We start from the raw sequence: 140,000 nt of genomic DNA, 5'->3' as shown, positions 1-140,000 counted from the left end.
ATGGATCGCAATCAAACGAGCCGCCGCAGAAACACACCGAGTGTCCACTGGGTTTACGAGGCAGCCGGCCGCTAACAATGAAAGAGGAAACACCTTTTTTTCCCTCTCCCAGACATTCCACGCTGGTCTTTGTCTTGAGAAATGTGTCCTACCCACGGCGTCCTCTCTTGAAACTTCATCAATTTAGTGACAGAAAACGATAAACCTAGAGCATTTTAAATTCTCGGGAAATAATGAGTTGAGAGAAGGGGGTGTGATGAGCGCTGCTACACGGCTCATACTCTAACATATGACATTATTAAGCCCAGTCCAGTATGGTTTGGCCTTGAGCTTTTCCTTTACGTTGGTCAGCTGGAGCAATTGGAAGATTCTTGTTGGAAAAAAAAGAGAAAAGAGGACAGAAATAGGACAGATGAAGAATGGTAGAGGACGTTTTTTTGGGACTTGAGGTACAAGAGCTCCGTCTTGGAGGCATCCCATCACTAAATAAATACTAAATCCGTGACCTCTGATGCTATATCCTGAAGATAATAATTACATCTAGAGGAAATGGTTCGGTAATAGCAAAGAGTGACTCTTAAAGTCTTATAAACGCTGCCAAAGGATTTACTTCTTTGTGCACCGTGGTCACATTTTAATGTCAAATCCAAATTTGCAGTAATAATAAAAGAAGTAATAATGCCCGAGATGCCAAGAAACTGCTCAATATGAGCGTCTATGGAGATTTCGTCTTCAAGCATAAAGTCCAAATCCACGTCGAGAAGGCCGCCGCCCGGCCCGGTGTGGTCACCGCCACTAGGCAAGAATACAACTGCGTTGATCCATAAACACTTTCATAATGACAAGGATCCTTTTTTCTTTTCTTTTTCAGACAGATTAATCTTCCCGTGTTTTTTTAGGTCTTTAAATCTGCACAGGGAAACAAAGCAATGAACCACAGAACAGCTGCACGGCTCGACGCTGTGCACGACCTCATCTCTTTGCCCCCAGAATGCACCTCTAACCCCCCCCCCCCCCAAAACCCCCTGTACCTCTTCATCCACAAACAGCAGTGCAGCGAGCCAGATGTGTGTGGGACACCGAGGTGCAGAAAGATCCTACCCAGCACCCCCCAGAGAGTTCCGGATCCATTTGGTCCTCGTGTTTCGGGGCCCCCAGCGGCGGGCCCCGCATGACGGCGGCCTGGCAGAGCGGCTGCTGTCACTGGTCACGCTCAGTGGCAGCTCGCTTAAATCATTTAAAAGGGTGATTTATGTGCATGTGTGGATGTATGGACATTCTCTCAACATCTATTTGTTGTTATCTATTTCTACCAGCAGTATTATTTTGACATTTGTATTGAGTTTTATTGTAAAGTAATATTGATTATTCATTGTTTTTTTCGGTTATATTTTGATATGTTAGAAGAGCTTTTTTCTCATGATAGTTACCTTCGCATTGAAAATGCGGAAGGTTATGTTTTGAACGCTGTGTATTTATTTGTATGCGTGTTACTCGCATAACTCAAAAAGTATTAAACCGAATCGCATGAAATTTGGTGGGATGATTGATTATTATCCGGGGACCATTTGATTAGATTTTGGGATCGATCGGGTTAAAGGTCAACGTCAAGGTCATGAAAAGGTCAAAATCTTCTTTTTACCATAGCGCGGCCAATTTGTATCCAATTGGCATGCAACTAATGCCAAACTGTTCATAATTCAATGCCCAATCTTGTGATATGCGAAGGTATGCGCTCTACCGAGTGCTGGTTCTAGTTTTAGTTTGGTTCATTGTGATAGTTTTTTTGAATATATCTAGTTTTAGGATTAGTTCACTGATTGGGCAACACTGGGCACCTGTGGTAGGTGTGGCTCGCTTCAGGACCAGCATGCACCAGGGTGGCCTCTGGGTTTTCACCAGCACATAAGAGGCAGTGTCAGCATTTTATTTGTTCCTTTTATTTTGTTGAGTAAATAAATTATAAGAATGACATACGGAAATGAACATTACTTTCTTTTGGCTGCGTCAACTCAAAACCTCACTGTGCGTCAGTGGCAATTTTATTTATAGTTTGATTTGATTTATTTGGACATATGGCCACGACAGTATTCCTTACCTTCTCTTGTTGTCATTCTCTTGCACATGCACACATACTTTTCTTTGGACTATATCTCGCTCTAGAGACACATTAGTCTTGTAGGAATGTAATTATACTGTATGCACAAAGTCCCGAGATGCTAATGTAAAGTAGCTGGATGAAACCATGTAATGACACCAGGCAACATCGCTCAACAGCGCTATGAAAGAAATCGACTGTTTATCTAGTATTTCTTGAGCGAAAATAACTGAACTTTGTCTTGGTAAGTTATAAAAACACAAAATCCCATCTCTCCTGAACCTCTGATGAGTGCATTAAAATGTAAACTGGTTTCATGGGGATTTTAGCAACATGGACTTCATCCCCCAAAATGGTGTCGTAATGTACTGGAAATTCCATTGTGTTATTTACTTTAATAATGCTATTTTTCCATGTGTGCTGCTGGTTCATATCTGTTGGAAGTTGTGCAATCAGTCACAGGGCAGAATGTGTCCCCCACTCCCTCCCCCACCTGAAAAAAAGATAGATGCTTCCAGTCCTTTTAAGCCATTAAGAGCGTGTGCAAACATCCCCTCGAAACCCTTTAAAATGACTCGACCATCTCCCCCCACTGCAAAAAAAAAAAAGGAAATAATTTCTCCCCTCATATCCCGTCCTGTGCTCCTCCTCCTCCTCCCGTTACATTAAGCTGCAATATAGAGGATGGTAACACATAAAGTACCTCCGCCTTACAGCTGCTGCTGAAGGGATTGTAAAAGAGGAGCTGGCATCTATCTGTAGACACAGGACGCTGTGTTAATGGTTTTGAAGACATGCAGTCCGTAGAAACAACAAACCGAAAAGAAGAACAAATCCATCACTATCACTTAACGGGCCAACAACTACAAATATATCCAGGACTAGAAACTGCACTGATTGGTTACCTGTGATGGGAGGCAGACGTATGGAAGACACACAAGATCACATGGAAGTGAGTTCCCCAAGACGATTAATTCATAGAGAGATCAGGAGGATTTAAATGAGCACTTTTCCAAGCATTTCTCCTGTGGATAAAACTGCTCAACATTATCTTCCCATTACTTGTTAAAAAAAGAGACAAAGAGGGCAGTCCCACACCTCCACACTCCTAGCCAGAGTTAGTTAACTTTACTAGAGATTCGCGTGGAAACCCGTTGCCTCAAACCACTTAAGTCTTTACACACGGAAGAACTAAACAAGTCAAGTTGGGTTAACTTAAAACCTTAAGTCCGGCAGTAGACATATCCAAGTCCACATTAGTAATCATTACTCAAAATCATTAGTTCACTTTAATTATTTCTTTAGTCCAAGTTTAATGAAATAACTATGTTAAGTTAAACATACATAAGAATATATATATTAAAAAACCACTAATATAACATTAGTAATTGCTACTTAAGATCATTAATTTATTTAAGTAATGTCTTTACTTCTAGTAAAATACACTATTTGATTTTTAGATTGAATGCATCGTTTCAAGAAAATTGTAAAGAAGAAAAAAAACAATTAATTGTGTCTACCAATTGGATTTATTTGGCCAAAACATTGCACTGTAACAAAGTCAATATAAACAAAAATGCCATGTCTGCCTCATGGCTGCTGGCCTCTCCCCAAATCCATTTCAGGCGTGAGCACATGTCGTGACCTTGTCCAGCGGCAGCATGAAAGCAATAGTGAGTCCGATTTGGCGTAAGCTTTACAGGTCAGACGCGAGCGCTCATCCCTGCACCTGCTTTCTCTTTCACTTGCAGATTTGACACTTTCCTGATATTCCCCACGCTCTTTCATATTCTTGCAACTGCAAAAACCTCGATTCCACGTTGTATTCCCCGGGCTCCTTTTAACCCTTGTGTTGCCTTAGGGTCATTTTGACCCGAATCAATATTACACCCTCCCCCCGCCTTTGCGTCATTTTGCCCGGATTCAATGTTTCACCCCCTTACTAACATATTTTACCCTTTGGGTTCAATTTGACGCCAGCAATTAAAACCTCCAGAAAATTATTAGAATTAATATTGTTTTCCAAGTTTAAGTGTGAGGCACTTTATGTTTGTTTGTTGACTACCGAAAGAACACCGACATTAAACATTGAATGGGGTCAAATTAATCCTAAGGCGGGGGGAGGGTGTAATATTGATTCGGGTCAAAATGACCCTAAGGCAACACAAGGGTTAAGAAACGCCGTGCACACGAGGATCCAGAGAGGTTTCTGGTGGATGAGAAAGTGTTGTATTTTTTGTGGAGCATTACAGCACGCCTCTGACATGTTGTAAAATGGAGAAGGTTTATTACTCTGAGAGTTTTCATTGATTCCTTTTTGGGAATTCGGGCAGAGAACGGGAATGTTACTCAACGTTTTATTTGGGATAGCGTCACAATGCTTCAAATAGCACGTCAGGAAAAATAGAATATAATCAAATTGATATTTAATTGTACATGGTGAAAAACACGACCAAGTCATATCTTATATATAACGTATATATGCTTGTTTGTAAGTAAGTAAAGTTTATTTACGTTGCACTTATCACAGATAAAGTGTCAAAAAGTGCAATACAGTAGTCAATTAGAACAATTTTGCAATAACAGGGGCCAAAAACATTTCAACAGTTAAATACACTGTAAAAGATGGTGCAATAAAAAGAAATAGGAAAAAGAAATAAATAAAAGAGATAAGAAGCAGGCCATAGAATAATAAATGTAACTAAATGCCACTGTTAACAGGTATGTTTTGTACATAATCCCTCTTGCTCTCTTACTCTTCATCACACATGTTCTCTATCTGTTCACACACAACAAACACATCGTGAAATACACTCTCACAAGCACTTGTGCAGAACACTCACTGACATATTCCTGAGTCCCAAACCATAACGTCGACTATGACGAGAACAATGGCGACGCCGAAACCCGACACCTCGCCTCACCTAACCCGGGAAATAATCCTTTTTCTAACCTTAACCCTCGGGCCTTGAACCTTGAACCGTAACCACACACATGTCTTTTGAAGGAGTGAAAATGTCCTCACTTTTCTAAAAAAGGTTGAGTACACACACACACACACACGCCCCCCCCCACACACACACAGCTGCATTTCAGATTGCAGATCAGGAGAAGTTTTGCCCTTATATGGTCTTAGTGTTATTTTGCTCTTAGTTTTCTTATTGGACTAAATCTCAGGGTGTTTAGATAGTCTACGAAAACCTGTAACTTGAGTTAGATGAAACAAAAAGACACCAGTTGTCTCCAGTTGCACAACTGCCCTACTACAAAAATGTAAAAAAATAAAAAGTATAGTTGTCTAATGGAATATTTCTCATAACACCGAGACACAATCCCCCTATATCACCACATTTCCGTGTGATATAGGGATCTAAAGATCTCCATCTCATTCCATGTAATATCACCATGGACATTTTCACACGTTCCTTTTTTGAATTATTATACGATCAAAGCCACCTTGCAATCATTGTTTTTATTTTACTTATTTTTGAAGTGGTGCCTTCCAGAGTCATGGTCATGCACAGCTGGTCAAACCTTGTTCTTGAACTCACGAGGAACTTTTTGAAACGAACCTCTGACACTTTTTGAAACGACACTGCGACTGACGCTGTCAGCGTCTATATCCATCCACGACCTGCCATTAAGCTTTCACTATACCCTGAATTATGGTTGTACACATTGCGGAACACTTTTTCTCCCGTTGAGGTCTTCTAATAAGTGAGTGTATTTCTATGACCTTCTTTGCATTTTTTGTTTTTTCATCCATCCTCTGAGACCCCACAAAGATGGCATGACCGGATCAACTGTACGAAGCCAATCAAAACTCGCCATGAACCCAGAGTGATCCCCACATTCTCTCACAAATCCTTATCCTCCTACAGAAGAAAAAAAGTTCAAGAAAACCACTTCAACTTTATTCTGGGCGAGTGCAGCTTATAGCGCCGCTCATCGTGGCGCCTCGCCGCCTTTCATCGTGGATTACCGTGGAAGGCGCTCATTTTACCCCCGCACTTGCTGCTGATGCTACTGAGACATCTGTCCTTTACAGTCAAGACATATTTATTGTGCACTCCATTCGCGTCCACGTCATCGAAGATGATGCACAGTGTATCCGGGGGAAAAGCGGAGAAGGGCCCGATGGTTGTGTGTAGGCATCTGTGGAAGCTTAAGAACCGGTTTAATACCTCTCTCTCTCTCTCTCTGGAAACTTTCGTGTTTTGGACCTCGATGGGAGACACATGAGCACTCGCAGAAGGTGACGCGTTTGTTAGTGACAGGGACAACATTTGTGGTGTATAAATAATAACAGCCAGGGCAAGTTTTCCTTTCTCAGCTGGCCAAATGTCATAAATATGAAAAACAGGCTGTGTTGTTTGAGTCACACTTTGGCAAAACATTTCCCCTCAAAATAGTTGCACGTGTTGCTTTACGAGTCCTCTTTTTGCTATAGATGCATGTTAGGATGGGCAGATTTGTGACCAGCCCACACACACACACACACACACACACACACATCGATAGCACACACCAGAAGCAAACTCCACTTTTACTATAATCCTGATTTACTACCTTCTGTCTTCCATTATTAAATATTCTATTCTTGTCTTTTCCTGCCAAGCCACTATTTCCTTGCGTGCTCTCGTTGTTTTCCCTCCGCGATTATGTTTTGCTGATTGTTGTACGAATAATGTGTTGCTCGTCATTAAATGCCAAATTTGATCCGTTGAATGAATGCAAATATTTTGCGGGCATTATTTTAGAAAAAGATGCGGACGTGTTGTGTCAGTTGATAGTACGTCACATTTACTAAGACTTAAGATGTGGTTATACTGAAGAGGCCGTACGTGTTTGTTTTTGCTTCGTTGGATGAAAAATAAAAAAGATAATCCTGCTGCATGTGTGTGGGGTCATTTCGGGTAATGTGACAAACATACAGAGGAACTCACTGCGGCCGCGTTCCTTCACTTTAGTCACGCTGCATTCTGAACATGAAGGTGTTTAACGCTCTTTATAATCTACGGCACATTTGAAACCTAAATTAGTTCCAAGGGGCATCGAGTTACCTTTTTAGTTTTTTTCCATTTTTTTTTTCAACAGTCAATCATCCTCGTGACCTTTCTAGCCTCTCTTAAGCACTTTGTATTGTGACCTTTGACCTTTGACCCACGCTATGCCGATCTTGTTCCCTGGGAAAAAGATGAAATAACACACAAAAATTCAATTCGATATAACAAATGGATCAAGAAATGAATGAATAAAACTCTCAACTTCTTTCTTGGAGACATTTTTTTTGGTTTATCCATTCTAGGCTCCTGTAGAAATATGGCTGCCTATCGAGCCTCTGCCTAAACATGGCTACTATGGTAACGAAAATGCAGTGATTATTATATTCAGGAGATTATACACTACAGAGGATGTATTTAATATCACATTCCAATTCTGACAGTAGATCCCTCTAAATGCTAGACACTGTTCCTTCATATAAAAGTTAAATAAAAGAAATTAAACAAGTCTCTGTGACTCAGAGGGAGTTAACTTATTTAATGTGATTCATACAACCCTCACTGTGACCAACCGAGACACAGGCATAGTCCACAGAGAACTCCTCCTCCCTCAGAATAAAGCAAATCAATAGATTAATAGATTAATACATTGCCTCTTGACCACAAGAGGACCCAAGGGACAAATTGAGGAGAGGGAAGGAGAAGGGCAAGTGTGCATATTTTATAAGAAAACTGGTCCTGAACCATTGATGCACAGGCTGGTTTTGCTATAATGAAGTAAGGCTCTTCTTCTGAATTGAAAAAAGCGAGAAGCAGATAAATAAAAGGGAATAGCGGTCAGAGAGAGATGCAGTCCCCCCAGAGAAAAAGATGTCTCGACTCCATGACTTATTCATGCACCCTGTGTGGCCGGTTAGAGTCCCATGGGAGGAATTAGATGGGAGGCCTGTCGATGTCTGCAGCACCATGAGGTCACATGGGACCCAGCCAGTAGGCAGAAGCTCTCTGAGCTCAGTCTGCCCTCCACTGACCTAAAATACTGAGCTGGAGACAGCCAGACATCAGCAAATAGAATTACCATCCCATACATTTCCAGCAACTGTCTATTTGGGATATGCGATCAGCGACAAATTCATCATCATCTCTTTGTTCAGCAGATACCTCTTTAGATATACGTATGGACTGAAGGAGCATTTCATTCGTTTTGATGTATTATTCGTATGGATGGAGAAGTCTTTGTTCCATGCCCAACAGCTCCAAGCCCTCCTTTGGTGTCTCTTATTTGAAACTCAAACAAACCTAGCATTAAAAAAATGGACAGTGTTTATTTTGACGATTAAAAACATGGCCTCCGTTGGCGTACACGGGGCCGCAGTGCATGCCAGGGAGTTCGCCCAGTGATTGCATTGGCTGCAGAGTGTGACAATCCAAACCGTATAGCATGCAGGGAAGGGCGCGGCGAGGCAGTGTGCTGGAACGACAAGAGCAGATGGATGTAATTCACTGTGTAGGAGCTCCCTGGGTCGAAGCTGAAAACACTTTAAACGTGGATCCGAACCTCTCTCGCTCTACCTCCAGCAGCACCAGAGCTATAACTACGTTTCTTTTCTTTTTTTTACCCCAGTGAGAATTTCACTTTTGTGATGTGGACTCGGTCGGACTGGTTTGGTTTAGTGTGGCAGCTATTCGTTATCATAGGGCCCTGTGAGGGCGGATTGCACTCAACAATTGTGTTTGTGGAATTGATTGGAATATTTGATGTTGCTGTTTTCCTCTGCGGTTGTTTGCGCTGCGGGGAAGTACACACAGTTAAAAACAGATGTCTTTGATGGATGTCTTCTTGGCTTCAGAGACACATGTACGTGATGCACCCTCAGAAAATTGCTAATGATGCCTTTGTCCCTAAATAATATGTTTTGTTTTTCCCCGACAGAAACATCATAAACAAAAAATATTCTGATGTTTTTTGGATATCTGTCTTTTAGCAAATCCCTTAATCCTCCCTCTGTTTTTCAAACACACAGTATTGAAGGAGAGAGCAAGCAGCCATGAAAACTGATTCAGAACACAAATGCACATATGTTGACTGCATAAAAACATGAAAATAATATATGCAATGAATACAATTTCCTGCCACTAAATATTTAATAAGGAGGAAGCCCCTTCTTTTAGACAAGTACAAAGAAGGTAAGTTATTTCAGTACAACTATTCCATTATCAAAACCGCTTATCCTTTTTACATTACATCACATGTCATTAAACTAACGCTTTTATCCAAAGCGACCTATAATAATGTCACATTCATACACCGTAGACACAGCTACAGGGAGCAACTCAGGGTTAAGTGTCTTGCTCAAGGAATAATCGACTCGGGCAGGGATTGCACCGCCAACTCCCTGAGGGGCGATAGCAGCTGATATTGGGCGAAGCCAGCGTTCGCCATCTCAGGGAGCATACAGTGGGTACGGAAAGGATTCAGACCCCTTTACATTTGTCACTCTTTGTTTCATTGCAGCCATTTGCTAAAATCAAAAAAGTTCATTTTATTTCTCATTAATGTTCACTCAGCACCCCATCTCGACAGAAAAAAACAGAAATGTAGAAAAGTTTGCAAATTTATGAAAAAAGAAAAACTGAAATATCACATGGTCATAAGTCTTCAGACCCTTTGCTGTGACGCTCATATTTAACTCACATGCTGTCCATTTCTTCTGATCCTCCTTGAGATGGGTCTACTCCTTCATTGGAGTCCAGCTGTGTTTAATTAAACTGATTGGACTTGATTAGGAACGGCACACACCTGTCTATATAAGACCTTACAGCTGTATATATATATATATATATATATATATATATATATATATATCAGTGGCGGTGTGTCCATAGAGGGCGCTAGGGCGCCGCCCCTCTTAAAATTTTGAGATGAAAAAAAAAAAATATATATATATAATATATCCTGTCAAAAAACATGATATACCAAATCATTTCAAAAGAAAATATACCGTGTTGACGCGCTAAATGTGTGTAGGAGACCGTAAGCCTGTCAACAACCACTTAAGTTAAATGTGACATAAATAATATATCGCCACTCATCTTCACTGAGAGAAGCCCCTCCCCATTTTCGGGGCTCCGGCCCAACGTGTGTGTGCGGCAGCGAGCAAACATTTCACGGTCGTTTCGGCAAGGACGGCTTCTCATTGGCGGATGAAACGTGAATCTTGCGGCGCAAAAATTTGCGCCCTGGCCAATGACATTGTTTCTTATTTCACGTGACTGGACTATTCGGCAAATCAGAGACCGGTAAGTTCCCTCAGCCAGAGAGCTCCTCGTAGCTACGGGAGCAGGCTGCTAACCGGAGCTGTTAACTGGAGGCTCAGTGAGTAATGCGCTGTTTAGTTTCCCCTGTCTGTTGTTCCAAAGTCCTGGGACTGAAACTCTCTGGACTACAACGGGGTGAGGGATCTAAAGAGCTTCAGACAAGTGTAAAGCACGAATCTTGCCGCAGTTATCTAGCTAACAGCATGAAGCTAGCTAACAGCATGAAGCTAACCCTGTTTGCAGAGCAGCAGTAGGAGACCGAACTGGCATCGAAAACACAACGAAGAAGTTCTGAAAAACAGACACATTTCCTCAAGAATAATGGAAACAGGCTCGTCACAGACATGATTGACTTTAACCAGAGAGTTATTGAGAAGTTTGCCAACTTTAAAGAGAGGAGGCTACTTTTCTTTACACGTAGTGGGGTCTACTCTGTCAAACACCCAATGTAACATGTGATCTCTTTCTGACTCTATTCTGCTCTGAACCTCTTTTATTTTGCGAACCTCTGAAACCCAACCCAATGTTTCTTAAAGCATTCTGCTCTGAACCTCTCATGCCCAAAGTTACAGTGTGTTGATAGTTGTTATTGGACAGTGTTGAGCACGGTGTTTTCTTGAAATAAAGCTTTGTTTTTTACAATATTCTACTCAAAACCTCTTTTCTTCTCATTGTTGAGTGCTATTTAAACCACTGCGCCCACCCCCCAAAAAAAATTCACCAGCCGCCACTGATATATATATATAAATTTGTAATTTGTGAAATTGGGCTATACAAATATACTGAATTGAATTGAATATATAGAGAGAGAGACCATTCACACCAATGGGCAATTTAGAGTCAAATGAACCTGCATGTCTTTGGACTGTTAGAGGAAGCTGGAGGACCTGGAGATCCTGCAAACTCCACTCAGAAGGACTTCCCAGACCGGGATCCAAACCTGTGTCCCTCTTGCTGTGAGGCGATAGTGCCATAGCCACTACACCACCATGCAGCCCCCTATTTCAGGACACACCAATAAATAAAACTGAACTCAAGAGTTGCATATGAGACGGATCAGATCCGGCCTTTACTGGGGACTTTTAAACTCATTTTAACACCACGGGACACTATAATTTGCAACCAGAGGGAGAGAGGGAGGGGTATAAATACAGTAGAGCCTGCTCACATTCAACTCTCTAAAGCTCCCTCAAAGTAACAAAGACAATCTGTGCGAGAAATAGTAGATACTGAGCGAAGTCTACGAGAGAGAAGGATGGATCGAAAGAATGAGAAGGGCAATAAAAGTGTTCAGGAGGAATCCTTATTTAGTTTAGGACTCGGGCTCTAAAGTGAAAGCAGATGGGACTTTAAGTCTGGAATAGTTTCCACTTGAAGTCTTGGACTCGTGTTCGCTGCGCTCACGGGTTTCGGAGCCCATTCTTGTTTTCTTCAACTTGTGTTTCTGGGCCTTCAACGAGAGTTTTTGAACCACAGATTGAAACATAGCACTTTAAATCCTTCTTGCTCTTACAAGAATGTAGACACGTGCACTTGTATACAGATATTTAAGCATATCCCATTGCCAGGAGAACAAAGTTGCTTCATCACAAAGTTGGCTGCGTGAGGTCAGCTGGGTGGTATCGGAGAGAGACCCTCCACAGTGACAGGGCGCGCGTGAGAGAAAAAACCCCAAAAGCAACAACAATAAGATGTCTGGCGCGACGCTGGAGCCAAACAATGCCGTGTGAGGTTCACGAGAGGTCAGCTGGCAGTGTCGTCAGACTGGCACACAATAACTTACAGGAACAGCTTTGAGGCAGGTTTTTTTTCTTCCCCCCCTTCAGATGATTAGAAGGGTGTTTGCAACATGCACACATCTGTAATGTGACCCGGAGAAGCAAAGTCAGGCAAATAGCCAACCGTTGTAGTTATCTTCGAGTAAATGCACGATGCACTTTGGCGTCAAAGTGTGGCGTGGCGTAATCTCCACTCACGGAGAACAGAAAACGAGTCTCTATGATATGTCTTCCATCATCCTTCAATTCATTGAACAGGCCTAAGAGTGAAAAAGAGTGAGTGAGTTGTGATTTCTAGCTGGCTGTAAAGAAAGTACATCGGAGGTGTGATGGGTTGTCCTAACACACGCAGGTTGAGCCATGAAGTGAGTCACACATTTACTGTGTGTGTATCGTATAGTGATAGCCACACACACACACACACACACACACACACACACACACACACACACACACACACACACACACACACACACACACACACACACACACACACACACACACACACACACACACACACACACACACACACACACACACACACACACACACACACACACAGGTAAATGATTAAACTATCTTCAACATCTCTAGCTGCCCTCTAGGGACTCACTGTTTTGGTCACCTTCTCCATCACTTATAGTTGTGCTCGTGTGAGTCTTATTTTTAGCCGGTGATTAATGGCACAAGCTGTTCTTTTGAGACCACATGTCTCCCGTCTCTGCCCATTTTTCAGTGGGAAACAAGAGCACATGAATAAAGTTATTCTGCTGCTGTGAATTCAACTCTTTTCACACACACGAGTTTCGGTTGGTCGACCTGGATCCTTCGTGAAATGCGCTTTTCACAAATCCGAGTCTGCTGCCCCCGAGGATGACGTTGTCCTCCTGCACCAGCAATCTTTTTTCCTCCCAATAAAGGGCCAGAATTAGTGTGATGGCGACCTTGGTTTTGTCTGTTCTCTGCACCTCAACCATTTTAAAAGGAGCAGTAGTTCAGTGGTTAAGTCGAATAGAAGGCTTATGAGCATAGGTATCGTTAATAAAAAAGTATGGTTGTTATGCTTTAATATTTGATTTAAATACGACTTTATTAGTTGTCGCTATACTAAAAGCTATATGATCTGTTCTTTAAAAAAAAAAAAAATAATCCTCAACTTCTATTAAATTTGTACTATATTGACATTTGAAAATACAATTCGGGTTAACAGAAAGGGTTTTATTTAACTTGGGTAGCACAACATAACTTCAGTAGAATAAACAGTGGCGTGGAGTCAGTATAGTTTCAGTGCTGCGTGCATGTGTGGGAAGTGTGTGTAATATGTTGTATAGTGTGGGGTCAAACTATACAGAGGGCCTTTTAAATAAAGCACTGGCACACAAGGCCCAGGTGTTGCCCGTTCTGCTGATTACCTCAGGTGTTTCCACTCTTCTGATGACCCTTGGCCACGCCCACCTGCGGGGACACTAGCCGGTGGCACAGGAGGTACTTTGACGTTAGCCTTCTTGGGATGTTTACCACGTCATCGTGTACAAAGAAGAGCAACAACAATGTTTTACTTTGTTTTTTGTACAGAGTAATCAAAAGAGATAAAACATGTTAATTAGTACTGGGTGGCGGAGTTGTTTCCTTTGAACAGAGACAGTTCCCAGTGTCTATGCTAAGCTAAGCTAATACAGCTAATGAAGAGCGTGGTATCGATCCTCTCGTCTAACTCTCAGCAAGAAAGCATGATACAAAATGTCTCACAATTTGCTTTAAACGACCGTCATTCCTTTCAGGAATACAGTACATCTCAGTTGCAGTGGAATAAAACGCTGGAATTGACCTGATGTTGAAACGCAGTTGATAATTGCGATTTTCACTATATCTGCAGATGTGGAAAATAATTCATAACAAGCAGGAAATTCTTTACGCCAAAACGGGAGAAAAAAAGAAACTAAACTTTTTCATTCTGCCTGGCTTCCATAATATAACTGAATTCTCACCTCATCCATCTTATTCCAACACACAATCTCATGGGCTCCCCCCCCCCAACACATTCTCTCTCCCTCCTTTATATTCATGGCTCGCTGGCCTTGACATCTTACTGTTCCTCCGAGTGATGTGCCACGCTGCCAGGAATTCAGTTCATCTGAACGATGTAAAACCACAAGCCGTATCCTTTACAATCCGGGCGACTCGCACAGCAGGGGCCAAGAGGAGCGAGAGAAAGAGGCGGCCTGAGCTCCGGCGTTAAGAGGGGGAGGCGAAACGCAATACTCGCCTTCTGTCCAAAAATCCCCCTGTAGTTCTTCTGAAATGTGAGGGGAGGCAGTGTTTTTTTATTTACCGGTATGTCTGATAATACCATGCACAGGCAGCGTACACCACACAGGAGACCAATGGTGGCCCTGAACTCGTCGTGGGATCTTGGTGTCTTTCTTTTTCTGTGAGAGTCACGTACCATTTAAATATCTGACCTTAGATCAGCAGCAATTTTAACAATCAAATTCTGACGAGCGAATTCTTGCTAGCTATTGGTGAAATTTGAAAACCTTTCAAATTTTGTTTGGGATTTAATGTTTTAAGACTACGGCGGTAACCGTCAATCAATATCCTAAATAAACTTTTTAATACATATGATTGGGATTAAGCCCGCGACCCTAATGAGGATGAAGCGGTATTGATAATGGATGATAGGGATTAAAAAGGAGCTTCACAAGAACGATGAAGAAATTGATATGTCAATTGTTCATCATTTCAGCACGGCCTACCCAATGGTTTAATCAAGTATAAATATATGTAAATATTTACAGAGATATTTAAATAAATAAAAATATATCGTGGACCACTGTGTGTTTCTACTCCGCTGGTTCTCTTTACGCTTTACTATTAACAATTTAGCCAATGAAGCCCACGTCCAAATGATAATAATAAATAATGCATTAAATTTATATTGCGCTTTCCAAGGTACTCAAACACTTTACATAACATAATTAAATATCTTATAATCTATACAATAAAAAATTACGATAAAAAACAATAAATAAAAACAATAAGAACATCGAGCACGCAATCACACATTAAAAGCAGTTCTGAATATGTTTCAGAGAGGAAGCAGAGGATGAATAGAAGAGGACCAAGCACCCGTCTTTCCAGTACATAAGACATCTCACATCAAATCGGTGGCAGCGGCACAGTTACATTCCCATTTATTTTTAAAAAATACCTTAATTCTTTCTTGCAATATGTTTTCTCTCCTCCCTGCCGCAAGATACAGCAAGCGCTTGTTTTTATTCCAACGTAGAAATAATTCAAAACAACAGTGCATTGTAAGTACAATAGAAAAGGGGCTTTGGAGAGGTGTAATACATCCGGATGCATCCATCTAAATCTGAGAGTTTTGGGGAGATGGGAGCTGAAGGGAGTGAATGCTGAGGTTATGGAGGGAGTCTTCCTTCTGGACATGACGGGAAACATGGACACCATAGGGGACACTCCGAAGACATCCACAGCGCCCCCATACATCTTTATTATCCACGGCTCATATTGCCTGATGTGTCTATTACATGGTCCGAGGCTGTCGTCGGTTAAGAAGCCAAACCAATAGTCCAGAGTTCAACCATTCATCATAAGAATAAACCCCCAAAATGTATCCGTAGATAAGCCACACCCACTTTTGCTGGAACGATCCATCTTTCTATCTTGTTACCTTTTCTAGCACGGACACAGTTGCGAAGAAACTATCACGCAAAAAAAAGCTTAACGCTTTTCTAATAATCTAGGTTATCATCAGCCAGAAAACCATTTTCTTTGTAATTAGGAAGAAAGAAGAAAAAAAAGCCTTGCCAATTTCCTTCTTTATGATTTCACGTCCCTGCAGCGTTGCACTCTCTTGCTCCTTTCCGTGCAAGAGAAAATAAATGTGGTTTGATTAAACACGCTGGCCAAAACATTGTCCCCTTTTTTCCTCATTTTCTTCACAAGAACCGCCTGTGAGAGACACCCTGGGAGACATGTGGAGCTCTGAGTCTCTGGGTTGTAAATCAAACACAGGAGCCACAGGATTCTGGTTCGGCTACTACGACTACTGACGGCTGCAGATGACTCCGACTCCTTTCAAAGGAGCACTTAGCTGACTTTTACTGTAATGATTTATCATATAATGAGCACCTTGGACCACTCAGTTGAATTCGGTGTCACATTTTGGTGTATCATCAGTCTTACCTGCATCGAAAACAATAATAAATAAACGCATGCTTTTATAATAACTCACCATATCGAGTCTGCTTTGTGTGTCCGTAAATCACGACCACACTTACCGACTGGACGTGGACCAGCAGACACGTTGTCAACAATTCCACTGTCTGTTGCCAACGCAGAATATGTACGATAAGCAGGCTTCAAAATGTCCATGTTGCAATTTTACTTTTGCCATATTATTCATTTACTAAACTAGAACGGGCACTCGGTAGAGCGCATACCTTCGCATATCACAAGATTGGGCATTGAATTATGAACATTTTGGCATTAGTTGCATGCCAATTGGATACAAATTGACCGTGCTATGGTAAAAAGAAGATGTTGACCTATCCATGACCTTGGATCAAATGGTCCCCGGATAATAACCAATCATCCCTCCAAATTTCATGCGATTCGGTTTAAAACTTTTTTTGTTATGCGAATAACACGCATACAAATAAATAAATAAATACACGGCGATCAAAACATTACCTTCCACATTTTCAATGCGAAGGTAATAAGTAATTGGCCGGTCTAAACATGTGCGTTAATGTCAAAGCTTGTGCTAAATGCTAAGCTACGTCGTTTTGAATGGAATAAACCACACAAAGAGTGATATGTTAGTTGAACCACTGAAAAAAAGAGTCACATTACACTCAGAAGATCAACATTCTGATGCACTACTTCCATATGAAAGCTGTATTAAATCCCTCTTGGTCTCCTCAAGTCACGTTATTTATGTGCAAATAATATAGATATAAGCCGTTGCTGCTCAACAGTACTATTCCCCAGATGTATCACGGGCCGACTCTTTAAGCCCAAACGACGAGCAGTTGGCTCGTCTCAACGATGAGCCCGATTCACGTCTCATCTCCGCCAAAAAAGCTCCAAACGACTGATCTCCTTCTTACATAATACTGCCCGAGTCCCTGTTTTACGTCCCCACACTGAAGCTGAGACGTGAAGGCGTGTCCTTCTTGAAGACGGAGAGATGAAGCAGCTCTTCTGCACTCGGCCTCGGGAGGGTTGGCTGAGATGCTTTCAGTCTGGAGACGAGCTGAGGAAGAGAACGTTCTGTGTAGTGGGTCAAAGCCACACTTATTCATTCTGTTCCATGGGGACGTGTTTAGTGTCTACATTCAACATACATGTTTCTGCTATCATGCTATAAAGGACATTAGTGAGTATAATAACCGGCTTCAACGACAAACTGGATCAGTTTTTGGCATATTGGGAGAAATGGGTTACATATGTAACCTCATAGACCTGATTTTATTTTCATAAATCAATGGATGTACAATAGAGAATAGATCACTCCCTAGTTATACATTGTTTTCTTTCTGTTTTTTGTTTAATTGTTTCTCTTTTTTGTTGTTTATCCTATGTTTTACACTTCTTGCTCTAAATATGTATAATTAAAATGAGCGTCATTCAAAAATCTGCACATGCAATGTCAATTGTCTGAAAGACATCTGTAAATGACTCCTTAAAAATAAAAAAATAAAAACATACATGTATGTTTATGTTCCAAATTACATACATTAAAATATGTTTATATTTCGAACAGTGAGTTATTTTGATGGGTGAAAATGGTCATTTCAACAACACTGCAAACACTCTTGCCCGGGCATTTTCACCTGTAGGCCTACCGTGTTACTGTAAACCTCTGAATCTTAAAATTTCCGTGAACGTCACAGCATATTCTTGATTCCTGATAAAAATGCTCATCGGACTGTATCTGAGACACGGTTTGGAGAAAGACAGCAGAATAAAGTGCAATAATTGAAGCAAGGGAAGAACGCTTTTGCTGAAACTTTGAACGCAACTCATCATAACAACTGTGAGCTTCATGTGGTTTGATGTTCAGAAAGACAAAAAGCTGTTTACAAAGAGCGGTGAATAAATCAAATAATTACAGAAGAATCACAACGGATTGGCGCTGATTCACGGCAGAAAACCAATTAGGTAAAGATTCGAGTTTCTCTCACTAAATCTCGTCAGATGACAGTCATGGAAATCAATTAAAAAGGAACTCGCAGAGCGATTGTTTTTCACTGCATACGACCAAGCGAATACTCTGACATCAGACGTCTGCGCTGATTTGTTCTGCTCTTATTGAATCCATCAGGAAGTGAGTAGCAGACGAATAATCTGGATGGAATGCCGGCTGTAAGCCCAAAAGTAAAGCTTGTTGCTATTGTTTTCATTTGGAATGTGCAGAGGATAATGCCCACGATGGTTCCTCGAAACTGGGGGGGTTCAGCGACCTACACCTCCTTACAGAGCTTTGGCCAACGCAGTGGAACAACATCAGGTGTGCACGTGGTGTGCAGAGCCACGGGGAAATAAAAGGGCAACTGTGCTGTTTCATAGTGCTGAAAACGCGTTTCCATTTAAGAAAAACGCTCCACTCAGAGGGGCTATTCATCAATCAATCATAAATCAACACGATGGCATGTAATGTGAAACATGCGCCGAGCTTTTTTACCTTTTAAAGGCTTTCTCTTTTCAAAGAGCCCTTTTTCGGGTTTGCACTATTGAGAAGAAGTGGTGTTGTTGTCCGGTTGCTTCTCCTCAGAGCCCAAGCTGTTGCTTTAACCTCCCCGATCGAGGGCCAACAGTGTTTTCTTAAGTTCCGTATCTCCCTCAGACCTTTGGCTCACATTTCGGACACAAATCTAGAGGACAAGAAAAAAAACATTGCGGCTGGAAGACATCAAGACAGGGGGGTGGGGTGTAGTATTGGTGCGGTGGGATAAATAGACGTAGATGGAGAAACGGGGAGGTTTTATACATGACACGTGGACGCAGGCGGATGAAGAAAAAAATAACAGGCATATCAGGACCCTGAACCTCATTGTGAACTCAGACTAAGCTGCTGCTGACGTCTTGACAATCCTCGCTGACGAAGAGGCTGACAGGCAGCAGGACCACGACCAGCGAGACCAGAGAGACAGACCAGAGAGCCATATGGACTCCATTAGGACCGGTGCAGAGCAGGGAGGACTCGAGACTCCTGGCAAAAAGAAAAGCTTACTCTGCTTCTCTCCCCATCGTCTGCACTTCGGCAACACGGGTGGCACCCACACGACCTTTGAATTCCGCCTTCGTTACTACATGGCACGTCATTCATGCAAATAAAAGAATTACAAATGATGAAGATGCCCCTCCCTATAATGTGTTGGCTGGCCACAGTACACAGCCTGCACATTGTTGAACGGCCCATGTAGGAGCACAACATGAGATCATGATGAATGTGGAACTGCTCTTTGTTATTCACAATAAGTAAAAGATGTGGAGGGCTACAACACAGGATTGTGTTCATCTCGGCTATTTGGGGTTCTTCTGTCTCCAATCAAGTAAAAAGTTATGAAACTTGGATTGTCAGCATAACATTAAAGCATTGAACATTGAAGTATTGTAATTGTTTTATCATCTTAATCAATTTAGTTAAACTCATGTATGTTCACATACTCACTCTTCCAAATGGATGAAATGACCACAGGAAGTGGTTTTGCTGTACAGACTCCCGTCTAATCATAAATCCATGCAGGCTAGGTAAATGGATATTGTTGTGGAATTGACATCTGATTTCAAGACTCCTCTATTCTTGTGCTATGAATATCTGCCACTTATTGAGATCTAGTATTTGTGAATATATATTATTCATTGAGAAATATGTGAACGTATTTCTGAATCGAATGAAAGTGTTAATGTTTTTCTAAATGTCTATTAACAGCATGAAGATACTGTGGCGACCACCTTGAAGATAAACTGGTCAAAGTTTTTGTCGTTTTTATTGTTAGGTAAATAAAATATTATTGATATGTTCACTCGCTGGAAAAATATTGTAAACGCTACGTAATCTTAACATTTGTACATGTGTAAAGAGTTCATGGTTCAACAGTTTATATGTATAGTTCATATTTCACGTCTTGCCTGAGGTACTTCCAGCCTTCTAAAAGCCAACAGATTTACCATAAACTGAAAATGTGGGCTCCCAGCAGAGGATTTGACACCTCCATATTCTCACACGGAAACACACGCGAGCTGTGGGGAAATAAAACATTTTTTTAGAAGCACGTAATATTTTTCCCATACGTTCATACTTTGCTTCGCTGACTGATCTGCTCGGCGCTGCAATCATGAGAACAATTACGTTTTTCAACATTGAAAAACTTGATCAATGGTGGTATTTTTAAACTAAATGCACAAACAATGTGCATGAAGCAGGGTCCAAAAATGGCAATTAGAAAGGCTAAAACTGCACCGAACTCTCAGCGGAATTATTCTCTTCATTTATTGTAATTTCTCATTAATTAACAATGTAGCAGAGTTCACACAGGCTTCTTATTTTGGCACAGAATGTGAGAATATGCATTTCTAAACCCTAAACAAGTGCTGGGGTAAACGTTTCCCATCTCCCCCTGCTCCCCCCCTGCGGTGTGAAGCGTGAGTGACACTAGTGAGGGAGTCTTGTAAAGCAAGGTCAGCACAAATGAGAACCAGACTCACACTGACTCAGCTGGCTCCTTTCGCCTGTCACTTTCTTTCTCAGCTTGAAACCACAAAAAAAGAAGTGAAATCTCACTAAAAATAGCACTTCAGTAGGCCGTGAGCCAAAAGTGCTCCAGGGACTGTTTTCCCTCCTCGAATCCTTTTAGTTCTTAAGTGGAAGAGCGATAGAGTAGATACACCTGAGATAATTTTCCAGCTCTTTAGGTGATCAGAAACATCTTGGATTACGTGTGATTGGGGCGACTGTGGGTCAGTGGTTAGCAAGTCCGTCTTTTAATCGTGGGGGGGTTGGCGGTTCCATCCCCGACCCAGTCTGTGTCCTTGAGCAAGACGCTTGACCCTGAAAATGTGTATGAATGTAACATTTAAAGCAGAGGTTGTAACAGTTTAGCTCCACACCTTCATTTTTGTATTAGTTGTTTTCATCCTGTCACTAACTATCATGTCATTCCAGATCCTGCTTCCCATCTCGTCAGTCCAACTCCCTTCACCTGCCTCTGATCACTCCCTCGTTAGTCCCTCATTACCTTCACCTGGTCCTCACGCTCTTCTCACCTGCAGCCCATTCCCTAATTAGTCCCTGTCTACTTAGGTTCCCTCACTTGCACGTGTCCTCTGGCAGATTGTCTTGTGCTTTTCTGACCTAGACCTTGAGCGTTCCACAGTGTGTTTGATTGTTCTGTCTGTTCCGTTCCTGACGACGCTCTCAGTAAAGGATCTTTATTTGCGTTATTGTCTCCTGACTCGTGCATTTGGGTCCACCCTAATCCCACCTTGACAGAGGTAGCCAAGATGTCGCTCGCTGGGACCACCTGAGTCGCCCGCAAGACACTTTCTAAAAAGAGTAAACATTGAGCTCCGTCAAAAAAAAAAACCCCAAAAAGTATAATCCCAGGGCACTAGGACCTTGGGGAGGCTGCTGCGCTGGCTTTCTCACTCTGCATGTAACGTCTCTCTGAAAGAGAGTCAGGATTACAGCCAATGAGTTTAGCTCACAGTAAATGATGCACGACCTGTAGTGACCTATAAGTCCAGGTGGTTAGAGAATGTCAGTCGTTGTTAATGAGTGTAATATGTTTTTCCATTGGTATATTAGACACTGAACTAGTTCATCTTTATCTCAGCGATGGAGTCCAAATGAGCCTAACATATCACTATGACCCTGAAATTCTGTCTCAAACAATGGATATCCAGGGCTTTAAAAAAAATGCCAAACTGATCCACTCTGCTTATTAATATTAGGGCCAGAGGATTCTTCTTAATCTTTTTAGTATTACTGTACGTGTCTTCGGCACAATCTATCTTCTTAATCAGAATGTTGGTCAGAACAAACAAAAGACCGTATAGTTATAAAAGCTTCAGGTTTCAACGAACCACGTGGATGTCGTGTGGCGGCTCACTATTAAAAGGTGATTTATGCAAATTTGTTTTTCGGGAAGTTTATATCAAACAAGTAGCTCTCGTTGTCAAAAAAGTGATTTAAATTGTCTTTGAGTACCTTAAAAAGCACTACATAAATTAAATGGATTATTCTTATCATTTATGTGTGGAAGTTTGTGCCACTCGACAATATCAAAAGTGCAAACACGCCAGGAACAAGAAGGCGTGTGCGACCTGCGCACAAGACTCACGTGCACACTCGTCCCTCTCACAACACGGCAATGGGAGAACTGTGAGAAGAAGCTTTTCCTTCTCCAGCAGAGACAACAACTGACAAACAGCGTGAAACTGGATCTTGGCACCAAAGGCGCCGCTGAGAGCCTTTGAATGTCAGAGTGTGGGGATGTATGTGTTCACGGTCATTTCCCGGGCTGGGGGGGATACCACAGATTCACGGGGGGCCGCCTGACCTTGGAGCAGACGTTACCGTAGCCAACTTCCACACAGGTCCTATTTGTAGCTTTGGGAATCTGTTCAAAGCCAATTCAGGGTGAAGGACACAATGAAAAGATTATTATTGTATTAAGGTACTCTTATCTTACCGTACAGTGAAATGTAACGTCGTTGACTCGAATAAATTGATATGCAACATGATGGACTATCTCCTGCTTGTGTAACATTCAAATTGATACTTTTGATTTCATAAAAATGCAGAAATAAAAAAGAGAATTTTTAGCGGTACGCTGGTGATTTGGTAATAATGGGTGAAATCTGTGCACCAGAGGACAAAGATATCCAGCTTTTAGTCCAATTATGGGTCGAGCAATAAAGACACTAATCCTGTACATCCAATATCAACATAACTTTCAAGTCAAATGCCTTAAATGTTGAATTTTAACTCTGTGTTCACAGACAGGATACAACTGTTTTCTTCGGTATGTTAAACAAAGAAAATCGGTTGCATGGCCATTAAAATATTCCATCACCGAATAAGAAAGAACATACGAGTGAGGGCTGCCATGTCCTAAAACATGCAACAGTATCATTATTTTCTTTCAATTTACTATTTTTGAGTACGAGAATGTGTTCATATGAGGTTGTTGACCAGCTATCCTTTTCGGATGGCTTTAATATATAAAGCAACTGCCAGATGTGTCTTTTTCTTCAGTATTTTCATCAGACGGATTTAAGTGTTATCATTGGATAGAGTGTTTTTCAAAATAGCATCAAATTGGACACTACAGCAGAATGAAAAATGTTGAAAGTTATGATTAGGACTTCTCCTTTAAGAGCCGTTCCTCTCTCTGTCTGTACGCTGACCTACGTTCATGAATACGGTCTTATCTGCATCAATGTTTTTCTTTAATAAAAAGCGCACAATGCTTCACCAACAGCTGCATGCATAGTTAGTGTTTTAGTAGCTGTACGATAATGTGCACACACTGATTCATCATTTAATAAAGTTGTACTGAAGGACGTGAGAACGAAAGAGCACCTGGATGCTAACTAGTGCGGGCCAAGTCTAACGTGATATTTACAGGCTTAATTCCCAGCAGTGCAGCTGCAGATTACCCACACCCACTGGAAAGAAAACAGGGTCTTTAGCAGAGTGCACTTTGTTGGAATGTTTTTCCGAGAGTGGAGGATACAATTTTAAAAAAGTATATTATTGTGTTTCCCAACAGCTTTTACTTTTGCCTCAAACTCTTAGGATGTTATTATAACACGTACAATTGAATTAAAAAAAACAGTCAGTTAAAGTGATGCTTACATTGAAATGATGTGTGCGCTCCATTGTGAACACGTGGAACATTTAAATGGATCCAATCTCCTGTATTTAGATAGAAGTTTGTGGCGGCGGGGTGTGATTAAGCTCAGCTGCAGAGTGGGGGGAGCGAGTGTGTGTGGTTCAGGCAACGGTGTCGGGACGAGGTCTAATTGGTTGTTAATCAACCACCAGCTGAGGCCAATCTGGGTGTGCGCGCATTTGTCTCCTTGACAGCCACTAACCTGCTACAAGGTTTAATTAGGTAAAACTTTTAAAACACCATCGTCTGGTGGTAGTCTCAGAGTTCTCAGCTGACTCAGAAGAAAGTGGTCGAGCAGTTTTAAGCCCCTTCAAACATTAGTATTTGATTAATTAGGATATTTAAAGTCATACAGTATATCTAAAACCATGATGACGTCATAGGTAAAAGTACAAAGGTTTAAGTTCAGAATAAAATAAATGTGTTTTTTAAGGAACCCATTGCTCAAAAAAAGAAGTTACAACTTATATAGCCTACTTATATATATATATATATATATATATATTCATATTTCAGAAACCTCAAGAAACCTTGACATTGACATTGAGATATCATTTTAGGCATATTTTCTTATATCTCAATGTAATCTAATGTGATTTCAATTACAATGTCAAGGTTTCTCGAGGTTTGTGAAAGATGAAAATATATATAATTTTTAAAGTAGGCTATATAAGTTGTAACATCTTTTTTGAGCAATGGGTTCCTTAAAAAAACATTTATTTTATTCTGAACTCAAACCTTTGTACTTCCCTATTACATCATCATGGTTTTAGATATACTGTGGATTAGTAGGTTAAATGATCTGATGATCAAATAACGAGTAAAGGTAAAGGAGACAACGGGTGTTCAAGTGAGTATACTGGTTCCTGATGAATTCATCTGTACTGTTCATAACATGATAATTTCAAGTATGAAATAGGTTACCTGTCTCACGATGCTCGTGACTTGAACACCTGATGAAGGAGATGTAAGAATGCACTGCATTGCGTCTTTCTAGTTCATCACCACGGTATCACAGGTTAACATTAGGCCTGCAATACTTCCGTGTGAAAACTTTTGGTTGAGAATTGGTTAAGAACATCTCCAGGGAAAGGACTTCTGCCCCAGAAGGATTTGTCCCAGATTTTGACTAAATAACCTGCCAAGTATGTGCCTGTAGGAGCTGGATCTGGGCCAATATCAGCTGGGGATATTGTTGCGGGCCGTGTGTGTGTCTGTGTAGTCTAATGTGTGTGTGTGTGCGATTAATCGGAGTCGTGTGAGGTTAAAGAAAGGAAGTCTTCGGACGGCGGCTATAAACACAGCTGTGTTGAGGTGAATGTGAAAGTGAGGGCAATTTTTAAAAAAAATTTGCAGCAATATTTTAGTTCCATGTTCTTTATTCTTGGAAGTTTACAATTGATCCTCAGCTGACATAAATAGCACAATCAACATTCACGTATAGTTAGTTTTATTGCAGTTCGTCATCAGCTCGTTTCACAAGAAGTCTCGTGCATCACGAGAGCTTCTGTCTCCGGCATTTTTTTGTTGTTGCACGTTGTCAAAAACCATATCCAGCTCCTTCTGTACATAACAATAACCACAGAGACCCTGCACGGCTGTGTGCCATCACCAAACGAGGCAGAAAAGCCCCAGCAGCTATGCAAACACGCCTGTGCTCCATATGAATAATCATTTTTTCATAATTATCATCTACATCAACGTCATACGCCTTTTATATGAGCTGGAAGAACTGAATCCACTGTTGACTGGATCTCTCAGGCCTTCACGGTATCTTGTGATAGAAACATATTTGTGGGTGCTTGTGGAGAATATGAATTCAGATTTTATCCTGACATTTAAATAAGTAAAATCAAATGTCTTATGAATTATATTGTTTGTCGTCAGGTCAGGGGTTTTTATAAAATAATAATATATACAGATGATCATTGTCAACTGTATATGGTCATAAACAATGGTCAGTAGGTGTCATTACGTAGCCTAATGTCTTTTTGCCCATTTTATTATTTTTGTATACAATTTTTTATTGTTATTCCCTGATTTCAACCAAACGAAATCCAATTTAAAAAACAAATAAATCCCTCTAATATCAGAATGATAATACATTATACTATAATGGCTTTCCTACGTGTCGGGCTACTGTTCAGTTTTACCTTCAGCTGGATACGTACTGTTCTTTAAAGCCAGATGGCGACCATACCGGGTGTACGTCTACGTCTCCTGGCCCACTGCCCTCAGCAGGTCGGCTGTGATTCTGCCCAAATCCACGTCTTCCCCTCTTTTTAGCAACAGCGCTCTCACACATCTCTGACGTTAACGCCAGCTGTTTAAAGTTACCAGCCACAGATGAGATAACTTGAAGATTCTTATAATTTCATTGATTTTCAGGTCTCCCCTCAAAGCCTTGTGCTTGAATCCTGGAAAAAGAAGAGTCTGACTCCAGTTTGTCAAAAGAGATCAGTAGGAATTTATTATTTGCTTTTAGATACCACTCTTTCCTTCTGCCACTGCTCCACTGATCAGTCACCGGCAGTCATCTCAAACTTATCTTCAAATGGAGGATTCTCCAACACAGAAATATTCCTGAAACAACCTTGATTAGGAGTTGAGAACATGTAGTTTTGGAGCTGTAGGCTGGTGGCGTGTGTAGCTTGGAGCTGAACCGGTGCCAGCACATCACATGAGGCGATTTGTAGAGTCATGTTGAATACAAAACATTGGTTTGAATCCATTCATTAAAAACAAACACTCCAATTCTCCCAAAAAAAGACTTAAAACCAGGCCAGAAGGTCAGATACATATTGCAGAATGACAAATACACTCTTGAAAGCCTTTGCTGCTGAAACTCGTTCTGAACAATGAGGGAAAAGAAAGAAGGTGTAGGCGATGAGTTAAACACATGGAACCAGAAAACACCTCATCATGTCGGTGACAATCTAGACGGGCGATCACACCAATAAAAATGCACAGAACAGAAGTTAAGATGGAAAATAATTCCTGCACTGGTTGCTAAATTTACCAGAGCTCATGCATTCAGACGTCTGCTTCTTCCTCCCGCCCGCCCCCTTTCTTATGAGAATCCCGGCCTATACATTGCTTTTTCTTTTTTGTTATGATGAACAACTTCACGGTAAATTGCATTTTAGTTAGTTACGTTATTTGAGTTTCGGAAACACTTTCAGGGTTGATCAGCAAATTGAGTTCTCCCTGAAAAACAAAGGGAATGTGCTGTGGAGCGATGGCAAACAGATTGATGCTGAGTTTTCTTCCAGCGGCTGTTTTAGATTTGTGATGATCTACAATTTGACAAAAAGAAGAAGAAGAAAAATGTTCAGGTAACAACGCAGCGCAGTGCTTGGTTTCCTATACTGTTGAAATGTGGCAGCAAGTCCTTTTTTTCATATAAATAATGCTAAACACACAAAAGTCTCCCTCTCACTCACATCAGAACTGTCACGAGAGTTTCTAAAAAACCTAGTAGGCACATACAGTACATAGCGTAGCCTGCATACATACAAATATACATATATGCAAATACACACAATCAAAAACTCCTCCATGTTGGAATAATGGCATTTTCTGGATCTGAAATCATAGTTTTATATAAAAATATATAAAAATAAAAAGTTTAAAAAAAGCTGAATTGGTGAAAAAAACAAATAATCTCCGATGCTGCTCCACTGCGTGACGTATTGCCAATTCAAAGAATCAGTGTCTTTGTGAACGTACACTGTTTGTCTGTCCATGGGATTCACATACATGTCCAGAGGCCATTTTAAAGAGGCCGCGAGATAAGTTTAATACTGGAGTGTAAAAATGTCCACAGACTCAAAAGAGAGGAACGAGGTCCTTCGCTCTCTGGCCAGCCAGCGAGGTAACATGACCACTACACATCTATCTATCTACACACTAAGGGATCTCTGACTGCAGGGGCATGGTCAGTGCACGTTCCCATGAAGAGGTCAATTCACCTCAAACCCCTGATCAGTTCATTGAGATCTGCGTCACTGTTGGTATGGAATGGTGGGCTGGTCCTGTCAACCCAGGCACATGTTCCACCTTTTGTGTATTCATATGATCGGACACTTGAAACAAACGTCACGACAGTCCTGTCTGGACATTTGGGGAAAACCTTCATTCTCATAGTGAAAACAATAGTTCCACTCCTTGCTTCCTTTTGTTCCATGACAAAGAACAGTCAAAAGGATGCGCCATCATGCTATGTTTCGGTTGTTTATCCTAAAGATGTATCCTTCAATAGTTTTCTCTCTCATATTCTCATCTCGCGATCAGGACTCTTGTCCAGTGAGGGCTCCCTGGTGCTGATCATGGACGCTGAGGGCCCTTGGTTGACGCCAAAGGGAGAAACAGCTGGAGATCGAGCCGCCAACGGAGACAGCGACGGGGAGAAGCTGGGCGACATTGCTGCCGAAGAAATAGATCCCTCGTGACTGATGGGGGACCTGCGGAGCGACGCCAAGTGGGGGAATGTCCTTCCAATCATCGGGACCTTGGGTGGGACCGACATGGCCCCCGGGTGAGCCACTGATGTGATGAGTGGTGGAGGGTCAACTCTAGGTTTTGGATCCATTTTATGCTTGGGCTGGAAGGGTTGGCGAGGATTCTGGCTCTGATGGGCAGTTTCATCTTTCAGCCTGGCGATCTCCGTGAAGACATTGGCCAGAGGCTGGAACTGAGGGCACCAGTTGAGTAGGTAATCCCAGTTGTAGCTTCCGCGTAGCTCCTCGTCGCTGGCAACGATAGCTGTGAGGGAACCGTCCACGGGAGGTTTCCCATCCTCGGGGAAGGCGTAATCCTTGGGGAGGGAAATGTTGAGGCCGCGGCCTGTCCCAAGGTACCCTCCTCCCTCATCCCTATAGACTGGGAGTTGGTTAGAGAGCAAGGTCCCACTGAGACTGCCTGCCAGTTTCTTTCCTTTGAACCAGGTGCTGCCTTCCAAAGCAGCCGGCTCACAGGAGATGTCAGAGAGCTGGTCAGCATCCTGCTGGATGCCAGAATCTGGTCCTCTGGCAGTGATGTGCTCCTGCATCGACGAGGTGATGGAGGCAACGCGGGGGTACTCGTTTATCATCCGGATCTCATCGTCGTCTGCTGCCTCAGCTGATCCTCTTCCACTGGAGTGCGAGGGATCCAGAGAGCCCCCTCTAGTGTAGGGTCCACCACCGGCCCCACCCTGATCTCCAGCATAACCTGGCAAGGCCTGGTGGTAGATTCTCTCGCCTCCTCCTGTTCCCGAGTTGCACTCGTCCAATTTCTGCAGAGCGGTTCCCGGGGCCACGTTTGTGTTTCCCGCATCCTGGGCTTTGTTCCTCCGGCGTGACTTGACAAGGAACACCACCACAGCCATGACCACGAGCAACACGATAAAACCAAGAGACACAGCGATGATGCTCATCAGCAGGATGTTGGCGTCGGAGGCGAGGCCATAGTTGGTGTTCGTGACGTCGATGGAGACCTGGGCCGAAGTGGAGCGAGATGCATCGAGAGGACTGTGAGCTCTGACATCCAGGTTCATCAGCCTGGTTTCCCGTTTGGTCCTGCCGGAGCCGCTGCTGCTGCCTGAGCCGTCCAACTTGAGGACAATGACCCCAGTGGTTTTGTTGATGTCAAAGTACTGAGAGCTGGTGGGAAGAGAATATAGAACAATGCCATCCACCCCTTCGTCCTCATCACTTGCCTGGACCCGGCCAATGCTCTGGCCTTTCTTCGCTCCCTCTGGGACTTCAAAGGAGAAATCAGAGGACACGAAGAGTGGGTCATACTCATCCTCACCTGTGACAAACACCTGTACAGTCACAGTGGCTGATTGGTTTCCCAAATCTACGGCCACTGCGACAAAGTTAAAGGAGTTGACCTTCTCAAAGTCGAATGGCATTTTGCTTTTGATTTGTCCAGAGTTCTGGTCCACGGTGAAGCTGTCTTTTCCCGCCACAGGCCGCTCCACAATGTAGTACCTCAGTTGGCCATAAACTCCTGTGTCGTGATCTATGGCGTGCAGAACGGTCACGGCAGAGTTTGGCGGTTGGTTTTCTTTGATACTGACGGTCAGGACGTCCACGGGGAAGAACGGGAAATTGTCGTTGACATCTTTGACCTCGACAATGACTGGAGCTAGAGCGAAGTGACCCTGTCCATCTGTGGCCTGGATGATGACGATATGTGAGGCCCGGTGCTCACGGTCGAGCGCTCGCTGAAGCCGTAAGGCTCCGGTCCACTGGTCCATGGTAAACAAGTTCACCTCATCACCAGAGCTGATGGTGTATTGGACCTCAGCATGGGGAGTTGAGTCTGCGTCTGACAAAAAGACAGACAGAGTACAATAAATTAAATGGGAGACAAAGTAAGAGAGGAATATTGGAAAAGGGAATAGTAAATGCGAGATAACTGGACACAATCGGAAGACTTTTGCCCACCTGTAGCAGTCAGTCGTATGATCTCAGTGCCGGCGGCGGCTCCCTCGCTCAGCGACACGGCGTATTCTGCTCTGCTGAACACTGGTGGGTTATCATTCACATCGCCAATGGTGATCACCGCGGCGACACTCGAGCTCCTCTGGGGTACACCGCGGTCGGACACGACCACCGTGAGGTTGTAAAGTGGCTTGGTTTCAAAGTCAAGCCCCTCGGCCAACAGCAGAGTCCCGACTGTCTGAAAGCCCCGCCCCTCCAGGAAGCGTACGCTGCTTTCAATCTGGAATGCATTTCCCTCGTTTCCGTTGGCAATAGCAAAGTCGAAGCCGCAGTTTTCTCGTGAGAGGTCGCTGTCAAAGGCCTCAAAGGTCAGAACTGTCGATCCTGGGATGGTGTCCTCGGAAACTGTAGCCCTGAAGACGGAAAGAAATCCAATTTGTAAGGCCAGCTGGTTTAGGTTCCATCACAACACATCCAGAATATAATGACGTTGCATTTAGCTGATGCTTTTATCCAAAGCAACTTACATTCATGTAACCGTAGACACAGCTACAGGGAGCAATTCAGGGTTAAGTGTCTTGCTCTAGGAGACATCGAATGAATGTGGACTGACCTGTAATCTGATTGGTGAAACACAGGAGCGTTGTCATTGACGTCAGAGATTTGGACCTGGACAGTGGTGAGGGAAGAGAGCGAAGGCGACCCTCCATCACGAGCTTCAATAACAACGCTGACTGACGGACGCTCAGGGTCGAACTCCGCTCCGTGATTGATGTACAGGGTTCCTGGAGGGCAAAGAGAGGGATTTAGACATTGTGTCGGGGAAGTTGCTTTAAAAAAATAAATAATTATATATGATAATAATAATAATACATACAATTTCTATAGCGCTTTTCATAGTACTCAAAGACGCTTAGATATCAATGTATGACAAACTAAAATGACAGACTAAAACGGAAAATATATACAATCCCCACTATTTCACTCATCATCTTCTCATGATTTTCTATTAAAACTGAAAAACTTCAGGAAGGATGCAAATGATGTCTACCGTTGTTGGGGTCAATGTAGAAACCCTCCTGGGTTGATGAAGTCACTCTGTAGGTGATCTTTCCATTCTCTCCGGAGTCCCTGTCAGTCGCTGTTACCGTGACGACTACACTTCCTGGCGGTGTGTGCTCAGGTAGAGTTACCTGAGGTACAGAGATATTCATGTTGAGCATCAGGCCCCCCAAAAAAAGGGTGACAACAATGTGCATAACTACTGTAATACATTTCCCAAAAGTGAACAGGGACTAATTTCAGAAAGGGGAACATTGTATTCAATATTTATATTCCTGTTTTTCTTTTCCTTGCGCTAATGTTGAAGTCATTTCCTGAGACAAAGAAGTCAATATTATACAGGCTGATCTATGCAACCTTTCCCCAGTCAATATTAAGCAGTTAACTTTTATCAGCCCGTCAGTGTCCACCTTAAGACTGTATATGTGTTTTTTACAGCGTGTGTACATGTCTATAAATGCGATGTTCTCGGCCTGCTGTAATCTGTTGCAGAGAAAGTTTTTGATTTGAGTTTCAACAAACTTAAATGAAACAAAATGAAATACACGTATTCTGTAAACTTCCTCAGGCAGCAATAGACACATCGGACTTCTTACAGCACATGTTTAATTTGATATATAATCAATGTACATGCATAAAACAGAGCGTAAGTTGGATTTCTAGTCCACTCTACCTGATAGAGATCATGGGTAAATGATGGTGCATTGTCGTTAATATCCTCCACCAGTATTGTAATGTTAGCCTCAGTCTGGTGCCGGCTGTCTGTGGCTCTGACAGTCAGGGTGTACCACGTCTTCTCCTCAAAGTCCAGAGGGGCGGTGAGGGATACGCCTCCGCTGTAGCGGTGGATCCCAAACTTGCCTAAGGCAGTCGGGTCCAGCTGCAAGGAGTAGGAGAGGGCGGGACTGGAGTCGACATCGTTACCCGTCACAAGAGTGATCTCTGTGCCGATCAACATATCTGAGAGACAGAGAAAGAGATTGAACAAAACTGCACTTAACTTCCTGTGCATTTTTAAAAAAAAATTAATAATGTTTCACAACACTAAATATCCTTAGACCTTCTTTTTAAGGAAGGTTTACAATTTGCTTTCTGAATTTAATGCATTTGCTGTAAACTAAATTAAGAAATATAACCTAAAGATCAAAATTCCTTCCAATTGAAGTCCTTACTCTCTGGGATGCGTATTTCCTGATGCAAGGGAATAGTGGGACTGTTGTCATTCTGGTCAACAATGATCACCGTCAATGTGGCCGAACCAGCCAGTCGAGGACTTCCTCTATCAGTTGCTGTAACTACAAGCCTGTGGACAAAAAGAAAGGGGGGTTCCAAAAAGGCTCTTTTTACATGTGTTGAATTCTATATTGGCGATGATAGAGGAAGTGTAAAAAGAAACATATAATGATGGACATTGCACCTCGGTTACATATTCTCATGGAAGAGCACCAGCTATCGAAACACAAACTAGTTGAGTGAATAGGATTCATGATATGGTGCATCTTCTTTCCTTCTATACATGTTTACAGGTGTGTAAATACAATTGACTTTGCCTGTACACTGCCAATAATCGGTTAGCATATACACTACCGTTCAAAAGTTTGGGGTCACTTAGAAATGTCTTTATTTTTCAAAGAAAAGCCCTGTTTTTTCAATAAAGATAACATTAATCAAAAATACACTCTATACATTGTTAATGTGGTAAATGACTATTCTAGGTGGAAACGTCTGGTTTCTAATGAAATATCTCCAGAGGTGTATAGAGGCCCATTTCCATCAACTATCACTCCAGTGTTCTAATGGTACATTGTGTTTGCTAATCGCCTTAGAAGACTAATATCTGATTAGAAAACCCTTGTGCAATTATGTTAGCACAGCTGAAAACAGTTATGCTGGTGATATAAGCTATACAACTGGCCTTCCTTTGAGCTTGAAGTTTGAAGAACAAAATTAATACTTCAAATATTAATCATTATTTCTAACCTTGTCAATGTCTTGACTATATGTTCTATTCAATTTTCAATTCATTTGATAAATAAAAGTGAGTTTTCATGGAAGACACGAAATTGTCTGTATGACCTCAAACTTTTGAACGGTAGTGTATATCCATCCTCAAATTGTGCACATAGACCGGTATGTTTGCGATGTTTATTCAGCCACAGATCTGTTCTCACTTGGTCTGGGTAAAGATCTCACGGTCCATAATGGCCGCCGTTGTGATGCTCCCTGTTATCGGGTCGATCTTGAACAGGCCGCTCCTGCCTGATGACTGGATGGAGTATGTCACCTGACCATTTTGGCCCTGATCGACATCATCAGCCATCACCTGGAAGACAGGGGACAGGGAAAAAAAGGGTAAATTAATGTTGACTCTTGAGAGAATTTCAGTAAGCCTAATACCTGTATTTTTTCCAGCAGGACAAAAGAGAAAATACTGATGAATGAAGAACCCAGTACATTTTAGGGCGGGTCCAAATCACAGAAACGATCAATACATTATTATTCCTTAGCAGAAGTCTGCTCTCTGATAGTGGTCTTCAAGTTTATTGTTCAGTGTTTATATTAGGAAGTATACCTGTATGATTGGCATCTCATATCCCTGTGTTTCTCTCATGAACGCCACATAGTTCTGGAGCTGAAAGCGAGGGAGGTTGTCGTTGACATCCTGCAGGATCAAGTTGATAGCCATGAAAGATGTGGAAGACACTGTTTCAGCCTTCACAACTAGGCGGAGTCTGGGGGTGTCTTCAAAGTCTAGACCCTTGGAGCTCTGCACCATGATTTCACCTGAAGATTTGAAGTGGAAAATGACAAAAATCATCAAGTAACAACATCCTCAAATGGCTAATTTAACTGTTTACGTATATATTTTCTTTAATCAACATATCCTTTTCGTCTCATTTTAGGTTTCACCTGTTGAGGAGCTGATCTGGAAGGCCAGCCTTCTATTCCCACTGAACAGGCTGTAGCTGATGCCTCTCCGTGTGCCATCCGGGTGTTGAGCCTGAGCCTGAGCCACGGCAGTGCCTGCATTTTTGAAGAAGAGCAAAGAAAATGTTCCTTAACTGTGACCGCAGAGAGAGTAAAGTGTAAAGGGAGAAACATTTGTTTTATAATTTCTATTAATACAGTTTTAATGTCGGACCTTGAATGGCGTTCTCCTGCAGGCTGACGTCTCTGGCATTCCTCGAGAAGCGAATACCGCTGTACTCCACCTCCTTCACGTAAATCACCACCACTCCCTGGGCAGACTGAGCTGGACTGCCCTGGTCCATGGCCTCCACGATCAGGGTCCTCTGAGCCTGGGTCAGATCCCCGAGTGGCTTGGTGGCCTGGATCTCACCAGTCAGGGAGTTGATGCTGAAGCCCTGGACTGGCATGGCGAAACGGTAAAAAACTGAACCGTTGGCTCCAAAATCTTTATCCTCGGCCTTCATGGTGGCCAGAACCCGCTGGGAACGCCTGCTGGACACTTCGATGACCAGCGGATCCTGGAGGAAGAAGGGGGTGTTGTCGTTGACATCTAGGACGGTGACTGTGACCTAGGAGAAAGAGGTCACATGAAAAGGGCAAAATTAATTGCTAATTCCGTACTCATAAAATATAGAAAAATCTCCTAAATCATACATGTGAATCATAAATTCAAAACAATAAGTTAACTAAACACCTTCCACATCTAAAACCCATTATTTACCTGAGCAGAGGTGTTCCTGGGTTCAGCAGGTGAAAGGTCAACAGCAAAAACCTGGAAGCTGTATGACGCCCATTTTTCCCGATCCAGAGGTGCTGATGTGGTGATGGCACCCGTGACCTCATGCACACTGAACGCTCCGTGTGCCTCTCTGCTTAGAAAGTACAGGACCTTCCCATTCAGGTCATCATCAACATCTGTGGCTGACACCTGGAAATACATAAAAATACAAGAAACATATATATATATTGTTTAAAAAAATTATATTTATTTTTATATATTTTTGTATATATATCTACAACATATATAAAAATAAATAATACGACAAAATGTTTACCATATTTTCATATATATATATAATTTATCTTTATAGATTTTATATATATGAAATAATTATATATATATACAAAAATATATAAAAATGAATACAATACTTTTTTTAAACACATATATACAGGACTGTCTCAGAAAATTAGAATATTGTGATAAAGTTCTTTATTTTCTGTAATGCAATTAAAAAAACAAAAATGTCATGCATTCTGGATTCATTACAAATCAACTGAAATATTGCAAGCCTTTTATTCTTTTAATATTGCTGATTATGGCTTACAGCTTAAGAAAACTCTAAAATCCTATCTCATAAAATTTTAATATTTCCTCAGACCAAGTAAAAAAAAAGATTTATAACAGCTGAGTGTTTGTCAAGGCTCAGGAAACCCTTGCAGGTGTTTCGAGTTAATTAGACAATTCAAGTGATTTGTTTAATACCCTACTAGTATACTTTTTCATGATATTCTAATATTTAGAGATAGGATATTTGAGTTTTCTTAAGCTGTAAGCCATAATCAGCAATAAATCAGAATAAAAGGCTTGCAATATTTCAGTTGATTTGTAATGAATCCAGAATGCATGACATTTTTGTTTTTTTATTGCATTACAGAAAATAAAGAACTTCATCACAATATTCTAATTTTCTGAGACAGTCCTGTATATACATATATACATATATATGTGTGTATATATATATATATTTTTTAACAAAGCATGATCTACATTCCCATTTCTGCTTACCCCCAGGACTTTGGTCCCCTCTGCAGCATCCTCTGACACTTCCACAGCATAACTACTTCTGTTAAAGACAGGGCTGTTGTCATTGACATCCAGCACTCGGACTTCCACCATGGCCGTAGTGCTGAGAGCGGGGCTGCCTCGGTCCGTGGCCACCACCTCCAGAGTATATTTAGCTCCGGTCTCCCTGTCTAGGCCGCGTGACGTGGACAGGGCTCCCGTGCTGGCGTGCAGGTGGAAATCTCCATCAGGGTCTCCAGCTGGATTGAGAATTCATATGGGAGAAGAATTTTTTTAATCAAAATCCAACAGTGTTAAAAGCATCTCTGCCAACTCTGCACTTAAGTCAGAGTTTGAATGTGCTTTCCAGGCAGATATATGGAATATACTATATTTCAAATAAGACAGAAAAATGTCAGGAGCGGCTCTAGCGTAGGTGTTTGGAGATATAATCTTTCATATAGTAGGACTAGAGCACTGTCAACAGCAATACATTAGTCCCAATGCTGTATGTGTCCTCTATATATGATGTATCAAGTATATTCTTAAACATTGTCAGTACAACTTCACATATCATTAAAAATGGTCCATGCAAAACTGCTAAAAAGACAAATACCAAGAATTAAAAAAATTCACAGCCTTTTCCCGGATATTGTTTTTTCCACATTTGACACCCAGCAACAATACACAGCAATAATACAGCAATTATAGCAATTGTGGTGAACTAGCTCTTTAAAAACCCATTATGATAACATATTTGGACTGGACACACAATGCCAGTTTCTCACCAGTGATCTTGTACTCCAGCTCTCCACCAGGACCCGAGTCAGGGTCAGTGGCCTTGAGAAAACAAAGCTCTACAGCGGCCTGGTTCTCCGGCACCTCCAGTCCAAACCACGGCCTTGCAAACACCGGGGTGTTGTCGTTCACATCCTGAACCTCCACACGCACCACAGCCTTGGCAAAGTTAGGAGGCAGCCCTCCATCCCTGGCATACACTGGTGAAAGATACACATTTTTAAGCTGGGGAAATGTTGGAACCCATTCAACATTTTAAACTAATGTAGGCTATTTGAGGTGTTCTGTGGGAATCAGTGAGCTTGAGTTTGACGATGGATCTCGTAGTACCAGTGAGAGTGTAGTGATCCTGAAGCTCTGCATCCAGCTCCTTCGTGGTGGTGATGACTCCTGTCATCGGGTTGATGATGAAGCCTTCCTCTGTCACACCTCCATATGTCACTTGGCCGTTGGAACCTGCATTAAAACAGACACAAATAAAAAATACGGATGAATGGCTGTGCTCAACTGGCAATGAAGAAAGTATGCTACATTCAATACAATAATGTACAATAGTGTTTAGAGATACATATATAGACTTTCAAAAAACAAATATATATACATATCTATTGTTTAATAAATATGTATTTATTTTTATAGATTTTGTATATATATATACAGTATATCATTATTTTATTTATTTATATATATATTATTATTATTATTTATTTTTATATATTATAAAAATTATATATATATATAAATAAAATACGTAAATATATATATATATATATTTTAAAATTATTTTTTAAGTCTATGTATATCTAAACATTATTATTGTCCTTTGACTATACAGTAATAATATGCCACATTTAAACCAACCTTGATCCCGGTCAGTGGCAGTAACGGTCAACACAGTTGTTCCTGGTCCTTGGTTCTCCATCACCTGAGCATCAAACTCTGCTCGCTGGAACAACGGAGCTTCATCGTTCACGTCAATGACCTGCACACACAACACCTGGGAGGTGGACAGCTGAGGTATCCCATGATCCTCTGCCACAATGGTCAGATTGAAGATGTCCTGCTCTTCCCGGTCCAGTGCTTTAAGGACGGAGAGAGAGCCTACGAGAGAGAGAGAGAGACAAAATAGAAAAGGTTGTAAAACCACCTTTCCTGGATTACATCACGTACAATGTATATTCTCATTTAAATACTTTCTCACAAGTGTGTGTTTGGATTATTCATGTGAACATGTCATTCTGTGTACCGGAGAGAGGCGGTATTTGTATGCCGAGCAGGACTAGTAAAAACAGGACTAGTAAAAACTAGTGCTGTGAAAAATAACGCGTTAACTCAGTTAATCCAATTACAGGTTTAACTAGTTTTTTTTTTTTTTACGCATTTAACGCATGCGCAGAATGAGCTTCCAATCCATCTGTTGTTGGTCGTTGGGATGAAAAAAAAGTCACTTGCAAAATGAGCTTCCAATCCACCACTTCAATCTGAACTCTGTCCGCTCTCATGCAGACGGTCTGTTCATCGGTAATGATCCTTCCGCAGGTTCACCTCCGGAAACCTTGTTACGACTTTTACTTCCTGTAGATCAGGGTCTCAACACGTCGATCGCGACCTGCCAGTCGATCGCGGCGTAGTGTCGGTAGATCGCATGACAGTAAAAAGATTGGCCCGCCCCCTGACATGTTCTCTATAGCACGTCTTTGTTCTTTTATTAAACTAAACGTCTGTTGTTGATCGTATCTCCACAGCAGCATGTCATTTCTGTCTCTTCGCGTTGCGTTAACACTTATCGATCTCCGTCTGGCGCGCCACAGAGCTCCGTGCGCGCGCATCGGGACCGAGCAAAAAAAAACACTTGTCAATCTGTCCACCTTTAGATTGTATCATGGTGGAGTTAATGGTTGACAAACAAGAGGAAAATGCTCTGTTTAACCCTAACCCTGTTACCTTTATATTTACTAACATATTTTACCCTCGGGGTCAATTTGACCCCAGCAATTAAAACCTCCAGAAAATTATTAGAATTAATATTGTTTCCCAAGTTTAAGTGTGAGGTACTTTATGTTTGTTTGTTGACTACCTAAATAGCCCTTTAAATAAATAAAAAAGTTGATATTTCTGATATGTTTGACACAGTGAAAAACAGCCTGGGGTCAAATTGACCACAAAGAACACCGACATTAAACATTGAATGGGGTCAAATTGACCCGAAAGGTAACAGGAGGGTTAAACATTCTGTTTAGGATGAAGATGTATTAATGTTCCATATGGAAGAAAACTGCTAAATAACTGCTGAGTTGCAGCACCATTGTATAGAAGAATGTATAAATGTATATATCCGTCTTTTGTCATAAATCTCTATGTTCTCACAAAATATACCGAGAATATCGGTAATATGTGATTAATCATGATTAATCCACAAAAACCTGTGATTAACCCGATTAAAAATTTTAATCGTTTCACAACCCTAGTAAAAACAAAACCTTCGTTTACAGTTTTGCTTTATGAGAGTTTTCCATAGTCAGTGAGGTACCACAGCCAAAGCTTTTAAATAATGACACTTTGAACATGTAATAAAATGTGAATACATGCTTCATTGCATCCTCTGAGTCCAGAGTACAACCTGGAACCACATAGTCGCCAACTCAAATCAATCTCCTCTAAAATTAGTTAGTTGTTTTTTTTAGTACAGCATTTTAGTATCTGCTAGACTTTAAATCTGCGAGGCATTAGTTGATGTGTTTATGTGTGTTTTATATTGAACTGAGTTTGTTCACATCGTGTCTGTGAATAAAACCGGCACTTCTCAGGCTCTGGCTCCAGTTACAGTCATTTCTTTATGTCAACGCTCCACACGTCTGTCATCACCCACACATACTGTACAAGGAGGGGTCAGTAGAAGTAAGAGGCTATATGAAATGTATGTGTGTGTGTGTGTGTGTTTACTGTTTCACAGCAGTGTACAAGTTTAGCTGGCATGTGGTGCCTTCAACATATGTAATTTACAAACGCATTGGCGTGCCAAATACATACATTGTGTGTAAGGCTCTGATGTTGCCGTGTGGTTTTGCTCTATAGCTCCCACGATGCAGCCAAATGCAAACAGATGCAAAACATGTCCTCAGTTACTTAGTTTCATTCTCCTCTGGAGCAAACATAGTGTACTGATACAGCACCAACCGTACTGTAGGTCAAAGGTGCTTATTTTATTGAAACCTTTAGTTAACCAGGTGAACATATGAAACACATAGTTACAAACAAAAAACACAGTCCAAGACGAGTTAAAAGAAACTAAAAGTTGAGAGAAAAGTGACATAACTGACTTATTTTAAGAAACATTTACATTTTTGGGAACCTGCCTCACATGAAACTTCTACCAAATTTTAGTTCTACCAAATATCTCAACATTTCCAATTCCATACTGAATTTTAGCTAAATAAATGCATTGCTGAAACCATATGAAATGGTGTGTAATATGATTATTTAACTTATGTATCAGATATAGAATATAATTTATATATGCCAAACAGCATGAGAAAAGGGTTTTATCAAGTTTTAAAGCGACATCACGGGTCATATAAGAAACAAGTGGTTATAAAACTAGCAGAAGGGAAACCAACCAGAAGGGAAACCAACCAGAAGGAAGCCAACCAGAAGGAAACCAACCAGAAGGAAAACCAACCAGAAGGGAAACCAACCAGAAGGAAAACCAACCAGAAGGGAAACCAACCAGAAGGAAACCAACCAGAAGGGAAACCAACCAGAAGGAAAACCAACCAGAAGGGAAACCAACCAGAAGGAAACCAACCAGAAGGAAGCCAACCAGAAGGGAAACCAATCAGAAGGAAACCAACCAGAAGGGAAACCAACCAGAAGGGAAACCAACCAGAAGGTAAACCAACCAGAAGGAAACCAACCAGAAGGTAAACCAACCAGAAGGAAACCAACCAGAAAGAAACCAACCAGAAGGGAAACCAACCAGAAGGAAACCAACCAGAAGGGAAACCAACCAGAAGGGAAACCAATCAGAAGGAAACCAACCAGAAACAAACCAACCAGAAGGGAAACCAACCAGAAGGAAAACCAACCAGAATGAAACCAACCAGAAGGGAAACCAACCAGAAGGAAACCAACCAGAAGGAAAACCAACCAGAAGGAAAACCAACCAGAAAGAAACCAACCAAAAGGAAACCAACCAGAAAGAAACCAACCAGAAGGAAACCAACCAGAAGGAAACCAACCCTTCTAATGCACCAGACACTTGACGGTAATGAAGCAAATACTTTCTTACATCTGGAATCTGCATTAGGAGTGTTTTATGGTTCTTAATCCCATCTCAGTCAGTGGTGAGCACACCCACACCACCGAGATGATGATGAGATTACACACACACACACACACACACACACATATATGAGATATCAAAGGGTGTCCACGTTCCAAGACCAAATTAAGATCGCTTCCCATGAAGGAATCCGTCAAGAAAATAGAACGGCAATGCATTATTCGAGTGAAAAATTACTCGAGGGCATTGAAATATCATCTCGTAAAGAGTGTTATGAGGGTTATGAGTGTTTTAGCAGTTGGGACCCTGTAGACGCAGCACTTCAGTGGGTGATTACGATCTTGTGGAAAGTTGTGTTCATCCAGAGGTCTTCTACGGGTGGGACGTTGATTCTCTATCAATCAGTAATAACCCTCACAGAAAAGGACCAACACTGCGCTGCGCTGTGTTAAATCATTCAAAGCTGGATTGTAAATGCACGAAATGATGCGGGGAATTGTACCCATATCATTTCTTTATGGAGTGTAAATTGTCTATTTATGGGAAATCTCCACAGACACTGTTTATAGTATTGGAACATTAGGATATTTTAAGATGTTGTGACTCATGCTAAACATAAAACTCACCAGTGTTGGGGTTCAGACTGAAGCGGCCAGCGCTGTTGCCTGCCTGAATTCTGTATGACACTCTGCCATTTTCTCCTTCATCTTCATCTCGAGCCATCACGTACAAGATCACAAACCTGTCAGTAAAGACACAAATAAAATGTTGGATTAGAACCAGCTCAGCCATGAAAGTAAAAATGCATTTCATTATTTTTAACGGCCTTCTCGGAAGTTCTTCTCGCCAGGAAACTGCGGTACCAAAAAAAAAAAACAAGCTCCTCACCCGACAGGCTGATCCTCCATCACGCTGACTGCAGACGGAGAGCTGAAGACCGGAGCGTTGTCGTTGTCGTCCGTCACAAACACCCGGGCGGTGACCGAACCCCAGCGCCTCTGGGAAGGATCCACTGCCTGGTCTGTGGCCCGCACCACGAGGTAGAGCAAAGGCGTCGACTCACGATCCAACTTCTGCCCGAGGGTCAGAACTCCGCTGGAGGGGTCAAGGGTCAGGAGGTCTGGCGTGTCAGGCCAGTGGTGCTCTATGGAGTAGTGCAGCTCACTGTTGGCTCCACTGCCATCCTATACAAACAAATGAAATTGATGAATTAGACCATGAGTGGACATTTTTATTTTGCAAGTAAAAAGCCAAATCACAAGACAGAAAGATCATTATGAACTACGATTGGAGGCATATGCATTGTTTTTAAGCTGTATTTATATTCATTCTTCCAAGAGTGAATTTTGGAACCTTTCTTTTTTTTCGGTGCTCCAGAATGAATCTTAACTTGATTTCATCCGGAAGTATTACTGACCAAAAGTGATATTTCATCACATTTAGTTTCCGTTCCTTCAAAAGAAGATAACCTGTAAGCGGACATTGGCTGATCGATCACGAGGTTAACATGACACACATTCTATGCAGATGATATATTCTGTTTCCCACCTGATCCACAGCCTGGAAGGTGTATATCGAAGCCCCCGGCTCGATGTTCTCTGGGATCACAATGGTTACGGGGTCTTCCGTGAACTGGGGAGCATGGTCGTTGCTGTCCTGCACGTCGATATCCAGCAGCACGAGGTGGCTGCTGGGGAACGCCCGGGAAAAGTCCGACACCTCGATGTGCAGCCTGTACCTCGAGCCCTTCTCGTAGTCCAGCTCGCGCACCAGATACACATCGCCCTTTAAGCGGTCCACCATGAAAGTCCCATCCCGGTCCGTGCCCCCGACAACCAGGTAGGTCACTTGTCCTTCCAACACGGTAGATTGATGCTGGTCATGTGGACGGACGGAGCCAATGATGGAGCCCGGAGACACTCCTTCGACTGTGTTCAGGGTCATGGAGAGCATGTTGGGCTTGGGGTTGGCCCGAGATGAGCTGAGAACCTGAAGGAGAGGAAAGTAAGGTCAAACAGGCTCACCAAGCACGTCTTTTACTTAATCATGATGAGTCAGATCATGTCATGAAAGTAATCGACTTTTCCTTTTCCTTGTGTATCTATCCCAAAACAGAGGCGTATGAAGTTAATATTGCTGGATCTGATTTCCTTTGGTATTCTGCAGACTAGAAGCTATATGGCCTTCACTCACAGCCCTTCCCTAAACACAGCCTCGGCCTGTAATCTGTTTCTGTCTTGTTGTTATTACTATAATAGCCCTCACAGGCGTCCTCATTGTGCATGAAGACATTATGTACATTCCTTCCAGTAACTATCTCGATTCTGCTGCATTCTGACTCCAACATGAGAAGCGTGGTTTGAGATCCTTGACAAATAATAAAAGGGCGTAATGCGAAGGGAAAAAATGTAATTATTGCAGTTAAAGAATGCAGAGCGATAAGTGCTGCCTCCATATGTCACAGTGTGTTCAGAAGGGAAACAAGTGTGTGATAGGGGGGGCTCTCGGCGGCACTCTGATCAACAGCCTCAGGGTTCGATCAAAGCGCCTCCAAGACAGCAGACATAAGCAGATTTGAACAAGCTCTGGTTTCATCATCAAACACACACACACACACAGACAGACCAATTTTATTACCAAGATCTGTGAACGTAAATAATTGCACCTTTCTACTGTCTTCAAGTCGTGATATGGATGATCTGCATAGCTCAGCTTTATGTGCCGACTAAAAAAAGCTGACGATGTGCAGACGTTTTCGGCTAAAAGGCCGAAAACACTCGCTGACTAAACAGAACCACGTCCTATTATTTTGTTCTGTGATACATTGCAGCGGTGCAGAAACCCAATCAGACCCCACCACCAAACAAAGAGGGGAGGTGATTTGAAATCCGACGCGGCAATATCCCTGCGTCGGATTTTACCCACAGCTACGTGAAACCTTATTTCCAAATCATTATCTGGAAATCGTACCTCATACGTATCGCTGCCTGCTACCGTACGCCGCGTATTCCCTTTCTCTCTGAGTGATTTGATGCAGCTGGCTCTCATCAAATCTCATCTGGTAACATTTGATTCCAAGGTGGCTGTTTCCCCTCTGTCTAATCTCAGTGTCGCACAAGCAGGGCACAGGAAGAAAAAAAAAATCTTCAGCCGAGCACTCCCGCTTTAATTAGCATCCTTTTTCCTCTCTGACATCACGTCACGCACAAAACAACGAGCTCAAATCTCCACCGGCGAAGCAAAACCGCCGCCCATTTCTGGCTAGATGTGGCCTCTGTGGCAGAACTTGTTTTCCCCCTGCTGCTGCATTCCTGATCGTTGATGTTGATATGCCGTGTTATCCCCCCGACGGAAAAGTTCAGAACAATAACTCGGTCCAGACCGGCTAGCTCTTGTAGCTCTGCGTTTCTCACCTTGGTTTTCGGTTACACCGCTCACATTTGGAGCGGGAAACACACACTCGGTTGGATAGATGCTTTGTTTGTACAGGCACACATTCAGCTTCTCTCCTCATCAAATTTATCTGCTTTTCTAATTCCTTTGACAGGTATACTTTTCACATTGTGCACAGTTTGAGGAGATTCGTCGCAGCAAGGAATTTCAAAAGCACTGAGGTAATGTCCCTAACCCCATGTGACAGTTTTGGGTTTGGCCTCAACTTCCAACAATTATGTAAAGGCACTAGATGAGGATATTAAAATGTAGAGATAGATAGATAGATAGATGGATACTTTATTAATCCCGAGGGAAATTTAGGTCATCCAGTCGCTTATACACTTAACTTAACTCACATACATCTCACATACATACACAAATCACAGTAGAATCACAGTAACAAAAAAAAATAACAAAAAAAACCTGAGATATGTAGTTTACCTGTATCCGTAGCTGGCAGGTGGAGCTGAGGCCAGGCGTGCCATGGTCAGCAGCGGTCACGCTGAAGACGTACTCGGCTCGCTCGGCCGATCTCAGAGGGGAGGCGGTTCTGAGCTCGCCACTGGTCGGGTGGAGAGAGAAGCGCTCTGCTCTGGGGCCTTCAGACGAGATAACTTATATGAATATCAGCTCGGACACTTATGGTTATTTTGAAACAGACTCTGATAAGTGGTTGAATTGAACTGATGACTCACCTGATAATGAGTAGTACACGGTCCCATTCTCTCCCTCGTCTGGGTCTTTAGCCGTCACTGCCCCTAAGACTGTCCCGGATGGAAGACCCTCCATCACCTACAATGAAGGATTGTCATTCATATTATTGTCTCTCTCCGACATACTGTGCATTATCTATGTACAGTATCTTCCTCTTATTTCTATTCCATACCGTGTCTTTTTTTCCTCTTTAATACTCGGATTGTTGCTCATAAAAACATAAAATAACTACAATGGGCACTCGGTAGAGCGCATACCTTCGCATATCACAAGATTGGGCATTGAATTATGAACATTTTGGCATTAGTTGCATGCCAATTGGATATAAATGAAAAAAATGGTAAAAAGAAGATGTTGACCTTTTCATGACCTTGACCATGACCTTTGACCCGATCGATCCCAAAATCTAATCAAATGGTCCCAGGATAATAACCAATCATCCCACCAAATTTCATGCGATTCGGTTTAATACTTTTTTACTTATGCGAATAACACGCATACAAATAAATAAATAAATACACGGCGATCAAAACATTACCTTCCGCATTTTCAATGCGAAGGTAACAATTTCCCGTCTTCAAAAGTGAAAAGAAACTTTAAGAAAACTTTTAGTTATAGGATAACTCAAACAGTAGAAGTGAAATCAGTTGGGGAACGACGGTCACAAAACATATCGCGGCCGTCTTATGACTGGGATAGCATTTCTCAATGGGTTAGTTTAGTTTAGTTTAGTTTATTTTGATCAGCAAAATATACAAAAATCAAAATTCAACAAAAGAAGAAAGTGGCTGACCGAAAGGGTCAAGGCTGAAGCTATCAAGCTTATAAGTGCCCTAACCTGTAATTTCACGAAAAAACTTGTTTCAGAGAAACCATATACATATACCTAAATATATACATAACATACATGGGTTGAGTTATGGATCTCTTTCTGCCGTCACCTGATTCATCTAATTCCTTCATCCTCACCTGATGGAGCAGCTCCCTATCCGGCCTGACGTGAGTGAAATTGGGGGCGTGGTCGTTTTCGTCCAGCACACTGATGTGAGCGGTGCCGGTGGCGCTGCGAGGCGGCGTACCCCCGTCCTGTACCACCACAGCAAGCTGGTAGCTGGACTGCTGCTCTCTGTCCAAGGCGAGGCGGGTGCTAATCTCCCCTAGAGAAACAGAGAAGGGAGCGCGAGAAGGCCTTTTAGCGCGCCTCACTTGCAATACTTATGGAATAATTGCCACGGAGATGTAATTCTCTGCCAGCGAATCATTGAGTCCTCAAGGGAAATCATGTCGGCATTAGTCCTGCTTAAGGAGTCACTACATCTCAGCAAGTGGAACACAATTACAGCAAACTGCCTCATAATTACCATGACTGTTCTCAAAATGAAAACACACAAAAAAAAGCCCCGTGTTATGGCGTTCACCTGTTTGCGAGTTGATCTGAAAGTGCCTGTCGGCGTGCAGCAGCCTGTAGGTGAGTCGAGCGTTTCGTCCCGCATCCCTGTCCGTTGCGGACACCCTTCCGAAGCCCGTCCCCGCCAGCAGGTTCTCCCTGACGGCCAGGAACACCCTCTCCTGACTCAGCCTCGGGGAGTTGTCGTTCTCGTCGGTCACCGTCACCCTGACCGCGGCGCTGCCGGTTCTCCCCGTCCCTCCCGGACCCGAGGTCGCCAGGACCGTCAACAGGTACATGTCCTTGACCTCTCGGTCCAGAGAGCTGCGAACGAACAGCCACCCGCTATCTGGCATGATGCCAAAACCAGCGGCGTCACCGTCGGGCCTGAGCCGGTAGGAAATAGAGGAGGAGGAGGAGGAGGAGGAGGAGCTTCCTCCAGTCCCGGAAGCCTCTCTGTTGAGCGCTCGCACCTGCAGGAAACGTGTGTTGAGAGGCGTGTTTTCCCGGAGCTCCACGCGGTACGTCAGGGTGTCGAAGTTTGGCCCTTGTGCATCTTGCGCCTGGATGTGCACCACGAGGGTGAAGGTGGAGCTGAGCTGAGGCGCTCCGCCGTCCTTGGCGACCACCTGGAGGTCGTAGCGCGGAACACTTTCATAAGAAAGAGTACCGATCAGACGCACCTCCCCGCTGCCGCGGTCAACGCCAAACGTCCTCTGGCCGCCGCTGCCTGCAGCTCCGGCAGAGACCAGGTCGAAGCTGAGCTGACCGTTGTGACCGGAGTCCCTGTCGGTGGCCCGAATGCTGTAGATGACGGTCCCCATTTTGGTGACCTCGGGCAAAAGCAGGGACTCCGATGAGGAGGGGAGGAAGGCGGGGGCGTTGTCGTTGACGTCCGAGATGGTTATTCGTACTCGGCTGGTTCCGTACGCCGGAGGAGAACCGGAGCGCGCCTGGATCTCCAGGTCCCGACTAGCGCAGGTTTCGTGGTCCAGAGGGAGGGCAGTGCGGACGGTACCGGAGGCGCTGTCCACTGTGAAGTAGCCATCGGGGTCTCCGGAGGAGACGGAGTAAAAGATGTCCTTAGGAACGCCTGCATGGAGGAGACATAAAGAGGGAGAGAAGGACATTTTAAAAAAGGACTCGGAAGGCAAAACAATCATGAACTAGAATGGGCACTCGGTAGAGCGCATACCTTCGCATATCACAAGATTGGGCATTGAATTATGAACATTTTAGCATTAGTTGCATGCCAATTGGATAAAAATGTACCGGGCTATGGTAAAAAGAAGATGTTGACCTTTTCATGACCTTGACCTTTGACCAGATCGATCCCAAAATCTAATCAAATGGTCCCCGGATAATAATCAATCATCCCACCAAATTTCATGCGATTTGGTTTAATACTTTTTGAGTTATGCGAGTAACACGCATACAAATAAATAAATAAATACACAACGATCAAAACATAACTTTCCGCATTTTCAATGCGAAGGTAAAAATAGTGTTCACAATAATATAAAACAGAGAAAAGCAGCAAATAATCGAATTTGAAAAAACTGTAAACAGCTGATATTTGGCATTGATGCTTCCTACTTTCTACGTATGATTAATCAACTGAACATTTCCCCACAAGACGTTTAGTTTTAATCGACTGTATGCAGCTGTTAATTATCCAATTGTCTTTAGCTTAATGTCAACATATCCAACACATTGAAACATTCAGACGACAGATCCATATCTGCTTGCAGTTGGCAGTGAAATGTGATGTGTTTATTATTATTATTGTAGGCCTAAGTGTTAACGAAGGGCTGGATTCACTCAAAGGGCACGAGGGTACGGTTACACACAGATAACTGTTCATCTTTCCACTACTGAGAACACTTCATTATCACTCCCACTCAGAATTACAGGCCCATCTAAATTCATTTATCCATCATTAATACAGAAAGAAAATCCGTCCACAGTGAAAATGATCCCCTGTAAAGTGAGTTTTGAGGTGGATGTGATTTCCTCATGGAGTGTGTGCTCTTATTGGTTGAGTATTTGTACAACAGCTGGAGTGAGAAGGAAATACATCATCTCCAGCCCAGAAGTGCGTTTTTTCTCCTGGTACTTGTCGGAAAGATGAAACACGGGTTCCCCCTTACAAAATAATACTCAGTATGGCCCAAAGAAAAAAACAAAAATGAAGAAATTATACTTTTAAAGTGGTTTCCCGTCATTTTTCTTGATACTGAAACATCTGTGAACATCTGGTGTCAAACCACAGTCAAATATTGGTTACCAAAGAAAAAAATAATTAGAAACCAGCTTTTAATTTCTATTGATCTGATGCCTAAAAAAAAGACCGAAACGAATTGGGGGCGGCAAAATCTAACAGTGGATATAAAAGACATTTAGTCTTTCCAATCACCCGGCAAACTACAACAGCACGACATTCATGAACAGAGGGATTATTTATACATGAGGGTTTCTTTGAGATCCAGAAGCAGGCAGATAGAAGCAAGTCTACAAAGGCCGAGAAGACATCTCTGAAGAGAGAGAGGACATCGTCACCTGTCTTGGCGGCGGCTCGGACCGTCCCCACCGCCGTGCCCCTGAGGACGTCCTCCGACACGGTGAAGAAGTACTGGGCCTGGTCGAACACGGGGGACGCCACCGAGCCGCCCACCACGCTCACGTTCACCCTGGCGTTGACGGGCGCCGTCAGACCGCCGCCGTCCTCGGCCGATATCGCCATGGAGATCACCGTGTTGGCTTTGCCGTGCAGCGAGCGCGAGAGAGAAATCACGCCTGTTGGAGGAAGTCGGGAAGATAAATTAATCTGTGTCGTTTTAGGCGGACACATTTCACAATAGCTCACACACACACACACACACACACCTGTGTCCTTGTTGAGAGTGAAGAAACCGGTTCCTCCTGCAGGCACTGTGCGGTAGGTCACCCTGCCGTTTTCCCCGGCGTCGGGGTCATTTGCCGTGACCTTGACAACGGAGGTTCCCGGTGCACTGTGGGTACTGAGACTCACTGTGTAGAGGACCGGGTAGAAGGTGGGCCGGTTGTCATTGATGTCCACCACAGAGACTCGCACACGCGCTACTGAGCTCAGGCCACCCTGGGGAAGGACACAAATAAATATCGTTGTGTGAGATTTGATTGAAGATAATTGCTAATTCAAATATTATGTTTTGAGTACACAAGATCACATCAGCGCCAATGCTGAAACGATATTACGGATCGTAACTGACGAGTCTATTGAGACAAAGGGAGAACGAATCGTAACAATAGCTTTAGGTTTTAACCGCACTCGGCCTCCCTTCCTGCGTTGTACGTCTCCAAAGGCAGCATTCAAATAGTTTTCCGTCTCTTCGTGACTTTCATGTTGTGAAACTTCGACGATAGATTTATGTCACAGTGTAAAGACGAAGCAGCTGGAATACATAAAGATGAGTCCTCTGGTTAAGATCCCCTGAAATATGGAGCCAATCAACCGTTGTATGTATTTTTTCAGCGGGGAGAAGGGTTCACGCTCATCACGCGGTATCTCCCGGCTCAGTTTGACAAGACCATTAATTTTAAAAAAAGGGACGGTTGAGACGGAGGGAACAGATGAGTTGAGCTGGGAATGTGCCGGGGTCCGGAGCGAAGATGCCCCGTGTGTAAATTATAGAACTGAATTCGATCTTCACGTGTATGGAGAATATAATAAAATATGACAACTATGACGAATGAAAACACATTTAAAACGATGGTATTCCATTTCTTCAAGTACACTACCAGTCCAAAGTTTGAGATTACCTCAATTTCTGCAGTTTTTATTGAAATTTAATTTCTTAATGTAATCTGAAATTAAAGCATAGAACAATTGGAGATAAAAAATAAATCATGGAATCTTTTTGTCTAACAAAATGTAATAAAAAATGTTGACTCGTCAAAAGTCGCCACCTTTTGCAGAGATAACAGAACTCACTCGTTCTCATTCTTTCTACAATGGAAATCAAATATTCTTCAGAAAGTTCTTCCAGCTTACGAGTTGTTCAACCTTTACTTGTTCCCTGAAAAATACTTTTTTGTATAACTCTGAAATATACATTATTTTTCAGTTTTTGGGAACCTAAACTTTTTTGTTTAACCTCTGGCAGTTTGCCGCTGACCTTTGTACCAGTTCCGGTAATTCACTAGACTTGAACTGCTTAAATTTCAATAAAAACTGGAAAAATGGGGGTGTTGTAAAACCTTTGACCGGTAGTGTATATATGTATACATGTATAAGTACACGCGAGAGAATGAATGCTTTATTGCACCTAACGCTTATTTAAGTGCATCCCACGTGATTCATTGATACTTTAAATGTACACGTGTCTACTGGGAAGACGCGAGAGCAAAGAGTGTGTAAATGTGGTCAAGTAAAGCACCACATTTAACTTAAATGATATCCTACAGTGGAAAAGGTTATGTAAATTGACTATTTTCCATGGATCGGTTTTCCTACTTGTCATCTTGGATCTGATTTATTTCGGCGCGCACGTCCTTAACCCTTGTGTTGCCTTAGGGTCATTTTGACCCGAATCAATATTACACCCTCCCCCCGCCTTTGGGTCATTTTGACCCGATTCAATGTTTCACCCTCCTGTTACCTTTATATTTACTAACATATTTTACCCTTTGGGTTCAATTTGACGCCAGCAATTAAAACCTCCAGAAAATTATTAGAATTAATATTGTTTTCCAAGTTTAAGTGTGAGGCACTTTATGTTTGTTTGTTGACTACCGAAAGAACACCGACATTAAACATTGAATGGGGTCAAATTAATCCTAAAGCGGGGGGAGGGTGTAATATTGATTCGGGTCAAAATGACCCTAAGGCAACACAAGGGTTAATTTGGCGTCTGCTTGAAGCTTTGATCGGAAGGAGGCGTCAATGTTTGGTCATAATAAAACATTTTTAAAAACGAGTGCTTTAACTTCACGTCTTTCTCAGCTAGGATTAATGAGGATTTAACTGGAAAGAAATGCAAAGGTTAAAGAAAATAAATACACACAAAAATGGAAGATTGGAAACGGGGGGGGGGGGGGAACACAGTTTGCCTGGCGGTGTGTACGAAATTAACATAATCCATCTGCCAGAGGTGGTTTGATACTTTACCTAAGAATTGATTTGTCACAAGAAAGTCCTACTCTGAATACATGGATGGATCTTACGTTTACAATAGAGAAGATAACGGCATCTGTCAACTGCTGGAACAATTTTTGGCGTATTGGGAAAAATGGATTACATATGTAACACCTCATAGACCTGATTGTATTTCATAGATCAATGAATGTACAATAGAGAATTGATCATTGTTTTCTTATTGTTTTTTTTTCATTCTGCCTCATTTTTTCTGTCTAAATATGTATAACTAAAATGAGCATTATCTAAAAATCTGCACATGCAATGTCAATTGTCTGAAAGACATCTGGAAATGTCTAATTGATGCCTACTTTCAATAAAAAATGTAATTTAAATTTAAATATATAAAAGGAGAAATGACAGATCATGAAAAAAAAATGAAAAAGATAATAGAACACTTCATTATCACTCCCACTCAGAATTACAGGCCCATCTAAATTCATTTATCCATCATTAATACAGAAAGAAAATCCGTCCACAGTGAAAATGATCCCCTGTAAAGTGAGTTTTGAGGTGGATGTGATTTCCTCATGGAGTGTGTGCTCTTATTGGTTGAGTATTTGTACAACAGCTGGAGTGAGAAGGAAATACATCATCTCCAGCCCAGAAGTGCGTTTTTTCTCCTGGTACTTGTCGGAAAGATGAAACACGGGTTCCCCCTTACAAAATAATACTCAGTATGGCCCAAAGAAAAAAACAAAAATGAAGAAATTATACTTTTAAAGTGGTTTCCCGTCATTTTTCTTGATACTGAAACATCTGTGAACATCTGGTGTCAAACCACAGTCAAATATTGGTTACCAAAGAAAAAAATAATTAGAAACCAGCTTTTAATTTCTATTGATCTGATGCCTAAAAAAAAGACCGAAACGAATTGGGGGCGGCAAAATCTAACAGTGGATATAAAAGACATTTAGTCTTTCCAATCACCCGGCAAACTACAACAGCACGACATTCATGAACAGAGGGATTATTTATACATGAGGGTTTCTTTGAGATCCAGAAGCAGGCAGATAGAAGCAAGTCTACAAAGGCCGAGAAGACATCTCTGAAGAGAGAGAGGACATCGTCACCTGTCTTGGCGGCGGCTCGGACGCCCCACCGCGTGCCCCTGAGGACGTCCTCCGACACGGTGAAGAAGTACTGGGCCTGGTCGAACACGGGGGACGCCACCGAGCCGCCCACCACGCTCACGTTCACCCTGGCGTTGACGGGCGCCGTCAGACCGCCGCCGTCCTCGGCCGATATCGCCATGGAGATCACCGTGTTGGCTTTGCCGCAGCGCGCGAGAGAAATCACGCCTGTTGGAGGAAGTCGGGAAGATAAATTAATCTGTGTCGTTTTAGGCGGACACATTTCACAATAGCTCACACACACACACACACACACACCTGTGTCCTTGTTGAGAGTGAAGAAACCGGTTCCTCCTGCAGGCACTGTGCGGTAGGTCACCCTGCCGTTTTCCCCGGCGTCGGGGTCATTTGCCGTGACCTTGACAACGGAGGTTCCCGGTGCACTGTGGGTACTGAGACTCACTGTGTAGAGGACGGGTAGAAGGTGGGCGGTTGTCATTGATGTCCACCACAGAGACTCGCACAGCCGCTACTGAGCTCAGGCCACCCTGGGGAAGGACACAAATAAATATCGTTGTGTGAGATTTGATTGAAGATAATTGCTAATTCAAATATTATGTTTTGAGTACACAAAGATCACATCAGCGCCAATGCTGAAAGCGATATTACGGATCGTAACTGACGAGTCTATTGAGACAAAGGAGAACGAATCGTAACAATAGCTTTAGGTTTTAACCGCACTTCGGCCTCCCTTCCTGCGTTGTACGTCTCCAAAGGCAGCATTCAAATAGTTTTCCGTCTCTTCGTGACTTTCATGTTGTGAAACTTCGACGATAGATTTATGTCACAGTGTAAAGGGAGCAGCTGGAATACATAAAGATGAGTCCTCTGGTTAAGATCCCCTGGAATATGGAGCCAATCAACCGTTGTATGTATTTTTTCAGCGGGGAGAAGGGTTCACGCTCATCACGCGGTATCTCTCGGCTCAGTTTGACAAGACCATTAAAAAAAAAAAGGGACGGTTGAGACGGAGGGAACAGATGAGTTGAGCTGGGAATGTGCCGGGGTCCGGAGCGAAGATGCCCCGTGTGTAAATTATAGAACTGAATTCGATCTTCACGTGTATGGAGAATATAATAAAATATGACAACTATGACGAATGAAAACACATTTAAAACGATGGTATTCCATTTCTTCAAGTACACTACCAGTCCAAAGTTTGAGATTACCTCAATTTCTGCAGTTTTTATTGAAATTTAATTTCTTAATGTAATCTGAAATTAAAGCATAGAACAATTGGAGATAAAAAATAAATCATGGAATCTTTTTGTCTAACAAAATGTAATAAAAAATGTTGACTCGTCAAAAGTCGCCACCTTTGCAGAGATAACAGAACTCACTCGTTCTCATTCTTTCTACAATGGAAATCAAATATTCTTCAGAAAGTTCTTCCAGCTTACGAGTTGTTCAACCTTTACTTGTTCCCTGAAAAATACTTTTTTGTATAACTCTGAAATATACATTATTTTTCAGTTTTTGGGAACCTAAACTTTTTTGTTTAACCTCTGGCAGTTTGCCGCTGACCTTTGTACCAGTTCCGGTAATTCACTAGACTTGAACTGCTTAAATTTCAATAAAAACTGGAAAAATGGGGGTGTTGTAAAACCTTTGACCGGTAGTGTATATATGTATACATGTATAAGTACACGAGAGAATGAATGCTTTATTGCACCTAACGCTTATTTAAGTGCATCCCACGTGATTCATTGATACTTTAAATGTACACGTGTCTACTGGGAAGACGCGAGAGCAAAGAGTGTGTAAATGTGGTCAAGTAAAGCACCACATTTAACTTAAATGATATCCTACAGTGGAAAAGGTTATGTAAATTGACTATTTTCCATGGATCGGTTTTCCTACTTGTCATCTTGGATCTGATTTATTTCGGCGCGCACGTCCTTAACCCTTGTGTTGCCTTAGGGTCATTTTGACCCGAATCAATATTACACCCTCCCCCCGCCTTTGGGTCATTTTGACCCGATTCAATGTTACACCCTCCTGTTACCTTTATATTTACTAACATATTTTACCCTTTGGGTTCAATTTGACGCCAGCAATTAAAACCTCCAGAAAATTATTAGAATTAATATTGTTTTCCAAGTTTAAGTGTGAGGCACTTTATGTTTGTTTGTTGACTACCGAAAGAACACCGACATTAAACATTGAATGGGGTCAAATTAATCCTAAAGCGGGGGGAGGGTGTAATATTGATTCGGGTCAAAATGACCCTAAGGCAACACAAGGGTTAATTTGGCGTCTGCTTGAAGCTTTGATCAGAAGGAGGCGTCAATGTTTGGTCATAATAAAACATTTTTAAAAACGAGTGCTTTAACTTCACGTCTTTCTCAGCTAGGATTAATGAGGATTTAACTGGAAAGAAATGCAAAGGTTAAAGAAAATAAATACACACAAAAATGGAAGATTGGAAACGGGGGGGGGGGGGGAACACAGTTTGCCTGGCGGTGTGGAAGGAATTAACATAATCCATCTGCCAGAGGTGGTTTGATACTTTACCTAAGAATTGATTTGTCACAAGAAAGTCCTACTCTGAATACATGGATGGATCTTACGTTTACAATAGAGAAGATAACGGCATCTGTCAACTGCTGGAACAATTTTTGGCGTATTGGGAAAAATGGATTACATATGTAACACCTCATAGACCTGATTGTATTTCATAGATCAATGAATGTACAATAGAGAATTGATCATTGTTTTCTTATTGTTTTTTTTTCATTCTGCCTCATTTTTTCTGTCTAAATATGTATAACTAAAATGAGCATTATCTAAAAATCTGCAGATGCAATGTCAATTGTCTGAAAGACATCTGGAAATGTCTAATTGATGCCTACTTTCAATAAAAAATGTAATTTAAATTTAAATATATAAAAGGAGAAATGACAGATCATGAAAAAAAATGAAAAAGATAATAGATGTGTCTGCCAAGATGAAGGGTTACAGAGATCACAACTCCTAATTCCTCCTAGTTTTAAGAGTATTCTTACTCCATCCGTTGCAGTGACGGTCAAGTCGAACTTTTCCGATCCTTCATCGCGGTCCAGAGCCGTGCTGGTGCAGATCTGACCCGTCTCCTTGTCGATGGTAAAGTGTGTCGGCGCTGGGCTTCCAGAACCAGAACCCAGGATGTAGGAAATGGCGCCGAAGGAACCGCGATCCTCATCTGTGGCCGACACCTGAGGGGAAAGAGACACGAGGTAAAAACACGGACGCTCCATCGGCGTCTAACAGTCCGTGAGACACGAGGATTTCAAGAAGCATCGGACCGACGCGCCCGGCAGGTGCCAGAAATCAGCATGAAAGAAAACGTACACGTGTCATAATTATAATATACGAGCTCAGGGCCTTTCTGTTATCACAGTGACGTCCCGTATTACAGTCAGACCGCTGCCCCGACATCTGTACTTGTCAAAATATCACACACCATAGAACGACTTATTATGATTTCCAGAGGACTATAAAACTCGGCATCTGTGAGAGCAATTGCCTGTTATAGATCACTGATACACTATATGCAAACAAAAAAAAAAAAAAAAGGATAAATCTCCCCCGCGGTGTTTTCGAAAATGTGGGAACAGGACAGGTAGTGCGGTTACCATGGATACAGAGGGAGGAAGTGACAGGTAACCGATAGTAAAGGAGAGTAAAGAGTTTTGACAGAGTGTGTTTGGTTCGAGCGTCAACAGAGGCACTAAGATAATAAATGTTGGAAGGTCAAAACGGTTTTCTACCGGCAATTTAAAGAGATGCCGACGGACGTCTACGACATTCATCTTTATTCACTTTTTCTCCCACAAAGGAATTTAAACTGTAAGAACAAAGACACAACAGACAGATGTCCAGACCCAGCATGACTTTTTCATTCCTATCCAAAGTAATTTATTTCTTCTGCACACACACATACATACAAGCGCACACACGCACACACACACACACACACACACACACATATATGGCTTCTCTTATTGCCAAATTGTTTAAATTGACTACTGTACTGCACTTTCTGACACATTGTCTGTGATAAGTGAAATATAAATAAACGTTACTTACCCACTTACTTACACACACACATACCTACACACACACACAAACACACACACACCTCATCCCTACTCGCACACACCTGCACACACCCCTACACACATCCACGCACACACACAAGCACACACCTACACACACAAGCACCCCTACACACACACACACACACGCACACACAACTACACGCACCCCTACACACACCTATACACAAACACCCTTCACAGACAACCACACACACATGCAAGCACCCTTACACACACACACAACTACACACACACTACATTAATAAAACAATTTTCATACATACACACACAAGCACCCCTACATACACACACAACTACACGCACCCCTACACACACACACACTTATACACAGACACACACATCCACGCACACACACACAACTACATGCACCCCTACACACACACACACACACAACTACACACACACACACCTATACACAAACACCCTTCACACACACACACACACACATACACACACACAAGCACCCCTACATACACACACACTTATACACAGACACACACATCCACACACACACACACAACTACATGCACACACACACACACACACACACCTATACACGCACGCACCCTTCACACACACTGTATGCTCCAACCAAATCTTTTAAAACACTCATAAATCCCATATTACAACAATAATTCCCTCGCAAAACACAAATGGGAAATGTCCCGGTGCTCCGGGGTCCTCCGCTCACTGAAGGTTTACACCGGTCCATAACATTGTTGTGTGGCGTTTATGGTGCTTGTTAAAAGCAGCATTCCCCCTCAGATCTCAAAGCCTTGATGGCGAGCCAAGACCCCCCCCCCCCCCGCCTCGTCATACAGGCTTTCTAATAAGGCAACAGAAAGATATTGGATTTCCTTGTTGCTTTTTTACTTTCAATTACATGTTTGTGTAAATACTGATTGCAATATTTCGGGCAAAGGGAGGATATTCTTAGGTTTGTCCTCGACCCAAAATAATACTGAGTGGACTGAAACTCCTATGATTTTAAAATCAATCAATCGATTTAATGTAAAACTGAGTTTCTCCGCAAAGAATAATACAAAACCACCACTAGAAATACATTTAAATTAAAGTAATATTACGTTGACTGAGACCAAAGTGGCCTGTTAGTTGACTAATTGAAGTCCTTGTATGAGCAACCAGAGATATTATGCTGCGTGAAACTAAAATAATATTCGAAATATACCCAATGCAAATAGAAAACAGAGATGACAGAGATGTTATAAACAAAGTCATATCATCAGAGTGAAAGCTTATCTCATATTTCTGTTACGTCTGTATTAGTTACCTTCGCATTGAAAATGCGGAAGGTAATGTTTTGAGCGCCGTGTATTTATTTATTTATTTGTATGCGTGTTACTCGCATAACAAAAAAAGTTTTCAACCGAATCGCATGAAATTTGGTGGGATGATTGGTTATTATCCGGAGACCATTTGATTAGATTTTGGGATCAATCGGGTCAAAGGTCAAGGTCATAGATAGGTTAAAATCTTCTTTTTACCATAGCACTGTTGTGTTGGGCGAGGTTTGGACCCAAACGCAGCAGGCAGAGTTTCAAAATAAAAAGGTTTCTTTAATTGTTCACTGAGCAGAACCACAGTCTGGCAACAGGAGAGAAACAACAGGAACAGGGACAAGAACCAGACAGGAACAAAAACGACCAGACACCGAACAAGCAGAAGGACACAGGCTAAATACACTGGGGAAACGAGACACAGGTGGAGACACAGGTGGAAACAATCAGGGCGTGGCTGGGAACAATCAGGAACGAAATAGACAAGCACAGGGAACGAAGCACAGGGAAACAGGAAACAAGACAGGGACTTCAAAACAAAACAGGAAACACTCTAAATCATAACAAGCACGGTCCATTTTTATCCAATTGGCATGCAACTAATGCCAAAATGTTCATAATTCAATGCCCAATCTTGTGATATGCGAAGGTATGCGCTCTACCGAGTGCCCGTTCTAGTTGTTTGTTAGTTTCATCATAAGGTCTGAATCCTACATGTGAACTCGGCCTGGCCCTGAACCCCAGAGGACCACTAGACCAGACGTCCGGCTACGACCTTCCTCCCATCCTTTCATCCTTCCATCCTCCCATCCTTCCATCACATGTCTTCACCATTGCACTTTACCTACTGGCTAGACACAGATGGACAGAAACACCACCAGCTAGACTCACACCGGGGTTATAAGAACCGCTTCTTCAGGGATGTTAGTCGCGGTGCGACTGCGGCGAGACGATTTTGTGGTTTCTCGAGGGGTCGTGCTGGACCTCCTCCTTTGGTCAACGTTTACAGCTGGGGATCTACATCATTGCTGTTGAGACTAACACAATCTGTTGGGATCTATGCACATGTCTGGGTGTGAGTCATATAATTATGACTGTCTGTGATGGATTAGCCACCTGTGGTGATGAAAACGGGACGAACGTGTACGTGCTCACACACACACACACACACACACACACACGCTCATATATGATGACGGCATACTTTTCACATAATCTAACTAAAGAGGCTTTAACACCCATGACCGCCCACCTGGTCATAGAGGTGACTTCATCGGCACCTCTATATTTACCCTGTATAAACGATGTTGCAGGTCACGTTCAAAGACAAAAGGAAAGGGTGCTCTGCTCTGGATAAGGAAGGAGGCATGACAGTGTGTTTGGGTTTTGCTTGTGATCAAATATTCGTCCCAGTATTCAGAAATACACTTGGAAGTAGTTTTGGGACTGGAAAAAGGTTTGAATTAGAGAATGAGACCAAGCAGGAGAGCACACTCTACACACTCTAAAATGCGACGGTACGGATTCTTCATGCCGGGAAAAAAAATATCGATGGCAAACTTCAGGTTGCACAAAGAAAGCACAGATACAAGAACACGTTTATCGACACCTTGGGAGCTATGATATTAAAGATGTAATGATTTGGGATTTTGAAGGATGAATCAGAGGCAGAGGGACAAAACAAAGACACAATGGACTCTGTAAAGCAACTTTGGGTGTCTTGAGAAGCGCTATATAAAATAAATGATTATTATTATTACCTTCGCATTGAAAATGCGGAAGGTTATGTTTTGATCGCCGCGTATTTATTTGTATGCGTGTTATTCGCCTAACTCAAAAAGTATTAAACCGAATCGCATGAAATTTGGTGGGATGATTGGTTATTATCCGGGGACCAGTTGATTAGATTTTGGGATCGATCGAGTCAAAGGTCAAAGGTCAAGGTCAAGGTCATGAAAAGGTCAAAATCTTCTTGAATCGCATGAAATTTGGTGGGATGTTTGGTTATTATCCGGGGACCATTTGATTAGATTTTGGGATCAATCGGATTAAAGGTCAAGGTCATGGAAAGGTCAAAATCTTCTTTTTACCATAGCACGGTCAATTTTTATCCAATTGGCATGCAACTAATGCCAAAATGTTCATAATGCAATGCCCAATCTTGTGATATGCGAAGGTATGCGCTCTACCGAGTGCCCATTCTAGTTTATTTATGTATTTATTTATTTGTATGCGTGTTACTCGCAGAACTCAAAAAGTATTAAACCGAATCGCATGAAATTTGGTGGGATGATTGGTTATTATCCGGGGACCATTTGATTAGATTGTGGGATCGATCGGGTCAAAGGTCAAGGTCATGAAAAGGTCAACATCTTCTTTTTACCCAATTATCCAATTGGCATGCAACTAATAACAACATACCTGTCTCTTGGACCCCATCCCGACGAGGCTGCTTAAAGACGTTTTGCCTTTAATTGGCGGCTCTCTATTAGATATTATCAATGTGTCTCTGCCTAACCAGGCCACCACCACTTGGTCAAGGTCCTTCAAAATGGCTCCTCTCCTGAAGAACTCTGGAGCCAGAGGATCCAACTATATTTAACAAGACCGATCTCTCTCCTCCCCCTCTCTCCAATCCTTGAAGAAGAAAGTGCAAATCAGTTGTGCGACTTTCTACATCATAATAGTTTCCATTTTCAATCAGATTTAGAAAACACAAACACACACAAAAGTACAAAATGACCTCTTAAATGCGGCAGATATGGGAGCAGTCTCAATACAGTACTCTCCTCCTTAGTGCAAGTACGACTAGTTGACCTGACCATGACAGTGTGTAGACTGGACTGTCAGATTGGCATGAGGTCGACAGCTGGCATTAACGGCACTAATATTTACTCAATAATCACTCGATTCAGATTGTATTTTGTGGCGATCAAACGATGATTGAGCAACCATCCACCCGGAGTTCCACAAGGTTCTAAAGAGTGATAATTTTATTTTTATTTATAGATGCCATGCGCTTCTTTGGGCAATATTATCAGGAACATTCCATAAACTTCATTGTTATGCAGATGACACTACGCATTTATATATAAATAGAAGAGAGAGCAACCAACTCTGTAATTCAAGCATTTCTTAAAGATAAAAAAACATGGATGACCAACAACTTGATGTTAAACTCAGACAAAAAACCAAGTAATTTTAATCGCCCTGAGCACCTCAGAGATCAATTATCTGTTGATGTGGGTTCTGTAGGCGGCATTGCCCTGGCCTCCAACACCACTGTAAACAATCTTGTTATCTTATCTTGACTTGTCCTTTTTAACTCCCCAAAAACAAATCTCAAGGACTGCATTCTTTCATTTACGTAATATTAAAAATCAGGCACATCTTGTCTCAAAAGATGCAGAAAAATTTCACAGCGTTCGTTACTTGGTTCACGGCTCGTTTATCGAGACTGGATTACTGCAACTCCTTATTAGGCTGCTCTAATAAATCTCTCTCTTAGGTCCCTCCAGTGATCCAGAATGCTGCAGCTGGTTGTTCTCAAAAAAAAAAAGAGAGATCACATCACCCTGCACCAGCTGCTCTGCACTGCTCCCAGTAAAATCAAGAATCACTTTTAAAATTCTTTTATCAAGCTCCTCTTTTATGGAACCAGCTTGATATGCTGCTATAGGCTTATAGCTGCCGGGGACGTTTTTTTTCTCTCCTAAGGATGAATTTTCATCTCTCAATCACACTACATTAACTCTGCTTTCTCCCGAAGTCCCGGACCCTATGAGACGGCATAGATCCTATCTGCCTGATGGACTGCCTGGGTCGTGGAATTCCTGCTCATGACTACGCCACTGTCCTGTTGAGACTCCGCCCTCCTCCTCCCGCCATCTGCCTGATGGATCGTGGAGGTCTCCATCGTGGAATATGCCTACTATGAACTATTCATACACTCTGTCATATTCATTGAATGTATTTTAACTCTAAATCTGTCCTTCTGTACACATTACATCTATTGCATCTGTCCATCCTAGGAGGGGATCTCCTCTGTTGCTCTCCTCCAGGTTTCTTCCTTTTTTCCCCTGAAGGGTTATTTGGGAGTTTTTCCGATGTGAGGTTTTGGGGCAGGGATGTCTATGTGTACAGATTGTAAAGCACTCCGAGACAAATTTGTAATTTGTGAAATTGGGCTATACAAATAAACTGAATTGAATTGAATTGAACATGTTCATAATTCAATGCCCAATCGTGTGATATGCGAAGGTATGCGCTCTACCGAGTGCCCGTTCTAGTTATTATTATTATTATATTGTAAAAGCATCACCGTTTGAAATGTGTAGCACATCAAAATCACATCAACCCTTCAGAAGAAGCTTTTAAAGATCAACTCTCATCGGTACATTTACCCTCCTGTCAATGCATCTGACTCCACAACGCAGGCCAGAGGGTTGGATCCCACCAACGTGCCAACTGAAACTCCTCTCCCAATGTGTGGCAGTATCCTGCATTTACAGCACTTATCTCCACAAAAACAACAAAAAAGCCAATAAAGTAATCGAGTAAACACACACACGTCTTCTTAAATCCAGAGATCTGGCCGACTATACGAGGGTGTTTGCCAGGGAGGAATTCCTCCCACGCCGGAGCCTCTGATGCATGACCTGCCAGCCGTCTGCACACCTATCCCTCATCTCCGGGGGATTGCTGCTGTATTTAACATACAATCACGTGGCAACACATACACACCGACAGGCGCCCACACATTTCAACATCTAAATGTCTCTCTTAGTGTTCATAGTATTTTCTCCGTGGGATCTTCCACTTTTACACAGATTCTTGGATGTAGGTGACAGGATGGTCATGTTGTTATAAAAACGTCTACGGGTTTGGTGCCCATGTTTTTTAACAGTTTTTTTTTCATTAAATGTGACCTCTAAAGTGTGTTACAACTTAGTAAGTGTTTTTTGGATGAGGCCCCATTATATTTATGCAGTTGAGGAAGAAAAAAAACACATTCACATCCTTTGGTGGACGTTATTATATTAAAGGGCCATAATGGTGGTTTTTGCAAGTTGACTTCCACACATTACTGGCACGACCTAAAACTAACGGCTGCCTGGAAGGTGGTAACATCGTGGAGTGCTGCTCACTTTGGAAAATGGTCGGCAGTAAAGCTAAGTATACATAATTTGTACTTTATGGGCTTAAACGTGCAAAAAAAAAACTCCAATGTGGTTATTTTTCTTTGGGAGCAGCTGATATCCCGCCTGACGTCACCAAAATGTCAAAGTATCCTATAAAAAGGAAAATAGCTCAAACGTGTACGTTTGTGGTAACTGTCTACGAGACGAAACATTTAAAGTGTACGATCACTTTTTCGTATGCGCTATCTCTCCTACCAGCTGTGGAGTTTCCTTTTTTTTTGTCCTTGACAACACGTCTGTGGCCTTTCACAGCGTGTATCGCTGGAAAAATCATCGAAACAAAAATAGACTGAAAAGTGCTTCGATTAAGCATCTGCCAACCATCTGAACGTGTAATACATGAAACATGAATCCACCTATTGTGGAGTTCATCGAGCGGCTACTGTATATCTATTAAAAGACGTCGAGTCTCACACAGCACACGTCGGCCCGGTAAGGACTCAGTCAGGGAGAGCGTGCCGAGTATCGAATTCATCCAGGACTCCTGAAGCCTTTTGTCTCCACAGAGCTATTCATCCAGCAGAGGAGCGATCGCTCACTGGAGCATGAGCAAAGACCCAGTCTTCACCATTCATTTGCCACACTCTTCTTCACACATACTTTCTGTTTCTTTGTCCCTCTACCTTTCTACTTATGGTACTGTTAGGTTGTAATAGTTTATTTTGATGACATCTGCAGAGGTCTTATGTTTTAAATTAATACATATAGAAAGATATTATAATAGAAAATATTAGGGAGAATATTGATATTGTTATTAATGTATTATGAAGCATAGGGGTAATGTTTACTCTATGCAAATGTAAATGGCAAGAATTAATGTATATTGCATGAGAGTGACCGTATGTTAGAATTATAGATTGACGAGGCCGGTTGAATTCCGTCAAGTGACTTACAATAACAAGGGACTTTTATTGTGAAGGTGACTTTAATGCGGACAATAACAAGACGGGACTCTTATTGTGAAAATACTTGTTTAGCGACTTGACCGGAAGTGACGTTTTGACCGGGGCCAGGGACATTGAGTATAAAACTCCGTGGATTAGAGAAATCAGGCCTCTTCCACAGGTATTCTCGACCCTAACAGTACTGTCAATCTCATTCTCCTCCAGCTGCTCGGCTGGTCGTCTCTTTAAAGGGGGCGACTTCGATGTCTGAAACACGACTACTGTTTTCCTTAACGCTCACAGACATTGCTCAGAGTAAGTGTCCGTGGGTAGTATTTCATGCCCCGAAGAAGAAGAAGGCGTGGTCTCCTGTCTGGGAGGAGGTGCAAATGAACGGCTCGTGTCTAATGAAACCAGAAGGCCGACATCTAGCCCGAAAAAAGCTCCTCCGCTGTACTGCCTCCTTTCAACTCCTCTAATCTCAGTTTCTCCAGATGTGGCCGACGGTCCAGGTGGATCCTGCTGCTCTCTGGACTTTATCCCTGTAAAACATCGGTTAGTATCAGAGGCAGTCTGCGCGGGGCTATAGGACGCAGCTGCAGCTCTGGACTTTTATAGCTACTCATGAAAGAGACGGAGGGAGGCAGAGAGAGAGATTCTATAAGCTTTCATAGGAAAAGTTGTTGTCCCAAACTGATCTATTCTTCCACTGAGTGGTGCCAGGCCGATATGGAAATCATGACCTGAGAGAACGCCAAGAAAAATGATAAAATGAATGTAAATGATGTCCCGCCATATACAGAATATGCAGTTTATTGCAACTCGGGCCTTACTTTAGTAGTATTGGCCATCAGGTTGATATCAGTTATGATGAAACTGTACACTGCCATTGATTCATCATCTTGTTGACTTATTTTTTCATTAGCTCTTCCATAAGTAAAATCATATTTTTCAGTCTTTGCCATTTGGCTTCATTTTTCTCAAGTTTGGCAACACATTTTAGGGCTTTAACTGCATTCCTTGATCTTAAAAGTTAACTTGAGAAGCACCATAAAATTAATAGTGACATAAAAAATGCCAGAAACTCTGAGCTGTAAAAAAAAAAAAGTGTCCTCCAAAGCAGCAGCTATATGACCATAAAAGAGCACGATAAACCTGGAAGTGGGAAACTGAACGCATCCTCGTTGAAGTTATTTCCGACAAACTGAAACTGGGTCGGAGTGTCGGAAAAGAGCGAAAGAACTTATTTAACTGTGTTGCTCTTTTTTTGCCACTGAAACATTCCTTTGCTCTCCAGCGACCTGCATTCCTCACATTAAGCATTTCTCAAGTCTCCAAATCAATTTCTGCCTTGCTGTTTCCAAGGCACTATGGGTACCATTAAGATATACTATATATACGGCACGAAAGAGGAGAAGAGAGGGGGTGAAATAGTTTGGCAAAGGAACAAAAGACAGGGCTAATGATAACACGAGACCTTGAAATGAGAGCGAGGAGGACCGAGGCTCCATCCCTCTTCTCCTTCAATCTCCATTCCTCCCTTGGCATCCCCTTTCTCTTTTTAGCTCCAGCCCTCTTTTCCTGTCCTCTCCCTCGCTCCTTCTTTCAGCACCCTGTTACGAGCAAGTGCTCGTTGTCTTTCATGTGGAGTTCGCGGCTGGGAATGATTAGCGCCATCAAACCACGGATGGGGAAGAGGAGGGCCGGGGAGGTGAGAGAGACAGAGCGATGGAGACTTGGCTTCTCCACTTGGAGGACAGCATGCTAGTATTATTAATGAACAGAATTACGGATGATGGCCACTAAAAAGTCTCTCGGCCTCTTACTCCTACGGATATGCATACTTGTACGCGAGTACAGCGACACGCAGCCGGACATATTTGAAGATGTTCCACAGTCAAAGCTAAACAATAAACTCCACGGTGGATTTAAGAGCTTCAGCTTCGAGACATGTGGTGTGTGTTAGGACGTGTATCTTCGGGCTGCATCTCATGTGAAAGCACACAGGAGCCGTTGCCCACGCATATTCACAAGTCCAGTCACCTCATTTATGTCCGACGCTTGGAGTTCCCCCATCCCATGAACCTACGGATTTAAAAGGTGTAATTGGAATAAATATCATCCCTTTTAAATTAGAAATCTCCTGTACTAGAACCAAGCAAATATACCATATCTGCCAAGGTGGAGGGAGAAAAGAAGAGGGAGTCGACTGGGAATGAAGGTTAAAAGTGAGGCAGATAAAAAGCTTGTTACAGGGATGGATAGAGGAGCACAATGAGGGATGACATCACCTGACTGGACTCAATAGAGCGATAAGAGACGCAGGGGGATTTAGATAGTAGCGATCCTATCTCGCGCCAAAAGCCCTGCAATGTGGCAACTCTTAACCCCGGGTGTGCAACAGTGTGTGTGTGTGTGTGTGTGTGTGCCTGTCTACTGTCTGTGTGCGTCGACGCTTGGCCCCCTCTGTTAAGAATCTGAATCCTGTGGGAGCTGACTGACAGCTGGTTTAATCAGAGCAGAAATCAGCCCTATTTTTTAGTTATAGCGTTAAATATTTATAGCCGTTTAAAGCCGGTCTGTGTCTGAGTCTCAGGCTGCCGGCAACAAAAGGTGCATATCTGTGAAATACCACAGATTTTTTTTTTTTTTTTGCCGTCTGCTCGCGGGGGAAGCTAATGAGGAGCCGGGGGGGGGTCAGGTGTCAAAGTTGAAGGGGCGAATGTGCACGTTCACCACCCAGAGAGAAATGAAAGCTGCGGCTATATATTCTCGGCCGCGGTCATTAAATGGTCTTAAGTCTGCACACGATGGAGGCAATGTGGCAATTATCAGGACTCAAAGCGCGGTCAGGGGAATCCACGTTGCACCCTTGTAACTGATCCTCGATCAGCCGTCAATCTGTGAGCTGAATGAGGCTCGACGCCGTTGGCGAGCCGATCAATTAGTTCTTCTGATTTACTGTCTGTGTCTGAAAATATCAAAGATGCTGCGAAAGTAAAGCAAAAGCTGCTAAAACAGTGAGAACAAAACACATGGCGGGAAAAAATGTCTCTAAGCCAAAAATGTTGATCTATAGTGTGAGATATGTAACGTGTGAACTCTAATTTATTGTCTTGCAGTAATTCCAAAGGTGACGAGAAAACAGACGGACTGGAGTAGATGGACTTCAAACAGGGGACTCTGTGTGTGTGTGTGTGTGTGTGTGTGTGTGTGTGTGTGTGCGTGTGTGTGTGTACAGTTGGGGCATTTCGGTTGTTTATCCAATAAACCAATGGAACATGACAAAGAGACAGAGAAAGTGTGCAATCTGTCTTTTTCCTCCTCGTGGGACACCACAGGATTTTATTTTCTCTCTGCCGAGTATGTGTGGGACTCCCAGACCACCGTTAGTCTATCATTGGGAGAGGCCACTTGGAATTTGAGCGTGGTCATCTTGTTGATGTTTATTGTTTCTAATGTGTGCTTTATGTTCAAAACAAGGGAGCAGGATAAGAAACAATCTACTATCTATCTACTCTGTTGGCCCTTTATTAGTTTGCATGCTTTACAAATCAACGTGCATGTGTGTGGGTCTGTGTGTGTGTGTGGGTGTGTGTGTGTGGGCAGACACAATGAGCCGCTCTGATTATGGGTATTGATTAGTCCATCTGTGAGTGTGAAAAGCAGAGAAAATGGGTGCAATGGGTGTGATTTGGACACCTGTCATGTCGTCAACTTCCTCCAGAGATCTTTAAATGTTCCAAAACAGATTACGTCCTCAGCGATATCTCACAATATCATCAAAGTGGAGACAAAATGTGAAAAAATAATGCACGCTTAAATCAAACGTATTGTTCAAATCTTAAAGTTAAAGATTTGAACTGAAGTAAATGTCTTTATTTGTTTTTATTTTGGTATAGAGCAGAACTCCTGCCCTCTGAAAAACATGAAGCACAAATAGAGACGCTCAGACAGACACGATACAAAGATTCAGGCTCATCCCCTGTTGATTGCACGGCTTCGCTCCACTAAACTGGAATAGTGTCTCGAAGCCCGTGTAGTCCTCCGCCCACGTTGTCGGGCTTCGTGGATGTGATCGCGAAGACAGCGGGACAGTTTCATCACGGCCTCGTCGGTTACCATGTCAACAGAGAGCTGAAACGCTAAGGACGATGGACTCTTCATCCACACCAGACTCTATAGCCAAATAAAGCACAGGGGTTTTTTAACAGTCACAAAAGTGCATTGTTGTCTAATGATCCTAAATGGGGCTGGGCAAAAAAATATCTATATTATAATAAACTTTTAGTGATTGAAGTCCAAATTAATGATTCCATGCAAATTGTAAGAAAAAAAACTAACAACATTTTGTATTGCAGGTTTGGGTTTACACATTGGAACAGTGTTGCGTCATGTGTACTAAACAAAATGTTTTTTATTAAAAAAATGTTGTTGAGTTGCTATTTAAATGTTAAATTAAGAATACAAATGTTTAAAAAAAAGGTGAATATTTGGATGTATCAGTTGACTGAGGCCACTCAGACTTGTTTGGGTGGAGAACCTAAACGCGACTCACTGAGAAGCCACAAACGCCCCGCTCCCTCCCTCACCACCAACAGCTCAAAACACGGCAGATAAAAATGTCCGACCTCACATAAACTCCCCCCCAAAAAAATCATTTGTCACTGCCGCAGTATGTGACGCCCACGGCAGCCTCGGTTTCGGGCATTGTCGTACGCTCCCAGATGGAAGCCTTTAACTCAAAGACTTCTTACATTATTTATCTATTACTTTCTCTGCCTCGAGGCTACAAAATACACTAAATCCAGCCAAACTCGAGTTAAAGGATCCGACGCAAACATGTTTCAAATTCAAAACTAAATCACAGCTTTATGTCGTTTGTCCGGAAAGCCGAGTCCCCTTTGTGTGGAGCGGAGTTTTTTTATTCAGCTCCAGCCGAGTTGAAGCCTGATTTTCCCCATATAAACATTTACGCTTCGGTGCCATTTCATTTCTCGATGTGTAAACCAACACGCGGCCGTGTGGGAGGTTCACACTAATAAGGCCGAGTGTGTTTATCATTATGAGTGCGCTCGGCTTTATTGGGGACAGACTGATCCACATGTGTGTCCTCCAGAAAGCTTCGCACAAAGAGCCAAGAGTCATCTGACAATATTAATTGTCAGGCATGAGAGTCGATGCAAACGGTGCGTCTGGGCGTGTTTCTGTGTCGTATATGTTCAAATCAATGTCACCCTTAAAGGTCAAAGGGGAACCAAACTTCCAGCTGTGCCTCTGTTTGTGTGTGTGTGTGTGTGTGTGTGTAACAGGTCACCCCTAATACTGCATGAATGTGTCACTGACAAACTAAGAGAAAACAACACCTGTTTTCTTTGTACAAAACAAGGTAAAAGTGTGGCAGCTTTGAGGAAATCAAAACCATGTGTGAAGTGACATCGCAAGGCCCAGTGAGTCTTGTTTCTCTCTCTCCCTCTCTCTCTCTCTCTCACACAGAACAGATGTAACCAGCTGTGTGTACGTGGTGTTTTCATCTTTGTCTCTCTCTGTTTGTTCCACCGTAATCCCCCCGGTGTACATCTGTAGTTTCTCCACGTCATTCCGTCTTTACCTTGTTCTGCCTGAGGGCAGGCAGTGAGCGACCTCCGGCTAAAGGAATACATAATAAAGATAGCAGCAGCAGCCCCTGAGCTCCGAGCTTACATCTGGCTCTCGGTGACTCTGATCCTTGTTGACTGCAGAGAGGGCTCAGCAGCTCCACGGGCTCCATGTGTTTGTATTTGTGCACAGTTTCACACTTCAAACAGTAAAAAACATGTAACAGTGGATCTGTAATCCCGATACCGTCTGTGTATCAAAGCAATGTGACATCTCCGGTAAGAATATACACGGCAGGTAGCATTAAGTGCCAGTCATAAACAAGGATGAAACCCCAATAACACGCCTGTGTATGACAGCTGCTGTCATATCTCACTCTCTGGCATTCGAGTGAAATATTTTGAGGACTATTTTTCTTTTTAATAAGCTAAATCTGATTTAGTGGAGGGATCTCATCGGTACCGCGACCCCTTGACCTTTCCACCAGCCCCACAATGAGGTTGTCATTGACATTGTTGTGTTAGGGCTCATAAATATGAAAAGATGAACCAATACGAAAACAAAAGACTGAAGCTTGAAATAGTTATTTTGTCCCAAGAGCAATAATTTAGCCTTGTGAAAGCCAGCAATGGAGGGTCTTTACCAGACATGTTCCGTGTATCTCACTAAACACAACCCCCCACATGAGATAAACCCATTTTAAGGTTCTTTATTTTATTTATTTGTATTTATTTTAAATTTATTTAACCAGGAAATGCTTCATTGAGATTAAAAATCTCCTTTACAAGAGTGTCCTGGCCAAGACAGCAGCAGTAGCACGTCACACAAAGTTTCAGACAATACAACATAAAACAGTGACAGACAACATAAAAAACAAAAAACAAAATCACAGCATGAATAAAACCAAAACTAAGACTCAAGTCAACACAACCCAGCTTACACAGGAGCACATACACTACCGTTCAAAAGTTCAAGATTCAAGATTCAAGATTCAAGATGTTTTATTTGTCACATACACACAATATTTACAGTGTGTGTGTGTGTGTGTGTGTGTGTGTGTAGTTCACAATCCTGATGGCCTGAGGAAAGAAAGTTCTTGCAGCGGAAACAGTCTGTTGTGGGTGGTGAGGATCCTGGAGCAGTTGCCAAACCAGGCTGTGATGCTTCCTGTCAGGACGCCCAGAGTAGAAGGACTGAAGGATCCTGGCTGCCACCAGAGTGTCTGTGTTTGTTGACCATGTCAGAGCACCAGAGTGACAGATCAGCAACTTCCACCACCACTGTGTCATCTTGATGATGGTGTTGAGCAGGTTTGGGGTCATCCAGGTTTGGGGTCATCCAGACAATTTCGTGTCTTCCATGAAAACTCACTTTTATTTATCAAATGAATTGAAAATTGAATAGAAAATATAGTCAAGACATTGACAAGGTTAGAAATAATGATTCATATTTGAAGTATTAATTTTGTTCTTCAAACTTCAAGCTCAAAGGAAGGCCAGTTGTATAGCTTCTCTCATCAGCATAACTGTTTTCAGCTGTGCTAACATAATTGCACAAGGGTTTTCTAATCAGACATTAGTCTTCTAAGGCGATTAGCAAACACAATGTACCATTAGAACACTGGAGTGATAGTTGATGGAAATGGGCCTCTATACACCTATGGAGATATTTCATTAGAAACCAGACGTTTCCACCTAGAATAGTCATTTACCGCATTAACAATGTATAGAGTGTATTTTTGATTAATGTTATCTTTATTGAAAAAACTGTGCTTTTCTTTGAAAAATAAAGACATTTCTAAGTGACCCCAAACTTTTGAACGGGAGTGTACCTCCGTCATAGAAAACATCGACAACTAGATGAATTTCCCTCCAATTCTTTCAATCTATTTTGAAAAACACCTAAAGAGATTTTACATTAAGAGTATTAATATATGCTATGTATGATAAGGAAAGATATAGAGAAGTGATGTCAACGAGCAGAGGATGAAGCCGTGTGTTGTTTGTGACTTTACACCAACACATGTGAAGGTGTTGTTTGTTGCCTGCTGCTGGCGATGCCTCCGTAACGTCGCCGACAGACGTTTAAGATGAAATCTACCGAGATCTTCACCAGCCGACAGTCACGTTGCGTATCCAAAGCTCCCGCCCTCTCCGTGCCCTCCACCTCGTCCATGTCCCGTCGTCACGTGCATGACGAGTTTCAGACAATAAGCAGCACAGATTAACTGATGCTAATAATGGAAGTGAGACTGACAATGGAGCGACGGGCAGCGATGCTAACTGGATTAGCATCTCGTTGACCGGGGCCTGAACCACAGGGTCAGGGATGGGTCACTTGCTCCGTGACTGTGAAGAGAAACGTATAGAGGTCCTTCTGTCTGCGTTGTTACCATCAGGGTCAACGGCGAGATGAAACTTAACACAGTTAGCGACTTTTATTTAATTTAAGGTTAAACTACGAAGGTCCCATGCAAGACCATCAAGGTCATGAACTCCATCTGCTACACAAGGTGCGTGATGGCAATTTAAAGACCGAAAAGGTACTGTTAAAATACACTGTTGTCATGAATACACACGCAAATACACACACACACACACACACGCATATTATTCACTTATACTGACATGTACACTACTGAATGGTCAGCTTGTAGTCAAGGCAATTACATCTTAATGAATTCTATCGATTGACTTTATTCTGCTGACAGTTCAGGAACCAAACCCTTGTGTGCTCCACACACACACACACACACACACACACACACGTCTATAGCATGACTACATTCTGCTTAATTGACACACAGATGCATAAAAGCCTCAGTGTGTATCTGTGGAGGAAGACATTACTGGGATGTTATATTTATACACAGCCTGCGGGGGTGAACAACTAGTTTATATCCTTGTTAGATTAATTTCCTGACTCTGCACATGGGAGGTGAAAATGAGGAAGCGGCGGAAAAACACAGTCCCGGGTCCTGAAGCACCTGTTAAACCAACGTTTTGTTTCGACTGTGCTTGGAAGAGGACGCCGAGTTATTCTCGGGATGAACTGTTCCGTCTGAATCTGCTTTAGCCGCTTAAATCTTCTATTTTTCCTTCATTCAGTCTTCACGCTTTTCCTCTGATCTCATCAGTCGTGTGACGGAGGATGGATTTAATTGTTCCTTTGGGTCGGTAACTTCAGTGCAAACCAAAGACAGCCAGTAGAGCGATGGCTCAGCCAGACAGCGAGAACCAATCAGATTAAAGCAATCACCGGAGGCCTAAAATTTTGTTTTTTTAAAACACTTGGCAAAACCAGGTTGTCAGTGATATAGAGCATCCGTTAAAGATTCATTCAAGCGCACAGAGGTACAACACATGTGCGCAGTCTGCCTCCCCGTTATCATCCCATCCTCCACAGCTAGCTCAGCCAACTGGAATTTCCATGAAAAACAGGTTGGCTATGCATGATGCGACCCTGGGGTCAGAGATACAGCCAACTCCTGCAGGGAGCGAATCAGGCATGGGGATGGGAAAAAAAAGAGGAAAGAGAGAGAAGAAAAAAAAAAGAGGGGGGAAGGAGGTTAGCGTTGCACACCTTACGGACGTGTGGAAAGAAGTCTTAAATCTGCTCCACGTCCGCACTTCATCAGTCAGCTTCCTGGTAAATGACTTCTCAACACAAAGACCCTCTGCAGCACAGTAGTAGCCCCGAGCGCAAACACTGCAGACGAGAACTGGGCAGACGAGGCCCGAGCCACAGGCTCCAATAAAAAACTATTTTAAAAAAAGCCCACCGCAGGTATTCAAAGGAATGTTGAATGTTTACACAGTTGCTTTATCAGTTTAGCAATGTTGGGGAAACAGAACATTGTAATTGCTTGAACAGAGGCGGAGAAGCAGAGATATACTGGATTGAAGGTCCATTTAAAGCTGAATAGTCTCCATGTAGAGAGAATTTAGCTTAACCCTCCTGTTACCTTTCGGGTCAATTTGACCCCATTCAATGTTTAACGTCGGTGTTCTTTGGGGTCAATTTGACCCCAGGCTGTTTTTCACTGTGTCAAACATATAAGAAATATCAACTTTTTTATATATTTAAAGGGCTATTTAGGTAGTCAACAAACAAACATAAAGTACCTCACACTTAAACTTGGGAAACAATATTAATTCTAATAATTCTCTGGAGGTTTAGATTGCTGGGGTCAAATTGACACAGAGGGTAAAATATGTTAGTAAATGTGAAGGTAACAGGAGAATTAAAAGAAAGAAATAATGAGACTGTCATTAATTGATGGGTGCCTTTCTCTATTTTCATCACTCAATCTTTCCTGCTATCTGTATCTCCGCTGCGATGAATCATTACCACGATGTCTCTGAGGTCATTAAAATAGAGGAGAACAACTGATTATCTCATCCAGAAAGTATATTATATTGGTACAATGTGTACAGCGTGAACCATGGTGCACCTGTCAGTGTCTGCCCAGAGAGGGGGAAAAAAGAAGGAGGTGTAAACAGAAGTCATGGACTGAAAGGGATGAAAGAGAGATCCCACTAATGGGTTTCGATACTGAGAGATGGCGGGAAAGTTGCAGGTACAGCATGTGTCAGGAGGAGTGGAACATTGTTAGGATAAGAAGTGTGCGTGAGGAAAAGCCGATAGCAAGGAAGGGAAGAGGGAGCTGAAGTGATGTGGTGTTTTGGAGATGTGTAACAGGGCGTTGAGGACAGAGGTCACTAATAGGCGTTGACCTACAACCAATACATCATTCAGAAACCTGAAATTATTTTTCATTTTTAACCAGGACCATTTTTGGAGCCTTTAAGGTTCAGCGGTCCAGGAAACACAGCGACCAATGACACGTTAAAATATGATCACATGATGCTACTCAGCCAATCAAATATGTGTATTTCATGTAAGTGTCGCAGTTTCAGTGACTCGCACACACACACTCGCACACACACACACACACACACACACTGGGTAGTTCAAAACCAGTTTGTCTCTTATCTAAATCATGAATCAGCGTGTAACTGAGACATTATTGTGATGTCTTAGCTGGATCTGGTTGAAATGAAGACCCTGGTCTAGTAAAAGACTGAAGTCAAAGAGAATCGAGGAAAGGTAACACTTGCAGTATGAAGATAACATGATAACATTCATGGTTCCATTTGAAGTATTGCGCGATATAAAACAGGAATGTGTCTATCGTGGCCTCATTCACCCCCCACCCCACAAAGGAGGGGGCCTCCAGGGTGATGAAGGTTGAGAGGTTTAGCAGTGAGTTGGAGTGGGAGATTATCTCAAAATCACGCGGTGAACAGACCTCCAACACAGTAAGCCGAAGGCTCCAAGGTAGTCGGGGCTGACTGAGATGCACTAAGCCACACCGTAATGGGAAATGATGGGGTCCAGCTATCACATGGCCGGTCACATCAATGGTGCCTGGGAGAGGGGTTAGAGAGGGCAGTGGATGGGGGGGAGGGGGGGAGGGGGTACAGATCAAAGCCACGTTTGAGTGGATTTGGGTTTCAGAAAATGGGAGCGGATCGAGACGAGTGAGTAACAAGGGAAGGGAGGACAGTCGACTGTATTTTTGTTTGAAGGTTTAAATCACTACGCACCTCAAACACATATTATTAAGAAACATGAGCACATGAAGGCCACTCCTCCGCAACTAAACATGCAGCATTCACCATTTCTCTCGACACACACCTGCTACGACAGATTTGCGTCCTGCTGTCTCCCTTTCCCCAACCCCCCTGTTAATGCACTGCATGCCAAAAAACGGCTTCTGCCCGGGCTTCCTCTCTGTTTGCTTACCCTTTAATGTATTTACTTGACCTCCAAGAGGCATCCACATGACGGTGTTTCCCCTCACCCCCTAATCCCCCCCCCCCCCCCCCTCAGCTCGGATAGCAGCACCGTACCACAGAGCAAGCAAAGCAAAGCTGCCCATCACCGTGCGGGGCTCGCATTCAGCTCGGCTCAGCACTAACGCGGGAGAGCGGGACAACCGATACAACTGCAACAACACAAAGTGGAACGGGATACAATGGCAGAGCGAGAGGAAGATTGGTATGGAGGGATGGAAATGATGCTAGAATAGAGGTAAACAAAGCGTGGGGGAGGGAGAGAGAGAGAGAGAGAAAAGGTCCCTGCTGTCTTTAAAATGGTATTGGTTTTGCTCTTTCATTACCGACACCGTGTTGACTCTGCACACTGCTTGCCCCCTGTGAATTAACTACCCTGCCTTGAAACACACACACACACACACACACACACACAACTCATATGAATATGGAAATAATGCATGAGGGTATACGTGCAAACTTAACAGTTTGTTTTGGCATCACATGCAGCAGTGATTTAGCTTCTTTTCAATTAATAAAGCCCGAATCATCCGTTTTTCGGGACTACGGATGAAAAATAGCGTCTTGGCTAACTCTGGGACATTTAAAGAAATGTTTTTTTAATTAATGTGTACTGTCCCTTAACAAATAAACCAAAGTATAAAAAAAAATGTCAGACGGAATGTTCCACTTGGTCGAGAAAAAACATCCAGCATGCAGAAATCTGCCTCGGTGTGAAAAATGTGTAAATACCTCTTTGTGTGTCTATTATGAGTGAAGCAGGCGAAGCCGAACGCACTCATGGAAAACACAGCAGCTTCCCCCCACCCCCCTTCTCCTATCTCAAACACATTGCTCCCAGAGGGTCAAGTAAAAGCAGGCCTGTCAACCCCAGTTAGCGAGCCACTACAGACGCACAATGGCACTTTGTGTGTGTGTGGGGGGGGGGGGGGGGGGAGTAACCAAAATGCTCCCCAGATTCCCCCCCCCCTTGTTGGACCATCTCTGCACTGACAGGATATGTCCTTTTAAAACGGCTTCCTTTTTCTTTTCTTTTTTTTACTAATCCATTTCCCTTTTCTGATCCTTGTCACCTCGGTCTCATCTCCATGATGGCCGCTCTCGGTCTCTACACCCCTCCTTTCCACTGACTCAGCTTTATTGACGATTCACCCCCACTGGCTTTACATCTTCAGGCCACATGTGCAGTATTTTTTTGCTGAGTAAAGTCTGGAAAAGCCGGGAAAATGACTTGTTAACTGCAAACATTTGTTTTCCTTCTTCCACTTTCTCTTCCATCTCTACGTTTGCATTGTAATCCCTCTGATTCCATCTCACTACCTTTGTTCACTGTTTACAGGTTTGTACATTTGATTATTTTATTTTTTTCTTCTGTTTTCAGCTTTGGTGAGAGTTCACTGTCCGTTGATTCACTTCATGGGTGTGTCGCATGCATTTGTGTATGTTTTCTCCGCTACAGTCCACCCTCATTTTGGTTTTTTACCAAAGGAAAATAACCCAAAAATATTTCTGGCTGATTTTTTATCATATTTCAGTGACTTTTCGGGTGCACTGTGTTTCCTCTGCTGTGGCACCACACTGCTGGAAAGTAAACCAACTTCAGTGTCATTGTCCTTCCCAGAAAACACTCACTGTCATTGGTGAACTTCTGCATGCACCTCAATCCTAATCTAAACATTTAACTGAGCCAGTGGAAACGAGACGGTGATGCGGTCTGTAAATGGACCACAAACCAAAATTGACTCCAACTCCTGCTGTGCCAAAAAGAAAAAAACACATTCAGCGCACACACACACACCGGTAACAATGGGTTCTAGCGATGAACAGACGGGAATCTTCAGTTTAGTTTCACTTTAGCTCTATTTTGATGTCTTCTTCACATAATTAGACCGACATTTCGCGGAAGCCTTTGCTCATACAGTTGCTTCAGTTGGTGACATGTCATTACAATGATAGCCGTCTCCTTCAATCCACACGACATTAACAAGGTTGTGAAAATGATTTTGATTTGACCTTTTACGAAGCCCGCAACTCAACACTGGTGCAGAATGTTGCCGTTACTAACATGAACATGTACTTGTGACATCATCTGGCTCTAATGGACAAAAGAACAGCCAGAAATCCCTTTCAAAGCAGGAAAAACCTCTGTAATAAGCCTTCATTCCTTCCTTACTCACTCGCATCCCCTGCCAGGGCTTTTTTTTTTTTTTTTTTTGTATCCCCACTGCTTTTAATCTTTGTTTTTCCTCTTTGTCTTTTGCTTTCCTACTCTCCCCCCCCCCCTCCTCACTCCCTCTGTACTCCAGTCAGTGCCAGCCTCCGCTCCCTTTGTTCCCCACTAGGTGTGGCTGATGACAGAAGGCTAGGGGGTGGGGGGGGGGCATCGCTCTAACGCCGCTTCACTGATTCTCTCTCTCCCCCCCCCCTCCCCCCCGCTTTGATGCTCTTTTCGCTAATCTCCGGCGCTCACCGTGGCACATACTGGCACAGAGCTACACGGGCCTGCGCACGCACACACACACACACACACACACACACACACACACACACACACACACACACACGCACGTACGCACGACTGCTATGAACAAAGGGTGGGGAGACAAACAGATCCAGGCGACGGTGTGTACAGTGAGATTAAACACGAGCACAGAGACGTACACAGAGTTCTGAAGCGGAGACACTTGGAGAACGAACACGCGTCATAACAATTTCTGCACGAGACAAGCAAAGGGAGAACTTCCATCAGCACGATGCGTGTACTGGAAACTCATTTTTAGGCTTACAACAGCAGAACTCCAGCTGCAATGCGCCTTCCATTACAGAACCGGCTCCATCGGTGGATACTGTGTTTCCCCTTCGCTCAGTGTTTCGCCAGAACAGCGAAGTGAGCAGTGTCAGGTTCAGAGAAACAAAGAAGGAAGAAAGGCTGAGCAGAGGAGCCACACACACACACACACACAGACGTTGATTACTTTGCTCAAGGTTACTCGTCATCTTTGTCTGGGATTGTGTCATCTCGTAAAACAGCACTGTTTTTCTTCTTTTTTTTAACCTTTATTTAACAAGGTGATTCCCATGGAGATTAAAAGTCTCTTTTTCGAGGGTGACCCGGCCAAGACAGGCAGCAACATGAGAAACACATACTTTTAAAGCTGTTTTTTTTTATAAGAATAATCAATTTTTTTTCAAAAAATTAATAAATTAAATAAAATAAAATAAAATTAATATAAAAAATTAATGTTAATGGGTTAATGGTCTTAATATGTAGGTGTATATAGGGTCCATAAGTATAGACTATCTTTACAACAACTTAGTGTTCTTTGTGTGTGTACATCGCCTTAGAAGACTTTAGAAGACTAATAAACGATTATAAACCTAATAAGTTTAGCACATAGCACAAGCACAAACAGTTATGCTGGTGATATAAGCTATAACCCTTTTGAGCTTTCCTTTTGTAGAACAAAACAAACAAAATTAATAAAATCATTATTTCTAACCTTTGTCAATGTCTTGACTACATTTTATATTCATTTGATAAATAAAAGTGTGATTTTTCATGGAAGACACAAAATTGTCTGGGTGACCCCAAACTTTTGAACGGCAGTGTAGTTCGGAACAAATAACACAGAACAAGATGAGTTAAAGAAACTACAAGTTAAGAGACGGTGACATTTAGGGTTTGTTTTTTCTTCGCCGCATTTTTTTGTTTGTTTTCATTCTTCCCAACGTGTTTTCTTTCACACAAACAGCTAATGTTTCTTTTTCTAATTTCTAGTCCCTCTGTTTAGTATATTATATAGAATTATATTGTATTGTATTGCAATGATTGACCTAATAAAATACACAACAACAACAACATAACCGAGTTAATTTAAGAAAGATGATCGAGTTAATTTAAAATGTTTACTGATTGAAACAGTTCTACCCTCTGAGTACTCCTAGTACTTCTTGCAGGGATGATATCTACCATTTTTAAGGACTTATACCCTTTATCAAACATTTATGACTAATATTATGGCGAATAACGAAACAATTGCATGGACTGCGCGGCCGCGCTGGTTTTAATGGGATGCGAGACGCACGTGTAACGGCTGTGAAACAAAACCATGAAGATATTATGAGCCACTATTTCAGTGCCAATGGACATAAGAAAGTGTCTCTTCCTCCTCTGTTTGAGTCGTTGACTCTTTGGCAGACACATTGTGATCATCTGTTAACGATCAATGCAACAGCAGACATAAATCCTGTTTTATACTAAGGTTGAGTCATTATCAAGAGAGCTTAAGGCGTTTTATTACTAAACTGTCCTGTTCTGTCGGAGAACAAAATCAGCGACGTGGAATCGTGTATTTTTTTTCTTCGTATGAGCATTTTTTGTGTCAGGCTCTCTTCCCTTGATTTTTTTTAAACAGCTCGTACACGACCAAGCCACATTTGCATATGCCAAACTTTTGTGATGACATATGACGGAAGCTTAGAATCCGTCCGGAAGATTAAACACAATCAGAGCCTCGCGGAAACCGGAAAAATCTTTTCCCTTAAACGGGATGCCGAGGCAAGAGGGGGAAAAAATGGACGACGAAAAAGACGACAATAAGCCTCTATACTGCTCAACATATAAGTCGTTGTCATCACCCCTGGGCTGGCTTCGGTTTGCTCCACACCCTCAGCTTTTGAGTGAGTGTTGGATGAGGAGCAGGACTAAATCAACTTGTCGGCAGTATGTTAGTCCGGCCTGTCCCGTTCTATGCTGCCTGCATCGTGTCCTGTAGCACACGCCGATCGTCTTCTGCAGCCTCCGTCACGCTCTGCAGCTGCTGTAAACACGGCTCCGGGCCAGGTGAATCATGCAGCATCCCTCTGCACGGCGCTTCAGCCTCGCTGGCATCCCTAAACTCAACAGTGAAGAAACACGGCCCAGCGGACTGCCGTGGCTTTGTCATTGTTGAGTATTCTTGTGAACGCTCGTGCCGTACATGGTCGTTTGAAATAAAACCATAGACGAGAGAAAGAGAGAAGCAAGAGTTGGACTACGAGATTCATGCTTTCCTCTGGACGCACTCGACCACCCTGAGCAGCGGCCTTTGATCCATCAAAACATGAAGATGGCTGATAATCCCTGTGAAAGCCCTTCTTGAGATCCCTCCCCTGCACACACACAAATGCACTCACAGACGCACACACACACACACACATATATATATATATATTTTTATTATATATATATATTATATATATAGAATATATATATATATATATATATATATATATATATATATATATATAATATATATATATATATATACAAGCATCACATCATTAATCAATGATGATTATACAGCTTGCTATAATAAATGTTTTTATTGTCATTTTACTCTTTTATTTTAATGCAACAAATCCTATAACCCTGTGACATATCCAATGTAACAGCCTCAGTAATGCCTCAATTTGGCTTTAAATGCAAGAAAAGATGGTTGATCTGTCTTCCCTATATATCAGTTTTTAAATAATAACTGACCTAGATCGCTGAATTATGATGCAATTCCTCATCGCCACAAGGGGAAGTTGTTGCAGAATAAGTGTAACATTTAAATGTTAGGGTGAACCCCAAGACGATGACAAGATATTCTCTCTGAGTTCAGGTTACCCTCAAATTTATAGATATAAATAAAATAACAGCGTGAAAACTCATTACATTTAATTAATTCAACCCTATGAGCTTCGCCTGATGCTTCAACTTTAACCCTGTCCGTGATTTCTTGGTGGGTTTCCAGTCTTTCTTCCAGCGGACTGTGCGGTGCGAGACGTTATTAGAACCAAGACAGGAAATGATGCGATCCACCAGGAAGTTGTCTCTATTGTTAGGACCGAAAACGGAAGTTCTGCCTGGAACGATATGCTCGGGAACCGACTTCTACGCAGAAATAACACACAAAACACATGGAGTAGACAAAACACACACTTCTTCACACACACTTTCTCAACATCGCACTGAGCTTTAAGTGATGTGTGTTTAAAGAAGCTTCCACCAAGGACTTCAACTTCATAGTCTGCAGTTGAATGCACATCAAAGTCTAGTTGTTTCTAGATATATTATAAATTTATGAATGAACGCAAAGTAATCAGTTGCCCCAACAGCTATGACGGAGATATTAACTGACAGTTACAGGAGTAAACACTGAGGTCATAACATAATGTACCGATAAACAAGGCCAACAATGAGTTTTTCACCACAGCTCCAAAGTAAGAATTACAAACAAAGATTTTTTTATTTTTTTAATCCTTTATTTACAATTTTGTGTCGAGTGTTTTCTCATTTAATTCAGAACTTTATTGCAAAATAATCCCATTTCCTCTGAAATTTGAGTTAGTGTGTGTTTGTTATTATCAATGTAGACCATCATTTATTATATTGGATTATCACCCAGCTCACACCACATGATCCTTCTTTTCAAATGCAGACAAACAATTACCTACGTGTCTTTTTTGTAAACCTCGACATGCAGGCTGACAACCCAGCAGGTTTTCTGCTCTGACTCAATAATCGCTATCGTTTGCTGACACGCATGTCACACCTCTCCTCCACAGATCCAATTAGACCTTTTTAGTATGTCGCCTCAGGAGTAGCACACACACACACACACACACACACACGCACCTCCTCCCACCCCTCGTGAAACGCACATAAAACGATTGGTGACAGCAACAGCTTCTTTTTTTTTTTTCCTCGATGCTTAAAATCGAGAAATTCTCTCACGCAAACAAAGAGACAGACATGTAGGAAATATAAGTGGCGGGCCCAGCGTGGAGCCTTCAAATGGCTTCCAGCAAGCCAATGTTTTTATCTGCGTTGGCCATGTTTGTCTCTGTGTGTCTCTCTCTGGGCAAACCTCATTAAGGACAAGGACACAAAAAAAGGATGCTTGTCAATCAGAACGTGATCAAATGGGATTTCTTTTTTTAGCATGCTCCCCACAGCGACAGACAGTCTGCGTGTGTGAACATGTTTTAAATGCAGGCGGATAAGTGAGCCCCCCGACGGTGATCGGCAGACTGTACAAGGCGTCGGGGATTAGCTCGGAAAAGCAATCTCGACCAGCCATGACCGAAGCTCGACAGACAGGCCGGGAACAAAATGGGTTTCATCGGTTCATGGTGGGAGCCGAGTCGCTGGAGAACACATCTGGATTCCTCATCCAGCCTTTTAATCACACAGCGGGTTCAGAAGGAGAGTACAAGGTCAACAATGTGCAGCGTGTGTCGGCGTGTTTGCGTGCGCGCTTCTTTCATGTGCATTTTGTTTACAGTCGGTTTCATACTGTAACGGAGCCCATTGCATTGAAAAGAAGAGGAGAACAAAAATGATGTTAGTGAGAGGAGAGAGTGTGCTCACCTGTGTGCGCGCCACTCGCCGTGAGCGCTGCGCGTGCAGACAACATTTAACGGAGCGGAGCAGCGCGTGAGCTCTGATCGCTCTTTTAATGAAGTATCGATACTAAAAATATGCTAAATCACATCGTGTTTAACGTACGGGTACTTTGTTAGTGTCGCTACACCGTGCAGCGTGACAGCAGCAGATGTAGCGGACTAACATTCAAGCTAACCTAACTTCCCAAACGCTGTGGACATCTGAACGCTGATTGGCCGAGACGCGACACGTCCCATCAAAGATGTTTTATTGCGAAGAGCACCACTTCACATTTTCTCCGCGTCTCACTGCAATCTCAACGGCAGCGGGCCAGGTGAAAAAAATAATAAATCGGAACGCGTCTCTGGTATTGTTCAGGAGGCCGGTCCAAATGTGGAGGCGGGCCGGATTCGGCCCGCGGGCCGTAGTTTGGGGACCACTGCACAAAAGCAACGCGAGCAAACTGGGTCACGTCTTATTAGCAAATATATTACATTTTCTTTGGTTGTTGCTTTAACCCTCGCTCAGGGGTTTCAACACTAATGGGAAAATGTGTGTGAATCATTCATTTTAGATTTTTTACAATTGAAAGCACATTTGATAAAATGTAGCTGTGCTCTCATACCACAACACGCATATATTTAAATGCTCTGAGCAACTAGCAACATACATAAAGCTCATTTCAGGGTGCCCCTTCCTCGGGAAGGAATCTTTGCTCGATCTTGATCAATGCAGCTGTTTTCGGATCCCTCGTTCCCTCTTTGTCTTGCTTTCCGAGGACACGGTATAGCTACGAGATAATACAAACCAAACCTGTTGTTTGCTTGCATCCCTACCTCTGAGCTCCACATCCCTTTGGGGGGGGAGAAGGCTTTGATTTCTCTGTCGATAACACAAAGCGTAATATAGAACATCTTCTCGCTCGCGTGTGATATTCTTGGACTCGTCGAGCGTTTATTCAGAGGACCGGCGGGGTCGTTTGAGACTCGACCATTTTTTTAGGCCATTCCTCAGCATGGGGGGTCGAACAAGTGAAGGAACGGCATACGCAACAGTGATGTGATTTCAACCCAGGATTTTTTCTAATTTTGCACTTAAAAAACAAAAATTAAACTCTAGTCACGGCACAAGGATGCTTCACTTTCTAGACATAAAATTCCTCATACAGCCGAAGTCCAGCCCCTCCCCCGCCCGCTCACGCAGCACAAAGCTTAACGAGTTGATTTGTCATCGGGGTTCGGGAGTGAGAGGCGTCTTTGAAGCACGAGCAATCCCAGGTAATGATTTCCAGAGTGGTTGAGTTCAGAGAGATGGGGAGTAATGACACACACACACACACACACTCACACTCTGCAATGCAGATGCACTCTGAAGAACACAGACAGATGCTACAGAAAGAGGAGACACGGTGTAGACATACAGGGGTCGGCGCTTTGATGACTCGTGTCTGGTTTTGGGAGGGTGGTCTTCTAAACTACCAATTCATACCGGCTTCAAGGGGCATAAAATATTGGAGCAGACTGAAACACAACCTCGTGAGGGAGGAATTGTGTGTGTGCGTGTGTGTGTGTGTGTGTGTGTGTGTGTGGAGAGGGTGGGGATAACACTAGAGAGCCAGTCAGCATTATAAACTACCCTATCAGTCACTCTACACCAGTGTTTGTATGAAGAGAGAGAGGGAAGAGAGAGGGAAGAGAGATTGCAAATGTCAGAGCGAGTTAGCGTCGAACTCCTTCTCAATTAGAGTTAACTCGGATCCTTAAACAACGAGCGATTCATATTTTGATAAGAAAATAAACCGGATTTAATTTTCACCATCTCATCAATAATGCTTGTTTCTGTCAAAGGCAATTACAGCAACAACAAAAAAAAGAGTGTTTTCTGTCCTCACGAGACCAGATGTACGGAAATACACACACACTTAGATTCCAGGATATTTTGTATTATTTGTTTACATATAAACCATTACACACAGCTCCGAGACTGGCTTCCCTTTCAACAACTGCTGACATGAGAGATTACCTTAAGCCACCGCTGTTCCACCCTCCTGCACACGTACAAACACTCCACTCAGCCCAGACTACACATGATTTACTTTTATGTTTATACACACGACGAAGTCCAACCCAAACACGCTGGTGCTCACGCACTGACCGTATGCGCTGCACACACATGTAGACTTCAGGTGATTTTAATTTGCAACCGATTGTGTGCGAGTGGGGCCGACCTCGGGTTACTACGCGTGTTAAATGACGACCGAGTGACGGGAAGCTATAGGCCTGAATATGGGTACGACTTTATGACCGAGTAACGCGATAGGCTGCGTTTATTACAAAGGAAATGGATCTCGGCGCCGTGGGAAACTCGGCAAAGTCAGATCGGTGCATTATTAAACCTTGGATTACATTTTTTTTGAAAGTTTCAGCCATCATTTCTGTTCATCTAAAGCAGGAAATGTAAAGAAATACCAACATACTGACATTGCGAGGCCAGAAACACAACAGAATAGACAGGATCAAACAAAAGGAGCAGTCTGACGATGAAAACAATACCCACGTTGTATCAAACCAGAATGTTCCTTTAACCCTCCTGTTACCTTAGGGTCAATTTGACCCCATTCAATGTTTAATGTCGGTGTTCTTTCGGGTCAATTTGACCCCAGGCTGTTTTTCACTGTCAAACATATAAGAAATATCAACTTTTTTATATATTTAAAGGGCTATTTAGGTAGTCAACAAACAAACATAAAGTACCTCACACTTAAACTTGGAAAACAATATTAATTCTAATAATTTTCTGGAGGTTTTAATTGCTGGGGTCAAATTGACCCCGAGGGTAAAATATGTCAGTTAATATAAAGGTAACAGGAGGGTTAAACATTGAATGGGGTCAAATTGACCCTCAGGCAACAGGAGGGTTAACCTGTGGAGTTTTAGGGGAAGTGAACGAGGGGGCCAATGTCCAAGTCCACATTCCACAATTCCCAAATCTGTGGACTTTACTACAACCCTCTTAACCCGTGTGACCCTGTGAAGCCCCCACGCGGGGACTCAGAAACACAAGCACATGTTCATCTTTTCAAAGCCCGGGGAACTCTCAATCTTAAGTGTCAAATCCTTTTTTCGCTTCTTTTTTCGTACACTTGTTATTCCTCTGTTAACAGCAGAGCGGCCTTCAAAAATTGCTGTGCGCGTTCATCTTAGCGCCGATGACACAGAAAAGCCAACATCTAGTACTCGAGAGGGTCGAAATGTAACCGATGCCAATGCATGACATCCTCTACAAAATGGGTTTACGCAGGCATTACGGCCATGAAACCTAATCAGCGCACAAATTACCGTGTAATGTCTCAATCCAAGAAAAAGAGCTCACTTTCTTCATTAAATGGCAGCATTATGTCACACGAGTATTGTCTCAGAGGTTTGAGTTGCTTCCAATCTACTTCTGCATCTGTGTGTGCATTGCGTGTGTGAGAGAGAGAGGGCTGACAGATGGCTCGGGGTCCACTATCGACACCTCGGGTGAGTTGGGGTCCTCAGACCGAGATCCCACCCCGGCCTCTGCCCTGGGCCGGGGCCTTGACCCAATTAGATGGATGGATAAAACAGACACACACATATTTACATACATCTGCAAAATCGATCCCTGAGGGGAGAGAGGATTAAGAGGATGAGACAGAAAAATATATTGACATGAGGGGGTGGGACAAACCAAGGGCAAAGAAAAAGGGGAAATATTATACCATTAAGTTTTCTACCATCAAAGTGCTCTTGCCTCCTTGACCTTGTCCCCCCCCCCCTCCCTGCAGCAGTCCCTTGCAGACCAGTAATTAGACTGATTTCCTCACCATGGAGGTGGTCAGTATTAAACTGTAAGCCAGATGGAGAACACACAGTGCCGAGATCATTGTTGATAATTCACGTTTTCCCACCGTTTAATACCCGAACAGTAACACTGAGTGAGGGAACATGTGGGAGTGTTCGTGTGGCTCCGTGTGATTACTTCCAAGTGTGCGAGTAAAAAAAAAAAAGAAGAGAAAACGCTACAAAGATGACCGAAATATTCGGCCACTTCTCACGTATTAGTTTTTATACATCGTGACGAGCGTAAAATGGACGTTGTGTGTGTGGAAATGATTCGCAGGGTCGTGAAATACCTTAGCGTTACAATACAAGTGCCAAAGTGGATATCTATGCACTCTCAGTAGATACGCAGCTGACGTTCATGCTGCACGGCCAACTTCACCGTGACCGAAATGATCTGAGGAGATGAAGTGAGAAGGGAAAGTGTGTGTGTGTGTGGGGGGGGGGGGGGTCCTTCAGTGATTAGAATGGCTGTAATTGATCGGGACATTGGAGTGAGGTCGAGGGGGGCGCTGAAGTTAAAAACAGGGAGGGGTGGGTTACTTGAGATTCTGACCTTAAGCTCAGAGGGAAATACAACACAGACCCGTGTGTGTACACAGAGTCCCGGAGGTTTACTGCGTGTGTAAACACGCTACACACTGTACCGTGTGGTGGTTTCATCGTTGAGCTCATGCATGGCTCAGTGTTTGGCTCACAGCGCAGGACATGGCACGAGGGAAGAATAAAAAAGAGGGAAAAGAGACAGAGACGGAGAGCGCGGACTATTTGAGATCTGTCCACGGTAAATCACAGTGATGGATCTCTTTGAAAATTCCCGTAGGAGAGGACCAGCAGGGGTACGCCGCTGGCCAGCTTAATAGCACAGATTAAATCTCTAAAGCTGGACTATAAACGGACGTCTCTCTGTTTCCATAGGTCTGCTCTTGCCTGCGTCTCACATTCCCTCTGTCCTGGCTCTGTGGTCTCCTCGCTAACCAAACCTGACTCCTACCTCCAATTTCTCTCCTCGGTGGGGTTCAGGTGGTTCCTATGTTCCTAAACTGGAGTCCAGATACCACGAGGGTAGGTTGAGGGACCTTGGAAGGGTCCTCAATCAGATGAGGAACATGTTGTCCCTCGTTTTTCAGTCCCGGGTCAGAACAACAACGATGGTTTGAGTATACCCACTGCTGTTATATCTCAGATTAACCAAAAGAAACAAGTCGTTGTACTACCCAGGTGTGAGTTAGGGTCAATTCAAATGAAACACCGATATCGTCATATCAGTATATCGATGTTGTGTCTGCAAAGATTCACTGAGCTTCACCATAAATGATTCTAATGTCCATGTGCTCCCTGAAGTGCCAACTTGTTATGCCCTAATAAGCTACTTTCATTGGAACGACTGAGGCGCCGTCTTGGAACGCTTTATCTACATCTGTTAATACTTAATATGAGGATTGAGGATCAAGCCAAAAGGACCAAAACAAAGAAATGGGAACCAAATTCATCGACACACAGAAAAAATATCCGTGATCACAAATATAATGTCAGTAAATGATGATATGGTAATAAAAGCTACTGGATAACAATGACTCATGAAGCACACGTCTAAAGACTATTTCACTATCCGACTGTCTTTACCTCGCGTGCGAGCCACAGTTTGCAAACACAGTTGTGGTCCCACGAACGCAGAAACCCAAATCGTGCATGAATAAAAAAACTGCAATGTCTGGTAAAATGTCAAGCAACCTATCTGATATCAACTTTGGTATATTATACCCTACCTGCTATGTCAAAACCAATATGATATTCAAGTTGACTTAACCTGCCAATGTCATTCAAAACGTTGCTTTGCATTCTTTCCACATGTTTCTTTCCACATGTACTGGAATAATCCCTGTTTGCCCGACGCAGATATGAAATGTGTGTTGAAGTTGCAGCCAAAGCCCGGAGGATGGAGCTGTCAACTGTGATTCTGTCACAGGTGTGTCGGGGGTGTGAATGTACCTTTTGTCTCTCACACCTGAAACCCCAGTGCAGCTGACACGGTCATCCTGTGGCTAAACCCCGCCCCCTCGTCTACTGCAGGTTTCCCAAAGTGGGAGAGACTGATGGCTAAACCAGGCAGTGAAGGTATGCCCCTCATGCAGGTTTCAGACCCCCCCCCCCCCACCACCACCACCGCCTCAACCATCAGTGGAATCTGAAGGAGTCTGTCTCGGGCCTGAAGGACGACAGCGACAGACGACGGAGACTGAGCCGTCGCATTCTCCGCTCCGTATTTTAAGTCCCTTCATAAGCTGTCAGACATGCAATAATTGTGTGTTTAAATTTTTTATTTTTTTACATCTGCTCACTCCTCCCAAGGTGACCCCTGAATGAACATGATTATACAAGCCTTTGTATCTGCGAGGGGTGGGGTGGGGTGGGGGGGTGCAGAATCGGGCGCATGCATACAAAAATGAGTGAATGACTGATTTATGAGGTGTATAATTGCACAGCTCTCCTCTATTTTGGCTGTAGATCCCCGTTGGATGCTCAGTGTGAGTGTGTGTGTGTGCTCGTGTAAGCGTGTGTGTGTGTGTGTGTTGCAGTAGGCACAGTGAAACGCCGCAGCATTAACGCAACACTCAGCATTAATGCTAACCCCAGTCAGACCACCGACATCGCGTTAACCTCGTTCACCAAAGATATTGAGACGGAGAGACTGTGAAATCGTGTGCGTGGCGGAATATGAGCTTGTTCGCCAGTCCACCTGCACGCCTGTCCGTCTCAATTTTCGTCTCACGATCCTCTTTATCCTTTTTAATAGGGAAGCGTTTGTGCTTTTTTCTTTGTTTTTTTATCTTAGATTGAATATTTTAAAAGCTCAAAGTTACATTTCCAACTAAGAGTGGATCAGGGTTTAACCTTTTGCCCGGCACCGAAGAGACTTTGCGCGTACTTTTTTTTTTTTTACTGTTACCCTGGCGACTCAATGTATCTCATTTAGGACTTCAGCCAAATGCTCTCTGGTGTATATCATGCGTCGCTGATGTAAGTCGAAAGAGAGAGAAGCAAAGCTCACAAATACACTCAGAGCGCTGTGCCAGAAGGAGGCTTATTCATCAAACCGAACCCTGTGAGAATGTGGACCTGACTGCAGTCCTCTAAATCACCGGGAAGAAGAAGAAGAAGAAGCCAGATCACGTTATTCCACAGTGGTCGGCCTTTTGGAGCCACGACTGAAACCCAGAAGAGATTATGTGAAGGAGGGCGGTGAGGAGAAGAAGAAAAGCTTTTTCTTCCAAAAATAGGACAACCTGTTTTTGTTTCAGAATAAATGTAAATCGAACTGACGGACGTGGCTTAAGCTCTTTGACTAATCACCTTTGCCAGATTCTACGATTTATTTTCATTATTTGGGTTAACTCCCTGCTAAATCTTTCCGAAAGAGAACCCACACCTGCCTCAGAAATGCTAAATGAGGCACTGATTGGACTCCCAAGTCAAGGTTCAAGTCCTCGCTCTATTGAATCCTAAACCAATAAAGGCGGCTCTGAATCCGAGCTTTAATTCCGCGTCTTTGGGGCCCTGTGCGGCGGGAGGACATTAATGAAGCTAAATGATCCTTCCTCCACAAAACATCGTGGAGCATTCATCAAGGAACAAGCAGGAGAATTTGCCCCCCGCGGCGTGAGATATAGGTGTGCATTGTGTGTAGCCGCGGGGCGGCCCGGACGACGCCCCGAGAGTTCACATCGACTCGGCTCGGAGGGAAGCGGCAGCTGGAAGAAAAAAGGGCCGGACTAATGTGTAGAAATGGAAGGATGTTTGATTGGACTGAGAGCGAGACGTCTGCTGGGCAAATAAATATAAAAGAATAATCACCCGCAGAAAGAAGAAGAAGAAGGGGGAAAAAAGGAGAAGGAGAAAGTGCCCCCCCACACCACTCTTGTAGTTTTCCATTTTAAAGGCAGGTCCCTCCTTACTCCTCCTTCATATTTTCTCAGACAGGGCCGGGATGGATGGGGCTTTTCTAGTGGCACTCTGGGATTAGAAACACACACAGAGACACACACACACAGAACAACACACTCGTACAGATCGCTGGTCGTAACATATAGATGCTCTTGGACACTACACATGCTAAAACACACACACACACACACACACACACACACACACAAAGGCAAGAGACTGAAGCAGCCTGTGAGCTGATTGTTCCCAGATGAGGGGTCGTCCATCCGGCCGCACTCTGTGACAGACAAAAGATTGCACCGACTTGTTCCCTCGTCCTCTCCTCATTGTCCTGTTTGTGCACGCACATATGTGTGTGTGTGTGTGTGTGTGTGTGAAGCATGTTCAAGTGGGGAAGGGGCGCGTGTCTTTAATGACGGGCTAACCGCCCCCCCCCCCATTTCTCAATGGGGTGAGGTGGCAGCTGGCGTATGTGTGTCCCATTCAAACAGAGTGACATGTTTAATTTGACAATTAAGAAAACAAAGGGCTCCATTTAGAGCCGCAGTCGGAGGCTGTGTACACCGTGTGTGTAAGTAAGTGTGTGTGTGTGTGTGTGTTCGTCCGGAGTCGTCTCCCATGGATCGAAAGAGACAGAAAGGGTGGGGGGGGGGGGGGGGGAAGTATTTTGGACGCAGGAGCCTAAAAAGACGAAGCGAAAACCTAAACCGTCGGTTTAGATAAGCGAGAGAAAAAAAGAAAAGAAGTCGTGAAAAAAAAAAAAAAGGCAAGCAAGAACAGAACGGACTGCTAATTCAAACCTGGAGGCGAACGCCGCTGCCGTGCCAGTCGACGGCTCATGCATGCGAGTATTTACAGTTGTGGGTTAAGCATTACCTCAGTTTACCTCAAAGCAGCCGCAGACCACAGGGATTTAAAGGTGATGCAAATAAAAGCCGCACATGGTGTCTCTTTCCAGCTGGCTGAGGATGGTGAACCTCACATTAAGTGAGTCACAGTTTAGGTGTTGGGGAAAGCAAGCTGAGAGCTTACACACACACATGCACTTATCTGTCCTGCAAATGTGCATGAAATTATGTTGTTTCCTATGAGGTATATAAATAACTTTATATGGGTTTTGGCCTAAAAAGACCAACTTACTTAAAGGGGATTATGGGAGCTGTTAAAAAAAGGTGTAATTACATGTAACTCTGTGTGCTGCTTGAATCTGGAGTCTTTATCCGTATGTAACTTAGATATGACCCAAGCATCATCAATTCAGACTTTGCAGTAGGTAGTGTGTAGCGATTGTGTGCGTCTGTTATTTGTCTCTGACACATTTGTAAGAAATATTTTTAAAGCTCTTCTTTTTTTTTTTCACTCGGATGTGTCACGTGACCAGAACACGCAAACTGTATTGAGCGTTGGCTCTATGAGGCGCAGATCTACATCATCGGCAACACCTCTCTCCGTAATTCCCTCTGCTCCCCCCCCCCCCCCCCTTCCCCCCTGCCTTCTGCTTCCTCCTCCTCTCTCTACCCTCTATGTGGGTTCTGAGAATCCCGTTACCATGGCTACCGCTGAACGATGGCTCCAACCCTTTGAAAAGCCGTCTCGCTTCCCCCCCCCCCCCTCACATACATGCACGCATACACATGCTATGTGTGTGACGCAACGGTGATCATCCTTCACGTGGGTGAGTGTTCATATGAAGACTGTCCGCCTGCTCCTCTCTGTGCCCAGTTACAATAACATGACCCCACTCTCCCCGTGACAGCAATGAAAAATACCTCTGGATGGAAGATTACTCCCCTGCAGACACACACACACACACACAGTCCAATCTGCATTCTTCAGGGCGTTCTCATTTGCAAAGACAGACAGAGTGCCCTCATTGGAGCCATTATCATCTAATGAATAGCATTGCTCGTGCATCCTTGTGGCATTCGGGGATCCCATTCTCAGTCTGCATGTCAGAAAAAGAAATCGTCAGAAAAAGAAGACGTGAAGGAAATATTGGTCATCTTTAACTCTGTCTGGAAAACGCTGTGAACATCTGACCTGCAGCACTAGTCTTCTGGCTGCCTGTCTTCTGGCAGCCTGTCTGCCGTCTGTCTGTCTGTCTCCTCCCCATCTCACTCTCCGATGCACTGCTCTTCTCTTTTCTTTTTTTTTACAATACGTGTTAATGTGTGTGCAGGCAAAGTGTCAAGGAGAGAAATAGCCTGTTTCAAGGGCGCGCTCGGACAGATAGAGGTGAAGTCACCAAAAAACACACACACACACACACACACACAAGTAAGCCGTGATGAATTGGCTCGGCCCCACCTCCCCTGACCCCCCCCCCCACCCCTTCCCCGTCTCTCATTGTCATGGTAACCATCAGCACCTCAGCTGCATCCTGCATTCACTCTTTCACACCACATGCTCTGCGCCTTTCATCACAGATATATTTTTTTAAAATCCCTCGCTGTCTAAAATGTGCAGAGTCCTGATCTTTCCAGAGCTCTTCATGTCTTTAGAAATCATCCACATATTCATCTCTTCATTAGAGACGTATTGTGATGTTGCTGTGAGTGAACAGACTGTATTTAACGACAGGAGCATCAACATGGTACTCTGATGTCATTGCTCGTCTGTTGTAGTCACTATCACACGGAAATTACTTGTATATTACAATTGCAATAAAATCACAAACAAACAAAACAAAACTAACCAGTGTCTTGTTTAATGTTTGTATTTACCCTTAACCTGAGTCAAGAGGGCCAAAGAAAACATCAAAAAGGAGAATTCTTGATGAAAATAATTGTTGCGTCTGCCGTTCAAAGTTTATTTCTTATTCTTTCCAAACATAGCAACAGAAGGTAAAAGCTGAAAAAAATCTGATAATAATAAATAATTAAATAACATTTTGATATTCAAATGTATTGCAAAATAAACGGTGCCACAATGCAAATAAAAACAACCGCAGTGCACGATAGTGATCAGCCAACATCGTGCACTTCATTACCGTCGCTGCATGCTTCATTACTGCATCGCGTGTTTCGTGTACATAGCATTACACGTTGTTCACAAACTAAGCAGTATCATCTGTTCTGCACTTCCTGTGATCCCAGTTTCTCCATCTGCGCGACCTGAAAGCACCATTCTTTAGATAAGAAACCACGGCTGCGCGGAGAGAGGAACATACCAATTCCGTGGATTCACATCAGCTCTCGTATCCGGTATTAGAGCGGCGGATCCGGCTCTCCAAGATTCTTGCAATCAAGCAGCTCTCCTATAATCGTCCCCTAGGGGGGTGGGGGGAGGGGGGGGGGGGCACACAATACTCTCAACAGACCTCAAGTGCCGTAGGAATTAACCAGTGTGTGTGTGTGTGTGTGTGTGTGTGTGTGTGTGTGTGTGTGTGTGTGTGTGTGTGTGTGTGTGTGTGTGTGTGTGTGTGTGTGTGTTTGCATGTGCGTTTGCGTTGAGTGAAAACCACTTGACGACATCAGAAAGCGCTAGTGTGTTTTTTTCTAAATTGATATTCCCTTAGAAGGAGTCGGACAACCCCAGCACAACACGGCTCCTCCATTAACAATCCAGGCTGACATGGCTTGTACGATCATTAGCAGACACAAACACAACTACGGCCTGTCTCTGTTTACAATCGTTCTACCACACACACACACACACACACCATTCAAAAGATACCGCACTTCATTCAACTGTAGCCATTGCTTTCCTCAATTGCCATTCAAAAACCTCACTAACGTATTCCAATGCTCCATGTGAAGTAGTGGAAGGTTTTGTGTGTGTGTGTGTGTGTGTGTGTACATGAATTCTATAAAGCAAGCAGTGTTTATTTGACATGGCCTATTTAATTGGTCTTTTTTTAGTTACATGACTTGTGATGTGCCTGTAGTTTGTGGATTATCTATCTATCTATTGATGAGGTTTAATCTGTGTTGTGAAAATGTATTTCAGATGAATCAGTAAGAAAACCTTCCTTGGGAAACCTTCCTTGTTAATACATGAAGCCCCAAAACATGATTCCTCTCCTCTGTATAAAAACGGAGTAGGATATCAGATGCAATAAAAGATGTCTCCCATTTAATGTCGCCGCCGACCGACTGCTCACACTTTCCACACCAGTCTCGCTCTGCTGAGCCATGATGTGAAAACATTCGGCGGTGGTGAGTGACAGCAGATATAACACCAGATGTTGACATTCAGAGATGGCTGCTGGTGCAACTCCCTCTGGTTGTCTCTTCCTGAAGCAATAAAGAGCCGAGTGTGTGATCGCTCCAAAAATCCAGAATAGAACTGGTGACAGCAATAGATATAGATATTTATTTATATATATATATATTTATATATTTATATATATATTTATATATATAAATATATTTATATATATATATATTTATATATATTTTTTTATTTATTTATATATATATACACTACCGTTCAAAAGTTTGGGGTCATCCAGACAATTTCGTGTCTTCCATGAAAACTCACTTTTATTTATCAAATGAATTGAAAATTGAATAGAAAATATAGTCAAGACATTGACAAGGTTAGAAATAATGATTAATATTTGAAGTATTAATTTTGTTCTTCAAACTTCAAGCTCAAAGGAAGGCCAGTTGTATAGCTTATATCACCAGCATAACTGTTTTCAGCTGTGCTAACATAATTGCACAAGGGTTTTCTAATCAGACATTAGTCTTCTAAGGCGATTAGCAAACACAATGTACCATTAGAACACTGGAGTGATAGTTGATGGAAATGGGCCTCTATACACCTCTGGAGATATTTCATTAGAAACCAGACGTTTCCACCTAGAATAGTCATTTACCACATTAACAATGTATAGTGTGTATTTTTGATTAATGTTATCTTTATTGAAAAAACAGTGCTTTTCTTTGAAAAAGAAAGACATTTCTAAGTGACCCCAAACTTTTGAACGGTAGTGTATATATATATTTATATATATATATATATCTGTCAAGTGTTTATGTGATGTACAACTCTTCTGCTTGTCTTTCTCGTGGCTGTGCACTTTGACTTGAGAACATCACTTGGTAGCACTTTTATTGCCGAATTCTGTTGTTTCAAAACCAAGAGATTTACTCCAAGTAGTATAAAGAGCTTCCTAAACGGCACACTGTGCACCAGGGTTTGTTAGTCCGCAGTAAATCTGATCCGAAACCACAATTTGGGCCACATGCACCTAGAAATATTGGCCCTCCTAAATTGACATTAAATCTGACACATCCTTAGTCTCAAAGTTAAATCACTTGCAACAGCAAGACAGAACACAGGCCAAATCAGATGATTTACATAACCTCAGCCAACACCTATGACACGGGCCAAATGCCTGTGAATGTACTCAGTGTAAGGTTAAAAAAACACAGAGCGACTACTGTTTCACGTCAGAGAGATTCCTTTAGGAGTCCTTACACGACTCCGACACGAGCACCTTGCATGACCTGACTGCAAGACACGCTGCGATCAAAAAATTAAAAAAATTCTGTCATAGTTCTGACAAGAGCTTTGACCAAATTGCAGGGTTGGGATACTGAAAGGCACAGCGATAGGAAAGATGAAGAATCCCCCTTTTTCCCTAACTTAAGGAAATACAGTATGGTTGGTCAGAAAAAAGATGGACCACCATGAAGGCAGCTGAAAGTTGCCTGAAGGTGAATATTTGAATGTCCAGAGAAAGCCGCACACCAAGAAAGTTTAAACTCAAGAGGTTAGAGAAATAATTGAATTAAACTCACAGGCATGTATTAATAGGTACATTATTATTCTCAATGTCAATGGAGCTTTCCTTTTATTGCAGCGGGTGTTCATTCAAAGGAATATCAGAGCTATTTGTGCTGAAATTATAGACTTTGGCCCAAATATAGAAATTATAGACGAGACTGCATTAAGCGCGGCTTCGAAAGAGTCCAACCCACACTCAGTTAGGTGGTCATTTTAAATGGAAAAAGTGTATTCCTCGTCTCAAGACTGCTTATTAAATTAGTATTCTGCTTATCCTGCATGGAGGAGTTCACCGAGTCCAGAAGGCTACACAGTCTGAAGGAAAGAGACGGGAGTTTGAAATCTATTGATATTTGTGACGGATGATTGTCTATTGCAATATTTTGAACCCCCTTTTCCTGATCACCTTTCCATCCGTTGTCATCACGTTGTCGTTAATCGTGACCCGTGGCCCTTGCGGCTCAAGGTTTGTACAGTTTAATGAAACGAATCGCAGCAGTCGCCCGTGCAAACAGTAAAGTTATTTCCACTCCTGTAGTCCGTCCAACCCGGTCCGCAGCCAGCCACCACACACACACACACACACACACACATGCACAATGACCCACAATGGAGAAAAAAAGTATTTTTTGTGGGTTTTTTATCGCTAAAGCTCACGTGTTTCATCCCGTTCTTCTCTGCACATGCATTTATTTGGATTCATGAACCGTCTTCGCAAAGTTGTTTAATTACAAATGTGCTGAATATCTATTTACAGTTAAACGCATCACGTCAGGCCGGGAAACCGTAACAGCTCAGTGAAAACCAGACAGAAATAACAAGGAGAGAATGGGGATTGACGGAGGGCAGAGTGGGCAGACATAAGTAGGAGATTCTCTTAGATTCTCATTAAAAGAAAATCCTCCTTGGGAGTGGAAACTTTCTTTCATTCTTTCTGGTGCTGCTCAAACCTTTAATAGACAACTCATGGTGAGAACTATCCTTATTAAAGCTGGAGTGCGCGGAAAAGACAATATGACGGGGCACGCATGATAGAAATGCATCTGGGAGATGTAAAGAAAGCGAGAAGCGTGATGCAGACCATATAAAATGCTTTTTTTGTAAGTTGGTGCCATTAATAAAGAACCAAAAAAACACTGCGTATCTTGGCAAAGCGAATGCAACGCTCTAGATCTAGAATACGAATGTTTCCCTCTCGACTTCTCTCAGCAGTTTCTGAGGTGAGGAGGAAGTCGAAGAGGAGAAGTGACGTGATTAAATGGATGATGCATTTGAGAAAACAAATATCTGGAGCTGCACAGTCTTTGACCCCCTGAGATGAAAATAAATAGCATTGGAGAGATCTGGGACACACAGAACAGGAGCAGAATCAGCCGGATAACGGCGCTGACAACCACGGGGACGAGCCATCTCCTCAAGTAGCACAAAAAAACAAGAAACATTTTTTTTTTAATGACTTGAAACATTCATCTTTTTATGCCACGGCCTCAAAGGGAAATGTCTTGGTCACACCCAACTGCGACTTCAAATCCAACACGTAAAGGAGAAATGACAGAATCTGATACACTGGGAAACAACTGCTTGTACCGCCCTTCACCCCTAACGTATCGACCACCTGCTGTCCCAAACCGAAGAGCCCCTCCCAAAGCCAATGCAGTCGAGAGAAACTCAGGAAGCATGCTAATTTACACCAACTCAGGGCGCCATTAATTAGATTAGTGTGACCGGATGAACTGCGGCGGGTCCGAAAGGATCGCCTGCTGATGACTCGTGCAGCTCGTGTGTGTGTGTCTGTGTGTGTGTGTGTGTGTGAATTTGTTCCTTTCACTCTCAAGCTCCAGTGTCGGAGTGGGAGGCAATAAGGGATGAGAGATGACAAAATGGTGGCCCAGTCAGGAGATACGTTTGAAAAGAAACACTAAGGCGAAAGCAGCGCAGGAGAGCTGGAAGAGAGAGATAGACATGTGTCGTGTGTGTGTGTGTGTGTATGTGTGCGTGTGGTAGATGGGGGATCTTGTGCCTGCAGCTGTTTGATATCAGAGTGTTCCCGTGAGGAGCGATCTCCAATGTGTTCACACTGAAGCTGAAGGTGTCCACCGTGTCTGTTTATGCAATAAATAGTTTTTAAAATGTGTCTTCATGACACTTTTTTAAAATGGTTTAATTTTTGTGGACAGGGATTTGTTGATATTCAGGATCTCTTCTTTCATCTTGCGGAGGGGAGCCAATAATGTCCACTTGGTTATGTCAGTGTAGATGATTAATTGAGGATTTTCCTAAATAGAATAGTTGGCTTGTGAATACTCGATTGAACAAAAGAAGCAATTTCAGTATGTCACGGTTAGAATGTGAGAAATAATAAAAGTAGAGTGAGTAAAAGTCCCATGAGAAGTAAATCTGATGCATGAACTTAATTAATTGTGTAGTGTTGAAATGCCTCTCTTTAAAATGGTCCACTGATGCGTACAGAGACCCAAAGAAAGAAACTCTTTCCATCCTTGAGTCTCACTCGCTGAAGGAAGATTGATTCCTTTAAAATAGGCAAAAGATTAAGTTGAAACCAGTACAGGAGCCATCATGGTAAAAGCCCATGAGTCATGAGGTAAAGAAGTTAAGAAAAAAAGAAAAGAAAGAATGGAAATTGAGATACTCACTAACAGATGAGATGAATAAATGGAATAAAGACTCAGACTCGAGAGAGAGACGGGAAAGAAAGAGAGCGAGAGAAGAAAAGCCCTCGTTGCCATATGGTACGGAGTATTGGGCTTAATGAGGCGTGAGGCCATTCTCTCCACGGAGGCATCGGCCAGACAGATCACACTCCACTGAGCACTCTGATAGGGTTAAAACACAGCACATGCCAACAGCTAGTGATATGAAACCAAACTTCATGCTTCTGAGGGGAAAAAGAAAGACAAAAGAAGGATTTATTCAACTTGAGCCAGAATCCAACACACATCAAAGAGCCGAACAATGCTGTTCCAAAAAAAACAGGGTTCATGACGGGTGCCTTCTCTAAATAAATGTTACCCTCTTAGTTATTAGGATTATAGAGTTTTCTAATTATCAGTAGACACACATTACATCATTTGGAGGTATTTGGCAGCAAAGGTCTGGGGATCTTCAAAGTTAGGTGGATTTATCCTCTATGCTAGCACAGGTGTCAAACACAAGGCCCGCGGGCCAAATCCGGCCCGCCACATCATTTTCTGTGGCCCCTGACAACTTGAATCACCTTTTCTTAAAAAAAGTTACGAAAAAATATCCTGTGCTTTTATTTTTAAGGTTTTCAAATAAAATGGATTTATGTTAGAATATTAGAGACGTTTCTTATGTACAACATTTCTACACTCAAATAAACAATAATCAAATGCAAAGAGAGTTATTTCACAATATGTTGCGGAGGAGTTTATATGTTTATAATTTATATGTTTCAGTTACAATCCTCTGAGGGCGGCCATGATGCCGCTACGGCCCACGGTGAAAATGAGTTTGACGCCCCTGCTCTATAGGGACTATTGCAATCCCCCAAAAAAATGTCATGGAAATCCATCCAATAATCAATTTGACAGACCATCCAACTGATCGACCAGAGCACCGTTGCGATCTCTACTCATTCTGTTAGCGTAGGCGTTCATATAGAGAAGATCTCAAGGATTGCAGTCTAGATATTTCTAAAAAACACCAGAGCAACTGCTCTTTCAAGACAGCCATTCACGTCGTCCAGTGAACAAATAAAGCCCGCCTCATTACGTCGGAGGTTTATTCGCACATGAGCGTAGAAAAAAAAACCCAAGATGGATTGTCGTCTGAGCTTCCAGTGACAAACAGGTGACGAATCCACAGTCAGTTGTTGATGGAAGTTATGAGAATAGTTCGCATGGCAGACACACACCAACCTGATCCCTCAGCGCACACATCCTGTCAACTCGGCCGGCAGCTGAGAGAGTGTGTGAGCCGGTGGGAGAGAGTGTGTGTGAGACGGAGACAGAAAGAAAAAAAAATACAGAACCAGAGAGACGGAGTAAGTGTGTCAGAACACCGGCCAGCTGTTTACGGCATGAAACCATTCACGAGACGGCGTTTTGGATCTGGCCGGTGCGTCTGAACCAAAGTATTCGTCGGCGCTGATCACCAGATGCCACCGGGGGCACGTGTTGACGAGCGATCTCTCCGACCTGCAGCCGGTTGTTCCATTGATGCTCAGCAAATGAAACACACTGACAGATTAATTAAAACGCACGAGATAAAGTTTCAACATTAAAGCACAGCTGCCACGAGCATCGAAGGAAGACATCAAACGGACAATCAAAGTAATTGCCGCCCCTCCCCCGCCCCCTTGTCGGATTTTCAAGCTTAATAAAAACTATAGTGTGTGTATTGTGAGTCTGGGCTCCGGGGGAGCGTGAACGCTCTGAATGGACGCTCTGGTTTGGTCTGGCTCTCGGTTTTTTGGGGGTTTCAGGGGTCAGATTCACTGGTCTGCTGTTACAAGAAGCTTAACCCTCCTGTTACCTTAGGGTCAATTTGACCCCATACAATGTTTAACCCTCCTGTTACCTTTATATTTACTGACATATTTTACCCTTGGGGTCAATTTGACCCCAGCAATTAAAACCTCCAGAAAATTATTAGAATTAATATTGTTTCCCAAGTTTAAGTGTGAGGTACTTTATGTTTGTTTGTTGACTACCTAAATAGCCCTTTAAATATATAAAAAAGTTGATATTTCTTATATGTTTGACACAGTGAAAAACAGCCTGGAGTCAAATTGACCCCGAAGAACACCGACATTAAACATTGAATGGGGTAAAATCGACCCGAAAGGTAACAGGAGGGTTAAGAAGGAGACTTCTTCTTCTCTTCTTCTTCTTCATCCAGTTCTAAACAGGGTTTGTCCCCAAAAAATGGGGGGTTGGCCGGTTTCACCTCACTCTCGCAGCAATCTCTCTAACCCCGTCTCTCCATCTCCGACTCTCCTCCTCCACCTTGTCTCTTCCATGTCTCCTTCGGTCGTCCACGTGTCCTCGGTTCATTTACTTTAAACTCCAACGCTTTTCCCGGGACATGATCCCCATCCCTCTTCAGCACACGACCAAACCAACGCACTCCATTCGCCTTTGCCAGCTGGTCCACCGAATCCTCCAACCTTCAACACCTTCCTGTTTTCAGTGTGTTACCAAATGTCTCTGGGTCCATTGCTTCATCGAATGTCTTTAGTCTCAGTGTGCACGCATGTGTGTGTATGTTTTAAACATGATTAGTATTTCCTTATAGAGCCGTAGAGACTTTAGCCACGGGGTTCCAGACTTTCGGACTTCAGACCACAACTGCTGATTGCTTTGACAGGCAGACGTGCCGTGTTTGTTCAAGTGGTTTAGCGGGAAGTTCAGGAGGACTAAGTCCACCTGTCAAAAGAAACCTCCTCACCCAATATGTTTTTGCTCTATATCAGTCGGCCTTGACACTCCACTCACACTCGCGTGTTCTTGTGTCTACCTGCCTACTATACCACAAGGTCTGCTCCGTAGGTGAGATGATATGTCTGTCTGTCAAAAACATTTCATGTAGAGCAAGATTTGGTCACATTTGGCTGGTGAGAATGAAATCGACACCCATAAGGTGAACACGTCCTCTTGAAAAGCTGTTTGGTGAATGGCAAAGCAGCTCAAATATACAGATTTTCGAAGAAATTTGCTGTGGACAGGCTTAATTTAATAGTAAGATAGTAATCACATTTACTGAGAACATCTATGCTCCATAGAGGTTGCACCATTTCTATTTTGGATTAGATTAGATTAGATTAGATATTTCTTTATTAGTCCCACTGTGGGGAAATTTCAGGATCACAGCAGCGGGTGCACATTAGAGCATTAATAAAAGATAAAAATAAAACACAATAACAATACTAAATACTAAAATACTAAGTATACATAGGAAACAAAATATGTACACAAGGCAGTGACCAAAGTGAATTTCCAGCAGGTTAATTTGGGTGACCAGACATCCGGTTTTCCCCGGACATGTCCTGCTTTTGAGACCAAAAAAATGTGTCCGGCAGGGATTCCAAAAACGTCCGGGATTTTTCTTCGTCGGATATTTGTGTTTCTCTGGGTTTTCACAAACTAATATTTACCCCTTACACGTTTTGGAAATGGTATCTCCCTTACGTTCCACCTTCTTGGTGAGCTCTGACAGTATAGAGAACAGTCATTGGTCGACCGATCTCAGGGTTGCCAGATACACGATAATTACCCTCCAAATACAACCATTTTGAGCCTTTGGTACGATACTTCACCATTTCCAATCTGGCAACACTGAGCACCTTGCCGCCTCCACTAGTTCATTGTTGTTTGTGCGGCATGCTATAAACTACGACCAGCGCCGCCGCTCCAATAGCGCACTACACGCTGTGCGTAGGACACCAAGTAGGTGTCCACAAAATAGGCAACTAAAAAATCCTCATAGTTATAATAATTATAATGCCGATATTATTTCAGTCTAGAAATATTAGGCACCATTTAGGCATGTATATCACAAAACAGGCAGAACAAGAGAGATGTTTAATCTCAGCACAGTACAGGTTGATACTCCCTTACAACTCTTGCATTAGTCACTTTATTTGCCAGCTATATTATAATCAGGGGCATATTCATGTTCCTTTAAGGATAAGTTGAACCTCCAGTGCTAACAAGAATGTACATATAAGTGCAATATGTTAGTCCAGCATGTTGTACTGCGGGCCGTAAAGACAAGTGCAGCCTCCATATGTCTATCTAGGCTACAGATATGTGTACCCTCAATGGGCCTCGGGCATTGCTTCAAGGTTTTAATCATCCTTCACCTAGATTCACTGCCTTATTTCTTACTGATTCTGAACATTGCTCTCCCAACAAGCAGTGCAGGTAGCATTGTGATGTTATAGCAAAGCTTTCCTCTTCATGTTTGTGCATCTCCCAGCTGAGCACATGTGTGCCTCTGTTGAGACGATTGAGTGTTGTTTCACAGGCTTGACCAGGAAACCACATGGTTCGCGTCCCAGGGGAGACGCGCCACCTGCTGAACGCGAGTAACCGGCTTCCAACGCGGTATACAAGTATACACAAACACAGATATGACGTACAGGAATGCTCACGTGTAGATACACGCATGAAAACATTCTCTTTCTGTTGTGATATCTAATCCTCAACTATTTAATTTGTCCTTTTATTTAATTCGCACGATTGTTATTTCATTAATCAATGTGTTTTATAGCTTGCAGCTCGTCTGTTGATATCTGCATTTGAGGCTCAGCAGTGGCAGCGTGAAGCGATGCTAGATGTGAGCGTGTCATTGGATTTGACAGAAACTATGCAAGGAGTAAAATACTGTGATATATTATAAAATTTCCCAAATTGTGCAAGAGAAAAAGAACAACTCAGGGGCATGACAAAAGGCCCCACACAGATCTGACCATTCCAGTAACATTTGCATTTGAATAAGAGTTTAAAATGCTTCACTTATTTATGCTTGTCACTTTTCCTTAGCAGCAACAAATCCCACTGTTCTCATGACCCTTACCTTCTCAGGATATGAACCTAAATCAGATGGATGTGCACACACACACACACACACACACACACACACACACACACACAACACTGAGGTACCATAACCTCTCCTGCCTGGGAAACACTTTAAGGAAGCGGGGGAAGAGGAAAGCAGGGAAACCAAGAAATAAATAACTCCTTTGTGTGGCGGCTACATAAACAGTGCAGCACATTACAGATTACTTTAGGAGCCCAGCTGATAAGGAACTTCCTCCACACCGTTGCTGCTCATACGTATGAGTGGAAAATCAAAGGAGACATCATGAGGAAAATATTTTAAAAAAGAGAAACTGAGCAAATAAGTAACAAAAACAGAAATTGATATAGTGTGAGAGAAGATAAAGAGAGTTTACTGAAGATTAGCTTACCTTATGTGTCCCACTCATATTTCCATTTTTAGATATTAACCATTTTCGGATTTCCCCCTATTTATACACAAATCCAAACCGAGCCAGCCAGCCCAGGATAATCATTCCTAAAGTCAAACAGCGATGTGATTGTTATCTATTGTAAATATTGGTTCAATTCTCAGAACGCTCTGCCTTTGCCTCGACTCTGTAGGGAACGTGACGAAACCTCACAACTTGATTGCCGGTGCCAAATAACATCACACAAAAATGTAAACTGGGTCGACTGGACCAGCTGACCCAATTCTTCACTTTGTCACTTTCTTGACGGAGTAAAAAACCAAATGCTCCGCAATCTAGACAGTTGGTTGGCAGGCAAGATGAGAAAATACAGAACATATCTGGAACATCATCCATTAGAGTACGATGTCAGATATAACATCATTTGCGTGAGTGGCCACATATTTCATCGGCCAAGGGAAAAAAGGTTTACTCTCACGACTATTATCTATGCAAATCGAAGCCCCTGTAGGTGGACTCTTGCCTGGAACGTGCCGGAATGAGCAACTCGAGTCTTATTCACTCACTTTGGCATCAAAACCACCTGTGGTGTCTGGTGTGGGGTAACGCCTGCACCTACTGCCAGAATAACTGCAGGCTAGGATTAAAGAAACGACGAACAGTTGAAGTGTTATTGAGGTTCAGGGGTTTCAATTAGTTGGTTAAGGGATACAATAATTCAACAAAGCCGCCTAATTAGGAGCAAATCACAGGGTTTAATTATTCAGCAACGGACAGCCTGTATCTGGGATTGCAAAGACAAATTGGAAATAAATTACGTTGAGGCTGTTTATTGCTCCGTGTTGCTTTTTAAATTTCCCACCCCTTCCCAAGGTTATTCTATCTCTCTTTTTTCTTTTCAATTAATTAGCATGTCACATTGTTACTCCTCTTTGTTACATCCCCTTACTTACTTCCCTAACAGGCCCATAAGAAAGTTACCACAGAATACCAATTAGTTACCCTTTCCAAATACAGGGTACAGGAACTATACCGGTATTTATCTAATTGATGATTAGGGGTCCGAAACGTGTTATTAGAGCCACTGCATGTTTAGGTTTTAGCAGCAGGCAATGAGGCGAAGAAATGCTCAAATGTCATCCGCTTTGCAGCAGACGGGTAAAAACAACCTGGGAAAAAAAAAACAGCTGGTCCAAACAGCGCCTGATGCCATGTTAAGACCCTGCTGGAAGACAAACAGCCATCATCCTTTCTTCCATTTCTCAAGAGAGAGGTCCTCCTTATGCGTAGAAAAAACCTGCTAGAATCAAGATAAAAGCAAGACGGCCGCAGGATACCGAGGGATCGTGCTGCGCTGATGGCTTGGTTACCACAGCAACCGTAGGAGGTGAGAGAAAGGACATGCCAGCACAGAGTAAATCTCCTCACAGTAGATTCAGGAATGCAGGTGAAGTCTGCCTCCCTGGCCTCTCTCTCTCTCTCTCTCTCTCTCTATTTCTTTTTTCTCCCATAAATCATTTTTAACCTTAAATTAAAACAGAAGGACTGTGGACTTTTGTTTCTCTTCTCCTCTCTTCTCAATTTTTTGATGTGCAAAACATGCTTTTCTGAAATACATCTCTGAGACTGCTTTTCATTCAGATATGACTTTGATTTTCATTTGCATGAACGTATAAATCAGACCTTTGCCAGGGGAGTAATCAGAGAGAGCTTACGGGGGAGGGTGTGTGTAAAGAGAGAGAGTGAATAAAGAGATGAGAGGACAAAGGAGGCAGCGAATACTTGATTTTGGCTGCAGGCAGGTCTTCTCCAAATGAAAGAAGAACAGAGCTGGATAACAACATTGAGAGGGAAAGAGAGAAAACGTGTTGAGGGTGGCCTCTTACCTCTAAGAAGCAGGTCCCAGCCGGGGTGTTCTCCTTGATGGAGGCGTTGTAGAAGTTACTCGGGAACACAGGCGTGTTGTCGTTCACATCCTGCAGCACAATGTCCACCTTCGCTGTGGAAGACAACGGCGGGCGCCCGTTATCTGTCGCAACGACGGTCACGCTCGGCGCCGGTTCTGATTCGAAGTCCAGAGCCGTGGCCGTGGTAATGATTCCGGTGACCTTGTCGATGGAAAACCAATCAGAGTGAGAGTTCTTGCCCTTGAGGAGGGTATAGCGTACGTCCCCATTGGGGCCCTGGTCCTTGTCCCTGGCAGTTACTTGGAGGACAAAGGAGCCGGGATAGACGACCTCGGGAATAGTCTGTCTGTAGGCCTGCTGGTCGAAAAGAGGGGGGTTGTCGTTGACGTCGGTCACCTGAATGGTGAACGATGACTCCGCCCTGAGAGGAGGTGTGCCGGAGTCTGTGGCCATGACTCTGAGGTCATAAGAATCCCGTTCCTCTCGATCCAAGACCTGGTCCACATAGATCAGGTAGATGATGCTGTCCTTGGTTGTGAGAGCAAACTTCCCATCACCCCCCTCAAGGGACACATTCACGTTGGCATACTCTCCGTAGTCTGGGTCCGTCACAGATATTCGAGCTACGTACTGGCCCGTCTGGGCCCCTTCGGAGATCCTCGGAGAGCCGTCCTCACTGAGGAAAATGATGGTCATGGTGGGCTGGTTGTCGTTGTAGTCACGGACGTGAATGGTCACGAATGCGTTGGTCACCTGAGGAATTGTGCAATATTCGTGTTACTTTTATTTTTCGCGAACACAGAAAATAGGACAAACCTCCTCGTCACAATAAACATATATGTGTGAAACATATGACCTGTGATCATTAAATTAACGGTACTTTATGCTGTTATTAGTAATCAGAATGCAATTACCTCGGGCTGGCTGGCGTTATCCCTGGCCTGGACCACCAGTTCATGAACCCTTTTGAGTTCATAATCCAAGGGCCTATTCAGAGTTATGACCCCGGACTTGATGTCCATGACGAAGCAGCGATCGGGGTCACTCTGACGGCGGTTGATTTCATAAAGAACCAGACCATTATCGCCCTCATCCTCATCTATTGCAAACACCTGAAAAGATAAGGAAAGTCTTTGAAATTAAAAGGACCCTGGACCATGTGGATGTGCAGACAAAAGAACTGTTCTTGATGTATCGACTCACTATCCGAACACTGACGAGACTTGAGACTGACCTGTAGGATGCGACTGCCTTGCGGGAGGCTTTCAGAGATGATCGCGTGGTATCTGGTCTGATTGAAGACCGGCGCGTGGTCGTTGATGTCCGTCACAATCACTTCCAGGGTCATGGATCCCATCCTTCTGGGTGATCCCCCATCAAAGGCCTCTAGGACCATGGTGTAAAGTGAGCGTTTCTCCCTGTCCAGAAGTCCATTGACCACCAGGTCGAGATACAGCACCTTGTTCGCGGCTCGCTTGGTCTCCAGTCTGAACGCCTGGCCGATGTTGCCCTCTCGAATAGCGTAGCCTCGAGTGGTCAGTTGGTCCTTGTCTGCATCTGCCGCCGGCTCCAGGGAAAACCGCGTCCCCACTGCGGTGTGCTCAGGGATCTTCAGGACGGCTTTCTTTTTGGGGAACGCGGGCGCGTGGTCGTTGATGTCGTTGACGGCGATCGACACCTCGACGGTGACTCCCGTCATCGTCACGGCGATGAAGCTGTAGTGGTCCCTCTCCTCGCGGTCCAGGCGGCGCGCGGTCGTGATGATGCCCGTGGTTTCGTCGATGTCGAGATCGTTGCTGACGCCCGTGCTCTCGTGGTCCGAGATGAAGTAGAGACCCCCGATTTCACCGGGCGGCAGGCCGGCGCTGATGTCGCCCACGATGGTGCCGGCCGGCTGCTCCTCGTCCAGCTGGAGCTCCAGGGCTCCGAGGACGGTTGTAGACTGAACAAGAATAAGGAGGGCGCATAAAAAGACGAGACTTGAACACACGCAGGGTCCGCTGACCCGAGCCCTCGGTCTTGACCCTTTACTTGTTATCGGCATGGTTGGGTTGTGTTACACCTGGAGGGGAAGAAAGTGAGAGGAGAAAACTGTCAGCCAGAGAAAATATGTACTTCTTGAAGTCACAATATGTTTTATGATGTGTGATTTGAGCAATTGAACAGCGTTTTATCTTGAGCATAACATTAAAACGTGTTTTCCACAGTGAAGTATGAAAGCTAAATCTGCTAACACTTTTACAATCCTCAACCTATATTAAATACACAGCCTGATGAATGTGAGTCTCCCCACGCCCCGACCATTAAATAGACATTTGTAAAAAAAGACTTTTTCAGCCGAGTCATGTCGATTTGAAAAAGAGCAAAACAATGGAAGTCTAAATCTGTCCAGTGTCTACATTCCCTTCGACCACATTGAGAACAGAATCATAAACTATATTTGTCTGAAGGATAACAAGTAGTATTCACTGAGTGAGAACATTGTAAAGTGTCTGGAAGGGTCACACACTCAAATCCCAAGGGAAAACACATTTGAGACACTAAAATGGGCCCCAAAATCCACTGGAAGATCATTTTTTTATGATAGAAAATGACACTTACAAACACATGGAATGCATGAGAAAGTAAGTCCATGGCTGCAATAGCGTTGGCCTTTGTGTGGAGAAGCAGCCATTTAAGTCTGTTAGCTTAGCTACGATGTTCCCCACACTCTAAATCATGCACGCATCCAAGAAGATAATATCCTCCTCATGCTAATGTCGTAGCTGGATCTAATCACGAACAGATATTGTGACTATCTACAAAGGCATGCATCAGTTAAGGGTCAAACACTTCTTGCAACAACAAAAAAAACAATTTATGTTCCCAGTGTGCCAGAAGAGTCGATTTGCCTCATCTGTTGGCACATTGACTGGAAGAAAGGCAATCGCACGATCTTAAAGGCTATCTCAAATTCACCTGACACCCACTGTCAAATGCTATTTGACCCGGGGTTGACGCGCATACTTTTGCAAAACTGACGTAAGATTCTGGCATGGGCCACTCTTATCTCTCACAAGATAGATGCTTCTTTTAACCCGTGTATGTATTTAGATTATGTTCAAACTGAGACCAACTGTTTATGCATGTTGATCTCGTATTTACAAGGGAAGATCTATTGAGCGTATAACTCTCGAAAACATCCTGAAGGGCCATCCAGCCCTAACATAACAGATTTATCAAACTCAAGAGACCTGAACAATCTTCTCCATTGAAACTCTCTGGAATGTGAATGAGTCCCTGCCTCAATGAGCTAATGTTTGGTACCAATCGTCATAACTATAAAATGCGTGATGTAGGCAAAACAAGGTTCCAGTAGCCGACAGGGTGCTGGTTGTCGATGGAGGCTGTTGCCCTTTGCCGGTCAGCCATATTCACCAAGACGATCACTCCCCCAGCGCACGTATAGTCCGGACAGTTAACTTTAGGAATGTCTTCCACCTCTGGAGAGGAAGCCAGCTTGTCTACGCATACATGGAACTGAAGCATTCACACTCACAAATACAAAAAGACTGGCTGATTGTGTGGCTGACTGTTTTTCCACATACAACCCAAAGGAAGAAAAACAGCTCCTTTTTGAAAATATAGCTCATCGAAGTGAGGTTACGTTCATCAGTGGGAGTAGATTTGCCGTTTCAATCACCATAATCGATGTTTTTCTTGATTCATTTTCAGTTTCTAATCATCCTTCAGTCCGAAAGAATTCGTTTCGGGGAGAACAAATGACTCCCCGCTTGAATAACCCAAATCATTACTCGATATCAAATGCTATTGAGCGAATGCAACTCTGTAATTAATGTCAGATTCACAAAGCTCCTGACTACTTTTGCATAATATATAGAGCAAATAAAAAACATTATTTAATATCTAATTAATCCTCCTGCAGTGATCCATCCCACCAGTCTTTCTATCGACACTGACCTCCTGCGGTAGTTTATGAGGCCGCCAAGGAAAAGAGATTAATAAAGGCTATGGCTCCAGTGGGACAGGGAGAGACACTGATACGGGTCCCTCTGGTGCGGTCACTGATCTCTACATCTGGTCCAGACGGCTGTCCTGGACAGTTGCTTCACTCCTACGCAAAAAAAAAAAAGCAAGCTGAGCCGAGCTGAACGAGCATACCCCGACTTTCTTGTGGAGTGTTTGTGTTTATGGGACTGTCTGTCTGGATACAAATAGTGGCGTGATGATGAAAAGAAAAAAATTCTGCTGGGAGGGGGAAACTTCGGGGTCCCCTCTGTGATGAAATGAACCCACGATACCCCAAATTGCTATAATGGAGCCTTTTGAGAACACCAGGAAGGGACGAAAAAAGATGAAAAGAGAAGGAAGTCCTGGATTTAGAACATAATACAACAACAGTAACATTCTGAGGGGCGATTACAGTTTGTTTTGGCCTGACTGCCTTATTGTCCTTCGGTCAGAAAGGGAGTATTTCAGAATGTGCGGTGTGTGTGTGTGTGTGTGTGTGTATACAAGTCTTTTTACGTCCTCTCACACACGTCCTCTCTCCCTCAGTGTCAATGGAAGGTTATATTGATGAACAAATCGCACGGCTGCAATCTGTCACTGTCGATGAGCAGTTGGTGCATGACATCATCTCCCTTTTTGACGTGTGCTGCAATACACTTACAGTGTTTACAGAATAAAAACACAAGCTGACGCGGGATGGAGAGAAGAAGGCTGAAATATAGCTCGTGCTAAATGGCTACAGAGCAGATGGCGAGTGGAAAAGACCACCTGATTCACTCCCTCTAGTGGCACTCTTTATAACAGTATGCTAATGATGATGAATTACATTTCTAATAGTTTACATGAATTAGAGTCTCTATAATTTAATCTCGAATGCAAAAAGAAATCCAACAAAGAAAACGCTTCCACCATCCGTCTGGGTCTCTTTTTTTTCTTCACGTCTGTCTTTGTTCGCCTGCACAACACATGTGCACGCGAGCAGTGACATCATCTCTGTGCGACCGCACTGACAGACAGGGCAGACCTGGAGGGCTCCATGCAGTCTCAGCCACATTTTATCTGGCATTGCGACCCCATAATCTGCCTCTGGTGTGTGCAAGCCTCAAAGCCTCAAATACATGGGCCTCCGCTCTTAAGTGCTGTCGCCATATAATAGAAAACCATCCTACTTTCTATAGGATAAAAGCATTTAAAGTACTACAGTGTCTGTATGAGGATGTGTGTGAGCGTGTGTTCATAGTATCTCACTTGGGAGGAATAGGTTTGTTCCTTATGCAGTGCCAACTCTGAACAGGCCTCACTATCTCCCTATCCCTCTCCTATGTCTCTCCCTCCTTTCCTTTCCTACCGGCCGCCCCGTCCCCTCTAATGGATTTAGCAGATCTAGTCGGGCACGCCATAGCTACCCGTGGGCCAAGCTAAACAGGACCAAAAGTCACGAAGTTCCAAGTAAAGAACGGCCGCTCAATACTGGCTCCACCTCAGCCATGTTTCTTGTGCTTTGATGGAACAGCTCCGGATTGTTCAGTTCCGCAGCGGTTCGAGGGGTCTGGCATTGGATGTTGACAGTTGGCGGCGACTCGTTGAGCCCCGAAAAACTGCTTCTGTGCCACCCACAGCAGACATTGGCAAGATCCTGGGACTGACAGTAAAGTCGGAGAGGGGAAAGTCTGTCAAAGCGAAGTATTCAAGTTGAGAATGAGAAATACAGTGCCTTGAAAAACAAACACGATCCACAACTTTTCCTTTTCAAAGCAAAAATCGAATTTCCAAACGCAAAAAAAACCCAGATGGATCTCATTCGACTTCTTCTTCTTTTTTTCGCAATCCATGTCAATGCGTGTGCTCGACATGGTGTTACTCGATTTTCGTAGTTCTGGGGCCGTTTAAAAGGGTTTTTAAAAAAAAACTTTCTCAACAAGTATACAATTACAGGGTGGCTAGACCAACAACAACAACAACACTTTAATTGACTGAGAATGAAAGATTTGACCTGGTTGTGGTGAAACAGGCTGAAGCGGTACAAAAATAAAGCGTCGCGAGGAAAGGGAGGGAGGGTTGAGAGTGTGGCGGGGGGTGGTGGAGGGGGAGTGGGGGGGATAAAGGATGGAGGAATGCTTTGCTTCTCAGGATTCATGTCGTTTAGGTTGTGTGTGTGTTTAGGGGGGACGACAACTATGACCTCTGTCTCTACTTTGAGTCGCCTTTCCCCAGATTTTCTGGATATAGACGTCCCATTACCAAACCCAGCTGTCACCGGCAGCTCAGCTGTCTCAGCACTAGAGCATTAACGTGTGTGTGTGTGTGTGTGTGTGTGTGTGTCTCCTTCTATGCATATATACCTATGCTTCCTCAGTTCCACTTTTCCTTCATTCCAGACTACACTAAAGGTGGATATCAGTTTCAATTTATTTCCATAGCCGACTATCAAAACACAATCTTAAGCTCCAGCCTCTCAGACAGCCAGACTGCGTCCACTGTCTGGACACTGAAATATACATGCATGTGCTGCATCACAGCACAACTAATATGAATCATACTGTGTGGGGAGAGAGTTCATGACTGTATCATACCAGTGGGTTACCTCACCCAGGGGAAGCCTGCAGCCGTAAAAGCTCTCACAACCTGTGAAAGCCAACCGGCGGATCTGGTTCTTGGAGAATGAGAATGAGTCCGTTTGATTTAATCATGATGAAGTGAGAACCGGTTCCTTGGTTACGCTGAGCTGCAGCTTAACGGACAGATACTGTAAACGGGAACATGAGAATTCGGTAAACCCGACCTGAGGTTCCGATTTTATCCGTTTGATCATCTTTTAATTGTACGTTGCGTCTTTATCTGTATCTTATCTTAAGTCGGTGATGATTTTAAACCACTCGTACCGAGGAACCACAAGCTGGAACATTGTTCCCCAGTTTATACCTCAACTCTGTGAAAACCTTTTCTTTTTAATTATATCCGTGAAATGTTGCCCTGGAGTTTTATTTTATGACTTATTTCCTGCATAAATGTCCATGTCAGTGACATCAGTGGGGGCTGCACTGCGGGAGGAGGAGGGGGAGGGGTATGGGGGGGGGGACCACGTCATCGCAGAGACTAGTCAGGTCACAGTGAGAGCGAGTGAGTGTGTTCCAGGAGGAGCCCACTGAGACTTTGAGGCTCACTTTTTTTTTTCATATTGCAATTTATTTTAGAGATAGGAGTATTAAACTCTGAATAAGGACGTGAATGTTCCTCGCACAGGTTTTCTTTTGTTCCATTTCAAAGGTATTTGGAGAATGAGATTTTTTTGTCTTTGGTTTGGCTCCATTGTTCTCATTTGACTTGGTGGAACATCATGTGTCTTATGTTGGGGTCAGTGATATTTAAGATAGTATTCAATAAAATAAGTATCGGTATATTGGCATCCCAATCTTTCTCAGCATGAAAACCATCGACAGGTATTGAGCCATATTTGACTTGTGTATTCTGGAGTGAAGCATTATTTATTACAAGTCAATTCTGGTTGACGTTATCAAATCTCTCAATTCACTGTGCTGATGCTGCTGCGTCAAAATCTTAAAATAAGCATGTTACTCTGCTATATTTGCGTCTCTCCACTAACACACTTACTTAACTCCGTGGGGATAATAGTTGGTGGAAGGTAACAGCAGCAGCAGCAGCAGCATGACTGTTTCAAAGCTGGTGTGATGACTCAGATTTGTTTATTTACCCGCACAGAAGATGTGAAGCTGGAAAACAGTCACACACACACACACACACACACACACACTTACAAACTGCGCTCGCTCCCCTGTGACAAAAATGTCCTAGATTTCAATGCCTGACACGCAACAAGGAGAAAGAGAATAAAACAGTCAGAGATGGAAGGAACAGAAGAAAAAATGGGGAACTAGAGATGAAGAGAAAAAGTTTGATTCTGAATGAGGTTTCTTTAAAAAGAAAAAAAGATGATGAAGAACATTTCCACGGTGACAGAGACAGACAGAAGAAGAAGAAGAAGAAGAAGAAGAAGAAGAAGAAGAAGAAGAAGAAGAACATGAAGAACATTTTCACGGTGACAAAGACAGACACAAGAAGAAGAAGAAGAAGAAGAAGAAGAAGAAGAACATTGCCACGGTGACAGAGACAGACAGAAGAAGAGAAAGAAGAAGAAGAAGAAGAACATTGCCACGGTGACACAGACTGACACAAGATGAAGAAGAAGAAGAAGAAGATCATGAAGAACATTTCCACGGTGACAGAAGAAGAAGAAGAAGAAGAAGAAGAAGAAGAAGAAGAAGAAGAAGAAGAAGAAGAAGAAGAAGAAGAAGAGGTGAACCATATTTTGAGTGAGTGCTGCTTCACACACACACACACACAGCCTCACACGCACACACATAAATAGTGAACCCTGTGGACCGTCAGTGAGGCCGAGGAGGAGCAAGTGGAAACCCAGCCGGAGGTGATTCACGTACCCCTCAACCCTCAAGGCCACACTGCCAAGTAAATGTGCTTGCTTCTCTGATGAAAGTGTGTGCATGTGTGTGTGTGTGTGTGTGTGTGTGTGTGTGTGTGTGTGTGTGTGTGTGTGTGTGTGTGTGTGTGTGTGTGTGTGTGTGAGTGAGTGTGTGTGTATCGATATAACTCATCATCAAAGGACAAAGTGGGGGGCTATTCAAAGAATTTGATACGGTCAGCATGGTAAAAAGAGAATAATAATAATAATTTGCCTGGCGGGATATTCCTGAAGGTGGAGGAGCAGCTGCCATCATCACTTCTCCCCGTCGGAGGATGTTTAATATCCGAACAGGGCGAGTTTTGAGAGCCGAACCCGGTCCATGACTCTCCGTCACACGGCATTACCTCATTGGTGAAGCTCAGATAAATACCCTGAAAATGGGCGAAACAAACTATTTCAAACTCGTGATTTGCTTTTTGAGTTCTATCTGAGAGAAGAATCCGAGTTAAGTTGAATACTTTAAAATGCACAACCAAGCACTGTGAACCTGTGTTATGCATTGCACACACACAGCGTTGGCTATTTATTAGTTATTTAGGTGTTTTATTTGAAAAGTATAAGTTGAGCATTATTAGACAGTGTGAGTATGTTAAGTGTATTATGTGTATGCATGGCAATCATAACATTCAGATACTAATATGATGTGAATGCAGTAAAGAGTTGTGTTTGTGGTGGTGTAGATTACAATTGTGTTCACAAACCATTTGTTTGATTTATATAAATGTGTTTTACTGATTCCCACATAGACTTAACTTACTTTAATTCCCCGTCGGGTCAATCTAAACTTAATTGCCTCACGCCAACCTTCACCCTCCGGACGTCAGTCCCCCACAATGTGATGAATACATAAACATATGAACACTCTGTATTATATCAGAATAATCACAACATGTGTTCATGAAAGAACAGAGGGAAAAGTTAAAAAGCAAAACACTCAGCTGATAGCCAAAACAGGATCAGGGGAAGGGAAACCGAAGACCCATCTTGTAACTTAAACACACGCACAACCACACACACTTACACACACACTCAAACACGCATGCAAGGACACACTTTAATCTTTTTCCACACCACCCGAGGAAATAATCAGCGGCATGGCGTAAAGCAGAAAGTAGTATGAGGTTATGTTATTGTAACAGAAAACACAAACTTAATCACATTTAAAGTGATACAAAGTTTTGTTGAAGAGTTTGGCAGCGAACTGGTGAAAGTAAGTTGCTATCTAAGAGAAATGCTGGAATAATTTTCACTGGGAAGAACTTGGGTTCTCCTTTTGGTTATCAAAATCCTGAATTACTCATCTGTAGCTCAGAATATGTGACAGTGACTTAGCCTATTAGCAAAATAATTTCTCCATCAACTCTCGGCTTGGTCGCGCACGAACAGCTGTTCTCCAAGAGAATGCCTTTGTATCGTGTTACTCCATTATATTACTTGTGGTAAGCCTGGGAATTAAGTCTGTCTGCCTTTGTTTTCTTTTGCTCTCCAGAGTTATACAGACATCAATATTCATCAGTTAATAACGGATGCAATGAAATCATGTGATTGATGGGTGTGAAGGCTCAAAATGGGAAGAACAAAAATGTCCTTCGGGACTGATCGCTCTCGCTCCGCATCAAAGGCAAACGACACAGAATAAAAGTTTTGAACTTCTTCGAGGTTTACTGCTTTTCAAAACAAAAAAAATCTTCTCCAGCCAACTTTTTCTTTTTTGCCTCCTTTTTCATCCCGTACCGCTCACACAAATCCACGCTCTCAATATCCCTGAAGTGGCGTAACACGTGGCTCTACCTGAGCTGCGGTGCCCTACATGCAGTGTGATTTGCTCCGGTGCGAATGTTTGATGTACCAGAAGCTCAGACCATCTCACTTACTTCATTAAAAACACATGAGACACGGACTCTCTACCGACTCTCTGTTCTTGCCTCACAGCTTAGACACTTCTCATCCATCATAAACCCAGATGGGCAGCAGTTGCCACACGTCATTCATCTTTGCTCGGAGCAATACCCCGCATTCATCTCTTCGTGTGACGAATGAAATTAATACGTCACTTCATTCAGAAACACGTGTGCATATATACGGCACACTGCATTAGTCGTTCCCTCGGAGGGGAAGAATCGATGAAGAGATCTGAGAAGGGATGTCTCGGCTGGTAACGGCTAGTTAATGTATCACTCAGTGGACGGACGTCAAATTAATCGACGACGATTCAAACATTTATCAAGTAAAAAGGGAAAACACCTGCTGATTCTTACATTTTAAAAGACTAAACAGTTTATCCAAGAGTCAAAAAGGTAATTGAGAGATTGACTGATGATATTTCCTTCTGTATGAATGCATACGCCATTCATGCACATGACTAATTTTCCTTTTCCGGACGCTTTGTGCTTTCCATGGATTGTGGTTTATACTGGACGCCCAACACCCACCGCTATTATCATTGTCTTGCTTGTTGCATTGCAATTAGTGCGGCCAATACCATTACTGCTTTTATTAACATTATTATGACTATATGCACTTTGCTGTTATGTTTGGAAGTCATATTCATTGAATGTGCTGTAACTCTGTAGCATTGTTCATTCTGCGCACACGACATCTATCCTACTTCCACCCTGGGAGAGGGGTCCTCCTATGTTGCTCTCTCGAAGGTGTCTTCCCTTTTTTTCACATTAAATATTATTATTTTTTGTGTATGTGGGGGGGGGGGTGGATTTTCAAGGCGAGGTCCCGGGACGCGGGGTGTTGTATGTGTACCGATTGTAAAGCCCTCTGCAGATTTGTAATTTCGGGCTACACAAAATAAATGAATTATAATTGAATATAGTCGTCATTTGCACCCACAATGATAATTCTCTCAATCAACTCCACAGGTCGATGTAAAGGCCACACACGTGCTCACGTGCATGCATTCGCGCACAGAAGCAAACTCACTTCTTCCATCAATCAACTCCAACTTTATTCAAACCATCTACCACATTTTGGCACTCGGGAGCCGGTGTCCCTGTTCCAACCCACGGCAGGACGGGGAAACTCGAGACAACACCAAGCATGAGAGGACTTCCTTCTGCAGATCCATCCAGGAATATAACAACTCATTTCCAGCAGTCATTATCCCGGATCTGAATCTATAGGTCTTGGTCCGCTCGCCAGTTTGGGCGTCTTTTGTCAAACTTGAAGATTATAATGGAGCAAGAGGAGAGGTTTGAAACTTGGTATTTTGGAAGGATAAGGGAACTAGTCCAAAAGCAGTTTTCCCATATCTTTACACACAGCACGTACTGCTCTACACTGTCAATATTCTTTTTATTTATTCTTTTTAGCCAGTGTGTGAAGTCTTTCCCTTTCAGCTGACCAGAGCATGAATAATGATGGTTACGTCCATAACTGGGCCTCGGATCAAACAAAAATGGAATTGAACCATCTGAAAACTCTATAGTCCATCATTCTGTGTCTGACGGGAGAGTCCAGTCATGTCCTTTGATTGGTGGGGCAGTCGTACGGTAATATCTTCTCCAGAGCAGCAGCTACATGGGTCTTCAAACTGTACGGTAAGATCTGTATTCCCCCCGTGGGAAGACCACATTACACTGTCAGAAAATAAGCCTCGGGCTCAAGCTACAAGATGAGGTATGACGATCGTGTATGTGCGATTATTTATTACAAAGATGTTTCTATGGTCACACATTGCAAAGTATGAACCGGTACTCCATAATTCAAATCAAATCTCCCAAAGGTGCAGCGGCAAGAATGCAAATGAAATAAGGTTGGTTACTGCTGACGAACTGGGTGGCTATAGAAAAAAATAAATTATGAAATTACAGCATGATGCTTTGTTCAATCTTTGATAGTCGAAGAAATTCCACGAAGGCATCGATATCATTCAAGGAAAGCTCATTAAAATCCAACCTGAAGCGGCCCTATATCAATTCCAATGTGAATTTGGGGAACCACGTTCTCTGCATGTAAGCACACACACACACACACACACACACACACACACACAGCTCAAATGTTGCAATAGTCTAATTCAATTTCTGGATTTTAATCACAGCACGATGGCAGACCTGGCGATTGTAGCTGCCATGGCAACCAGTAAACCCAGAGGGTAGAGTTAATGAAATGTGGAGCAATCAGCAAAGGGAATTCCTTATCAATGGGAATCTTATTTTATGAGTCTACTACTAAAGCTATTAATAACTGCCTGGCCCTGCTGTGGATGGCAGATGCAATCAGGAGTGGCTTTCAAGGAAACCAAAGATCCTCCACCGCAATACGGCAGCCAAACACTGGGTAGAGTTCACATGCTGCCTAATAAACATAAATCACATGAAATCCCTTCGAAATTGAGTCTTTGGTTCATGTTATGTCTAAAAGCGGTGGTCTGAGAGGTAAATAAAGACTCCAACACAAACCCTCTGAGTGGCTTTCCCATATTTTTACGATTTCCCATGCACAGAAAAAAAAACCCGGGTGAAAAAACTGTTCTGGAATACAATTAGACCGATTTTTGTTTGAGCTGCAACACTTGGGTGGGAAGATGCTTTCTGTTTTTTTCCCTCGCTCTCCTTCTGTGCTGGCAGCACTCCAACTTGAGTTGATGAGCTGACAGATATTACACACAACCCTTTGCTCTCGACAGTTCCCCCTGCAATATGGTACACGCGGCGACTTTGTGTTCTTAATTAACACTTCAGACACTCAGGGTTATAGGATAAAATCATTCATGTATATGAAACTTGACTTTAAAAAAAGATGACCTTCTCTTAACCCTTGTGTTGCCTTAGGGTCATTTTGACCCGAATCAATATTACACCCTCCCCCCGCCTTAGGATTAATTTGACCCCATTCAATGTTTAATGTCGGTGTTCTTTCGGTAGTCAACAAACAAACATAAAGTGCCTCACACTTAAACTTGGAAAACAATATGAATTCTAATAATTTTCTGGAGGTTTTAATTGCTGGCGTCAAATTGAACCCAAAGGGTAAAATATGTTAGTAAATATAAAGGTAACAGGAGGGTGAAACATTGAATCGGGTCAAAATGACCCAAAGGCGGGGGGAGGGTGTAATATTGATTCGGGTCAAAATGACCCTGAGGCAACACAAGGGTTAAGTGGGTACAAGCAGGGTTTCGGTGGCGAATGCGCAGTTTGATTACACTGTATATCTCCAGAGTTATACAGTGAGTGAGTATACAGAGTTAAGTAAACTCTCAAGATTACTTGATATTTGCAGAAGAGTAAAGCCTCAACTTGGACATTCCCGAAAGTAATTCTATTAGAGTAAACAAACAAAAAACCTAGTCGTGGGTGGTGGCATTATATTTCATCCTGAGAAAAGGCAACTTTGATTTGAAAAGAGATTCATCAATATTGGCGTATGTATGTCAGCATGAATCCAACGCTGCATTATCACATTAAAAGTAGTCAAATAAGATGCGGACACCAAGCCAAGTTAAATGTCATATTGCTGCCAACATGTAATCCCATATACAATGAAAGGAATGGGGGTTGGAGGGTTGTGGTTGCTAGTATACAGTCACCCCCCCCCCCTCCCAAAAAAAAGTGATATAAAGTCTTCCAGCACATGCTGTTGTCTCAGGAGTGCGTGTATTCTGAACACATCCCTGGTGAGAACCCCCCCGACCCTGCAGAGTTAGTATCATCCATACAGCTAAACACAACAACATGAAGTGCAAGGTAAGCAGCTAACTGTTTACTTTATTGATACGCTCTACAGAAAGACTTGACCCTCTCCTGAATGAGTAGATCACTCTGCCTTTGACTCCCTTTGTTGGAGAGACAGGAAGCATTGGGGAGTAACATAAATTATCACAGCTCTTCATTTAAATGTATTGAGGATAAATAAAAGGATCTATGTGATCTGTCCAGGGTGAACCCCGCCTTCGCCCCAATGGCAGAGACCTCACCCCTAAAATAGGAGAAGCGGTTCAGATGATGGAATGGAATGGACAGTAAAAGGATGAATTAAAAACGTATTTCATGAGGATGTTTAGGGCTTTAAGTGGACACCTCAGCTACCACCCCAAGAAGACGTTAAATGATAGGCCCAAATCCTTCCTTTCATAAATGTATCCGCTACACATTCCCATTAACACGGCCAGAATTAAGGTATGACTAACTCTATCGAATAATCTTCTTAATTCCCACTACTGTAAAGTATCTGTTCCTGTATATGAGCCCCTCTAGGCAGCTGATGTGAGAAATTAAAAGCTGTTTGCACTAACATACAGTAATCTCTGCCCAATGCGGCCGCACCAACAAAAACATCCATATGGTTCCTGTTAGAAAAGGTCTCGCTGCACGCCTCATCGCTCTGCAAGAAACCAAACTGTTACTGGTTGTGTGTAGACCAGAGGCTGAGGCCAGTGCGCTGCAGAGCCGGAGCACATGAAACCATGTAAGTGGATAGTGTAATAATGCAAAGATCCGTATCCCTCCTCACAGCAGAAAACCAGGAGTTGTGGATTCCAGTAGACACCAGATATGACTGGAATAACTATTGTGGTTCGGAACTTAAATATGCCCCTGAGTTCCCATTTTTAGCTTCGGGCCATGTAAATATATATATAGACAGAGCTGGCTACTATACATACACTTCATGTTTAAAAACATTTGTGTCGGAACATATTTTCTAGATATTAAAACTATCTGACATCCTCTTGGATTTGTTATTTTCGCTTGTTTCACATGTTCCACAGTTGTCTTTGCCTGCTGCGATAGTCCCTCTGGGTTTTATTGGTTTTGTTTCCATAATTATACAGAAAAGTGGGAACCACACCATCATCAACAGAGCGTGCTCGGCTGGAGCTTATGGTCTAACAGGAGGCTGCTTCAAATTCTCTCCACTGGTGACGCCTCACAGTCTTCCTAAATCTCTTCACTGTCACATCAGTTGCTCTCCTCGGGAAAATAGTCCAAAGAGAGCTCTGGCCCCCTTTGACTTCATGGTGGTTCCCTTTAAGTGGTTCTGTACTCCATCCAAAACAAAGTGTATTCGCTCTAAAGCTAAAAACCCTGAGGAGGAAACCACTGACTCACTATCATCAAATAGTTCCATTATAAGACATTTGAAGCTGGCCTACTACACTTACCACCCTTTCATGTTTAGCATAATATTTTTTTTAAAGGGGCTTCACTCTTTTCTCCTTTTTTCCAACCTGGCATGTTCAGCTGGTTTGGCTGTGGATGGAGATCAATAATCAATACGAGGCAGCTGCATCGCCATGATTCCATTTGTCTCTGTATAATAGCCTCGATGCCATTGTCGCCCCTCTAGCATGGTCTCCCCGTATCTCAGCACAGCTAGCTCAGCCATGCAAGGTGCGGATGCAGGGTGCAGGGTGCAGGGTGCACCCCTCTAGACGGAGGACCAGAAGCCAGAAGAGCTCCTTTCCCTTCCTGATCAGATACATTGATGAACAGAGGGGATGAGAATAAAAGGAGCTGTCACTTACATTCATCTGACCCACTCCGCAGCTCTGGATGGACGCTCTGGATATCCCCTCCAACACTGATTAGTATGCAAACGGTCTCCAAATTGCGCCTCAACAGGACACAATCTTGAATGGAGCCGTGCTGGCCAGCTGGTCCGGGGTTCTTTTCTTCTTCTTCTTCTTCTTTTTCTTCACATAATATCCACACAAACACACACAGAAAAAAAGACAGTTGAGCCAATTCCACAGATGTTCTAATCTGGTAGGCCGGTAGGTTGGTTTACTCCTCCAGTGGAGGGTCTTTTCTCTCCGTCTCCGCGTCAGGTGAGCGCGTTTGGATCAGCTGCAAAGCTCTCCGCCGTCTGCAGAAGAAAGGAGCCGATGTGTGGCCGTGCAATGCTCCTTTCTCTCGTTTATCTTAAACGTGTCTCTCCTCCTTTTCTCTCTCTCAGCATCCAGTCACGGGCTGTGTGTGCGTGCGTGCATGTGTGCGTGTGCGCTAAAACGGAGCCGCTTCGGGGGCACCGTGCACCTCGCCGACTGAAAGCCAACTCCTCCGCCACAAGGCCCAGCCCCCCTTACTCTCCTCCTCCTCCTCCTCCTCCCATTACCGACTGGGGTTGCTAATTTATTCGGGGGAGCTACACAAAAGGGAGGACAGAGGAGAGAGGGAGGCTGTGGAGCACAGTGGAGAGAGGAGACTGGAGAGCAGCCTTTGGTGCCCCCCAGCTCCGTTCAGTGGAAGTAGTGTTTGAAACAAAAGAGCTCCGGTCCCCCTCAAAGAGGAGTTTAGCTCAGCGTCGCACATTGTGACTGGAAATGTGTCATTAACAGCATCACTTACATGTCCTTCTTCTTGGGGGCGTAGTCATATGATATCATTTTAGAAGGATACCACAAAAAGTCCTATGAACAATCAAATATGATGAATGGTTGTCAATAGAGAACATGTCGGCTGACCCAGCAGCAAACAGTGCAACCAGTGCAGACGACAGCAACAGTGCCGGTTAAGATGCCGCAACCACCACAAATATCTTATAATCTTAAGAAAAGAGCCTAATTATAACCTTTACTTTGGATATGAGGCCTATCCTTCTTGTGTTGTTGTTATTTTTTGATTATGGATTATTACAGATCTGTTTGTAAATATTCATCTTTCAAGTAAGCGGAGCAAATTCATAATTTGTGATATTGGGCTAAATAAAATAAACTGAATTGAATAGTATAATATCATTTAGAAGGATACCACACATGTTTCAAAGCCTCCCAAAAAAGTCCTATGAACAATCGAATATGATGAATGGTTGTCAATAGAGAGCATGTCGGCTGACCCAGCAGCAACCAGTGCAACTAGTGCAGACGACAGCAACAGTGCTGCGTGTCTAATATGCCGTAATCAGCAGAAATATGTTATAACTACTGAAGAATCATAAGAAAAGAGCCTATTGATCGCCTGTATTTTGGATAGGAGGCCTTTACTTGTGTTATTATTATTTTATTAGTATGGATTTATACATATCTGTATGTAAATATTCATATTTCAAGTTTAAGTTAGTGGCAGCTATTGAAAGTGTTGTGACTTGGAGTTTTTGTCTTGTTTTGTGTCTTATTTTGAAGTCCTTGTGTCGTCTGTCTCCCTGTGATTGTCTGCCCTGGTCCTGATTGTTTCCTCCTGTGTGATTGCTGGCCCCGCCCTCATTGTGTCCACCTGTGTCTCGTTCCCCGTTGTCCAATCACCTCCGCCTGCCTGTGTATTTAAACCCTGTTCGTATCATTCCCACAGTGTGGCGTCGCACCGTTTGGCTCGTGTTTGTCGTCCTGTGTTACCTGTCTAGTTGGAATTCAGAAATAAATATTGGTTTGGAAGTTATGTCGGCATTTGGGTCCTCTCTCTAGGGCAACACATGACAGAAAGCAAATTGCACGGTATATGTTTGATGAAATCTTTGTGATTATGGCCATAATCATCATGGTTATTCAAGAGTTTGTCACCGGTACATTTTAAAACTCATTTTTTACATATGTAATTCATTAAATTAAACTTTTAATTAAATACGGCTTTATTAGAGTAGAGTAGTATCGTTGAACTTTAATTCATTGCGTTTTGGATATGTGAATGTAAAATGCTACAGCTATAATAGGAGAGGAAAAAACAGAGCAGACTGGTGTTGAGGTTCACACACACACACACACACACACACACACATACACACACCTATTTGGCTGCTAGCGTCAGCAAGATGGTAGTCATTCATCAGCCCAGATTTTAGGTCAAGCCTCCACCTGCATCGATGAACCAGAGCAGAGGAGGTGGTGTGGAGGAGGAGGAAGGTGTGAACATGAGGAGGGGTCTGTGGGTGGGGCCTGGAGGCTGGAGGCTGGAGGCTGAAGGGTGCAGTCTGGAGGGTGGAGGCTGCAGTCTGGAGGCTGAAGGCTGGAGGCTGCAGGGTTGAGGCTGGAGGCTGCAGTCTGGAGGCTGAAGGGTGGAGGCTGGAGGCTGAAGGGTTGAGGCTGGAGGCTGCAGTCTGGAGGCTGGAGGTGGTTGCCAAGGGCAGCAATCAATTCATCCCCTTAAAATCCCATCTGAGCAACAAGTGCAGTTAAATGAAAGGTCCTCACGAAATGAATGGCAACAGTAATTGTATTAATATTTCAAAATAATCTTTTACAAGTGTTTAACAAACAAGAACAGGAAAAAGAAAGAAAGATGAACGATCGAATACAAAATCACAGTCGACATATATAACAATAAAACACAAATCAGCTAAAGGTAACAAAATAATGGATAAAAGCACACATAAATTAATTTTAAAAAGGAAATTGAGAAACGTCCTAACAATTGGGCGCAGTGCCTTAAAAGTAAAGACTAAGATTGTCGAATCGATTATAATCACAGTTTGGCATTCATGCAGGGAAGATAATGAACTAGTTTGCAGGAAAATGGCCCAAACTGAGTTAAAAAGGGAAAATAAAAGTGTTCCTAATATGGAGCCCTGCGGTACGCCATATATAAATGATGCTTGAGAGGAGGCCAAGCCATCAATAGACACAACACATTTTCTCTTAACATGTGAAGATAGAAATAATTGATAAAACAATTAAATGTGTTCCAGTAAATAGATTATGTTGTGAAGCCTATATAGACAGTTAACATCCCTATCAACACTAAATTAAAAATCTATTTGGCGTTATTGTCATAAATTGGGCAACTGTGGAGTTTTTTGTGAACTATATTTTAACAGCTACACCTTTTCCACATTACACCATCTAATGTCGGTGCAATTTCCACTTTGATATATTGCAGTGGCACATGGGGTACTGAGGGTTGTCCTACGGTCACAAGTTGGCAGGTTCGATCCCTGGGTCCTAGTGCCTGCAGGATTAAGTGCTGTTGAGCCCACTGTTCCTTATAATGCTTACGATGGGTAAAATACAGAGGTCACATGTCATGGATGTAATGTCAATGACTATTGTCATAAAGTTCTTTTTTCAACGTTGTAAATGAGATAGCCGACAGCTTAAACATCCTGATTATTTGAGAGTAGTAAGTGGGGTTTTTTAAGGACCAATGTTGATCAATTCAAGTATATTTGTTTCCATAGTAAGTAAATAAATAAATACACCTTTTCCTGGTGAAACAAGCTAAATATTCCTCTTGCTCACATCTCACGTCTGCCCTTGTCCTTTCAGAGTCTGCATTCGTCCTTGTGTGTTCGCATCTGCGCAACTGCGCTGTGCGTGTGAGTGAATTTACTCGACATCGATCTTGTTGTGGGAACTCTTGCCACAGGGTTGCAATTACACAGCTGCAACCAATTGCAGATGGCTGAGGAGTGACACTTTTGGTGGGGCTCCCCCACAATACAGGAGACCGCCGCAATATTTATATCGTCGCCGCACACATTCATAAATGTAAAAATCTCTCTCTGTCATCCTCAAACCCACGTGAATACACACACACACACATACACTGAAATACACTGTATAGTACGGATATAAATCATGAACTGTCGAAGGATTTCTTTGACTTCTGTGTCTATTCTGTTTGATAACCTCAGTCTAAATTTCAAACCTGTGGGTCAGTGGTTATAGCAGGTCCATCTTTCAATCAGGGGGTTGCGGTTCAATCCCCGCCCTAGTCGATGTGTCCTTGAGCAACACACTTAACCCTGAATTGCTCCCTGTAGCTGCGCCTACGGTGTATCAATGAAACGTGGTTGTAAGCCGCTTTGGATAAAAGCCTTTTTTCCAACCCCACGTATTTATAACCGAACTGACTAAAGCAATCATGGACCTACAGCACGGTCACCTCTAATATAACATATACATAAGTGTGGCAGGGTGATGCACTCACAAGCTGTAAGGTCAACTGTGAATGCCTCGTTAGGAGCTAATGGAGTGGCCTGTCTGTATTGGCTGTATGGTTGCACTTGTTGGCTGGGACTCTCTCTCTCTCTCTCTCTCTTGCTTCTATACGAAAACACTCACAGCTGACCGCAGGACTGCGATGTGAATCAAAGCAGCAAATTGGCATGTTTGCATGTGAGGTGGACTGAAACTAATTTTTTAAGATTTCATCACTGAAAAATACATATCTGGTGAAAAAAATGGGACATAAAAAGTATTCTTCCTCTGTGCAAAACCTCTGGGAATGTGCCTGATGTAAATCCCTTAACTGGCAAGCAACACCCCTAGCTCTGTATATCCTGGCAGCACGATCCATGAAATGACTTAATGTGTCTCTTTCCACCATGCTTTATTTCATTCGACTGATATCACTCCATCTCTCTGGATTTAGTCCCTTTTCCTGAGTCCAAATTTACAGTACTGCACAAACATTAACTTTCTTTTTTTTGTCACTTAACTCTGAGTGTTCCCCCCCGACCATACACACAACCCTATGTCCGCGCAGGTGTCTGCCCCGGTTATCTGATCCACCTTTCCTGTGCGGCAGGATGGGATGAGGTCACGGTTACGCTCACAGACTCTGACATGCCAAGAGAGGAAAGAGCGGTGGCTTAATGGGACCTTCCTTTCCCATGGCTGAAATATCACTGTCTGGCATTCATGTTTAAAATCTCTTGTGAGCAAAGTTCACTTGTTATTGACAGTTCAATGTTTTAAAGTGAAAGTCTCTCAATATTCTATGAATAAAAATATAAAAAATCACATGAAAAGACCAACATTAACAATGCATCATTGTTGCCGTGCAGCCAGAGCCTGATACATATTTGGTTCTCTTTGCCATAGATGTCCCCAAGTAATGCACTATTTATTCCTGTTTGAGGATCTTTGCTATCAAATACAGAGCTTCTTTTTTTTAAACAGTAAGTATTGAGGGATTTGTTGACAACAACAACAACAAAAATGATTATGTGCTTTTTAAGTTAAACTGCACATTGTATCTTAGCTATATATATTTTTTTTAAATCCTGGACATTACAATATGACATTAAAATATTGTTCTTGCTTCCCCTCTACTCCACACACTATAACAATACGGGCATAAGTTTGTTTCTGTTTTTTCTCAAGTGGCAATACTTGTATTGTGTCTTCATCTGTGCCTGCAGGATATTCTTAGGGAGATTATTATAGCTTTCGTTACTATGAGGCCAGCCTGCCTACCATGCAACCAACCACACACCGGCCCGATGACTTTGGCTGCTCTTTCAAAGCTACTACGTTATGCATTTATGCAGATGTCACCAAAAAAGGGGACCAAGAGTTGAGCATTTAGGAATTATATGTATTAAATGCAGAGAATTTATTTTGTTTTTCCAACAAGAAGGAAACAAGTCAGTGTTTCCACTTTGTTTGGGTGTTGGCACCACATTTCCTGTTGGTTATGTGGTTTCCTCCAGACCTTTTTAGCCAGTTCAGTGATTTTCACATATGCATTGTTTATGTGAGTTGCCTGTACTTGTGGACTATTTTTAGGCACTGTGGAGATAAACAGACAGAGGGGATGACAGAGCAGGAACAGGGCATTGTTATTAGGAGCTCAAAGTACTTCCACAGAGCTTCGCAGAATCATTTCACACAAAGTGTTCCACATCCAAATGGGAATTATGAAAGTCGTGATATCATCATGGAAGCCACTCGCCCCCCAAAGTAACTGCTATATAAAGTGTAATACTTTCCGAAATCCATCATTAAAAACTCTTTTTATGCAGCGCAGACTTTTGGTAGCCTGAGCTTTATATTTTATCCTTATCTGGAATAACGTCACCTCCATAATGTGCTTGGAGTCGGACTATTATATCTTCATAAGAGGATGGCCCGCTTCCACTTGGCAAGCTCCACCTGAACAAGGCCTCCCAGCATTTAACTGAACATTTGTCCAGAATCTTATCTTATACATTCAAGCATGAAGGTCATAACTTGTTCCTTATCGAGCAGCGATCGTGAGGTAAAGAGTGAAAACAGGAAAGAAGCAGTCGAGCCCCCCCCCCCCCTTACATGCAGGCTGATATCAGACAAGGAGATTAAACAGTTCCTGTGACGAGCTTCCAAGTTTTGTATGATGGAAAAAATGAATTGGTCATAATCCATCTGAGGTTCTCTCCCTCTGTTGTACTCTAATTTCTCTCTTGTGAAATATAACCAGCTGTTATCCTGGTTTACGCAACGCTGTTGTCGAAAACAAACTGTTGTCCCGGGTTCTGTAAGGTACAGTAATCAGTAATCCCATTGGTCGACCACAGGATGCATCTTAAAGGGATACACTCAAAGGAAATCATTGCGGAAAGCCACGGAAGCCGGTTTAAATATCAATGTCTATGATCTATAATGTATACAGTGTTTTGGCGTCCCATCAATGTACGACGCCTTTTTATGATGACACCTTTTCATAACTCTCTTCCTCTCTTTTTCTCCCTAAGATCACTTTCTACACATGACTCGGACGTCCGCATCAACACAATACCTGCCGACTGCACCACCCTCCTCTTCTGCACCCTCTTCCCCTCCTCGCTAATTTACCTCGCCATGACACCTCCCTTCCTCCCTCTATCAGAATGCTTTATTGTTGCAAAGAAAATACCCCGCGCAGGCAGAACCGCTAAATCAGGACCGCCTCTCTTTAAGAACTGAGATTATTTCGGCATTGTGGAAACTATTAAACTGCTGGCTGCTATGCGACCTTGGCGACCATGAAACATTGGTTCAATGGAACTAAAATAACTCTTCCAGACATATTTTGTAATTGAAAAATAGTTTCTGTGCAGATGTAACTATGTTACACTGAAACTATAAAACCCACTGTGCGTATGACAGTACAACTACTTTACACACACAACACAATATTGGTTCTTAAATGGTTCTTTAAAAGGCGTTGTGGTTCTAGGAAGAACCATCACCTACTGACGAACCATTTTTTCGTTTGAGGCCCCATTAAAGGTTCTTTGACGAAATCTTTAAGGAAATGCTTCTTGAAAGAACCCTAGTTTGAAAGGTCCTTTGCGGAACCAGAAATGGTGCCCCAAAGAACCATTTTTTTAAGGTTCTTTGAGATACCTTTATAGATTCTTTGAAGAACTATTTAAGGAAATGGTTCTTAAAAGAATCCTGGTTTAAAAGGTCATTTGTGGAACCAGAAATGGTGCCTTAAAGAACAATTGTTTTAAGGTTCTTTGAGACACTTTTATAGATTCTTTGAAGAACTATTTAAGGAAAAGGTTCTTTAGATAAATCTGGTTTGAAAGGTTCTCTGTGGAACCAGAAATGGTGCCTCAAATAACCATTTATGAAGGTTCGTTGAGACACCTTTATAGGTTCTTTAAAGGAACTATTTAAGGAAATGGTTCTTTAAAAAACCCTGCTTTGAATGGTTCTCTCTGGAACCAAAAGTGGTTCTTCTCTGGCATCACTCTGAAGAACCATTTTCAGTTCCAAATGGCACCTTCATTTTTCTGTGTGCACTGTATTGTGGAATTATTAGCCAACAGTGTTGTTAGTGCTGATCAAGGAATATTCCATCTACAGGAATAAAATGAAGGAAAGCTGAAATCTCAGTGTGACTAAAGCTGTGTGTGGAGAAACCGGACAATCAGCTATAGCAGCTTTAGAATACAATAAGTCTCATTATGGTTCATTAGATGTAGTGAGTAGCTGCTGAAAGGTGTCTATACCCTACAATGTGCTTCTAATACAAGCGTCTAGCAAACAGGAAGTAGCCAACGCTGAGAACTTCCTGTATGAGCCCATCTACTGGCCAGCTTCTGCACTATGGGCACAGGAGGTCCCTGAATGTGTCCTACGTGTATGTGTGTGTGTGTGTGTGTGTGTGTGTTTTGCCGTTCCACCCCCTTTGCTTCCTTCCCTGCTGCTGGCCCGCCGATGCACGGCATCGTGGGAAAGAGTGAGTCGCACCTCACACCACCCTCGCTCACTCACCACACATAAAGCGGCAGAGACGGGGACAGATTTAGTGGGTGTCGCGAGCCAGATGTGTTGCTCCGTGGAACCGTTTTAAAATCGTTCCATTAATGCGCCACCGTGACTCCATATTTAGAGCGAATTGATAATGAGTCTGTGTGTGTCCGTGCGTGTCTATAGGCTGTTAAACTAACAGAGATGAGGCGGGGTGTTATTTTTACCTAGAGCTCATTTGTCAAATTGCACGTTCTTAACTAATCTCATCTTTTTTTTTCATGCAGACGGATAATATTCTGGACATTCACACCCCCAGATGTAAGGCCCACACACTGGTCAGACGCAGTTCCTCAAAATATAATGTGCAGCTTTACGCGACGACAATTATTCTTTTGTCTACGCATATGTACGTGTGTGTTACAGGTCGTCTGGGCCTCGGGGTCAGCCTGTAAACGTGTGTCTCACGGACTTCAGAGGAAGCGGAAGATGAGACGGTCAAGTGCGTCGGGGGAGATTTCGTCGTTCCTCACGTCGTCCTTCTCGATCAGCTGCTTCCTGTTTATTGTTACGCTGCAGTGTTGTCCCAGGAAGATAACGAGGCTTTGACCTTTATCAGGAGCACATCCTGCCCCCCCCCCGTTCGTACAGCGTGAACGTCATAGTGGATCAGAGGGCAGCATGTGATTGAATGGCTTTTATTTAGAAGAAGTTGTGTTTCAAATGTAGACATAATTAGCTGCAAAAAAAAATGGTGAACTTTGCATGTTTGTGGTTAACACCCCCCCCCCCCCCCCTTTTATTTCTCAAAAGCAGCTCGCAACAAATCCAGCAGCCTTTTCCAACCACCGAATGAACCCCGTTAGACGATGTTAAAATCGCGAAACCAAAATAATAAATAGCACAGTTTATTTCATGTTGAGCAGTCTGCTTGTCTTTTTCCAAGGAGACCTTTAAATACCCCTCATACACTGAATATATATCTCTCTTTAAAACACAGAGCACAAATCTACCCCTGTTATTTTTCAATTGAGGGTAAAGTTGAAGGTATTGGCTTACGCTGAGACAGAAGGAGTTGCTAGATTATAGTCAATGTTTTATGATACACTTCTTAAAACATTGCCCATCTTCTTGGAATAGAAGGCCACTTTAAGTCTGAACAATTGACCGAAGAAACTCCAACATCGCAGCTGTCTACGGCTGGAGCCATGGCAGGATCTGTAGAATACACTGTGTCCCTCCCAGTGTGAGAGTTATGTCCAGACCAGTCTTCTCCCACTGCTTTGACTTTGTTTGGTTGTTTTTTTGGAAAGGTTTAAAGATTTATTTTCCAATAAATGTGCGTGCTGCGGGACAACTGCCGGGATTTCCAACCAGTACAACACAGTCCAGGTCACAACATGGTTTACATTGTGCAGGGTCGTGTGAGCTTTTAGTGGGATTAGTGGAAACTAATCTTATATAAATTCAAAAGTGTGATTGAGCTAATTTGGCAGAGTGACAAAAGTATACAGAGACGTGGAGAAAGAGGGGGAGCGAAGTGAAGTTAAAGCCACAGATCAGATTCCATATAAGAGTATGGATGCATTTTCACAAGCATGTAGTTTCGTTTAAATGGCACAAAGTTACTCTCTGCTCTCTCAACTGCGGCAGCCATGAACAAAGTGTGTGTGAAAAATCTAAAAAACAACATGAAATTGATCTATTGTTGGTTCTGAAACTCCATTTGCATTGCAGAACCACAGTCAGCTTGATGGCAAAACAGAACGATTGAAAAATGTGTACTATCTGACAAAATGTGCAATATTCCAATCTGTGCAATATCCCCACATAACCTTCCCCCACCTCTCAAAATGTGCAATATCCCCATATAACTGTCCCCTTCCCCCTCTTTCTTTTCACAAGCCAGGAACTGCACTCAGAACATGTAACACCCGGTTCTGTTTCTCCTATGTTCCGTGTCTCCTATGTCTCCTCTGTGTCTTCTCTGTCTTAATTGTTTAATTCCCTGCACCTGCCCTCAGCCACTCTTGTCTCGTTACTGTCTGATGTCGTACACCTGTGTTTCCCCCCCTATATATTGTGTCAGTCTTTCCCTTGTCTCCTGTCGGATTGTCGTCTCTCGTTCCGTGTCCTTTTCCCGTCGTCCTGTCCGTGTTCCTGATCCTGCCTGCCTGCCCTGACCGACGATCCTCTGCCTGCCGCTTTTGGACCTTGTTTATTTTGCAACTGTTTTGCTTCATTAAAGAGTGCTTTTTGTTATTCGAGTTTCGATCCTGCTTGATTCTCTGCACATGAGCTCCTGCACCTCGCTACCCGTGACGTCGGCGTGACAGAACAATCCGACTATGATTGGCTCAGCAGAGGACAGTGTGCGCTCAGCTCTCCAGACGCAAGGGGAGCGTCTTTCAAAGATTGAGCAGTTAATCTCTGGCAGGTACAAGGAGCTCCACGACCAACAGAGTTCTTTGACCAAACAGCTGAGGGATCTGCTACTCCCGAGCGAGCCGGTGCGGGCCGGCTGCGGTTCCCGGTCGCCGGATGGGTCGGCACCGCCAGCCCCGTCTGGCTACCAGCCCAAGCCCCAGCAGCCCTCGCCGTGCCTGTCCGGTATTCCCGGTGACCTGTCGAAGCCCCGGCCGTTCTCCACTGGCCCCTGGCAGCCGCCGGCGTTCCTAGCCGGCATTCCCGGTGATCTGTCGGAACCCCGGCCGTTCTCCACTGCCCCCCGGAAGCCCCCGCCGTTCCTGTCGAGCATTCCCTGTGTCCCGCCGGTTCCCGCTGCCGCCTCGGTGCCGCAGTCTTCACCGGTTCCCACTGCCACCTCCGCCGTGCTGCAGTCCCGGCCGATCCGACCTCCCCGTGTCCCTTCTCCGTCCTTGTTGACTCTAGTTCCCCATGCCCCTTCCCCGTCCCGGTCGGTGCTAGTTCCCTCTCTCCCATCTCTGTCCCGGCCGGCCCCAGTTTCTCCTGCCCCGTCTCCATCCAGGCCAGTCCTAGTTACCCGTGCCCCGTCTTTGTCCCGGCCGCCCCCAGTTCTCCGTGCTCCATCTCCGTCCCGGCCGGCCCCAGTTCCCCGTGCTCCGTCTTTGCCCCGGCTGGCTCTAGTCCCTCCTATTCCGTCCCCTTCCCGCCCGGTGGTAGTTCCGTGTCCCGGCTCCCCGTGTTCCACCGCCGTCCCAGCCGTTTCCCCCGTCCCACTCTCGACTGTCCCGTCGGCGTCCCCCCCTTGCCCGCTTCCGGTTCCCAGTGTCCCGTCGCCATCTCGTCCAGCTCCAGTTCCCAGTGTCCCGTCGCAGTCTCCCCCTTTCCCGATTCCGGTTCCCAGTCTCCCGTCGCCATCTCGTCCAGCTCCAGTTCCCAGTGTCCCGTCACCATCCCAGCTGGCTCCAGACCCCGGCCTCTCCTGTGCCCGGTACCCCAGCTACCCATCCCTGTACTCCAGCCCGCCCTCCGGCGCGCCTTTCGCCTGGTGGTCGCCCGCCGGCCCACCCCCCAGACTGCTTCTGCCATGCCCTTTGTCCCTCCGCCGGCTCCCCTCCACCCACCCTTGTTGATCCTTTGGGACGTCTGGTATCCGTCCCTTAAGAAAGGGGTACTGTAACACCCTGTTCTGTTTCTCCTATATTCCGTGTCGACTGTCTCCTCTGTCTTCTCTGTCTTAATTGTTTAATTCCCTGCACCTGCCCTCAGCCACTCTTGTCTCGTTACTGTCTGATGTCGTACACCTGTGTTTCCCCCCCTATATATTGTGTCAGTCTTTCCCTTGTCTCCTGTCGGATTGTCGTCTCTCGTTCCGTGTCCTCTTCCCGTCGTCCTGTCTGTGTTCCTGATCCTGCCTGCTTCGAGCCTGCCTGCCTCCCTGCCCTGACCGACGATCCTCTGCCTGCCCCTTTTGGACCTTGTTTATTTTGCAACTGTTTTGCCTCATTAAAGAGTGCTTTTTGTTATTCAAGTTTCGATCCTGCTTGATTCTCTGCACATGAGCTCCTGCACCTCGCTACCCGTGACGTCTGCGTGACAGAACAAGCCTATTAATCTATTTATTAACCTCTGCCCTCTCCTTTTTAATGTTGATAACCTGTTTTTTTTAAACTGTACTTAATACTGTATATTCTACCACCTTATGTACAGTGTGTTTTTATAGTTCTTATATTACCTTCGCATTGAAAATGCGGAAGGTAATGTTTTGATCGCCGCGTATTTATTTGTATGCGTGTTATTCGCCTAACTCAAAAGGTATTAAACCGAATCGCATGAAATTTGGTGGGATGATTGGTTATTATCTGGGGACCATTTGATTAGATTTTGGGATCGATCGGGTCAAAGGTCAAGGTCATGAAAAAGGTCAACATTTTCTTGAATCGCATGACATTTGGTGGGATGATTGGTTATTATCTGGGGCCCATTTGATTAGATTTTGGGATCAATTGGGTCCAAGGTCAAGGTCATGAAAAGGTCAAAATCTTCTTGAATCGCATGAAATTTGGTGGGATGTTTGGTTATTATCCGGGGACCATTTTGATTAGATTTTGGGATCAATCGGGTCAAAGGTCAAGGTCATGGAAAGGTCAAAATCTTCTTTTTACCATAGCACGGTCAATTTTTATCCAATTGGCATGCAACTAATGCCAAAATGTTCATAATGCAATGCCCAATCTTGTGATATGCGAAGGTATGCGCTCTACCGAGTGCCCATTCTAGTTATAGTGTGTTTGTACCTCTATTGACTCGGAGAGCCCTGCAAAACAATTCCAATGTGTCTGGACTGTTGGTCGAGGCACAAATGGCAAATAAAAAACCTTTAACCTTGAGATTGTCTCTATAAGACTTACGTTGGCTCCAAATACAAGACGTGTCGACCACTACACAGGGGGTTATTCATCCCTACTCCATCGAGTACCTCTCCACCGATGGAAAGATGTGTGTGTGTGTGTGTGTGTGTGTGTGTGTGTGTGTGTGTGTGTGTGTGTGTGTGTGTGTGTGTGTGTGTGTGTGTGTGTGTGTGTGTGTGTCAGACCCCTCAGCATGTGACCATGTCGTCTGCATCATCCGAGGTCTCCTTTTACTAAATGGTTCACGAAGAGAGAGACGCACATAATTTCATCAGCACGTTGAGACAGTTCTGGGTGCATCATAAACACGGTTAACGAGGTTAGGTCCAGACGCCGAACTGATAAGAGCTGGAGACGGTGAGGAGCCACTGAGGATGTGGTGTGTGTGTGTGTGTGTGTGTGTGTTTTCAAATGCAGAGATTTATTTGTGCCAGTTGTGCTTCTTCCCAAAACTATATCCCTCAACTTAATTTTAGAGTTTAGTGTTCTTGTCTCTCTGTTTCATTACTCTGGAGAAAATGACATAAAGCATATATAGCAACACAAACTCTTCACCATAACGATCAGTATAGCGTGACGTCAATTCACATTTAATGTAGTTACTGTTGCGGTGTACACAATTTGTAGAAGACGCCAATAAAATACAATACAGATTGTTGAAATCAGAAAGCATGTTTGTGACATCATGACTAAACTGCACCGAGCTGGTTCCTTGTTTTGACCGGCGAGTCCCTCCTCGGAGGTTTAAACTCCCTCATCCACTGGCTGCTTGGCAGTCAGCAAGACCCAAATATTTACTGTGCCTTGTCTGCCATCTAAACACCCTTTCTACATGACATATTTATTCAATTATGCTTCATTTCTCAGAGACCAAAAAATAAATAAAAAAATAAAAAAGAGTACTGCAAGGTCCCGGGCCAAGTTGTGAGCGTTTTTCCACCAACAACTGCAGAGTCCCGTTGGCTTTGATTCAAAACAGACGGAGAGAGAAACTTTGGATGCATATATGACATTTGTTAAACGCTCTCTGTAAACCGCTTTGACGGGTGAGGAAATCATAAACGCTAGTTTTGTACGATTCAAGGTTCAGGTAGTTTTGCTTGGAGCCGACAGTCGTGAGGTGTTTTTTTGGAATAAGGCCTCTGGCTTCACAAAGAGGGCTGTGTGAGCTACTCGTGATTACCCACCACACGGGAGGTATTCTCTAATTTACAGCCGTATTACTCTTTTATTGAACATTAATTATTTTCGCGTGCGTACCGCCACAATTTCACGAATAGTGAGGCCGCAACACAAAGTATACAGAGCATTTAATTGGAAGTATATATATTTGGAAATGTTCCAACAGATCTTTTCAGAACCCTTAAAAAAAAGAAAGAAACAGGCTCTGCACCGCTGTAATTTTAACATTTACAACATCCATTACTTCCACAATATTTCTTTTAAATAAGAGCAAATGAATGAGATCACTATTAATGTCCAGAGCCGCCAAAAGTGGCAGCTAATTTTTCATTTTTTCCCCAGCATGCCAACTTCCATATGAGCTTGGGAATATAATACATGCGGTTACGTGGTTCAACACATGTGAAAAACTGCTTTAAAAGATCACTCTGACATCTTGGCACGGAAACACTTTGATGAAATGTTGTAGGAGAAGAAGAAGAAGAAGAAGAAGAGCGGTTTTAGTTCCACCTCTGTGTGTCCTGTATACGTTTATATCACAAAACACAAATTCTAATAATTTGTGGCACTGTGTGAGATTAGCGTAGGGTCCATTTCAACATCACACGGGGACTACTGAGCTCAATGGGATCACGGATGTTGGCAATGCTGTGAATTTGACTACATGCTATCTTCTCCAGCTCCGTAAAATAGTTCCTCCTTCAATTCCATGGACAGTGAGCTGCCAGTCATCTCTGAGTATGAGGATGACATCATCATATCGCCTGCTCTCAAAGTCAGATAGGTCTGTAAACCTGGGCGCTTGAGGGTGCTGTCATTTGTGACAACACCCACGTGCCCCCCTTGCCCCCCCCCCCCCCGCCTGGCACCCTTCTCCTTGTTTTAAAATGAAGTTTCGTTCTAAATGTATTTTGTTCCCCTCTCTTGACGCTCCCCTCCTTCCTTAACCTAATTGTAGTTTGCCTCAGAGGCTTTCTTTCATGCTTTTCATCTGAAATATCACCGCGCCTCGCACAGGCCGTCTGTTTCATGTTGGTGGAGTGTGTCGGGTGTGGGGGTGCAGGGATTTGGGGATATTGAGCTTGTGGCAAGTGTGTGTGTGTGTGTGTGGGGGGGGGGGGGTTGCTCGTCTTTCTTCGAGGCGACTCCACTCTTTTATTCCCAAATCTTCCACGCATTTATGGCATATTATTGAACTACTCCACCATACGCCATCGTGACCGTGCCATAGGGGCGGTTGCGCGCAGGGCTTACATGGAGACGGAGTGGTCACTGTGTTTCCCATCATTCTCTCGGCACACACAGATAGCCCTAAATGGAAAAACAAGGTGGTGTGTGTGTGTGTGTGTGCAACCACAACCAGAAAATCTGGTGCACAGTTTACGGTACCCACCGGCTGTCCACATCACAGTGACCACTGATTTCGGAGCTCTGTAATCACCGTGCACAGGACTATTTTAGTGCAATCTGACGACGGATTAGACAGCAAATTGCCAGGGTTAGTGAGCGTTTCCATGGAGAGGGTGGAAGTTGCTTGTAAGGAATAATAAACAGAGAAAGATTGAGATTAGACGTGACGGTCTGAGAGCAGCGGCAGCTGGAGTGTGTGTTTGTGTGTATCTGTGATGTCCACGTTATTTAAAAGCATAAGGAGGAGAAGAAAGGAGGAGGTTTTATATATAAGACAGAACATTAAAAAGCTGAGCAAAGAAAGAAAAAAATGTCTTCCTCACACTAATCACCTCTATGTGTGCATGTCTAACTGATGACAAGCCGACAGACATAAATGTTGTTACTCTCTATCGAGCTCAAACATGTGCGTAGGAGACCAACAAAACTTGTCCCGAGTCTTCCCAGCGTTGAATTTATTACAAAGTACGCGGTTGAAAGTCGTAAAAGTCAGCTCAAACCAACAATTAGCTCCTTTAAAGAATACAAATATTTAAAAAACTGAATGCCTCCAGCCTTAAACGCTCCATCATGTGTGTATTAAGTGCGACTCCCATCGACTGGCAGACTGCTGTGAGGACTGGCCAACACACGGTCAGTCATATATGCATACACACACTCGACAGGAATATATGTAGATAGCACGTGGGACATCTTTCAGCGAATGGGGAAAATAAACTCATGCTTACACGCACAAAAGGTCAGCAATTATTTGAATTGGAAACCTCAACATGCATTCCTTGATAATGCCTTATATTACTTCCAATTCGCCACAGCAACATCGCAGAATGTGGTTTTTCCTGCAACTTTAGCACAATATCTCAAGATAGTTTGAGAAGACACACATATTTTTCTACTTTTGAGTGGAATGTTTTCTGGTCATATAGTATTATTACATGATGGATATATTAAGTGTGTTTCTTTGCTCTGGAATTATAGAAAGGCATGTTGGAGACATTTATAAGACAATGCTTCCAGAGAGCTGGTAGACTCAGAAAGCCTGAATGCAGATGGAATGTAAATCATGCAAAACAGAAAGAATATGCCCTGGCTCTATCAGTGATAGTGACGTAAATCACCGTGAATCATCGCAACAGTAAATGGCTCATTGTTGAAAGAGTTAAGCATTAAGTT

At 43.2% G+C, this 140,000-nt stretch overlaps 2 protein-coding genes across 3 annotated transcripts; one reads left to right on the top strand and one right to left on the bottom strand.

Moving 5' to 3' along the window:
• Positions 1–26,570: 26,570 nt before the first annotated feature.
• Positions 26,571–123,541, bottom strand: LOC130213423 (protocadherin-16-like). 2 transcript variants are annotated; one of them, XM_056445044.1, is made up of 29 exons: positions 123,052–123,541; positions 108,294–109,121; positions 107,974–108,171; positions 107,039–107,812; positions 56,307–56,495; positions 49,879–50,110; positions 49,552–49,788; positions 47,024–48,085; positions 46,575–46,762; positions 45,587–45,683; positions 45,333–45,490; positions 43,005–43,445; positions 42,345–42,640; positions 42,083–42,198; positions 38,036–38,275; positions 37,505–37,630; positions 37,165–37,374; positions 36,380–36,636; positions 35,312–35,518; positions 34,763–35,159; positions 34,531–34,644; positions 34,193–34,404; positions 33,792–33,943; positions 32,793–32,923; positions 32,294–32,580; positions 31,610–31,751; positions 31,172–31,343; positions 30,562–30,971; positions 26,571–30,442 (listed from the first exon to the last, which is right to left on the bottom strand). In XM_056445044.1, exons 2-29 carry the CDS (start codon positions 109,101–109,103, stop codon positions 28,398–28,400), a joined length of 9,900 nt encoding a protein of 3,299 aa, XP_056301019.1. In that variant the 5' UTR covers positions 109,104–109,121; positions 123,052–123,541; the 3' UTR covers positions 26,571–28,397. The 2 variants fall into 2 exon arrangements, with proteins under 2 accessions (XP_056301019.1, XP_056301029.1); XM_056445054.1 differs by having other exon boundaries at positions 26,571–30,436.
• A 7,377-nt stretch (positions 123,542–130,918) lies between these two features.
• On the top strand, positions 130,919–135,004 carry LOC130191645 (uncharacterized). Its single transcript, XM_056411298.1, has 4 exons — positions 130,919–131,389; positions 131,688–131,721; positions 131,827–134,642; positions 134,729–135,004. Exons 3-4 carry the CDS (start codon positions 133,749–133,751, stop codon positions 135,002–135,004), a joined length of 1,170 nt encoding a protein of 389 aa, XP_056267273.1. The 5' UTR covers positions 130,919–131,389; positions 131,688–131,721; positions 131,827–133,748.
• Positions 135,005–140,000: the final 4,996 nt, after the last annotated feature.

This window comes from Pseudoliparis swirei, chromosome 3 (assembly GCF_029220125.1).
Source record: "Pseudoliparis swirei isolate HS2019 ecotype Mariana Trench chromosome 3, NWPU_hadal_v1, whole genome shotgun sequence".
In the NCBI taxonomy this organism is placed as follows: domain Eukaryota; kingdom Metazoa; phylum Chordata; class Actinopteri; order Perciformes; family Liparidae; genus Pseudoliparis; species Pseudoliparis swirei.
The sequence above is the reverse complement of the archived record's forward strand: the minus strand, read 5'-3'. Positions and strand labels throughout refer to the sequence as shown.

Excerpts from the sequence above, each read along its gene's own strand:
- LOC130191645 (XM_056411298.1), top strand. The coding sequence starts at position 133,749 with ATGATTGGCTCAGCAGAGGACAGTGTGCGCTCAGCTCTCCAGACGCAA. Across the intron at positions 134,643-134,728 it reads CCCCCCCTTGCCCGCTTCCG|TCTCCCGTCGCCATCTCGTC; the intron begins GTTCCCAGTGTC and ends TCCGGTTCCCAG.
- LOC130213423 (XM_056445044.1), bottom strand. The coding sequence starts at position 109,103 with ATGCCGATAACAAGTAAAGGGTCAAGACCGAGGGCTCGGGTCAGCGGA. Across the intron at positions 43,446-45,332 it reads CCTGCCAGCTACGGATACAG|GTTCTCAGCTCATCTCGGGC; the intron begins GTAAACTACATA and ends CCTCTCCTTCAG. Across the intron at positions 32,924-33,791 it reads GAGATCTTTACCCAGACCAA|GCTTGTAGTTACAGCAACTG; the intron begins GTGAGAACAGAT and ends TTTTGTCCACAG.